Below are 127579 nucleotides of genomic sequence, written 5' to 3'. Positions count from 1 at the left end.
TAGCAGACTGCATCGCAGCGGCGCTCATAGCCTTGCACCAAGGTGGCCTCACACGGCCGCAGCTAGAACTAGAATGATATCACACGGGCTTTTCCTATGACAATCTCTATAATAATAATTTTTATTGTTCCTAGAGATCACATATGTTCCGCTGACATTAGAAGTCGTCAAAATAAAGTAATAGATACAAATAAATGAAGTGATATAATATTTACAATTTTTACAGTTTAAAGGAAAAGTTACAATTTTTGTGGCTGATGGGCAAAGATTACTCAAGAGCCCAACATAAAATCCTTCAGGCTATAGTAGTTGTTTTCCATTAAATATTTCTTCAAAGCATTCTTGAATGGTATAGGGGGAAGACATTTGATATCGTGCGGTAATTTGTTGTATATTTTTGATAGGGAGAATAAGGGTGCTTTTTGGCAGAAAGTGTTAGGATTCTGTTTCCTTTTAGTAATTTGAAAATGGGAAACATTTGTTACAACAGGAAACTTTTATGTTCCTATAGCAAAATTTCATTTCGTTACCAAAGGAACATATAATTTTCCAATAGGAACCAAATTTTCCCACAGGAAAGTAAAATAAAATTTTTCTATCCTCTATATTATTTCTACTGTATAGATACCTTTTTCTCTACTTATACACAACCAAACTCGACAAATGAGGTACCAAAATGCACAGAATTTATCAGAGAACATGCGACGGCATATCTTACTTCGTAAATAATGCTATTGTTTCCTTTAAAATTGGTTTAAAGAAAAAAAATCGATAAAAAAATAATAATCGATTCCGGCAAGATTTTCCTCATCCCAAGAATACAGTTAACGCCGTCGGATCCCACCATGCCTTTTAATTTGACTCGCAGACAATTTCCCATTAAGGTTTCCTGTGCGATGACTATTAACAAGGCTCAGGGTCAGAATTTGCAAAGAGCTGGCTTATTCCTGCCTGGCCCTGTATTCTCTCATGGCCAACTTTATGTAGCATTCTGTAGAGTAAGATCTTGTCAAAATATTTTTGTAAATATTAAGGAAAACGCTAAACAGGTATTAACAGAGGATAGTGTAATTACTTCCAATGTTGTGTTTAAAGAGGTCCTCTGACCTCAATTTGTACATGAACATCCCAATTAAATCTGTACATAAGAACCTGCCTTTTTTTCTACATTTAAAAAATTAGAAACGCGCCTATCCCTCTGTGGACCTGCATTGAAAAGAGCGGGGGAAGCACGCTCGTAGGAACATTAAAGTTTCCAGTATGAACATAAAATTTTCCTATAGCACAGGAACAAACGTTTCCCGTTGTCAAATTACTACAGGAAAACTAAATCCTGAAGAGATCTTCACTAGGGATGTACCATATAAATGGACTTGCATGGGATATTGGGGGCAATTGGGACTGTGGGGTAGCCAGGAATTTCATTAGGCGGCCATTTCATTTCGTTCCGTCTCATCTTAGTATTTTCAGGAGACTTACCCTTTCTGCTACTAAATTCCATTCCAGTCAATCCAGTGCATGTATATCTTTGTCATTCTTTGGCAACCCCTCCTTAAGGTCCTTAGCAAGGGCGTTTCCAGGATGAAAACTACTAGGGGGGAAGCCATGATAGTTCAAGTTTTTGGTTAACATTTAAGCATGCAAAAGGTGATTGAAATCAACATTTTATGGAAACTGTAATAGCTCTATATAAGTTTTAAAAATTATTTGCTGGAAAAAATATTATTTTCCTTTAATACATTTGCGATTTATGCTTCTAGGCGGGGGGGGGGGGGGGGGGGCAGCTGCCCCCTCCAGCCCCTCACTGGGTACCCCCATGGACCTTAGGGTATTCTATTATCGGGGTGGCGATAAGCATTCACCAAGAGTACATGACCTCCATTATAACCATATTGTAGATGTACCAAGGCCTAGAATAGAAATCTTCAAGCAACAAAAAAAGTGGAATTTTATAATAGCAAAGAAAAACTTTTTTTTTTCGAGAAATCTGAGCATTTTTTTTACACCTTTCATAAACACTTCACGACAGACACAGGCGTATCAAGGACCCTCAGCGATCGCCGACCTGGCTGAACTGCCCCTGGCTCATGGGCTTACCCAGCAAGGCCCCCCAGAAGCAAAATCGATACAAAATTGAAACTAAAGCATTCGACAAATTTTCTTTAAAACCCATGAAAAATGATAAGTATTAGTATAAAATATGTAACTAATAAAAAATTATTTTTTTCTAGGAAATGATCTCATGTTACAATTTGGTTTGCCCCCCCTAATAGTGTGGTTTCCTATTTTTTTATTGCCTAAATTGAAAGATTATTACTCCTGGAGTACGCATTTCACGCTTTTAGTTTTGTAAATGATAATATCTAATTTTCGCGATTGAATGAAAAGTGAAAATATTCAAGCGCACGAAAACGCGACGGCTAAGTATGAACGAAGGAAACTTTCCGACCTTAGCCACTTTTAATGTGTGATTATTATGAGATGCTTCCCTGAGCTCTGTGCCTCATGCATGCATTGTTAATCTCAGACGATGTTAAACTCCTATCTACTCGTATAGCATCTAGGTCCATGTGATGTCACGTGGAGTGGCATCGCATGGGCGCCAATCTGGCCTTCTTCAAATGAGGTTAAAATTAACCGTTAACATTAGTCTAAACAGGGATTTCCAAAACCAAATAATTTGTATATTATAATACACTAATTGTGGGTAATGAATCACAATCAATGCCTTTCGTTTTCTTTGATGAAGCTAACTACCCTATTATGATCCTAGATACGCCCTTGCTCACATCAGCAAGAATAGGCCTATTTCACTTGGATGTGGAGGGTCTGCGCCATGAATGTAGAAAATTAATAGTATCTGTAACATGAAATAATAATTCTTGTCAGTAAAGATTATATAAAACTAAAAGAAAAAAGCTATCAAGGAGGTAAAATACTTCAAACAAGCATGAATTTCACTGAAATACATCGAACTAACCCATGGATATTTGAACTAAAGTAAAAATGCTCTTAGACTTTTCATTGAACTAAGCCCTGTTGATGTATTTGCATATTGGAACAAATTAAACGCACGCTTGAATGGAATTAAAGAAATTTCTACATTCCCATTAATATCCAAAAATCATTAGTAAATTTAACATCATTACAATATCCACACAATATTACTTTTAGACATTATGCTTTTTCAAAAAGCCAGCACACATCAATATCCTTGCAATATTACTTTTAGATATAATACTTATTGGATATTGGTAACCATCTATGGATATCCATTGTTACTAGGGAAGGTTCCATTGACGTTAATGGGAGCTTACACACGATTGTGGCCCCTCCGCCACACACATCATCTGCGCGTGTACTGACCACAGAGAGAGGTTTGTGCATACACATGAACGCAGACATTGACGCCAACTAAATTGGGCCTGAGCCCCCTCAAAAATTTGTTATGGGTGTGAGGAAAAACTTTGTCAGGCTTGTCGATTTTCCCCAGTGTCTCCAAGTATGAGGGTTCTAACGTAGATTGTATGACTCCTCTAAAATGCTTAAAACTCGCTACTTATAAAATTTCCTGGGGCAAGATCCCTGGTTTGAGGCCCCAAAATAATTTTTAGTAAGTCTGCATCCCCGAACAGTGGCGCAGCGAGAGAGGAGTGTTGGGGATTAAAACCCCCCCCCCCCCAAGAGCTCAGAGAAATTTTTACGTTCAATCCATTTTACTTAATTGGATTGATATTACTTATAGAATAGCGTAAGGGTTAATAAAATATCTGTCAGAAAGTGGTAAAACTCACCATTTTGTACAATTTATCTTAAAATTCCACAAGTTATTAATCTCGCACCTACCACTTATCCTGGTGGGTATTCCATACCCGCCCACACACCCCGGTATTAGTTGCACCTAAACCCCCCTTAGCCTCAATTCCTAGCTGTGCCCCTGTCCCTGAATGCAGACGAAGCAATTTGTCATTGGTAATAGAACGAGCTCAGAGATACCAGTGTGAGTGCATCTTTTCATTATGTATAGTGAATTGGAGTGAACATGCAAAAATAATTGAAGAAATTATATTCATCGGCACAAACCTCAGTAGATGTGGTCTCGAAAGCAAGCTTTTAATTTTCACTGCACCAGAATATAGTGCACCCAAAACCTCCGTTAATATGAACACTTTTCTTCCATTTTTTCAAACCTGGTGCACAGCAATTGCTAGAATTGCACTTGGCATTATGACGATCTTCCACCTTGGCAAGCTGCACACAGCTGATATTGTGCAGATCGCAGACATATTTCATCCGCACCTATGTGAACAGCGGCAACGTTCTCCGCACTCATAGCGTGGATCATCCGCATCCACGTGAAATGGGCCTCAAGGTAACGCTAACAACCCAAGGAAGGAAGTGAATATCAGGCCATTACCCAAATCAACCCTTAACGCCTCCGAGCTCGCAAGAAGGAAACTAGAAATAAAACACTTGATTATTTGGTGATGGTTTTCCGGGTTTACACCACGTTGATACATGTTTTGCGGATGACAGTTTCGGGCGCGTTCCAGCTCCCGTCTTCGGGTCCAAATGATTTGCAGATCTGTGATCCTTATTTATTTACAGCTAGTCAGACGGATGTTGATTTTTAATTCCATTGTTGGAAAAGCCGTTTGAAAGATGAGGATAAAGGATAGCCGTCATCCCTATTGAAATTCTTTGGGTGACTCGCTATTTCAATCGCCTCCCTTATCAGCCTAGGGAAATATTTATTTTCCCTGGCGATGATTTTCGATTCCTTGAAAAGTATGACGTGCCCAGGTTCCGACCATGCATGCTCTGCAACCGCAGAAAGACGAAAATTTTTCTTTTCGGTTGCCTTAAGATGTTATCATTTGGACCTGAAGACGGGAGCTGGAACGCGCCCGAAACTGTCGTCCGCAAAACATGTATCAACGCGGTGTAAACCCGGAAAACCATCACCAATCAACTAACCGCGGAAGCCTCCGTAATAATCACTTGATTATTTGTTGACAGTTAACCTCCCATCTTTACGGGGTCAATTTTTTTTCCAGCTTCATTTTCAAATTTATCAACTCCCGCCTACAGAAGCAAGACGAGGAACTTACGTACACACACATCAAAACATTACAATTGCGGTCACAAACAGAAGAAAAAAAGAGGAAAAATGAAAGTGGAGAGAAATAGTTGATATGAGAAAATATTTCCTCACTCCACAGAATAAAAAAACAGCCATTGGCAATTGACTTGATTCACAAGGAGGGGGAAAACCTCGACATGGTTAACTTGGAGGGTTAACTACGGAATGCTGCTTAATTTCTTCTCACAGGTACAAACAACTCGAAACGCAGATTCCAAGCTTCCCTGGTGTTACGCATGGGTTAATCTCTCTTGGGTTTCTATCTGGGAGATATTCTCTCCATGGTGGTCAAAATTTCTTTGAAATACAGGTATCCATGGCTTAACACTTTCACATAACTTTTACTTTCTACATTGAATATAACACAACTGGGTCTTATAGATTACTCTCACTCATTTAAAGCTATCTCCCAGCTTTCCTTCAAACTACAGAACCAGTCGTCTCTCTCTTTCAAATGATCTTTAAAATAAACAAGGGAAAAGCAGAAAAGAAAGAGCATTATTCACCAGGGTGTCCAGCCAATCGGAGCAGAAAAATTTATGCATAATTCCCACTTTTCCATGGAAATTCTACAAAAATCCAGGTTAGTCTTACGTGTTTACTGCAAGGGATAAGAATTTTAAAACTCTCAAAATTACTTCAATACTTTTAAATAATATTATATTCATGTATTTAAAAGGACAATGAATAGGTTAATTAGCAAACGTTGAACATAAAATTTAAATTCTGTGCAAGCCAATATGCTGCGTCGATCACAGAAGTCGATGTTGAAGTCACCTGGCATTATATTCTTTGTGCTTTTATATCTTACTCTTAAGAATCAAGATTGCTAGACATATCGTTTCTGTTTTCTTGCCTTACACAGCAAGTTACAATGTGGCTGTAAAAATTTCTACTTAGCTACAGCACTTAAAATTACAGCAAACACATCGATGGCTAAGTTCTAACAATACAGGTCAAAATTTGGCCAGTCTGAAATAATACTGCTAACAGCGTTGGAGTGCGTTCGTTAATAAACAATAAATTTCAGGGAAAAACAACTACATATTTGTTTGCAAAAGTATACTGCTTTTTCAATTTTATGTATTTTTGGTTTTTAATTTCAATTAAAAGTACATATATTTACAATTAAAAAAATTAATCATTTTCCTTGCTATCCTGAAAAGTTACCTTTTTAGAGATACATGTTGTTAGAACTTAAGCCATCGAAATTTTAGCCCAGAAAATGTGAATTCACGTGGAAAAATTTATGCGTGAAATTCATTTAAAATGAGAGATTTTGAAATTCCTGAAAGGAGCAAAAATTCATGTATAATTTTAGGGACTAAAAATTAATGCGCAATTCCCCAATTTTCGTGGCTGCTGGACACCCTGTTTACCTCAATATATTTAACCCTAATGAGGGCAAAGTGGACCCTTGGACTCATCGCATCACATTTTTGATAATTTTATTATATCATTGAAATGTCAGCATGTTGTAATTTTTTTTACTTCTTCTAATGGTATATTTCCTATAAATTAGAGTAATTCAAACTTCTTTCGGAATCAAAGTAAACTTAGAAATAATTTTTTTCCCTTAATTCCCACAAATCCGGGCAAGGTGAGTCTGTTTGCACGAAATGTAAAAAGCAATGTGCATTTTACAAATATTTGGTTTGGATTGTCAAAATGACGTAAAATTATAACTATGTACATGTAACGATAAATATTTGTTTTATCCAGTGAAAACAGAAACAATTAGTCAAAAGAGTCTACTGTAGTTGCTGTTTGACTATGTATGAAACAATTAAGTAATGTAAAACATTTGTTAAACAAAAAATAATCAATTTTATCTTAAATGATTCTATGGTGCACAATATCTACAAATTGATGTGAAAAGTAATATTTTTCACTGTTTAATAGTTTAAATTAAAAGCAAAAGTTAAAAGAGTCCATTGGACTCACCTTGCCCGATTACGTCAGAAAAATGTTGCCCGTATTAGGGTTAAGATTGCATTGACTCTACAAAATATTATCTTTTGGATTGATTGATAATTAGGGATGGTCGGATATGATACCTTGCATCCAAATATCAGCAGATATTGCCCTTCATCGGATCCAAAGTCTCAGAAGACATCGGATCTGGATCCAAAATTTTAAATAATAGCTCCAGTGAATGTAATGCGACACCCCATTAAGGGTGGAAAGAGTTCCGATTCCCTCTTCAAATGCACCGTCGCATGCGATTCTCGTCCTACTCATGAACAGTTTTGTTTGAAAGCTCTCGCAAAGGTTACATACGAGAATTTCAGCCATGGAAAATAAATAAGGCAAAATACGACTGACACATAGTGTGACTCTTCCCAACAGGTTGAGCAATCATCGAGGGAATCTCAGCGTCAGGAATTTTAAAATTCATTTGGAACCCAAAATATCCGATCCGAAAGAACCGATCTGAATCTGAAAAAAATCCTGGATCCGTACATCCCAATTGATAGTAAAGCCGTATCATCAGTATTGAAACGCATGGTTGTAAAATTTACAAAATAAAAAAAGAATGTTGATACACATGAGTTCACTAATAGAAAAAGCACACGGCACTTTCCATGACTATAATAGCCCGGTCAAAATAGACATTGACCCTTGCATAAATTGCCAACAAGCTGATAATTTGCATGAACCTCAAGGATACCACTCTAATGAAATCCTGAAAAGTCCCCATCGATCCCGTGTGTGCAAAAAATTTTATTCAAGGTCAAAGGTCACAAAAATGAGTTTTTTCCACTTTTTGGCCAAACGGTTAGTTTTATGATAAAAATTTCTCGAATCAAAATTGTAGATCAGAAAATTATCTACAAAATTGTCATTTCTATTTTTTCTCTAAGATTTATCGTTTCTGAGAAAAAGCCTTTCAAATGTAGGCTGGAGCTGTACTCTCCGTAATATGGTTGACTATATTGTTGCGTTCTCCGAACATTATTCGTTATTATTTATAAGGTTTTTTCTTAGAAACGATAAATCTTAAGAGAAAAAATAGAAACGACAATTTTGTAGATAATTTTCTGATCTACAATTTTGATTTAAGCAATGTTTATCATAAAACTAACCGTTTGGCCAAAAAATGCAAAAAACTCATTTTTGTGACCTTTGACCTTGAATAAAATTTTTTGCACACACGGGATCAACGGGGATTTCTCAGGATTTCATTAGAGTGGTATTCTTGAGGTTGATGCAAATTTTCAGCTTGTTTGCAAATTATGCAAGGGTCAATGTCTATTTTTTGGGCTAATTTGGCCGGGCTATAAAAAAATCTTTGTTGAGTCCAACTGATTGTTAACAGATTTGCACAGGGGCAGGGGTGCTGACTTATAAAAATATTGAGGGGGCCCAATCCGGGGGCCTTTCCCGGGAAATTTTATAAAGAGTGAGTTTTAAAGTTTTTTAAAGCATTTTAGATGCCATCAGATCAACATTAGAAACCTGAAAACTCGATTCTCGATAACTGGACACTCAGGAGATAATCATAAAGCCTTACACATTTTTGCTTCACCCCCCATAACGAATTTTTGGGGGGGCTCGGGCCCCCTCAAGCCCCATGGAGTCGGCACCACTGCACAGGGGACATTAAGTGCGAAACAAGATACAAGCAACCAAAGTAATTTTCCATTCTTCTTCATTATCACAAGAGGACTCAAGTATTACCCAATTTTCAAGAGCCATCTCCGATTATAAAGTTATCATAATGATAGACAGCTCTTGAAAATGATATTTGATGACTCAGCCTAAGGATAAAAATGTGAACAGATTTTTGGCCACCACGGATGGAATAACCCAATGAAACACCCGAGAGAAATGAATATACCCATGACCGAGGTCTAACCTTCCTCCTCGAAGATTCGCAAAAGCCTTGTATACATCAATCAGGGTTCCCACTCAACCTAAGTTACGAAATTCACGGTTTTCCCGGTCTAAATTGCGTCAAATTCACGGTTTGTAGATAAACCATTATAGGTAGAAATATTGATTACGTAGCAATCATCGGCCGCACGTTACATACAAATTTCACAAACGCGACATATGCCGTAAACGCAGCAATTAAAATGTTATCTCTCCAGATGTCACACAACGTTTGCAAAATTCAGCTCTGGATAAAGGTTATGAGAGGGAAAATGGAGGGACCAGGGTGCCAGGGTGAAGTGGAGAAGTGTCTGAATTTTTGCAAGTGTTAATGACTACAATTACTACAGTGCAACCTCGATATAACGACACCCCACGGTGCACTAATAAACACTCGCTATGGCGAATTGTCGCTTTACCGGAGGTGGAGCAAATAATAGCCAATATACCTGTTGCGAACAGATGTACAGGAACAGGAGTGGTGCGGCGACAGATAAACATCTATCCGATAAACATAAGAAAATATCCAGACGAAAGGCGATGTTTTTTTGCATCACTAAATTTCCTTACTCAAACAACGACTAACTATGCAAACAATTTATAAGCGCCCCACTGAATAAAAATCATGCAAAGCATTGTTTCGTCAATCATTATATTTATCGAATGACAGTTTACCACATAAATTTGAGACTGAGCACTCCATTAACTTCATTTCTAACAGATCGCTAGCAATTACAGAGGTTAAGGAGTCTTGATGAAAGTCTTCCAGCGGTGAAACCCTCGCTATGGCGAGAGCCAACACCAAAAGGACCTCATAAAAACAAATTTTTTAACATGCTTATTATAGGGTCAATTGACGGTGCATCGGCTATCTCTCGTAATAGCGGGGGTGTCGCTATAGCCCGTACTCGCTTTAATGAGGTTCCACTGTAGTCTTCTGGCTTTGTTACTGGCTTGAGGTCAATGTGTCATCATGGCACACAAACCAATAATTGCGCTTCAAATATCCGTGTGCGGATGAATCCATGCCCATGTCTGCACGTGATTGACCTTGAAATATGATCAAAATATCCATTTTTCTTTCGATCCATCTATCGTTGTTCAATGATAGAAAAATCAAGATTGAGAGATTTTCAAAGTTTTAGGACGAAATTCACGACTTTTTCACAGTATATGAAATTCACAGCTTATTCACGGTTTTTAAGGTTGGATGGGAACCCTGTCAATCTCCTCCTAACCAAATTTTTTCCACATTCTGTGGGACATTAACCCTTTCGAGACGACGGAGTTTTCGTCTTAGCATGACTCCTGTACTGAGCCCCAAGAGACTCCTCTTTCTCGTGGTACGGAGCATTTTTGGAGGGAATTCGTTAATAAGGGTCTCGCAGAACCTTTTTCAACCCCACCACGCAGGGACTTTGCATTATCTCGGACTACAAGAGTAGTTGTTCTCCCTCCTTTCCGGGTTTACGACCATACCTGCCGCATTGGTTCACGGTCAACTTAAGTATTGCTTATATGTATTTAGCACATGGATAATTGTTGCTTGCATGTAAATTACAGACTTTGAATCGAATTCCTCATTTTTTTCTGAGCATTGTCAAATTTTAAGCGAAGTTCTAAGGTCAATGTTAACGCATTTAATGCAGCAACAATTTCCATGTTGATGTTTATTCATAACTTTAGATATAAGTTAATATTTATCGTAGAATCTTGTTGAAAAATTGTAAACGCTGCTCAAATGACAAATAATTCAATTCTTAGTTTATTTTTTATGAGAAATGAACAAATATTTATTTCGAAAACTGACTGGATAAACAATTGTACGACCGCTGTCCCTTACCGCTAAGAGGGGTTATACCTGCTCCCGGATTCCGAGGGTAAATCCTAAACCCCTCAGGGTTGGGTCCCGAGACAAAGACGACGTAACCCCGCGACCGTCCTAAAAGGGGGAGAGCTAGAAAACTTATATATACGGCTTTCGTTCTCCGGGCTAGGAAAATCTCACACGTAAATATACGCCCGTCGTCTCCCGGGTCAGGAAACGTCCACACGTATATATACGTGTACAGTAGGGAAAAGGTTAAGGTAGACACTACCCAACCACGTTATGTATCTACCCTGCCCTGTACTGTAGAACTGATCAAAACACACAAACCACCATCATCACAACCCTTCACAGATTCATATGCACATGCAAAATGAAGTCTGTTCACACGATTTCCTGGGCAGCACGTGGCAACACTGACCACTCCACCTGCATCCTCCAAAAATAAGCCCGAAAATCGTCAAAGACGTGTCACACACCACGGTACAACAGTCTCTTGATGCGTTGCGGACGAAGAGAGACCAGGTGAAACACCACCACTACGCAAACGGCGAAACATTGCGGAGCACCAAGTTCGTTCGTTGCACTCTTTGACACGTTCTCAAAAAGTGGCGTGCTCCGAAACGAAAGAGCTCACCGTAAAAAAAAGATGTGATTTTTTTGAAGACAAAAATATTATAAATGAAAAAAAAAAAAACTTAAATTTTACAAGAGGTACAATAAGGATTTTGCCATCAAACCTTCACTTTCCTATTGTATTGTTGCCTCCTGATTAACGTGGTGACATTCATTCCTGGCGCAAATTAATACTTTTCGAGATATTTTAACTTTTATGAATAGCGTTTTTAGGGTTCTGCGCATGCGCGGCCATATTGGAATGGCGGTAAATGAGTTTCACGGCACATGTTTGGAATTGTAAACAAGAAAAAATATCCCTCGAGCTGGTCCAATACATATAGTAGAAGTGGATAAATCACTTTCCGGGCACATTGTACTGGCTGGTCAACTAGAAAAAAATATCCCTCGAGCTGGTCCAGTTGGTAGGGTGGGAGGTGTTTGCGCATGCGCAGAAGGTGAAGTGCGTAAAGGAAGGAGGGAGTAAGTGAAGATCGTAAATGGCGGCGCATGCGCAGAAGCGTAAAATGGTATGCATAAAAGTGCCAATATCTCAAAAAGTATTAATTTGCTCCAGGAATGAATGTCACCACGTTAATCAGGAGGCAAAAATACTATAGGAAAGTGAAGGTTTGAAGGCGAAATCCGGATTGTACCTCTTGTAAAGTAATACCAAAAAAAAAACCTCCATGAGTTGACCATCACTAAGTTTTGAAGTAATATCCAGAGGCGTGCAAAATCTATTCGAAATCGTCGTGCACGCGTGTGGCTAACAAAAAGAAAAAAAAAAAAAATAACCATCCTGCAAACTAAAGGCTTGGAATTAAGAGATAGATAAGGAAGCAATATTTTTCTTTCTTTTTTTTATATACGAGGCACACGCCCGTTTTAAATTCATATGCGGATAATACATACACTCACATTCAATGTTCAATTTGTGTCCATTTCACAGTTCAGAAAGACACTAGACGCAAAAATAGGGAGAGACCATGATTGAGGAACTGATAAGGGAGAGAGGAGAGTGTTGGGAATAATTTAAACATATACATTAATCACAGGGATTTTTTTCCTGGAGGAACGAGGTACAGAACATTGTTGCAACACCATCCATTAACGGAGAAGGTTTTCTCAGCCACGGCGAGCTCACAGCATCAGGTTTTCACACTGACATGCATCTCGAAGGAGCGAAACAACGTTCAACCACCACTTTTTTCTAGAAAAAGTTCCCCGCTTTCAAATTATCATTTCATTCAGACGATCATGTATATGCGTAAAAAAAATCAAAGAGGAGGAAATGGGATGGCCTGGAAGGAGTTGGAACAAGAAACAACAGGGTTGCGGCCGCAACAAGACGGTTTTGAGGCCCTGCCACCCACGAAAATTACTTGCGTGCACCTTACGGCACGCAAAAATAATAATAAAAAAAAACACTTCATCCTCACACGCAAGACACACTCAGACGCACACGAAATAGTTGCAAACTACAAAAAAGTCTCGATATCAATATCATATAATATATATATTGATGGTGTTGGCCTATGAGCCCCCTTCCCAGTGCTGCGAAGACCGGCGGTTTTGCTCGCTGCTAATCTCAGAATCCAACTCCAATCGTCGGAGGGCAGTATATGCTTGGCGTGACGGAGAGACAAGTCGGGAGACGTGAACATATTGAAGAGAGGGTTTTACGAGAGGTGACGATTATCCTGCCTAAATAAAAAAAAATGACAAGCCCTAAGAACGAAACGCAATGTTCCAACGCAACCAAAACATTAACTTCTCGGCATGAACGGAGGACATACGGAGCTTCTCGGATGAAAAGTATTGCCCGAGGAAATTTTTCCCCAAAACAACATCTATTTGCCAAACGAGGAGCTGCGCCCAGTCGATAAAATACCTTCCATACCTATACACAACATTTCATAACTATTACGGAACCCATCTGAACAAAAGAAATCATCAGTGCCATTTTTAGTCCTTCAAAACGTTTATTTGTGCAACAAGGATCCGTCCAACCAAGCTTGTAGCATCTATTACAAATACGATGGCATTTAATACGATTGCAACGATTATGATTTCTTCCACACACCACTCACTGCATTCTTTCCTTTACATATAACTCCACCTTACCATAAAAATGATATTACCTACACTACGCCCACATACAATATCAAGACGACAGACACAAGGACTGAGTTAAGAGCAGATGCAATAAAAATAAAAACTTTCCCCTCACATCGAACGCTCATTCCAAATAACGAGCTTTAAGATTTCCATTCAGAGCTTGCCTCGATTCACAGCCATAAAAAATGCATTCTCGCTCCATCAAACTCCACATCAGGCTAAAACAGAATTTCTATAATTTCCTTGTTCATGTTTACGCGATGGGCATTCTATTATGGCCAAATTTTGATGATACACAAGGACTGGTCACTTAACTTTTGATAATAAAGAGACTTGACATTCTAAATGGATAGAATTATTTCAAAATTCTGCGACAATTATTGAATTCGAATGGTAACGTAACAAAAAGCACAGTATTTAATTGAACTGATATTGGTCTAATGAATAACATTGAGAGGTTTTAATAGCAGATAGACTCGTGACCACGAACATCACGGAAACGTAGACAAGACATGCGCCCACCCACGCGGAAACACACAAATCTATTACTTTTAACAGAGACACATACGAATATACATCGGAATAGAGCTGGTTCACGAGTAAAACTGAGAGAAATGGAAATCTTAGCGGATGAATCATTAAGTAAGTGACTGAAAATAGGTGTGACAAAAAGGAAGACCAATAGCTTTCTTTCTTCGAACGTTGGCAAGTGTGACCAGCCACTTAACAGTGGAAGAAATCATGTACCCAGGAATAGTAAATCATTGAAGAATCATGTGCCTCAAGTTGAATGATATGCTACATAAAACCATCTACCGTGATGAATAATATCACTTCAGTCCAACCTCGCATTAAGCCCTCTGGTACACCTAACTGATAAGTCTTCAATAAGCACCATAATAATTATCATGAAGGCCCTGGAACAGATGCAGAAAGGCTTGAGACAGGCCTAAGCACACCTAAGCACAACTATCAAGGAACCGAACACACCAAAGGACATTTGCAGCCCACATTAGCTGCTACAAGTACTAAACGGCTCCACCAACTTCGTCAACCCCAACCTTTCTTATTGCAAGATCAACAACGCTTCTAATACAACAGTTAAGATGAGGGTTACACTAGCAATGAAATTGCTCAAGTAATGCTGCTGGTGATCAAGAATAATACTCCAATACAAACAAATTTTCACTAGTTTTTTTTGCTCGAGAGTTTTTATATTCAATTCTGATATAATTAGACGGTGACACTCAATAATTAAAACCCCACAAAGTTCCGTGCCGGCTCCCACAATTGTTATCACCAGCAATCGAAACCACAATTCACGAGCTAAGTTTCATTGATAGTGTAACCTTAAACCTTGGACGTAACCAAGCCTCCCTATTATGAACATTCGGTACCATCAAACTTCAAGTGGATTGAAGGAACACTGTGACGAAAATTCTTCCACCTCAACTCAGCAGCCTTCGCAAGAGATGAAACTGACGCACGAATATCTCAAAGTAAGATATAGATGCGTGGCTGGCTAAAATGAAGAAGCCCAAGACAGCAAGTGCGGTCACATTAAGCAGCTACAGGAGACTCTCCGGACTTTAGCGCAGGGAAAGACCTCTTTGAAAGACAAAACCTTAGCTCACCCTGTCTAAATCCCTAAAGGGACATTATTTAACTGTCTCTTAAAATCCACACTCGGCTCTCCGTCCTCAAACTTAGGACCACTCAATGGTGAACGTAACTTTATTATATTGTCACCGAGCCCTCTTTAAAGTTCAAACGACGCCCTGGTCACCTCTCACTTTAAAAGCCCTCTCCTCATCAATGCCACCCTCCCGTCTCGATACAATCGTCGACAAACAAACGCCTCCCAAGCACTCTATCTCGAGGAACATATTAGGACGATACAGCCAACGTCAAGGACTATTCAATGCCTTTCACACTCCAGCCTGCAAAGAAAGAGGAGAAGAAGATTAAGATTCGGAACAGAAGTGCGCAAATACCTGCAAATACTAATACATATATAATAATAATAAATTTATTTTAAATTAAATGAATTTAATACCTAGATAGCCTTAAAAACTCAGTAAAATACACAAAATATTAAAAAATTTTGACCCCCCCCAGTGAAGTGAAGCATTTGACTTACGAGCCGCCACTGCCAATGTATTGTACTTTTTCTTTTGTACATTCCTGAGAATATTGTTTTTTTTTATCCGTTGTAATTAGGGATCCTTTGAGTAATCGCTGCGAGCTAGTAGCAGTATTTCAGGTATAATTTATTACTTCCTCGAACTTAGTTATTATTTTTCGTTGAGTAACAACCAAAATTCTGTAATAATATTAATTTTGCTATTATTTGGATTAGTCTTTGTAATAATGAGGATTTCGTAACAAGGTTTGAATTAACAATGTGTTCCACTGTAAGTTGACACAGATTATAATCTTGGCTTAACCTTTTCCCTACTGTACACATATATATACGTGTGGACGTTTCCTGACCCGGGAGATGACGGGCGTATATTTACGTGTGAGATTTACCTGGCCAGGAGTTCGAATGCCGTATATATAAGTTTTCTAGCTCCCCCCCTTTTAGGACGGTCGTGGGTTTACGAAGTCTTTGTCCCGGGACCCAACGCTTCGGGGTTCAGGATTAACCCTCAGAATCCGGGAGCAGGTACCCGGACCCTTAGTCTTTTAGGACCCCTCTCAGCGGTACGGGACAGCGGTCATTCAATTGTTTATACAGTCAATTTTCGAAATAAATATTTGTTCATTTCTCAAGAAATATACACTAAGAATTGAATTATTTGTCTCTTGAGCAGCATTTACAATTTTTAAATGAAATTCTACGACAAATATTAACTTATCTCGAGTTATGTATCAGGGTTCCCACTCTACCTGAACAATGAAATTCACGGCTTTTTCCAGGTTTTCACGGTTATTTTTCACGTTTTCACGGTTTTTTTTAAGGTTTTCACGGTCTCAATTTTGCTAAATTCACGGTCCGTTAATAAGCCAACAATAAGAAAATCACTGGCCGTATATCAACAGAAAATTAACGTACGCGAAAAACACCGTGAATGTTAACGCCGCAATGAAAAGTGATATCTGTTATGACGTGATCTATCGTTTGCAAAATTCAGGGCCGACTAAAGGACCAGCCCAACCGCGCTCTTGCCCGGACGCCGAATACCCTTCGGACCTTCTTCCGTCCGGACACTCGAGGTACTTTTTTAATTCCTCGCTGAGAGATTGTTTTTTGCGCACGTTGTTATTACTGCACAGTAACCGAATTTCCCCCACCCCAATATTTCTTATTTAACGGAAAATATTTTATTTAAATTGTTTACAGAATATAATAAATTGATTCTTTCTTATTCAGCGGAAAATATTTTATGAAAATTGTTAATAGAACATAATAAATCGAAAAACAATTTCATACACCGTACTAGCACGAATCTAAGACGAACACGATTCTAAGACTACCCTCCTTTTTTGGAACTCCACTAGGGGACAATTTTTCTTTATTAATAACGATACGATTATAAAATGAATGCGGAAAAACGATCAATGCTTAATTTTTTTTGCTAGATTGCCTATGTCCCAGGAAACGCAGGATTTTGGCGAGTAATTAAGAAATTCATTAAAGGTTTCAAAACAATATTTTAGATAATAACAGGAATAGTAGTACTTTATCAAGACACATACGTCATATTGTTGATTCGACCCATATCTCTTTCAAAATTCTGAATGTTTGCTCTCCACTCGGCATTTACACTGCTATTATGGATTTCAGTCAGATGTAAAAATTCTTATCCATCAAACACCATTTCCAGTACACGTATTCACGAAAGCAATGTGCATGTTGTGCCTAAAACAACCGCATTCGCCGGTGCAGTGACTGGTTGTGAGATGGATCACGAAGGCCAAAAATAGTCAATTACTTGAATTGTTCCTGTCTAATGAATATATTTTTAATACAATTGAGGTAGTGTGTAAAGCGTGAACAATGTTGCGTTAATCGTCAGCGGCACGCCCACCTGGATCTTCGCCTTCATATCTCTACTTGTTTTCTCCAGGTAGCTCACTCTACCCCCACCCCTACCGTCATGTGCTAGCGGACAACCCAAGGCGCTCTGCAATATTCACGCGCATCTAGCCCGGATTCTTTTCTTCATGTTCAATTATTTTCAGTCCATCTCTTAAAGTTCTCAATAGTTTCTTCGGAGGGGCCATGGTCGGAAGACGACTAAAATTAAACTAGTGAAAATGACTCTATTAAAGTCACATGGAAAACACTCGGTGGTTCGAAGTCCAGCCACCCCGGAAAGTAGGGAACCACTCGTACGAGGTGAAGTTCGGAACTGATGCTATCGCGTACGGGGGTACGCAGAGCACACTGCAGAGGGCGAAGCGTGACCATAGGACTGCGCCATGAAATTTTTTACCCTAAAGATGCCCATTCTTTTCTAATTAGCGTAGCGCCAGATGATCAGATGAATTCGGATTGTTAGTAGGGAGAAACAAAAATCCTGAGAAGATATCCCTTCGTCAGTAACTCTGACAAGTGAGACTACTAGTAGTAGTATAGCTCGTAAATTGATAACTGATAACAACCTGGTATCATGTTTTCGGAACAAAATGCCGAATTAACTGCCGTAAGCTCAGCTACGAGGATATCGCGTTTCGCCAAAAATCACCATCGTATTTTTCCATCTATTTCCTTGCTTAAAATACGTCATGTGTGGTCTCGTTTTTATTAACGTGCAAATTACTAACATTTCAATCTAATAAAAGCATAATAGCAATTACTGAATATCATTGTTAGATACCTTTTGGGCTAATAGGTGATTCATGCAGCAGTTGACCTCCATAAACTGGGAACTTCGAAGCAGTTAGGCTGAAAAAGGTCAGTTGGTGAGAAGAGGGGGGAGCGCGAAACACGTTTCTATTGTTCTCGTGTAACTCGATATTTTTTTCGAAGCTAAGGTCTTCGTAATAAGATCCCTGCGCGAGCTGGGACCTGTTTTTATTTTGAAGAAGAGGAAAGCGTCAGAAGGGGGGAGGCGAATGGTGAATGGAGGGGGATAAAGGTTCTTGGGAAATGCGCTAATGTTACTTTCCCACGGCACTGAGCTTCTCCCAATGGTAGTTCCATCTCTTGGAGAAGATTCCAACTACGTGCTTGTCGTTATTAGCCATAAATGACACATTGTATTTATTTCGTCTCATTTTCGTCAAACGATGGATGCGGGAAAATTCTGCGTCGGAACCGCGATCTTCAAACGATCAATGCGAGAAACGATACTTCGGGGAACGATAGATGCGGGAAAAAATTAAATTGTCTATAAGGAACTTTATTTGGGACCAGAAACGGCGAACGATCAATGCGGGAACGATAGATCGAGGTTCCACCGTATAACTTTCTTTTGAAAGCGGCAGTGTAATGACTTTTCTCTGCTATTGTAATACTCTGAAACCAAAACTGAATCGATCTCTCTAATCAGAGGCAAATCATGTTCCCTTCTTACCGTTGCTCTGGGAAAAATGGAACGACTATGTAGCATAATTAATCGTAGAGGGCGTAACTTGGTGGAAATCCATAATATCACGAATACAAGGATCAAGGAAATAGCAAAGTTCTTGATCCTTGTATTCGTGAGACTATGTAGCAGTTTATATCGCGACGGCATTGAGGCTTTAACGACACAAACAAACAGCATTACCTTAGATAGCACAAAGCGGAGGAACTGGATCACCACCGACAGTAAATAACTCCACACAAACTTTCCGGTTGCGACGTAAAACTGGCAAGTTCCAGGTCGACGCATGCGACAATCGTGTAATGCTGTGTTGCCATAAGCGGAAATCTTCTCTCGTTTTCAGGGCCGCAATGCGCGAGAATTAGTAACGTCACGCCGAAAGCTCGCTGTCACCCGGTTCAAACGCAGGGAGCGTAGTGTCCACAGCGCATGGCAGGTTGTCAAGGCTAGCGGTCTTCCAGTCATAGGATTGAGGGTGTTGAATAAACGTTCAAATTTTTCGACACAATGGCCATCTAGATTTAGTTTCGAAAGTGGTCGCTGCAGCCAGTGGGAAGGCTAATTGGGTTGAAGGGGGACTAAGCAGTGACCGAGGGAGGGGAAACCAAGCTATTTGAGGAAAGTAAACAAGCTGATGAGAAGTGGTGTCATATTTCAGGAGGGGGAGAGAAATGGCCTGCGCTGGGGAAAGATGTTTTTTTCTTCAGGCAACATTCGTTCCCACGCTTTTCTGACCCATGCGACCGCATTCGACGATGCTTGCCACAATGAATAGAAGTGCGCTAGCTACGAACGAAGATGAAAATTTCTGGGAAGGTATTATTATCAAGATTGAGAGATTTTTAAGGTTTTAAGACGAAATTCACGGCTATTTCCCGGTTTTTTTCACGGTAGAGGAAATTCACGGCTAATTCACGGTTTTAAGGTTTTCACGGTTGAGTGGGAACCCTGTGTATATACATCAACATGGAAATTGCTGCGTTAAATGCGTTAATAATGGCCTTAGAACTTGGTTTAAAATTTGACAATGCTCAGATAAAAATGAGGAATTCAATTCAAAGTCCGTAATTTACGTGCAAGCTACAATTATCCATATGCTAAATACATATAAGCAATACATAAGTTGACCGCGAACCAATGCCGCAGGTATGGTCGTAAACCCGGAAAGGAGGGAGTACAACTACTCTCGGAGTCCGAGATAATGCGAAGTCCCTGCGTGGAGGGGTCAAAAAAGGTTCAGCAAGACCCTTCTTAACGAATGCCCTCCAAAAATGCTCTGTACCACGAGAAAGAAGAGTCTCTTGGGGCTCAGTACAGCAGTCATGCTAAGACGAAAACTCCGCCGTCTCGAAAGGGTTAAAAGTCATGAAGACAAATAGGTACAGTAAAACCTCTTTACATCATAAATCTCCATACTTAATACCACCCCTACGGTCTCGTCTGATTTACATGTAAATTTATATCTGGATGAGCGGATTTAATTGTTGAGCGTTTATGCAGTGGAGGTATCGTTATACATAAACATGTCCGAATGATATGTATTATACTCTTTTTCCCGACTGATGGAGGGTGACCTTGAATGCGTTCGAGGCCCACCCACTCTTCTAGCCAATCGCAGAAGAGTGAGAGGCAGGTGAAAGTGTGTAGGAGACCACGGTCTCTCTCTCTCTGACTTTCGTGCAGTGAATATCGCTCTACTCCTCGCTGTATTGTTGAACTTAATCTGTGGTGATCGTACTATGTCTTTCCCCTCCTTGAATTCCAATGGCTAGCCTCGCCCAGCTGTCACGCCACTTGGCCATGTCTCCCACCCAGGAGATAGAGGAGAGGAAACCCGGCGGTAAGCTGTTCTCCCTCTACCCGCGCTTGGATGACGAGGCGTTTTCCAGAGGTCCCGGTCAACACGGACGCCTAGCGGGAGTTTTATACCGAAGCAACTACAGTCCGGCCACCGAGAGTTGTCCGTTGAGAGCTAGTAGGGGTAGGGGGCAAGGGTGCCAGGTAACAAAGGGAAACGCCCACATCACACGTAAACAAAAGGGTTCCGTGGAGAAAGGAACCAGGAGGGAAGACGAGCGTGAAGGATTCAATGAAAGAATACTTTGTATTGGTGATTCAAAGAAAGGGCTGGTTTTGGTTCTACAGATTGTTTTGGATCTTCATATGCATTTGACAACGTTGTATAACTAGGCGAGGGTGTGAGGTGCATTTGCGGGACAGCGATTGGTTGCAAACCATGTTGGCGCAGGGTCCTCCTTCTGAGAAGTCATCGGACAACTCTCGCCGGCTGGCCTGTAATCTGTGGTGATCGTACTATGTCTTTCTTGAATTCCAATGGCTTGCCTCTACCAGCTATCACACCACTCGGCTATGTCTCCAACCCAGGAGATAGAGGAGAGAAATGCCTGTCCCTTAACCTCCAGCTTATCAAGGTTCGACTGTACATGGACATAAATACTGAAACCACGCACTAACAAGGATACGTCGCCAAAGTGATGTTTGGGATCTTGATGCAGATGTTATTTTCTAAAACTATATAGGCGAAATAGAAAAAGTGTCACGGCTTTCTTCCACATAGGCCCAGGTTCAAGAGATATTCGCATGTAAAGATTTCGCACAGCATGAGATCCCTTCAGTAAGCACTACCTCTCAACTACGGCCGTGGCAGTGCGGTCTAGGGCGTAAGTCCCGTAACCTGTAGATGGTGTCCCGGGTTCGATTCCCAGTTGCAGCAATATTTTTTTCTTCTAATTTTTGAAATCACTGTTACATTTAACTCTGAATTGTGCCTTACCACGCGAATTAGAAGGAGTTTATAATGACTTACCCGCAAATTTCCGGGGAATTTGATCATCCTCGCCCTAGCCATTGCTCCCTTGTTTGACATTCACAAACATCCATGCCCTGGATGGTGGTCAAGCCACCCAGGCGGGATTCGAACCTGCGACCTCTAGGTTAGCAGTCGGAGACTTTACCCCGGCGCCATCGAGGCCGGCTCAGGGTTATTGCCATTTTCCACAAGAAATCTCCGAGAAAGAAGAAATGGCCCAGCTGAACTTGTCCTACTAAAACATATACGACAATTCACGGGAGAATAATGACGTTTTTATGTAGCTGTCTCTGGGAAATCTGTGAAAACATAGTGATTGTCCTTCAGATGGTTATTTTTTGCAGTTTAGCGCAAATTCCATTGATTTTAAATGTGATAGAGTTCACGAAGGCGATCCAACGAGAGCTTTGGACATTAATTGTAGTTTTGGTGACTTTTCCACGGATTGCAATAACCCCTATTTCTATTACCGTATATGTGTGAATGTAGTCCCCCCTTTTTCTCCAAAAATGCCTTTGGTAAAAGTAAAGGGGGTGACTACATTCAAATGTATTTATTTAACTTTTCCCGAAACTAAAGCCTCAAAGTTAGGGGGGGGGACTATATTCGGAGAAATACGGTATTTACTTCCCTGGTTAGTACGTTCATTTTTTGTGGTCCCTTCGAAAACGTACTAAAGAAGTTCTACTGTATTAACCTTCCGTTCTTCAGAAGAAGTATCCTTCAATAAACAAAGTAAACATGCTCGTAAAAAGTGTTTTGTAAAGAGAATCGAGCCAAGTGAGAAGTGAATACTAGGCAGTATAAGGCAAATTTTAGACACTTAACACACAGTTGTGGAAATTTTGATTTTTTTTGGTCAAACAACTTAAATAACCTAACTCTTCAAAAAAATTGGCACAAATGGTAAGAATGATACATTAATAATGTTCCTCATACCAAATTCATGACAGAGGCTTCCGTTTTTCACCAAAGATATGTTTTTTGGCAACCAAACAAGAAAATTATAGCAGATACAATTTTGGTGCACGTACCCAAGAAATAGTAAAACTTCCTCATTTTATGGTGTAACTGAACGCGTATATTACCAAACAATTAAATGGTTCATAAATCACTCGTCAAGAACCACCTTTCACCCACAAACTTGATCAAAATCCCTAACCAAAATTTGTGAGTGAACTGACATGGAATGATCCTAAGGATTTTAGCCCACAAAAGTCTAGCAGACTGATTAGCAGCCAGAAAATGAGTTTTGTTTGTAGTGAGACTTTAGTGCCGAAGATGTCATTAAAATAGACATTCCAGTGTGGAGTCTCTCCTTGATTTTATGTAACTCCCTTCGTTACAGGACTGGCTATGGAGAAAGCACAAGTCCTGCCTTTTCAGGGAGTAGAGTTCACTTACGCCAGCCAAGGGAACACAAATGACTTTTCACAACTAGTAAGATATTTATTAGAGGACATTACTGAGGACTAGCTAACACTTAGTAACAATTCTTAACCCTTTCGCTGGATGGTAGTGGTACACCCTCCGAAAGGTCTCAAATCTGGTACCTCTTCTTCAACGAGCTCACCCATGCAGGACCGTCTCTTCGACCCTCCGAGCGGGGGGGCCTCCCTCCCCAAAAGTGACCGCGCTCTGAATGCAATTTGAAAATCTATCAATCCCATCATCGAAAAATGATTGTTTGCATCGCACTCCTGCCAATCAAGCAACCAAGTACTTCTTTTAACCGTGCTTCTGCGATGAAAAATAACGATTTAGTTAACTTAGCTAAAGTGAACAATCTCGAACAGCGGCCGAGGAAAAGGATCGGTATTCTGCTGAGATGGGCCCCAACCTTAAGATTGGTGCGAACCTCTCCCTTCTGTTGATGAGAGAGGGCGTCATACAGAGTACAAAAATTTTTAAAGGGACTCATAACGTGAAAGAATTTCCCTCCACGAGGTATGAATGGGTTTACCTGCATTATCATATTTTATACTGTCAGTCAACGGTGACTGACGTGTGTCTACTGTTTTAAAATCTGACTTCTTCCTCGACAATCCTTCCTCCTCCCCTTCTCATTAACCTCGTTACCACCTGACTTTTATCTGCCTGCCCCCACCCCACCTCCCCAAACTTTTATACTTTTTGTTTTGAACCTCCTATCCAACCAACAATGCTCAATGCTCCTCCTCATTTAGTTCCCCCCCCCTCCTCCTTCCCTCACACTATTGTTGGATAAATAAGGCTGGATGTTGTATGCTTTTCTCAGTTAGTCTTGATAATGACGGTGTAAACGTTGAAACTAGTAGACTGCAAAAATATAAGGTTGTGGAATAGTACTGTGTTTTTATTTCATCATGAATATCTCATCGTTCCACCAAGTAACGCCTAAATCTGTTGATTTTATCCTTCGAAGGGTTCGCCCTGAACCCTCATACTCTCAGTCCTTGTCTCTTCTAATGATTTGATATTTGGAATTTTCTCTTTTAACTCTCTCTTTTTTTTCTCTTTTTGGACTTTTGTTATCAATGTGTTAAGTGCAAACTATACGTTTTTTACTATATTATCAATGGACCTTTCACAAAAATAAAAAAAAGCAATTGGCTCAGATTCGAATCCCCCCATAACTTCAGTGCATCAAATGCGTGTGAAGTAATCCTACTCAGCTACGGAGCCACATACACATTCTGTGTTTATGGTGAGTCCAAATATGAATCTGAAAAGAGGAAATCCTCGCCATGGAGCTCGCAAGAAAACACACCGAAGGCCCAACCTGTGCGTGGAGTTTCCTCAGTGCATTCTATCCGCTAGGGCATTTGAGCCTGTAGTTTGACTCCTGTCTCGCTAGCCCGGCCGCCCCCGCGTCTGTCCTCGTCGGCTATTGCTGGCGTACTGGTGAGAGATGCAGGCTACCTCATGTGCCAACCTTCCAAGTTTTTACCGACCCTACCACATCAGTTAAGTGGGGCTTGTGGGTGTCTACATATTTTTGAAAACGATAGTACATACATAGCAAAGAGTGTTTAGGGTATATGCATTTAACATGCTTAACTTATTCCTTTAGCATTTGCTTTGACCATTCCTTATCAAGGTTTTTACAATTAAAAATATATTTAATACGGTAATAAGCATTTTTATTGTTGAAATTATTGTTCTGGGGATAAAAAAAAAGAGGAATATACATGACCAGTGAATTTTTATGACGAAACTGTATTTTTTGAGACAAAATTGAAATTTTATGATGAAATTCAGTTTTTATCCACCAATAATTTTTGCCTCTAGTGATCACACAATGGGAGACGGTAGGCAAAATGAGTTGGCACACGGCTCCTTACCTTCTAAGAGGGGCATCGGCCCTGTGCCTTGGTAGGCCGACAGAAGTCCCCCTCTCCTCTCCCGTCCCACGCAAACCTCCTCCCTCCCCCGGCACCACCCTCTCCCAACAACCGCAACTCGGCATCATGTTGCGTACCGCTTCGTCCAGAGCCGAGCTATGCGGTCGTGTTCCTCCCGGTTCTGCAAATACTGCGTGGCTATACTCCCGACCAGAGGATCCGCTGAAATGAAAAGTTTTTTTCTTCTTTTAATAACTCATACATACAGTAAAACCTCTTTACATCGTAACGGAGGGGACCGAAATTTGGGAAATTTGATGAATGGAGGTTCACTATAGAGATGGTTAAGTGATGGGCACCATTATTTCATATCCTTTGGAAATGAAAGGCACTACTGTCTTTAAAACCGTTATATTTATGTTTTTAAACATAACATGCATGCATTAGTGAACATATATTTATTAATAACAGAAAGCGAGCGCTATCGCATGATTTTTGCCATGATTCGAGAGAAAACAATGTGATCTCTCTTAAATCAATAATCAATTAAAATTATTAGGATAGTTGGATATCTATTTTCTTATTTACTGTTAGGTATGCTCTCAAATGGAACAACATGGCGATAACTAATGGTTGACATAAAATTACAGCACATTAATGGTGTATAAGAAAACAAAATACAGTGGAACCTCGTTAAAGCGAGTACGGGCTATAGCGAGACCCCCGCTATTACGAGAGATAGCCGATGCACCGTCAATTGACCCTATAATAAGAGTGTTAAAAATTCGTTTTTACGAGACCCTTTCGGTGTTGGCTCTCGCCATAGCGAGGGTTTCACCGCCGGAAGACTATCATGAAGACTCCTTTACCTCTGTAATTGCTAGCGATCTGTTAGAAATGAAGTTAATGGAGTGCTCAGTCTCAAATTTATGTGGTAAACTGTCGTTCGATAAATATAATGATTGACGAAACAATGCTTTGCATGATTTTTATTCGGTGCGGCGCTTATAAATTGTTTGAATAGTTAGTCGTTATTTGAGTAAAGAAATTTAGTGATGCAAAAAAACATCGCCTTTCGTCTGGATTTATGCTTACGTTTATCGGATAGACGTTTATCTGTCGCCGCACCACTCCTGTTCCTGTATATCTGTTCGCAACAGGTATATTGGCTATTATTTGCTCCTCCTCCGGTAAAGCGACAATTCGCTATAGCGAGTGTTTATTAGTGCACCGTGGGGTGTCGTTATATCGAGGTTTCACTGTAAATATGAAATATTTATCGATGAAAATGTCATTCCATGTACGTAATTGCAGCTGCATTAATGGTCTCCAGTTGTCTCAGTACGATTTGTGGAGGTAGCTAGGCCGTCTCAGGGGTTTCTCCTTGGTATGATAAGTGGAGGTTTAACAAGATAAAAAAGGTTCACAACAAAGAGGTTTTATTGTATCGAGTGCTCAGGCTCCACACTTGCTCAGGCTGGTTAAACCACACGTTTATAGTGCGAAATAAATCACCCAGCAATGTTCCACAAAAACTTATGTTGTTCCGACCCTGGGTTTCGACTAATATATACTCATTGTCAAGGTGACCAAATGGTTCACCGAGAGCCCCTCATATGAACAGAGAGGCTGTAAGAAGGCCAGGGTTCCCACTCTAACTGATTAATGAAATTCACGGTTTTTTCCAGGTTTTCATCTTCTAAATGTCATTAAATTCACGGTTTGTAGATAAGGCATTTTAGGCAGAAATATTGATCACGTAACAATCATCGGCCGCACGTTAGCTAAAAATGTATCAAACGCAACAGGTGCCTTGAATGAAAACGCAGCAATGACAGTGCTATCTCTCATGACGTCACCTATCGTTAGGAAAATTCATGTCCGGCTAAAAGGGTGTGAGTGGGAAAATGGAGAGAGCAGGGTGGCAGGTAGAAGTGAAGAAGTGCCTGATTTTTTGGCCAGGGTTAATGTCTTCCAATCTCAGGTCAATGTGCTGTCGTGGCACACGGACAAAGTAGTAATTGCGCTTCAAACACACGTGTGCAGGTTAATGCGTGGGCAGTATCCGTACGTGACTCGGCCTTGAAACATGATCGAAATATCGATTTTTCTTTTAATCTGTCTATCGTATTTCTACAATTAAGTTTGAGAGATGTCCAAGGTTTAATGACGAAATTCACGACTATTTCCAGGTTTTTTCACGGCAGACAAAATTCACGGCTTATTCACCGTTTTAAGGTTTTCACGGTTGAGTGGGAACCCTGGAAGGCAGATGTATGGGAAGGCTTCAAGAGGTGAGGTGTGCATGACTGGTCCGAAATGAAAGGTGTGATGGGGGAGAGGGCATTTTTAACACTTCTTAAGGCCGTATCACACTAGCGACTGCGACCGCCGCTGCGACCGCGACTGCGGCTGCGACTGCACCCCATCACACATTGCGGCCGACGCCACGATCTCGCATGCGCACGTATGAACGTTTCTGCTTGTGGCTTGCTTGTTTACGAAAGCCCAAAGAATGGATAGAGAGCAGCAATTGCTGAAAATGTTCCTAAAATATGTTAAAACGTACTTCATTTTCATTCACCTGTGTACTCGGGTGCAATATCCAATATACTGGGCTTCCATCTTCACTTTAAAAATCTGAAATTATCTCAGCGTTACCTTACAACCTTCTTGAACTTCCCTCGCTACGGTAACCAAAACAAACAAACAAACACGTCTGCCGCAAGCGCGCGAGATTGAAATGGAGCTCTCTGATTGGCTGCGACTGCCTCGCTCTGATTGGTCGACGGGCCAGTCGCAGTTGCAGCCGCAGCGCCGGCCGCAGTCGCTAGTGTGATACGGCCTTTAAACTGGCGCCCTTTGCAGTTCACCAACCCTTAGACGCCGACCATTTTAAGCATTTTTCAGGGAAGGTACGTGTACGCAATTGAAGTCACAAAACTCGAGAACTAATGCATGTTTTTAAATACACATTTTTATTGGACATATAATTTTTTATGCATAGGTTTTATTTTTTAGCAAGAAGATACATTAGGTCAAAATAGTCTTAAGTATATCCGTAGGGTGGAGTCACTAATCACAATGCAAGAATGGGTCAAAATACATGACCGGACCACTACCGCTGGACGGACGTGTAATGCGGTAATGTGTTAAGGAAAAAGCACGACACCCAAGTAAGTGGACCTCTATCGTCCTCATCACAGTAAACAGTGGGATTCTTATGCAATCACATAAAGTCGTATCGCGACGAACTTACAGATGAGTGCAACGGTTTGAGAGAAATAGCCGAATACTTGAAGGAAAGTCAATTTTTCTGTCAATTTAAATTTTTTTTGGGGGGGTCAGAGAGGAAAAATTGGGTTTTTTATAATTTTTCCCCGGATCATTTTCCGTCCCCTGCCACCCTGAGAATATAGGGCCCTCCAGCCCTGCGGGAAGTGGTCAGGATTTTGTATACGTGAATAAGCGAGTCACACAAGGGGTTGTGTATAAATGGATGCAATCAATTTACACTCCCGCTCTCTCACCAATAACAAATAACACTAATTACAGTAATGCAGTAAATTTAGAACTTTGGCTGATACATGGTTCCCACTCAAACTAAAATATAAAATTCACGTTTTTTTTACAGGTTTTCACGGTTTAAGTGTTGTCAAATTCACGGTTTGTAGATAAGGCATTTTAGGCAGAAATATTGATTGCGTAACGATCATCGGCCGCACGTTAACTAAACATTCAACAAATGCGATAGATGCCGTGAATGGAAACGCAACAATGAAAGTGCGTTTATCTCTTATGACGTTACATATCATTTGCAAAATTCAGCTCCCACTAAAGGTTGTGAGTGGGAAAATGGAGGGACGAGGGGGCAGGGGGAAATTAAGAAGTGTCTGAATTTTCGCCAGGGTTAATGAACGCTTTGGTTACCAGACTTCTGGCTTTGGTGCAGGCTCAAGATCAATGTGTCGTCATGGCACACGGACCAATAATTGTGAGCAGATTATAAATTAATAATAAGCAGATGAGCTTTAGGTATATTTGTAGTGAGACTTTAGTGCCGAAGATGTCATTAAAATAGACATTCCAGTGTGGAGTCTCTCCTTGATTTTATGTAACTCCCTTCGTTACAGGACTGGCTATGGGGCAAGCACACATCCTGCCTTTTCAGGGAGTGGAATACAAGCTATATTCTACATGGCATTTACACTGGAGGCTCTGTTTAACAAGAGCTAATAATCCCTAGAATATCATTCGCTATACCCAGAGCTCGTTACAACACATTGTGAAAGATGAAGATATTATTTCCCATATTTATCTTGACTTGCTATTGATTCTATTCTATGCGTGATTGTGTTGCCTAAACGTAAACAGTGGGATTCTTATGCAATCACATAAAGTCGTATTGCGACGAACTTACAGATGAGTGCAACAGTTTGAGAGCAATGGCCGAATACTTGAAGGAAAGTCAATTTTTCTGTCAATTTAAATTATTTTGGGGGGGTCAGAGAGGAAAAACTTAATGTGAAGACTTTATGTGAATTGCTATTGAAATAGACCCAGTGCAAATTGCGACTCATTCACCGTTTCCAGTCAGTAGCAGTAGGTGTTTGCACACATTGGATGCCATGGAAGTAAACAAGATTGAACTTGCTTTCAGTCAATAGATGTAACCAATCATTCAGATATGAACTCTTCACTTTTATAAATGCTAAGTAGAATGAAACTTCATTTTTCCCCCCTTTAAGGTATGCAATCTTAGTGTAAAAGAGTCAAAAACATGCCTAACTTTGACGTGCCTTAAAACAAAAAGTATAAAAATACTACCTTTTTTATTTTTTTAATTGAAAGCAGAACATTTAAACTACCCCCTGAGAAATTTTAAAGAAAATAAAAGGTGGCCTTTTTTAGTAATAAATTGTTAAATAATGACTAATTTTTATTGTTTAAACAATTCTTATTTGTTTATTATTGCTTCAAATGACTTGCAAGTTATGCCATAATGTGCATAAATGAATTGTCTTCAAAATGAAACAATAACCACTGCATTACAGGCCATAATTCCTTAGTAATCAGCATTTATGTGATTTTTCATTTTTACTCCGAGGCCTGACACTGCAATGTTCAAAGGACGGTAACTTTATGATGGTTTGGTTCTGAGCTGTGATAAAGGCATCATTATTCATCATAAGGATACTGCTTTCACATATATAAATTTCAGAGAAATCGGTGATGGTCACCTGACATGATTTTGCACTATCTGCCTGATTTGAGATGAAATGGCCCAGTTACGATAACCTCGAACATCTCGTGGGGAAAACGTATGAGGAATATTTGCTGCATAGCCCTGAAGAAATTAGGATTCGTCAAGCGTATTGTGGGAAGATTTTCGGATGAGAAAGTGAAAGAAAGGTGCTATTTCGCTCTCGTCCGACCGCACCTTGAATATGCAGCGAGCGTATGGGATCCGGTGCAGAAAGACCTAATCCGCGAACTGAATAAAATACAAAGGAAGGCTGCGCGTTTCGTCAAAAACTGCTACGGGTGTACAGACAGCGTTACCCAGATGTTAAGCGAATTAGGCTGGGAGCCATTGGAGACTCGGAGGCTGCGCGCTAGGCTTAGATTGCTGGGACAATTGAGAATGGATATCTTTAAGAGCGACACAGAGAACATAATATTGGAGCCACACTATATTTCCACGTCCGATAGAAGCGATAAATTAAGAGAGATTTTTTGCCGAACGGATAGATACGGGAATTCGATTTTCCCCCGAACAATAAAGGACTTTAATAAACGCTAGTCCCAACCTCGTTGGAGTACTTAATTATTTTTAGCTGTAAACGGCTGGTATCCTAACACCCCCTGCCACACGCCTTTTAGGCAGCTTGCGGGGTATTATGTTGATGTACTTTGCTCACCACTACTGTTCAATTTGTGCTCTTAGGAGTATTGTACCCAAATCAAATAAATATTGTTATCATGACCATTCTCACCTGGGTTGCAGTCGGTGAGCAGGGAGCAGATAGAGAGAAGGACCTTGGAGATGGTGAGTGCGGGGGACCAGTTGTCCTTCAGGATGTCCAGGCAGATGACGCCCTGGCTGTTTATGTTGCAATGGTAGATGCGCGTGCGAAACGTCACCTGTGCAGAGAAACAGGAATAAAAGAGATAAACAACCGTTCCAATGAGTCGTGTTGCGGCACGGATATGACATATATCAAAGGAGGCTTCTGCGTGAAAAAAATGGAAAAACATCAGATGCCGCAAGTGTAAACCGAATTCCTCGTACAGATATAAAATTCTCCGCAAAATCATGAAAATAATTGTGAATAGGATGCTTCTGTAATAGAAAAAGTAATGATGAAAGAAACTGCCGCACACTGGAAGTGATCTCATGACTTTCGATATTGAACTTCATAACCGCTGAACCACGGTAACACATGACAGTCAGTACATTTCACCTGCTACTGGTTAACCCTTTCACTGCTGTGGACGTACTTTTTCTTCCTCCCTGCCATGCGGTCAGCACTTTTGCCGAAGCACTCCGAAAGGTTGCTAATCCAGGACCATATTCTCGACGAGCTCACCCCAGCAGGGCCTTGTCATCGACCCTACCAGCGGGGGGGGGGGCCTGCCTCCTGAAAAGTGACAGCTCTGACTGCAATTTGAAAATCAATCAATCTATGCAATCATCAAAAAATAATTGTTTGCATCACACTCCTGCCAATCAATCAATCAAGTACATATTTGAACGGTGTTTCTGTGATGAAAAATAAAGATTTTTTTAACTTTGATAAATTTTCCGGTTGTCCGCAGCCACGTTTTTAGCAAAGTTAACTAAATCGTTATTTTTCATTGCAGAAACATGGTTCAAAGACGTACTTGATTGGCAGGAGTGCGATGAAAACGATCATTTTTTGATGATTGGATTGATTTTCATATTGCAGTCAGAGCAGTCACTTTTCGGGAGGGAGGCCCCCCACTGGTAGGGTCAAGGAGACAGTCCTGCATGGATGAGCTCGTCGAGGATAGGGTCCCGGATTAGGGATCAACGCATTTTGACCTTTTCGCCGCATGTGAGGAGTAGGTTTTCGGAGATTGAACAGCAGCGTAAGGGTTAAAAATGTGTGTAATCTTGCAGCTGTCTTTCATTCTCATCCCATGGAGTTGAGGCATTCCCACTATGTTTCACCAGGTCTCACATACCACAGTGGTACATTTGTCGTGAGGCTGTGCCAAGGATACCATAGGAACGGTAGACCAGGGTGGAGCCTACCTTAGGATTTCTGTCACTCCCATTGTTACAGGACCGTGCACTGTTCAAAGTCACATCTCCTGCCTTCTTAGGGAGTAAATACCATCATATATTACAAAGAGGATATCTGCAGAACCTTGCCTGGATGTGGTGAAAACATAGATAACGTTGACTACGTGTTTACTTTTTCTATAAATCCCTCAAGATGCAAAGCTAATTTCTCTTACTTAGTGCTGAATTTAAGTTCACATATCTTTTTCTTAGTATAGTGGCCTAATCTCTTATGCATAGTGCACACTTGTTCACCTTAAATGTCAGAGTTAACTTTGAAAATCTTCCAAAATATTTGCGGCAGAGCCCTGAAGAAATTACGATTTGTCAAGCATTCTGTGGGAAGATTTTCAGATGAAGAAGTAAAAGGAAGGTGCTCCTTTACACCCATCTGGCCAAATCTTGAATATGCATTGAGCAAATAGGATCAGGCATATAAAGCCTTATAGTCCCCCCCCCCTTACTTTTCCGCGGCCATTTTTGGAAAAAAAGGGGGGACTATATTCGGAGATATACGGTAACTTATATCTCGAGTTATGTATAAAAATCAACATGGAAATTGTTACTGCACTAAATGCGTTAATATTGGCCTTAGAACTTCGTTTAAAATTTGACAATGCTCAGAACAAAATGAGGAATTGAATTCAAAGTCTGCAATTTACGTGCAAGCAACAATTATCTATATGCTAAATACATATAAGCAATGCATAAGTTGACCGCGAACCAATGCCGCAGGTATGGTCGTAAACCCGGAAAGGAGGGAGCGCGACTACTCTCGGAGTCCGAGATAATGTGAGGGTGGAGGGGTTGAAAAAGGTTCAGCGAGACCCTTCTAAACAAATGCCCTACAAAAATGCTCCGTACCATGAGAAAGAAGAGTCTCTTGGGGCTCAGTACAGCAGTTGTGCTAAGACAAAAACTCCACCGTCTCGAAAGGGTTAATCATAAGAATACTTTAACAATAATAAGTTATGAATTGAAGGATGAGGAAAAAATTTCCCATACCACATTTACACAATGTTAAATATCTTAATCTCTCGCATCTTATTTTCTATTCTCATTCTAAATGATGCTAACCTTCTATTATGCACTTTCTGCTCTGGAGTTGATGGCTTTTACGATACTTTTTAAATGGAATTACAGTGAGTCCTCGTTCTACGTCACCCCGTTTAACGTCATTTCGCGATAACGTCACGAAAATTTTGAGACCGTCATTCGTTTATCGCACCTTTGCTTCGCGATAACGTCAAGTCTTTTAAATTTCGCGCAAAAAAAAAGGCGAAGCGGCGGGCGTTGCAGGTTGTTCCTTTTGTGGGCGGTAATACAGTCAGTCTAAACGACGTGTAAAACGGTGTGTTTATTGTTAATTGCGATTACGGTTTTAGCAAATTTTCTTCAAAATGAATTCTTAAGTAGGTGCGAAAGGTTTTACTTGACATAATGGTTTTCAGGAACCTAAAAAGTGATTTCAAGGCATTTTTCCGTGTAGAACTCAAGAGTTTTTGCCGTCACTTTTTTCACCGTGTTCACAATAATTTTGGTTCCTGTAACTGCGACGATGTTTCAGCAATGATGATGCCCAGGCGACGCTCGCCTGGGCGACCACCATATCGAAGCCGAAATGCAAATGCTGGAAGATACAAAAATGGAGAAGGATTTACGTCACTGCTGCTATTGTCGTCGATGAAGACAGGAACTCGTATTTGAGAGATAGTTTGGCATTCCCACCATAAAAAATGCCCCAGATATGATACGCTTACATTTTTTTCACGTAGGAATTGTGAGGTCTAGGAGCCGATATTCACTTTTTACATTATTTCTTATGGGATATTATGCTTCGATTAACGTCATTTCGTTTATCGCCACATTTTTCAGGAACGGTAAGTGACGTTAAACGAGGACTCACTGTATAACATTGCTTTGCAATTTTTGCCAACCTCGATATCCAGAATCGGCATGTTTTACTCTAATATTTCCTCATTCTTGGGCAATTTTTCCATACAGTCGTCGACTTTCCAGCAGAGTGTCTTTGAATCACGACAGGAGGGACCGACTCACCTTGGGTGGCTTGAATGGGTATTCTGGGGAGAAGTGGATGTCCAGGAAGAAGACACCGCCCTCGTAGACTGAGCCTGGAGGACCGAGAATCGTTGAGACCCACTCATACAGGTTGTCTCCCTTGGGGCCAGCACTGAAAATAAATCAGGGAAAGATTTTTAAGGATGATTATTAAGACATGTTTCCCTGAGCTCTGTGCCTCATGCATGCATTGGTAATCTCAGACGATGTAAACAGACGATGTAAAACTCCTATCTACTCGTATAGAAACTAGGTCCCTGTGACGTCACATGGAGTGGCATCGCATGGGCGTCAATCTGGCCTTTTTCAAATGAGATTAAAGTTGACCATTGCCATTCGTCTAAACCGGTATTTATAAAACCAAATAATTTGTATTAGAGATGGGTCGAATAGCAGATTTCTCGAATTCGAATATCGAATTCGAATATTAAATCATTGCTCGAATATTCGAATACCTCGAATTTCGAATACCTCGAATACTAAATGATGAATGCTGGTATGTTTGACTCGGTTACCTATGCAGCAAGCAACAAAAGATTTTGGGGAGTAATTTTGATTTCCTTTAAATGATTCGAACAGGAATTTAGCTGATTAATGAATATTTTAATTTTATGGAAACAATTGGGCATATAATTAATTCAACTAACATCGTTTTCCCCTCACTCCTGCTGCCAAGTGCTAGCTGACAATCTGAGGCATTTTGCAAAATACAAGCTCTTTTCCACCGGATTTTCTTCAATTATTTTCAGTCCATCTTTGGGAGTTCTCAGGAGATAAGAAGATAAATTGGAATTGCTATCAGGAAGAAACAAAATATTCTGAGAAAATATCCCTTTGTCTGGGACTGTAACAATTAAGATTTATAGCACCACTCATAAATTGTAACTTGATATATGTTTTCGGAAAAAAATACCGCATCAACTTCGGAGAAGCTCTGCTGCTCATATCGAGTTTCGCCAGAATGCTAAGTCTCCGTCCAATTTTGACATTTATTTCCTCGCGTAAAATGCTTAAATAAACTCAGAAATACGTCGTGTTTGGTCTTATTCATTTTGAACTTACGCGCACATTACTAATATTTCAATTTAATAAAGGTGTAACATCAATTGACGAAAGTCATTCTTAGACACCTTTTGTGCTAATAGATGACTCATGCAGCGGTTGACCTTCACAGAAATGGGGAACTGCGAAGCTGGTAGGAAAAAAAAGTCAAGGGGGAGAAAAGGGAGGGCCCGAAACACGTTTCTATTGTTCTCGTGTAACTTGGTATTTTTTCGAAGCTAAGGTCTTTGTAATATGATCCCTGCGCGAGCTGTGACCTTTTTTTTATTTCGAAGAAGAGGAAAGCCTCAGAGGGGGGGCTAGTGCTGAATGGAGAGGGATACCGGATCTTGGGAAATGCGCTAATGTAAGTATCCCACGGAACTCACACAGCTGTTGACTTCCAGGAATGGGGAACTTCGAAGCAGGTAGCCAGAAAAAGGTCAGTGGGTGAGAAAAGGGGGGAGGGCGTGAAACACGTTTTTATTGTTCTCGTAACTCGATATTTTTTTCGAAGCAGGGGTCTTCGTAATGCGATCCATGCGCGATCTGGGACCTTCTGTTTGATTTCGGAGAAGAGGAAAGCGTCAGAGTGGGTGAGGCAAGTGCTGAATGGAGGGGGATAGCGGATCCTGGGAAATGCCCTAAGGTTGCTATCCCACGGCACTGAGGTTCTCCTGGTGGGGGGAATCGGGGATTTTCGGATTTTTTCACCCGACCATTTTCGGTTCCCCTCATCGAACTCTTTTCACCGCTAAAATCCACAAATTTGATGTAATTCGTCAACTTGCGTAAAACGGCGCTGCAAGCACTAAATGACTACAGTTCTCTACATTTTTCCGAGTCAACTACCAACGACATGCGTGCGACAGTGTATGACGCGAAATTCAAAGTATTCGAGGTATTCGAGGCAGTACTTTTCGCATAACTATTCGAAACCTCGAATATCGAATACTTTCTAATATTCGAGGTATTCGAGCATTCGCGGATACTATTCGCACATCTCTAATTTGTATATTATGAATACACTAATGGTGGGTAACGAATCGCAATAATGCCTTCCGTTTTCTTTGATGTAGGAAACTACCATATTGTTGGCAGCCTACCCTTGCAAAGTCACATCATCTCTAAAACTCCTATCTACTCGTATAGAAACTAGGTCCCTGTGACGTCACATGTGGCATCACATGGGCGTCAATCTGGCCTTTTTCAAATGAGATTAAAGTTGACCATTGCCATTCGTCTAAACCGGTATTTATAAAACCAAATAATTTGTATATTATGATACACTAATGGTGGGTAACGAATCGCAATCAATGCCTTTCGTTTTCTTTGATGAAGGAAACTACCCTGTTGTCTTCTTTGACATAAGAAGTGGTTTCCAGCACGAATTCACGCCTAGCGGGACCACAGTGAACTCAGCTTTCTACTTGGAAGATCTCAGAAGACTGAAGAGGATTGACATAATTTTTAATCATTCACTTCGTCTCCCGATCATCACCCGTAGGAGGTTGAAAAATAACGGCCCTCATTTATTACTTAACATTGGACTGAGCTCTCATGCACCCCAATTCACTGGGCACCCTGAATGGCTGCGTACTTGGCTTACCCCTTGGGCCACGCCTACTGTCCCAATCTGGCAGTTTTCAAATGACGTTAAAATTGACTATTAACATTCGCCTTAACTGGGATGTCTAAAGCCAAATAATTTGTAAATTATGAATACACTAATGGTGGGTAACGAATCACAATCAATGCCTTTTGTTTTCTTTGATGAAGGAAACTACCCTATTGTATTTTCAAGCACTATGCTTTATCAGCTGTAATGATGGCCATTGTGTAAAATAGCCCCCATTACGCAGTTAATGGCACATTAAGTGTAAATTATACTGCCTGAAATACTTGTCTCACTAAACGTGAAATTCCCTCAATGTGACGAGTATCAGGGGGGTGTTTCAGAGTCTCGTAGGATTGGCGGCGTCGGAAACGGATTCATTCCGAGTCGATCGGGAACCTATCCTACGCTCGTCTTCCGTGCGTTTCACACATACTATCGGAAAGCGTTCCGCTTTTGGTATGACGTCAACAGTCATCCTCCTCCGGGAAACGAGAAAACGTCATAATTTTCAAGAGACAAGTGAGCAGCGAAAATAACCTCCCGCAAGATTTGATACTTCACAAGGGAGGCGAAACGTATGTACGGGCATAAATAAGTGCTAATTGATACAGTGTCACATAATTGACGCTGTTGCCGGGTAAAATTATTTTAGAATTGTTCGTATGTACTTTTTTTTAACGTAATACCCTGTCGTTTTGAGCAAATTACGGGAATTAAGGAAAATTTTGAACGAGTTTGTTCTGTCATTCTCATGAGAGCATAGTTGATTGTTCTTAAGAATTAAACTACAGGCAGTCACGAAATCCATAATTTTTTCCAACAACATATGGTTTACTTACTCAATTGTTTAACCAAATTGTCATATTTTCATTCAGTATCTCAATTAAATATGAATATTGATCATCATAAATGATGTTATGGCCTTCATGATATGCTGTAAACGTCTTACAAATTTTCCGTGAAAGTGGAGGTACGCTGGAAGAAAATACAGCGATTACATTAGGTTGAATAGTGTCCATTAATAGTAATGGTTCGAGTTATGTACGATAAAATAACGCAAAATAATTTTGTTATCTGTTTTGCACGTTCTCGGTTATTTCTATAACACCATTTTATTTGGTACGAAAATGACAAATTGTTGCTATTGATGCACCTTGAAATACATATTCTAAATTATATTTCAGTGAGCGAAAATTCCACAAAGAAAAAAAATATTTGCTGCACAATGGAATCGAACCTATAACCTTAACCTCGCGGATTGCTGCCTTAACCCGCTGCGCCACCGTCAATTGTTGATTCGAGGTGGAAATTTGTAAGCTATAAACAGCTATAAATAAAAGGATGGTATGAGGGAGCTACGGTATAGTTGTTATCGTGGCTATTCCCGTTATGCTTGAACTAATATTTCATATTAAAATGAATATTTAGAATGTACATGGAATGTACTGAAACCATGTACCATGGAATCAACTGAATAAGGTGCATATCCACGTCTAAATTCGATGTGACTACGATGCCAAGTCGCACACAATCATTACAAACTACACCCATGTCTCGTATAGCGCAAGGGATGCGTTCCTTGGGGTCTTTGCGCTATACGAATTTGCGTTATACGAGAGCGTTTTAACATAGGGAAGATAGGGATGCGTTCCTGGTAGCATAGGTCTTGGGTATTGAATTTCCTCTAAAACATCTATATTCCCATAAAAAGCCTTAGAAAACATTATTTCTATAAATATTTATAGTTTAAAACATCTTTAAAGATAGTATTCACGCATTCAAATACTTTTATTCACGTTAAAAAAAATTCTTACGTGCTTTCGAAATTCCGTCCTGTCGTGCGGGTGGGCTAACATCTGCTATCTGAGGGGATCGTAATGCGTTGCCGGCAGTTGATGATTTTTCAAACTAGTCTAAAAACAACTATTGTGTCACCCAGGCCCTTTTGTCGCTCATCGAAATGATAGGAAAATGCTACTTTGAATGCCATTTCATAGCTAGCGGAGTTTATGAATGATAAATCATTTTAATTTGAAGTCCTCCGAGTCATTAGCAGCTACGTGAAACAGTCTTTAAATGCCTTGAAACCTGACCCAGGTTTTCCTTCCCTGAAAATGAATGAACGAGAATGCATTCTTTTCCAAAAGAATATCGTCTCATCTACACTAAAAACTAGTTGAGGGGGAAAGGAGCCACTTTCAATAACAGCTTGGAGTTCATCAGAAAATGTTGTGGTGGCTGCGCTATCAACACTTGCAGATTCACCAGCTGATATCGCCGCACTGAAAATACCTGCTTGCCGTTTAAATTCTGGAATCAACCGGAGCTTTCACTTAATGTCTTGGAGCGATTACCACTCTCGTCTTTTTGTACTGATTCACCATGAACTTTCCGTATGTGTAGACCGCTTGGTTGAAGTTGGTGCGGCTGAGGTCACTGATATTTTAGCTTCGTCTTTATTCAGAATAAGGTATCGTGAGTTTAAACTTCCGCGCAATATCGCTTTGACGCTCTCCATTTTCAAAGCAATTGACCTCTCTCAAGTCCTCTTCTAGGTTAATGGTTTTTCTTGATAAATTCTTGATTTTTCTACACGCATTCCTATTTTTTGCCATATTCTCTTGGTTTTTACCCTGTATGGCTCTATCTAAATCACCTTCTTCTGCTGAACTGTATTCCTGAGACGCAGAAGGGCTATGACTGCGGGGAGGGAACGAAGCCATTGTGTTTAAGACTCTATAGCGGACCCTTTTATGTGTTGATGCTATTCATGCGCAACTCGGTCACCGCTCCGTGAATACCGATGACCTTGAAGGCTTTAGCGTAGACTCTCTACCTGGAAGTCAATCCCCGGTAACCTACGACGGCAAAAATACGTCTCAAACCGTATTGCTGAAAAAAAAACTCATTTCCACTAGCCCCACGCTTAATTAACGATCTAAATTATTTATTATCATTCTGCTAAGGAGACGAGATAAATCTTCGGTAGGCCGGCTATCTAGACCCAATGACGAGTAATACTTTTGGCAATTGCGCAGCAATGAATTTCGATTAATATATAAACAAAAAAGAAGATTTGAGGCAAGAAATAATATTAATATGCGTAAATTGATAGAAATTTCGTGTGTACTTAGCGCAAGTTCACGTTTTATCACGAGAGCGTTTAAGATTTTTGATTAGGCTACACTGCGTTGCAATGTTTCCCCGAGGGACGAATTTGCGCTATATCGAAATTGCGCTAATCGAAATTGCGCTATACGAGACATGGGTGTATACAAATTGTTACACTTCCTAACCCACGGACACATATTCAATGCATTATGCTACCTGCATATTTGTAAGTCATTACGCCATGCATTCCAACTTGTTTCACGTTCTTTTTGCCAAATTACTCGTCCAAATAACAACGCAAACGAACTTGTACCGTCAGTGATACAGTCTGCCTATTTATCGCCTAATTTACACGAGAATTAAAGTCACTAGCACTTATATTACTCTATCAGAATATCCACATATATCAGCACTCATGAAATAAAGTGGTATGATTTTATTATAGCCAAATACTTAATAAAAAACAGCAATATAACATATCTCCACTCGCCACGGGAATGAGTTTCCGGCACCTCTAGCCCACTCGACTTCTATCCGATAGGAAAGCCGGCCTTGAGTCGATAGGAAGCCAGTCTGAAACGCACGGATTGCCTGGCCGATAGTAAGTGACGCAGAATCCGCGTCAAGTCTCCCGATCCGCTCGGAAAGGGAGACTCTGAAACACCCCCCAGGAACGTATCCGTATAGTTAAGTGAGTGTTAACTGTATCAGCTTTAGTCTCAATTCCGAAACTCATACATATATTGCCACAAGCAAATACATTCTCTTGACAGAAAATAAATGACAATAAGCAATTATGCAGCAAATTAACCTTTAAATGCTTTCTCTCTCCCATTGGCTACAGATTTCAGTCATTTTCAGTGAAAATAGAATTCTTTAAGATTTCTAGTTCCTACCAACTTTCTATGATCGTAAACACTGTCAGAGGTCATGTCCTTAATATTCAGGTTTGACAAGAATAACAGGTCAAGATACAAATGTTGCGAGGCTTTAGTGCCAAAGATGTCATTAGGATAGACATTTTAGTGTGGAGCCTCTCCGTTTGATGTCACTCTCTTTGTTACAGAAACAGCCATGATAAGAGCGTGAGTCTGCCTTTGAAGAGAGTCAGGACTATTCTGAATTCAACCCAAAAACAACTACGTGTTAGAGGAGACTCATTGATATAATAATAATGTTTATTGTTCCACACAAATACAGAAGACTCCCAACTATCCGGCTGTGGTTTATCTGGGTTGCAGATTATCCGTGCATGATTTTCACTCGAGCTCAATTTTTTCCGCAATCCTTATAAAACAAAATCGGACGCAAAATCATTATTATAACGGCATTAAAGATGGGATATTATTTCCGTTAGAATCCCCATCGTAAACAGAAGCAATCACGCTCTAGCTTCATTTACGGGAGCACCACGTATCCGTTTTCCAAGCTTCGCAGTGCGCAACCGTGCTCCTTGATCACGGATATACGTCGCGCAGCAGTTGCAACCCACGCAACTTGTGCGAGACGCAACTACATGGCGTGGTGCCTGACAGGGTAGTTTCCGACGTCGAGCAGTGGTTTTGAAGCATTCGCGCAAACAACTTTTCTGTATCCGTAATCACACAGCCACCGATGTGTGGTTTGCGAAACCAGGCCTCACATGAAGTATTAATAATACGAATGCAACTAAATATCGTCGCTAAAAAGATCATCATAAAAAAAAGAGCATCATTTCACATTTCTGAGCCATTTGGACTCTTTTCCCCTCAGCTGCCACAAGCCAAGTATTGTTCTTAAAAAAAATTGTATGAACAAGAGCCACATTCAATAGACTACATGTTTGGTCTTAGATTTACTGACCATTATTTCAAACATATCCTCATGAAAGAATGGATACACTTGTACATTTCATCTTACAGTACATGTCCAAAATCCCTCTCACAGAGGCAGAAAAAAAGTAAAACCTGAAATACTCATAGTGGCAGTCAAAACACCACCATTTTTATTTCACAGTATATTGGAGCACATATTAACCTTCAATTAAAAAAAAATTGGATGAGTTAACTACTCTGCCTTATGGTGATAATTCTGAAAATATGAAGTAATGTTTTTCACCTAAAAAAATCAGTAAATTAACAACAACAACAACTGTTGACATCATTTTGGCTAACATAACAATGCAAGGGGAATAAAGACCTTACTATGGAAGCTATATACTTGGATAGACAAGGGGTCAAAATTTCATTCAAATATATCATGTGGTTTCTGAGTTATGACTTTTTACCCTGTGCCCTGCACTCTGGAATTTGACTCCCACTAGTGCCAATTCTGAGCAAACATCTCAAACTTTGACTCCTCATATCTTGCAAACTATGAGAGTGAGAGAGGACATATTTAAATGGGTCATTAGATAGGTGATAGTAGCTAGTGACAAAAATTTCATCAAAATCTGAGTCGGTGGGTGCCATGCCTCGGTGAACTGACATGGAATGACCCTAAAGCACTCGGCAGGAAATCAAGGGATCTAAGATAGAATCCCAGTCAAGGCAAATGATCAAATCATGACGAGACTTCCCATCTCCCCATAACAGTTATGTTGACAAGCCACTGAATGAATTAGTACCAATGGTAACTGGGAGAAATTATTTCAGCATGGACCTTGACAGAAATGGTCACTATGAAAGAATTGGCTCAAATTAGAGAGAAATTCATTTTAGATCCATCATAATAACACAGTAAAACCTCTATGTAGTGAACCTCTTTACATCGTAAACCTCCATACTTCATACCACCTCTATGGTCCCGTCAGAATTACATGTAAATTTATTGGCAAACCTCTCTGTATTGAAACTCTTTACATCGTGAAACCTCCACTTTTCATACAAAGGAGACACCCCCGGGACTGCCTCTGCAAATTGAACTGAGACAACTAGAGACCATTAATCATCATCATCACTGGTCAACAATCCTAGGATTGGTTTGACGTAGCTCTCCACTCAGTTCTCCTATCAGCTAATCTTTTCACTCCAACGTATTTCTTCTCTTTCACATCTCTCTTTACTTGTTCCATATATATTGTTTGAGGTCTTCCTTTCCCATTCTTGCCTTCCACCTGTCCTTCGACGATTGTCTTCATCCATTCAGGACAGACCATTAATGCAGCAGCGATTACGTACATGGAATGACATTTTCAGCAATAAATGTTTCACAATTATTTTTTTCTTTTACACCTTTAATATACTGCAATTTTCACGTTAACCATTAGTTATGGCCATTTCGTTCCTTATGAGACAGTAAATAAGAAACAGGTATCCTACTATCCTAATCATTTTAAGTGACTATTGAATTAAGAGAGATCACATCGTTTCCTCTTGAATCCTGGTAAAAATCACATGATAGCGCTTGCTTTGTGTTATCATTAAATAATAAATATATGTTCACTAATGCATGCATGTTTATTTAAACGCATAAATATAATGTTTTATAAGACAGCAGTGCCTTTCATTTCCAAAGGATATGAAAAAATGGTGCCTATCACTAAAACCTCTCTATAGTGAACCCCCATGCATCAAATTTCCTAAATTTTGGTCCCCTCCATTACGATGTAAAGAGGTTTTACTGTACTTATACATGACAGGAATCAATAATACGTAACTGAACTAAAACATCATAGTGGTTGTGTTAATAAACTAGCTAAATTCATGAAAAGCTTTCCTCCAAACTGCCATCACCCATTTCACTCCCTTCAACATGATCATTTGAATGACATGTACTGCGTAACATCAATCATCAGCCAAGATGGGTATTATATTGCTTGCGACTTACCTGCAGTTAGGAGGGGGGTCTAAGGTGATTTCGGCCAGCTCCTTCTGGATCCTAGAACACAAAAATACTTCCATGAGTATAATACAGGAATCACAAGCACCTTGTAACAGGTTGTCCAGCCAATCAGAAAAATTCATGCATAACAATTCCAGGGTTTCCAGGGAAATTTTACAAAATTCCAGGTTAACCTTACACGATTACATAATACAGGCGGTCCTCGACCTTTGTAAAATACACACTTTCGTACGTTCCGAATTGGCACCTTTCACTTGACTTTTAAAAACTAAATTTGGACTTTAGAATGCGTCTGCAAGTAATTTTTTTGAAATTCCCACGATATTCACTGCGCACACCAACATTCAACAGTTTCCTAAGGTAGTATACGTGGACAATATGAACACTGCCTGCAATAAGCTCCTTTATCAAGAGAAGAAAAAAGCGGTAGTTCAGCCTTCTTCGGGGAGCGTTTTCAAAAAAGCTGATTAGACACCATCAAACAGCTTTCCATATATTATATATCTGTACTATTTTACGCTCTCAATACATGGACATTATTCATATTCATTCAATGCAAGCCAAGAAGCTGCTTACACCTCAGTAAGTAGATGTTGACGTTACCTGGCAAATGCGAAGAGGGGAATTGTTTCATCAAACAGCTTTCAATAAAATTAGTAAATAAAAGTGCTTCTTACTAATTGTGTTTTCTGTTTGAGTGCTGTTTAATTCATGTACGACGATATTTACACCTTCAGCAACGATATTACACGAAATATTATCTAATTCCGTACGTCTTTTGTGAGATACGTGACCACAAGACATGCTGTGACGAGATGTCACCCGACGAGGAATTTTGATCTAAAAATTCAAAGGTATCAAGAATGAGGGTTCAACATTCGCATTTTGTTATGCTTCTGGATATGTGTATTTATAATGGACTTTCTCAGTGGAATCTCAACTTAAACATTGAGAGGAAGTTTCTTTTGACACCCAACTAAATTCTTTTCTTTTATAAAAACTTTCACTTTCATTTTCTGCATATTTTTAAATGAAATTACATAATTTGAGGAATTCAACTATTAACCATTAGCTTATAAACATGAAATCTGTGGAAAAATAAGATTTCAGTAGGCATATTTAGCTCTCTTGGTACGCAACCCCTAAATTAGTATGGAACTCATTGGTTCGACTTTTGCGCACATTTTCAGGAACGCATTGTTCACGAAAGTCCGGGACTGCCTGTGTAAGAAGTAAGTTTGGAAAGTAAGTTCCATTTTGAAATAACAAAAACTACAGCAGACTCCTGATTATCTGGCTTCGGTTTATCCGTGTAGTAGATTATCCATGCATGATATTCACTCCCGCTCAATTTTTTCTGTGATCTTTAAAAGAAAATAAAGATGCAAAATCATCAGAATAGGGTAGTTTCCTTCATTAAAGAAAACGAAAGGCATTGATTGCGATTCGTTACCCACCATTAGTGTATTCATAATACACAAATTATTTGGTTTTTGAAATACCGGTTTTGACAAATGGCAAGGGTCAAATTTTATCCTCATTTGAAAAAGGCCAGATTGGCGCCCATGCGATTCCACTCCACGTGACGTCACAGGGACCTAGTCTCTATATGAGTAGAAAGGAGTTATACATCGTCTGAGGTTACCAATGCATGCATGAGGCACAGAGCTCAGAGATAAATCTCTTCATAATCATCTATTAAAACTGGCTTAGGTCGGAAAGTTTTCTTCGTTTGATAAGGTATTAATAAACCTTTTTTAAGCCTAGCGCTACCAGTCAGCAGGGTACTCAGCTACCCGCTAGCATCCTGCGTCCTATCAGCGCTCAGAGCCTCGATCAAGGTCACCTCACAAGGCGGGAGGGGGAACCAGAAATGCATCGCACGGACTTTTTCCCATCATTCCTACTTACGCGTCGCGTTTTCGCGCGCTTGAAAATTTTCACTTTTCATTTAATCGCGAAAAATAGATATAGTCATTTAAAAATCTAAAAGCGTGAAATACGTACTCCAGGAGTAATAATCTTTCGATTTAGGCAATAAAAAATAATAGGAAACCACCCTATTACTGCATTGATGCTAGGATACACCCAGCTAATTAATTCCATCATATTCCCTTTGTAAAACGGAATCGATCACGCGCTAGTTGCATTTGCGGGAGCACTTTGTTCCTGTTTTACAAGCCTCGCAGTGTGTGACCGCATTTGGTGATCATGGATACACGTCCCTCAGCAGTTGCAATCTGGGAAACTTGTGCGAGATGCGACTGCGTGGCGTGGTGCCTGTCAGTGTAGTTTCTGATGTTGAGAAGTGATTTTGAAGCATTCGTGCAAACCACTTTCCTGTATCCATGATCACACAGCCATGGATGTGAGGTTTTCGAAACCATGCCTTACATGGAGCATTAATAATATGAGTACAACCATGTTATCGCTGCTAAAAATACCACGCAACGGGGAAGAAAGCTCTCAATGAGTCCGGGAAGCACTCTAAAATAACTAGAATAGCAGCATAAATAATAATAATATATTGTTTGATTTACATATATTATGCTCATTACAAGACATTTAAGTAAAAGTTTGGATTATCCGTGTTTTCCGATTATTAGTGCCGTCTCTCCCCATCGTTAGCCCGGATAATCGGGAGTGTACTGTACTGATGAGGTAACATGTTCTTTCAGCTCTTCATTGCTTTTGTGATGATGACCACCAAGAAAAGACCACAGATGCAGAAACGAGAGACTTCCGTTAGGATCGAGATCGGGGCTGTATGGAGGATGGTCATAAACATTGACCAACACCGAAGAAGAGCTGAAAGAACGTATTACCTCATAGATGACTACACTGGCGGCAACAGACAGTGCAAGGGCGATAGAGATGCATGCTTTCAATTTCTCTGAAGTATCTGTACCTGCTCTCTTTCATGTCTAAACGGAACTAGATATCAGAACGTACCTCATACACGGAAATTTTAAAGAACCCAAAATTACTTCAATTCTTTTAAATAATTGTAAGAGTGTCCGCTTGCCCTTCTTGCATCAGCTTGGTTTCTTTTTCTGGGAATAAGTAGATTCGGAGACCGAGTCACGTTAAGACGAGGGTCTAATATATGACACAGGGTATACCCTGCAATCTCTTGGTGTGGGACTGGTCTCCGTGTACTGGCATGGCTCTTAATACCCTACGCCAGTGGTTCCCAACCCACCTTTATGTATAGCGACCCACCTTTTAATTTTTTCCATTTTCGCGACCCACCCCCAACCCACCCATGATTACACACACATACAAATACGTATGTATGCATATTGTACACTTAATTGGTATTTATATACATTTATATACGCTATTGTTTTCGTTTCAATGTAATAGGCAAGCATTGCACCAAGATTTTTTACGTTAAATAAGTAATAAAAATGACACATACATAAAATTAAAATTATCTGGTGAATCAGTAAAATTTGGTACATTTTCAAGAGCCACGCAGCGACCCACTTAAATTCCGCCCGCGACCCACTGGTTGGGAAAGGCTGCCCTTCGCCATTTAACACGTTGCAACATATTGGCGTGGGACGTGGTCATCATGGGAAGATGCATGTAAAGCAAGATCCCACAGTTCTTTCAGGCCAATAGGAAGATGTCGAGAGATTCACGAGATGATGTGGGCGCGGTATGCATCTGGAGAGCAAAGGCACCTGGGGTAATCTTGCACTGTGTTTCAGAGGGAACAATGTAGTTGTGCGATGTGCAAATTAAAAGATATTAACATTCAATGCGGGCCCGATTTTCATGAACGTCGACAGAAGCGGCCGATAAAATAAGAAAAATACAGAAAGGTTTTCGCACCATAATTACTGTTCAAATGCTGCTATTTACAAGTGGTGCAAACTGGTCGAAAGATAAAAGCTTAGATATCCTCAGGGAGGAATGATGTCTCAGTAGCTTAACACGTTCAATGTGTGCCTGATTTTCATTAAAGTCGTTAAAATCAGCTCTTAAAATAAGAAAGTAAAATAGACCGAGGTTTTCATGCCATAACTTCAGTTCAAATGCTGCTATTTAAAAGCGGCGTACATGGGTCGAAAGATAGAAGCTTACTGAACACCATACACATGATCGGAAGACATGGAAGTGGAAATTAGTCACGTACATAGGCTTCCGGCCCAACCAGCAAAGTCTGTCAATTGTCATGCTCCGTGCTGACTGCGTTAAACCAGAAGTCTACCTGTCATCTTACTGTGCATTCCCTGAACCCAGCCCTTACTATTAAGCTTGGTGCTTACATAATATTATATATCTGTACTATTTTATGCTCTCAATACATGGACATTATTCATATTCATTCAATGCAAGCCAAGAAGCTGATTCCACCTCATTAAGTAGATGTTGACGTCACCTGGCAAATGCAAAGAGGAGAATTGTTTCATTACGTATCCCTACCAATGTTAGTGCTACAGTAAACTCCAGACAAAACAAAGTCATTGGGGCAGAAAAATCAGCATATTATAATATGAAATTATTTTAATTCAAGAATGTTTCATTATAGAATTTGGTTTCATCATTTCATCATCATTTACAAATATTGGTTCAAAGTAGTCTTTGTTGAGCTCTTGGAAATATAATGCCTAAACTATCAGCGCAAAAAAGATAGAACGCTGAACTTAAACCCTTTTAGTGCGGAGGGCCGATATATTGGGTTTAGCCGCTCGGGTGAAAAGTGAGGTGGGCCGATAAATCCACTCTTACTTAGTACATTATTTAATTTGCTATAACTTATTACCAAATATTTTGTCAATATTCACCAGTTTAACCTCATTAATTTAAAAAAAAACTCAAATGGATATGCAATAAAATAGGTTCGAATTTTTTTTTTGCTAGTTGCTACATTTTATGAAAATACCCTCCTCATTTCTCCCAGTGCCCCAGGAAGAAGGATAGCACTAAGAAGGTTAAGCATTTGAATGAAATTCAGCTGAAGCTCCTTAGGTTCTCGTTATGAATCGATTCCCTCATTGTTAAGTAGACTACAATGAATCATTAAATTCTGTTTAAACGTAATCATTTAGCTTCTACGGTCGAAAAAGTGAAGAAGAGCACTTGAAAAACTTTGAGAACGGCAAAACGTCCGTCTTCTTAATCTCGTTACGTTTTGCCACACTTCTGGAACAAGCGGCAGAGACCCATAAGTGTCCATAAAACAGATAACCTTTAGGTATACTTGTAGTGAGACTTTAGTGCCGAAGATGTCATTAAAATAGACATTCCAGTGTGGAGTCTCTCCTTGATTTTATGTAACTCCCTTTGTTACAGGACTGGCTATGGGGAAAGCACACGTCCTGCCTTTTCAGGGAGTGGAATACAAGCTATATTCTACATGGCATTTACACAGGAAGTCCTGCCTTTTCAGGGAGTAGAGTTGTAAAGAATGAAACAATTTGCAATGGTGTGTTTTGGCATTTTTTGCAACTAACTTCAGAGTACAGTGGAACCTCGTTAAAGCGAGTACGGGCTATAGCGACACCCCCGCTATTACGAGAGATAGCCGATGCACCATCAATTGACCCTATAATAAGCGTGTTAGAAAATTCGTTTTTACGAGACCCTTTCGGTGTTGGCTCTCGCCATAGCGAGGGTTTCACCGCCGGAAGACTTTCATGAAGACTCCTTAACCTCTGCAATTGCTAGCGATCTGTTAGAAATGAAGTTAATGGAGTGCTCAGTCTCAAATTTATGTGGTAAACTGTCATTCGATAAATATAATGATTGACGAAACAATGCTTTGCATGATTTTTATTCAGTGCGGCGCTTATAAATTGTTTGAATAGTTAGTCGTTGTTTGAGTAAGGAAATTTAGTGATGCAAAAAAACATCGCCTTTCGTCTGGATTTATGCTTACATTTATCGGATAGATGTTTATCTGTCGCCGCACCACTCCTGTTCCTGTATATCTGTTCGCAACAGGTATATTGGCTATTATTTGCTCCACCTCCGGTAAAGCGACAATTCGCTATAGCGAGTGTTTATTAGTGCACCGTGGGGTGTCGTTATATCGAGGTTGCACTGTATTTAACCCTTTCGAAATGGTGGAGTTCTCTTTTCTTAGCATCACTGCTGGACGGAGCCCCAAGTGACTCTTCCGTCCCCTCCGTATGGAGCATTTTTGCAGGACATTCGTTTCGAAGGGTCTTGCGGATAATCACACACTCTTAGCACCAACCTTTTTCGACCTTTCCTAGCGGGGACTCCACATTATCTCGGACTCCGAGGGTAGTTGTGCTCCCTCCTTCAGGGGTTTATAACCCTACCAGCGGCATTGGTTCACCGTCAATCATGCTCTGTTCATATGAATTAGCTACGTGGATAATTGTTGCTTGAACGTAAAATACAGACTTTGAATTGAATTCCTCATTTTATTCCGAGAACTGTCAACTTTTGAACGAAGCGCTACCATCAATATTAAAGTATTTAATGCAGCAACAATTTCCATGTTGATGTTTATACTGAAATCGAGATATAAGTTAATTTTTATAATAGAGTTTTATTTAAAAATTGTAAATGTTGCTCAAAAGAAAAAGAATTCATTTATTAGTTTACATTTTTTGAGAAAAGAACAAAATATTATTTCGAAAACTGACGGGATGAACAATTGAATAACCCTTACCACGAAGGCGAGTAATATAAGAAAAGGGGTCCAGGTACTTGCTCCCAGATTTCAAGGGTACTACGGCCCGAGTCCCACTTTGTTGGGTCCCGATACTAAGACTTCACCAACGCACGTCTGTCATGCAAGGGGAAGGGAAAGGAAACAAATATTTTCAGCATTTGTTCACCTGCGTAGGAAACTGATCTCGGACGAAAATTTGTGGCTTTCGTTTCCGGGTCAAGAAACATCCGGATGCATATTTTCATCATCAAGAGAGTAAGGGTTTATGGAAATATCCTGAATGCCTGCAATATTACTTCTGAAATGATGTTTAGATAATATCTTCTACCAGATACTTAATTTTCCTTAAAATAATATAGGGGTCGTCCATAACTTGGCCGTATTACTTTAATGAACCATACAAAGTCTCCAAAAGAACAATTTGAAAAAAAACAGCTACTTAAAGTGGCGCTCTCTGCTCGCTCAGCAGATTATTTTTCAATGTGGATAATACAATAAGTCCCATTAAATGAAATCTTCGTACAATCACCCACCGAATCAAATCCGCTCACCTAGGAGTCCAACAATAAAAATGCGCTCAGCTGGCAGTAGCCGGAGCACAAATGCTCAACTCCGAAGCTTGGAGAATTGAAGCAAGTAGAGAATATGCAGCGTAGTGTAGTTTCCAACATCGGCCAGTGCTTTCGAAGCATTTGTGCAAACTACGTTTTTGAATCCGTGATCTCACAGCCACGGATGTCGGGTTTTCGGAAACTATACGAAGCAGTAAGAATATGAGTGCAATCACATCATCGCGGCAAAAAAGATTACTACCGGGAAAAGAAAGCTGTTTTCCAATTATTCGTGCTGCCTCTCCCCATCATTAGTCCATTTGGATAATCGGGGGTTTTGCTGTAACACCATTCAATGAGTGAAACACATGAGGTGCTGAGTCCAGCGCAGCTCACAGCCAAGTGGAGGGACAACAAGGGAATACATTACACCTCACCTCACCTCTTAGCTGAGGCGCTCAGTGTCTTGGGATTCGGTTTATTCACTGTTTTAAGGTTTTAACAGTTGATTTGGAGCCCTGTAAAAATGACCTCACCTCTTGGCTGAGGTGCTTACAGTCTAGCCGGCGAGAGTTGTCCGATGGCACTTTAAAAGGAGGGGCGGAGAACCTGGTGCCAACGTGGTTTGCAGCCAATCGCTGTCCCCCAAACGCACCTCACACCATTGCCCAGTCATACAACGTTGTCAAATGCATATGAAGCACTGAAACAAGCCTGATACACCAAAACAAGCCCTTTCTTAGAATAACCAAAACAAAGGATTCTTCCTTTGGATCCTTCACGCTCGTCGTCTCTTCTGGCTGCTTTCTTCACTGAACCCTTTTGTTTACGTGTGATTTCGGCATTTCCCTATCTTAACTGGCAACCTTGCCCCCTACCCCTTCTAGCTGTCAACGGACAACTCTTGACGGCCGGACTGTAGTGCCTTGGACATCTTGGGATTCAGTTTATTCACCATTTCAAGATTTTAAAGGTTGATTCGGAGCCCTGTCACAGTGACCTCACCTCTTAGCTGAGGTGCTCAGTGCCTTGGACATCTTGGGATTCGGCTTCCCTCCGTCTCTACCCTCACTCTTCGACTCCTGCGACCCAGACGCGCTCAGTCCCGGGGGCACCAACCCGACCGATCCACCCGCCTGAGAGCTGTTGGCACCGCTGCTGCCTGCGCCACTGCCTGAAGAGCGAGACGAAGAAGAGGGCGAAGACGAGGACGATGCCACTGGGCCTCGGGCACTTCCACCCGATGCCGACGCACTTGGAGCAACAGAGGACATGGGAGCCTGCAAACAAGAGACAAAGACAATCAATAAGCCAGCTTGATTGAATTCAACCGTCACATCGACATAACCACCCCAACATCCACCAGTGCATGCAACCTTCAGCAGATACTTCTGAGTCAGGGTTCCCACTAATTAAGTTATAAAATACACAGTTTTTCCATGTTTTCACGGTCTAAATGTCGTCAAATTCATGGTCTGTTGATGAGCAATTTTAGGCAGAAATTTTCATCACGTAACAATCACCGGCCGCACGCTAACTAATAACAGGTAAATGCAGCGATGAAAGCATTCTCTCTCATGAAGTCACCTATCATTAGCAGAATTCACGCCCGGCTAAAGGTTGTGAGTGGGAAATTGGAGAGAGCAGGGTGGTAGGGAAGCGAAGAAGTGTGATTTTTCACCAGAGTAAACGAACACTTTATTTACCGGTCTTCCAATCATAGGCTCAAGATCATTGTGTCGTATTGGCACATGGACCAATGATTGCACTTCGAATATACGTGTGGAGATAAATGTGTGGACAGTGTATGTACGTGGATCGGCCTTAAAACATGATTGAAATATCTTTTTTTTATATTTTGATCCGTCATTTGTGGTTCTTTTTCAATAAATTTTAGTGATTTTTAAGGTTTTATCATGAAGTTCACGGCTATTTCCAGGTTTTTTCATGGTAGACGAAATTCACGGCTTATTCACGGTTTTAAGGTTTTCACGGTTGAATGGGAACCCATGATCATGAAACATGATCGACATATCGATTTTTCTTTTGATCCGTCAATCGTAGTTCTACAATCAAATTTGAGATATTTTTTTAAGGTTTCTTGACGAAATTCACGGCTTATTCACGGTTTTAAGGTTTTCACGGTCGAGTATGAACCCTTTGAATCCAATATAAAGCAGACTCCCCATTATCCGGCAGCAGTTATCTGTGTGGAGGTGACACTCCCTCAATCTTTTCCACTACAGTGAGTCCTCGTTCTACGTCACCCCTTTTAACGTCATTTCATGATAACGTCACGAAAATTTTGAGACCGTCATTCGTTTATCGCACCTTCGCTTCGTGATAACGTCAAGGCTTTTAAATTTCGCGCGAGAAAAAAACGCGAAGCGGCGGGCGTTTCAGGTTGTCGTTTTGTGGGCGGTAATACAGTCAGTCTAAATGAAGTGTAAAACGGTGTGTTTATTGTTAATTGCGATTAAGGTTTTAGCAAATTTTCTGCAAAATGAATTATTAGGTAGGTGCGCAAGGTTTTACTTGACATAATGGTTTTCAGGAACCTAAAAAGTGATTTTAAGGATTTTTTCCGTGTAGAACTCGGAGTTTTTGTCGTCACTTTTTTCGCCATGTTCACAATAATTCTGGTTCCTGTAACTGCGACGATGTTTCAGCGATGATGATGCCCAGGCGACGCTCACCCGGGCGGGCGACCACCATAGCGAAGCCGAAAAGCAAATGCAGGAAGATACAATAATGGAGAAGGATTTACGTCACTGCTGCTATTGTCGTCGATGAAGACAGGAACTCGTATTTATGCCATAGCTTGGCATTACCATCGTAAAAAATGCCCCAAATATGATACGCTATATTCTTTTCGCATAGGAATTGTGAGGTCTAGGAGCCGATATTCACTTTTTACATTGTTTCTTAAGGGAAATTATGCTTCGATTAACGTCATTTCGTTTATCGTCACATTTTCCAGGAACGGTAAGTGACGTTAAACGAGGACTCACTGTATATTTATAAAAAATATAATCAGACGCAAAAGCAACAGGATCTTACCATTTAAATGCAAGGCTACACTGAGATTATTAATTCTATTCGATTCTACCTCCTAAAATGGATTTATTTTCTTCACTTGCTGACGAGGAATGCTTCAAGTTTACTTGGCATCTGATCTAGCATTGCTGACGACAATAAGCGGTGGCAAAAAAAACCTCCTTAGTAATTTTAGAATATTCTTCAATGACTAACCAAATTATAGGAATAGAAGTATCAACAACTTTGCTATTTCCACATCGTATTTCATTGACACCGACCACGGTTTCGTTACAGAGTGACATTATCAAGGTCCCTTGATACACCTTTATAGTGTTACTCTGTAACGAAACCATGGTCGGTGTCAATGAAATACGATGTGGAAATAGCAAAGTTGTTGATACTTCTATTCCTACGATTATGGATTTCCACCAAGTTACGCTCGCTACGATTAATTAACCAAATTAGATAATAAAGAAAAATGCTATCTACAATAATTAAATTTACTTTTCATTTCGAAAACACGCAATTATTGCCCTGAACTCTAGAGCGGTTGAATATGGGCAATGGGAACCGGAGATTTCGTTGCACTTCGGAAGTAAACGCCACGCCTAGTCAAGGTCAGGACAGGTAACAGGAGAGGATAGGAATAATAGAAGTGATGGCAGCATGGGAAGTGGAAGTAGAGATAGCATGAGTCATAGCCAGGCACTCGCCTTCGTAGACAAATTGCCGAAAGTCCTGGTTTCCTATAAGCACTGCTTTGCGAAATTCATAATAAATGGTAATTTATGAAAATTACAAGATATTAACCCTGGAACCGTACACCGGGGCACTAAGTGGCCCTGGGAATTTTAACTTTGCCGTAAATTTTATTTGGCAACACTGGCTGCAGCCGGCTCCCGTGACTTTTACATCTGCAGATGAGTTTGTTCTTGCTGAAAGTGATTTTGAAGGGGAAGAAGGACAAACAACACATGCAAGAAAACGACCTAGACGAAATGAAGACGCACAAGACTTGCAAGTTGAACCAGAACACCTGGAAGATGAATATGAAGAATCAGAAACAAAATGCAGTTGAAAAAACGGTCCCCGAAAATGTTATTCAGTTAAAAAAAGTGTCCTCAGGGGTAAAAGTAAGTACCGTTGGGCAACAAAGCCTGCTGAAAGACTTGAACGAACTAAAAAACTGCACCTTTAGAAGAGTTTGATAGAAATTGTAAGGTTTCTTAATTCTACAATTATATTTAATAAAATATTAAAACAAGTAATTAAATTTATGTTTTTGCAATGATTTAAGGCCCAAATAACGAGTTTTCAATGTTTTTTAGGATAAACATAAGTTTTTGCATTTTATATGTTTTTTAAATCTTAGGGGCACTCAGTACCCCAGTGTGCGGTTAGTGTAACAGAAATGGAGGTGTACGGTTGCAGGGTTGAAGTGGGTTTGGATTATTGGTGTTTTCCGATTATTCATGCCACCTCTCCCCATCATTAGCCCAGATAATCGAGAGTTTGCTGTAATTCTAACTAGAATAATAATAATACAGTAAAACCTCTATGTAGTGAACCTCTTTACATCATAAACCTATACTACTTCATACCACCCCATATGGTTCTGTCAGATTTACATGTAAATTTATAGGCAAACCTCTTTGTAGTGAACTTCTTTATCTCGTAAAACCTTCACTTATCATACCAAGGAGACACCCCTGAGACGGCCTCACTACCTCCGAATACACGTGTGCAGGTAAATGCATGGGCATTGCCTGCCCATGAATGGGCTTGAATCATGATTGAAATATCGATTTTTTTCTTTCAACCCGCCTATCGTTGTTCTACAATCTAGCTTGAGTGATTTTTAAGGCTTTATGGCTATTTCCAGGTTTTATCACGGCAGAAGAAATTCACTGCTTATTCACGGTTTTAAGGTTTTCACGGTTGAGTGGGAACCCTGTTTTAAGAGTTCTATCTGAGATGTTTCCCTGAGCCCTGTGCCTCATGCATGCATTGGTAATCTCAGACGATGTAAAACTCCTATCTACTTGTATAGTAACTAGATCCCTGTGACGTCACGTGGAATGGCATCGCATGGGTGCCAATTTGTACTTTTTCAAATGCGGTTAAGATTGACCATTGCCATTCGTCTAAACTGGTATTTCTAAAACCAAATAATTTGTATATTATGAATACACTAATGGTGGGTGACGAATCACAATCAATGCCTTTCGTTCTCTTATATGAAGGGAACTACCATATTCGTGCATTGCGGGTGACTCCGTAAAAATTATCACCGTGGCTAGTCCCGGTACAGTTAAATAAGGAAAGTCACATGTCTATAAACTCTACCTCCCCTCATCTCCACTTGCTTTGGCCACACCAGCCTACCCATAAATATAAAATGAATAGAGCATAGCTGTGCATAAAATGGAAGAGCTTTAGGCATGTCTGTAGTGAGACGTAGTAGTAGTGGTCTGTAGAGTAATGTAGTCACTGGCAGGTGGAGTGTGTTCTTGTCCTCAACAGGGCAAACATTTGTAACCTCTGGTTCGCAAACATGACGCCACACTTCAGGAGCAATTGGCACAGAAAGACCCATAGGGGTCCATTAACCTACCCCTTCCAATTCCATTTATTTTCCAAATATTGTGCTCCTATTCCCTATTTATTTTTGCCGTGGTTCACATTTAAATGGTAAGTAATGAACAGATATTTTGTAATTTGTAATCAACGTAGAACCGTGAAATAAAATGTGATACTTAAACGTGGAGAACACAGCTATCACTACTCAAAATCATTTTAATCCTTACACAGGGTTCCCACTCGAACTGATTAATGAAATTCACGGTTTTTTCCAGGTTTTCACGGTCTAAATGTCGTCAAATTCACGGTTTGCAGATAAGGTATTTTAGGCAGAAATATTGATCACGTAACAATCATCGGCCGCACGTTAACTAAAAATGTAACAAACGCGACAGATGCTTTGAATGCAAACGCAGCAATAACAGTGCTATCTCTTATGACTTCACCTATAGTTAGCAATATTCATGTCCGGCTAATAAAGGGTGTGAGTGGGAAAATGGAGAGAGCAGGGTGGCAGGGAAGTGAAGAAGAGCCTGATTTATTGCCAGGGTTAAGGTCTTCCAATTGCAGGCTAAGGTCTTGTGCTGTCATGGCACACACGGACCAATTAATAATTGCGCTTCGAATACACGTCTGCAGATAAATGCGTGGGCAGTATCTGTACGTGACTCGGCCTTGAAACATCATCGAAACATCGATTTTTCTTTTAATCTGTCTATCGTAGTTCTACAATCAAGTTTGAAGGGTTTCTAAGGTTTTATGACGAAATTCACGGCTATTTCCAGGTTTTTTCACGGTAGACAAAATTCACGGCTTATTCACGGTTTTCACGGTTGAGTGGGAACCCTGTTACAATGCATCATGTTTCATGAAATACGAATTATTTATGTATACTATGCATGTTTTAACATTTTCAAGCTTTCAAAATAATTATATTGTTCCTCAAAATAGTGCTAAAATTATGAAAATCCGATGACGAGATACACTCGTCATTGAGCGGTTTGGCATCGAAAGTTCATGATGAGTTATACAGGCGGTCCTCGACTTTCGTACATTCGACTTTCGTACAATTCGCACTTTCGTACGTTCAAAATTGACACCTTATACTTGACTTTCGTACGCTAAATTCGGACTTTTGGATGTTGGTCTGTTATTTTTTTTAAATTCCCGCGATGTTTATTGCGCATCCCAACATTCAATTGTTTCAAATGGCAGTATATGCGAACAATACGAACGTATATTATGAAGGGCGAATTCCGTTTGTCTTTTGTCTTTTTCGAATAACATGCGAAATATACGCGATCACGAATGTCACCTGCCAAATGTCGAATTTTGGTGTAAAAATTAAAAGGTATCCAGAGTGCGGGTTCAACAACTACATTTTGTTATGCTTCTTGATACGTCTTTTTATTTATAGTGGACGTAATAAGTGGAATGTCAACTTAAACGCCAAGAGAAAGTTTCACTCGATAGCCAACGAAGTTCTTGTTTTTTAAACTTTTATTTGCATTTTCTGCGTTAATTTTCAAAAGAAATTAGATGATTTGAGGAGTTTTATTAACTTATTTTTAAAATTAAGTCAATTGAAATAAAATCCGTGAAAAAAAGGTTTTAGCACGTATATTCCGCTCTTTTGGAACGTAACCCCTAATTAGTATGGAAGTCAATGGTTCGACTTTCGTACAAGTTTTCGGGAACGTATTGTGTACGAAAGTCGGGGACCGCCTGTACTCGTCATTAGAGTGCAAGGGGTTAAAATAAAAGAGCTATAGGCATCTTTGTAGTGAGACTTTAGTGCCGAAGATGTCCTTAAAATAGACATTCCAGTGTGGAGTCCCACTCAGATATACTGTAACTCCCTTTGTTACAGGACTGGCTATGGAGAAAGCACAAGTCCTGCCTTTTCAGGGAGTGGCGATCGGCCGATGGCATGCATGCCAACACGAAGGACTCTATTAACAACTTGCAAGATATTAGTTCAAGGAAATAATTGTGGACTACTGTCGGCATCAAAATGATGTGCCGCTGTACTTTGCAAATTCATATCTAGAGTTTAGTGCATGTCATGATAATAAAAAATGTCATTTTAAAGGAAATTTTATTCTTAATTCTGAATTATTTTGTTTTATGAAAATTTTGAAAATCAAGACACACCAATGAAATAAATGACTCTGCGCGCCATAAAATTAGCCGCTTTGTCAACTTCGTGAACTTAGTAACTAAACCTAGGGGAAACTACAACGTCTACAACATTCATCTTCCGCAATAAGTTGCAAACATCGATGTAGATTATTAAAATGGCTTTGGCGTATCATTAGAATGCATATTTTTTTGTCAATTAATGAAAGGTTTAAACACTATCTAGTCCAACAGTTCACCCCGAAAGTAAAAATAAAATTGATAAAAACACAAACGAAGGAAAATTTCCGACCTTGGGTAATTTTAATATGTGATTATTACGAGATGTTTCCCACAGCTCTGTGCCAGATGTGCCCACAGCTCATTGCCTTATGCATATTGCATTGGTAATCTCAGACGATGTAAAACTCCTATCTACTCGTACAAAACTTGTAATGGTGGGAACACACATTGCCGACGGAAAATGAATTCTACTATCTCAAAGATAAATATGATGATAATTTGAGAATAATAATTTGGTCTTGGATATGTTTAATTAACCTCGTACTTTGGGAAATATAGTACTTTATCCGTCAAACATAATGACTGATAAAACACACTAAGGATGATAGCAAGAGGAGGCTACTAGATTTTGGCGAGAAAGTGTCTTCATCAAAATAATTAGGAATGGAAAATGTAATCCAAACTAAAATGCTATATTGCTTACCTTCTAGGCAGATTTATTTCATAAGCTTACATGGATAGCTGGGCATATAATATACAAAATTTCCTTTAATATTCATGTGGCATTCCATTAATTGTAATTCAGTACTGCAAAATTACCATAGAAGCAGATTTATTATACAGTGTTAACAATTTTCATGCTTTACCTGCGTGATATGAATGTAATTTGTTTATGTCTCTCAATTCAGAAATGGGAAAGTATAATTGCCAGCACTGTAGTGGTATGGGAGAGGTAATTATTAAGTAGCGATAATTCCATTATTTTCTTTCAATTAATACTCACTAGTGCTTTTAATAAATACAAAATGACATAGACGAACAATTATAACCCTTCTTCATTAATCATGTGACGAAGGTCATTTGAGCATTCAATTTTTGCCGCTGATCGGTCCACCATTCGTAAACACACCAGTGCAGATCGTCTGTGTCAGTGTGCACTAGTGTGTTTCAATCTGTTGCGATTTGAGCTAATCTGCACAAGGTGATTGGAAAGCACGCACGTTAACTAAACAGGAGACAGGTGAGCACTTGGTCTGGGAGATTCTCGGAATAGGCAGTTGGAATAGGGAGAGGGAGCTGGTGGAACGAGCGGGTATTCTAAAATCCAACAGAGAGAGAAGTTCAGGGAAGTCATAAGTCGAGGTTAAGATATTGTGTGGAAATTTGACGTCCTTTTTAAGTCTGAGGTTCGGCAGATACAAGGAAAAAGAGGACATTACAGCATCTGAGGAAATGTTACGTAAATGCTGGACTATTTACCCATTGCAACTTTTACAGGCTTCACACAAACTTTTCAATTTCGATTCCTTTCATCGAAATTCAAATCCCAACAGTTTAAACTTCCCTGACTTTAAATTGATTGTATAGTACAGTAAAACTTCTACATAGTGAACCTCTTTACATCATAAACCTCCTTACTTCATGTAAATTTATAGGATCTCCTCTTTGTAGTGAAACTCTTTATCTCATAAAATCTCCACTTATCATGCCAAGGAGACACCCCCGAGACAGCCTAACTACCTCAGCAAATCGTACCTAGACAACTAGAGACCATTAATGCAGCCACAATTACGAACATGGAATGACATTTTCAGCGATAAATGTTTCACGCTTATATTTTTCTTTTACACCTTTATTATGTTGTAATTTTCACATTTACCATAAGTTATGGCCATTTTGTTCCATATGAGAGCATACCTAACAGTAAATAAGAAAAGAGATATCCAGCTATCCTAATCATTTTAAGTGACTATTGAATTAAGAGAGATCACATCGTTTTCTCTTGAATCATGGTAAAAATCACGTGAAAGCGCTTACTTTGTGTTACCATTAAATAATAAATACATGTTCACTAATGCATTCATGTTTGTTTAAACACATTAATACAATGGTTTATAAGACAGTAGTGCCTTTCATTTCCAAAGGATATGAAAAAATGGTGCCCATCACTGAAACCTCCCTATAGTGAACCTCCATACATCAAATTGCCCAAATTTTGGTCCCCTCCATTACGATGTAAAGAGGTTTTACTGTAGTAGCTAGATTGCAAAGAGATACCAAAGTAACGAACAAGGCATGTAGTTCAATGGACTACTCGCCTCACTGGTGAACTCGTGGGACAAAAGCAGATCAAGGACTTATTACGAAATATGAGCTGTGCAAACTAAGAAAACACACCATAAATAATCAAGGATTGTCTCGAATACCAAAGCGAGTAACTCCTCAAAAGGGGATAATGGTACTTTAATACGAAATCGGTTGAAGTATCGCACGGTAAAGCCAATATAACGGAAAACCGCTATCCCTAAGGGTTTTCCAGAAAATGGATTTCGTAAAAGATGGGAATACTAAGTTTCGCCACTTCGAATACTACGGGTCAAAATAGAATGCGATTTAAATCCATCAGAAGTTCGTAAGTTTCCACTTCAGTGCTCACGGACGAATACGATAAGGAAATCGACGACAACAATAAACTTAATGAAGGTTGAAAACTGACTTAGAAAGGGCTTAGTTAGTTCCCGCACATGACCACCAAACCTAAGTGTACCATTTCCAATGCATCATTTCCACGGCTTCCAATTAGCATCGAAATCCAACAGAGCATAATTGATTCGTGTATGTTTACTCAATACAGTTAATTCTGACACATCAACATACGATTAGGGTCGAAGCAGAAATGAGTTTCCGGGTTTACCTCATACATACGAGTATCTAACGACACCCACAGTCGGAAGAAAACGACCACCACAACAGCAAGGGCATTGATTGAACTACGTCGCCACTGATGCTGACTAATCTCCATATTCGGATTACTTCACATTGAGCAAGATCGACACAAAAATATTAAGTGATCAAACATGGGAATGGAATTTATTTCACCACTCGAAAAACGAAAAAAATTACCCTACATCACTGTTTACTGGCACCAATGTACCACGCCGAACTAAACGAGGTATTTCAGCCGATCTACCGGAAAAGCGACGATACGGAAGTTAGATAATCCTACAATAGAAAATCACACGAAAGCTATCATGAATTTCCATTTATACCAAATTAAACGTAGTTCCCCATCCAAAGCGTAGCAAAGATGGCCACAATGAAGAAGGAATGACAGGTAACTAACACAACAAAATCAACCAATGATAACTTTTCGCCCGATATTATGGTGGAAATGTAAGCAGAAATATTTCTTCAATCTTTCGAAACCAAATATCATCCATTGAACATGCATCAAAAATAAATCATGATTAAGAAATAATTCAACATCGAAGAACATCCGCCATTTTGAAGAAATGTTCGATTTATGCACAACTATTTGGGCCAGAAGACAAAACCCATGCTCAAAATTTCAAAATAACACAATACAATCCACGATGAAAAACTTCTCGCAACACAGCACACAAATAAAGGATCCCACAATCAGTAATCCAACACTCACTAACTACAACCTTCAACATCAAGGATCAAGAAGATCACAACCGTTTTCACATTGTATTCATTAATGTGCAAAGACGCCATACCTTATGTGACTTAAGAACAAAGGACTTCCTCCCAAGTTGCAAAATTCCCTTTAAAAATCGTAATAGCAACAAATTCCACAAGCCGGTTAACCACACCAAGCGGCTTCTACTATGAACTATGGCATCTCTGAAGCTACATGCGATACATAGCAATCGACTTGAGCAAAATCTAACAAAGATAAAGAAACTAAACCAAACACTATGTAAAATGAAAATTTTACTTACCCCCAACTCTAATAATTGATTTGACAGATACTTTCAGTATTTAAAATACAATTTCATATACAGACACACGTCCAGCCCCTGGAGTGTTGTGCGGGGCTGTTCCAATGTTCGTTCGTCATTTGGAGTGACCACGAGATTAGAATTATCAAGTAATTGGCAAATAATCGGTCGCCTAAGTAGTTATTTTGATGAAAAATTTAACGCAAACACTAAAATTCACATCAACCGTCCACCTTTTGATTTATTTATTGACTTCAGTTGAATTACTCGTGACAGTAAGGGGGTTGCACGGAATAACACGAACAGCCACCTTCGCCCGCTTGGTAACAAAAAACAGTCGTTCGTTTCGTCCAAATGGACAGCGGTTTCTTTAAAAAAGAGTATAGCTTGACATGGTATTCTTTGTAACACCCTCATGCTACCTTTTCAGTTTTCAACAAAATAATGATTCAAATGAATCTAATTATGTCAATTAAAAAAAATGAACTTAATTTTTAGGAATGAGCATCAACTTCGAAATATTTCATGGGTCACATTCTAATTTGTGTTGGCATATCTTCTACCCTCGAAACGAGAAATTCTTTGAAATGCCAATTTATTTCATTACGGTTTATTTCTTCCTATTTCACCATTTACAATGGCCTTTTCCCCTACCTGATCTCTACTATCATGAGAAAAAAAGCGTTCTCTTTCTGAGTGATGTCCATCAAAGTTACTTATGGTCAGGGACGCCGACTTACAAAAAATGTTGGGGGGGCCCAAACCGGGGATCTTGCCCCGGGAAATTTTCTAAGCAGTTAGTTTTAAGTATTTTAAGCATTTTAAAAGAGTTATATGATCAACATTAGAACCCTTATAACTCGAATCTCCATATCTGGACAATTCGTGGAAAATCGACAAGCCTGACACATTTTTTCCTCACACCCACAACGGATTTTTGAGGGGGCTCGGGCCCCCTCAAGCCCCATGATGTCGGCGCCTATGCTTATGGTGCCCGCATGAGAAAAAAATCCCGATAAAGTAATCCGTAGGTTTAAGTGCCCAGTAGTGTAGCCAGGGGAGAGTTCCAGAGGGTCCGTACCCCCCAAAAAATAAAAACACTAGGGAAATTACATACTTTTTATAAACAGTATTCTGATATACTACAGTAAACACTTAGTACCGCAATATACTTTTTTCCGCTTTAAATTCAGTTTATACACTAGAAAATGACTCCCAAAAGTCTCCCGAGTTTCGCGGGCTAAAAAATACCGCCCCCACTAATCTTAGGCCGTGACGTCATAGTTCAGTAGGAGTCCAAGATCCAAGCCCAGTCACTGCAGGTTTGGACGAGCCACGTTGCGTTTAAAGGAGAAAATGGCTGAAATAAGGAAAAATTACAAGTGGTGCATTGTTCCTCTGTGCAATAACACCCCAGAAAAAATTTTCGTCTGCATTCCCACGGAGGAAATTAAAAGAAAAGCCTCGATGCATGCCGTCTGTCGGGATGAGCGTTACGGAAAAATAAGAGTATAATAAACGGAATGATAAACCCGTGTGCTATGTGAGCGAAGATAACTTTAATATAAATAATATTTCCATATTTCATTGACAGAATAATTTGAAACTGAGATTTTTCGATAATTCGGCCGCCGTAGAATAAAAACTCAACTTCTCAACAAAAATCGAGATACTTGTTTCTCCAATGGGTATGATGGACTCAAATTATTTATGGCACTTGTTAAATTTCAGTTACGGAAGGACATAGAAAATTCCATGATGTTTAAAATCAAGGGAGGAAATATGAAAATATAGAGCAACGTTGATCCTCATGAATTCGAGTGCCAGCTATGAAGACAGCGTTTTCTTCTACTGTCGGCGTCAAAATGATGTGCCGCTGTACTTTGCAAATTTATATCCTGGCTTCACTGCATGCTATAATAATGAAATATACGTCATTTTAAAGGAAATTGTATCCTAAATTCTGATTTATTTTATTGCAAAAAAAATTCAAAAATGTAGACACGGTCAGTGCAATAAATGACTCCGCGCACCGAAAAATTAGCCGTTTAGTCAACTTCATGAACTTTGTAACTCAACCTAGGGAAAACTACTACGTCTACAGCATTCATATTCCACATTAATTTACACTCATCAGTGCGGATTAATAAAATGGCTTTTGGGTATTTTTATAACTTATATTTTGTTATAAATTAATGAAAATATTTAAACATTATCTTGTCCCATAGTTTACCCCGAAAGATAAAGGAAGCTGTAGATGGAAAAAGAATGGAATCCAGCGGTGGTCACAAAAAATGAATCGCAGCATTCTTTGATTTTATTCTACGCCGTTGCTTGCTTTTCAGAAAAAGTTGAGTCGCAAAGGAATTGTTCCGCGGCCCTTGATTTGGAAACTGTGGAGATAGAGGAAGACGTGTGGATCAGCAATTTCCATTTAGTTGGTTGTTAGGATAAACCAAGGATCCATTTAAAGGTTGTCAGGCCATCGTATAAAGATAACACTGATGTGCACCACAGGGGAAATGGGGTGTTTGAGGGAAAGTCAAGCCCAAAGTTGCCCAAAGAATGTGCAGTTCTATGTTGGTCTTTCCCCAGTTAAAACCAAATAGAAATTGGATTGGGATGATATTTTCACCACGGGTTCCAGTGATAGTGAGAGAGCAGGTGATCACGGTCATCGTCGAAGGTCATCCCTCTAGGATTTCCGATACGGAATTTTTAAGTGACAACCGATCGCAATGACGATGAGCTCGCCTTTAGAGTAGGTTTCAGATATATCGTGAGAAAAGCTCCCAAAATGTATTAAAGACTCTGTTTGGAAAATATTCACATTTCAATGCTACTTTAGAAAGGCTTTCATCACAAAAGTAACTTATTAACACCTGAAGACGTTGTGTTTGTTATATTGATCGAAGTGCGATTGACCGATTCTTTCTGCAGAATAGGAAGTGGCTTCGGGGTTTTCGAGTCACAAGATGGTAGATTGTGTTGGAAGTTCGTCTATATTATCGCTACTAAATTGAAAGATTAATAGTCTGGCTTCCTCAGAGCTTCCTGTCGCCCTCCAGGCAAGGTATTTTTAAGTTGAAAGTATCATCGACAGCTTCGAGGTGGAAATAAGTTCACCGTAAGACTCGAGATCTCGACCGGACTGCCAAAAGAATACACATTTCACATGAGTATACGCTTTCGCCAATTAAATTAAGAAAGAAGAACTTTGTACTTTCACATTAATATTTATTCACGACCATGGTTTCAACGTTAGACGTCATCATCAGGTGAACTCTACAGAGGTCCATCACATCCTTTTATACCAGGCTAGGAGGGGGAGGGAGGAAGGTAATTAGGTTGAAAGGATTGGTTAACAGAGAAGAGGGAGGGGGGGAAAAAAAAACCTTGGTCATGTGGTATGGAAGAAGTTAGGGGGAGGAGGCTCCCTTATGGGGGGCACGGCAAGTGGAGGGGGGGGGTTCAGGTGAGAGAGAGAGAGAGGCCGAAGAGTTCGTCATGTCATTAGCCCAGGGGCCTAAGTCTGTAACTTCGTTTTCTCCCGAGTTGGGAGAAAAGAGACTCGTGAAGCTCCAGTTTCATCCAACTGAAGTCTGTAACGGTAACGGAGAAAACTTTCTCCCAGTAACGGAGACTCTGACTCTCCTGGAGAGTATCTTTCTCCCGACTGAAGTCCGTAACGCGATTTGGAGACTCTGACGCGCCCTGGACGGGAGCTTGGGAGTCACCCGCCCGGGACCCGGCGATTCATTTTCTCCATAGGAGAAACGAGGAAAATACCAATGGCGGACCGTTGTGGGCGATCGTACTGCAGTTCTAATTGTATTCTAATATGGTTTTTTACGTATTTGTGACAAAATAGAACACGAAAATGCATTCTTCAAGTTAGGCAGGCAACTTATGTAGTGTAATTTGTGACAAGAATAGAAATTTTTGTATGGCTGCATTTGCAAGGAAACTACGTGCAGTGAACTTTCATTGTGCCTCTAGTATAAGTGAACAAAATTTGTGTCCTTAGTGTACCCCTTAGTGAATTGATTGCACATAGACGATGAAGTAAAGAGTGAAGTGTGTTGTGAATGTAACATCTTCGACGAAATTATTTCGCACGTATATAATTTAGGCTACGAATCAACTGTATACATTACGATGAAAGGTATCTAACTATGTATTGCGAAGGGGATATGTTTCATATTTGAACTAGTCTTACTTTAGGGATACATCGAACGCCTGTTAATTTTCATTCGTTTGTTCGCTTCTAAGTTCTGTTTGATTTTATTACGTATTGCATCTATTTCCAATTCCCGTTGTGAGATGTGAGGTTTTGGCAATGTTTACATTTCACGCATTTCGTTGTGTTGTTGTTTGTTTTTGTTTTGGTCATGTTACGGTGAGAGTGATAGTGAAATTCGAAGTTTGTTGGTGTCACAATAACTGGTTTAGCAATTTGTTTCAACCTATTCATTTAATTGTCTTCGCAATGTTAATGTGAAATAACGTAATCTGATTCTAAGTCGTTAGTGATGAGTAGGAAGTGAGGTGTAAAGAATCCTTTCGAACTTCAAGGAGTGCAAATTCTTTTAGTGTGTGCAAAGTGATTGGAAAACCGATTATCATGTTTTATTAGAGTTACATAATAGTGTTTTATATTTATTGTGAGCCAAGATATTTATTGAAACAGTCGATTCCGAATATAATGATTATAAGTATTAAAAAGATTGAAATGTGTGCGTTGTAGTGCTGTATGTGATATGATGAGCAATAAATATGTATAAGTAAGGGTAATTTTGCTTTGTTTTCTCTATATTTCTCCAGTAAACCATTTTCCCCATGTTTTCGCTATTCTACGCTGTCAGTATTTGAAATTTTTAAAAGTAGCGAGGCAGGTTGTTGTGTTTCCTAAACTATAACATTTTGGGAGATTGTAACATATGTTACTAATTGCTCGCACGTAGGTATTTGCAAGATTAAATATGTACCATTCACACATTTATCTTAACGTTATTTTCTTTACGATTCTTTTCTGCATAGTAAAGTTTTTCAATTTTCTTTTTCCACTCCCACATTGTGTATTTCAGCTTTTCGAGGATAAATGCATGTAATACTGACGTTGATAGTTATGTTTTTCCATACTCATCATGCATTCACCAATGAAAGTAAGCATCCGATGTGCAAAAAAAATGCCATATATATCATCAATGAATACAGCGGCCGTTTGTATACAAGATTACCTACATCTAAAACATAAAAATGCTTTGGTGTTACGCATTAGTCTCTCCTTTTTCAATGGTATAATATACTCTTTTGTGTGTACTAATGAACAAATATATCTGCGATGGATTTTAATCGATTTATCCACTATCAATTATAATTTCGATGCATCAATTTCTTTTATTTGAAAGTTTAACTTTAATGATGAACGAGTAGCCCTTATTACAGGTGAGAATCGTTTGATTTCCCTCTCGTTTTTTTATTTGAAACAAAGCTTTTCTATTGGTTCTTCACGGTATCGCCGGCTTCGGATTCAATATTTTTCATACCTACCTGCCGTTCCTGTCCGATACCGAGAATTAGAGTTTTCTCCGGTAGCGGCCAGGAACTGATGTTCTCTCCGCCAAGTTACGGACTACAGTCGGGAGAAAACTACGGGAGAGTACAGAGTCTCCGGAGAAAGGAGAATTCAAGTTACGGACTTAGGCCCCAGGAATTTAGGAGTGGGAGGCTTAAAAGAGGGGAATGGTAGTCATACAAAAATTCGTTTACAATGTTGTCATTGGAACGTACGTGCTGCAAAATTTCCATTTGTTCCAAAGCGTCTAATCTAGGTCCTTTAGGTTCATAATGATGCACTTCAAACACAAAATCACTTTGATGATTGTTATCTAACAAATGTATAGCAAATTGTGAAGTAGTCTTTTTATTTCTCTGGCAGGCTTGATGTTCTTTTACCCGCTCTTGAAATTGTCGCCCCGTTTGCCCAACATACACCGCGTTGCATTCACATTTTAGTCTATACACCCCACTCCTTTCTTCTCTTGGGATGGGATCTTTGGTGAGGGACAGCATGTTCCTGAGGTTGGATTTATTGTAAAACGCAACTTTAATTTTATCCTTAGGCACCTTTTTGTATATCTTCGGCCCAATGTCCTTTAAAAAAAGGATTCTACGCCACTTGGCCGTGGATTCTTGTCGCGTTCGGGATCCATAAATTTCTCCCACTGCTTGTTTTTTTAATTGTTTCCGATATAAGCTATCAATTAACTGTTCGTTGTATCCGTTATTTTTAGCAATTAGTTTAATTGTGTTTAATTCCTCATTGAACTTGGCAGGGGACATCGGAATATGCAGCAACCTATGTAACATGCTGTGAAAGGCTGATAACTTGTGGGAAAAACAATGTCTTGAACTGGAGTGGATCACTTGGTCCGTATAGGAGTTTTTCCGAAAGACTGAAAACTCGAGGTGATTGTTGACCTTAGTGACTTTAAGATCTAGGAAGTTGAGAGAGTTATTTTCTTCTATTTCGTAAGTGAAATTCAAATTGCGGTCCAAAGAATTCAAAAAAGATAGGAACATTTTTAGTTGTCTTATTGAGCCAGTCCAAATACAAAACACATCGTCCACATATCGATGCCAGGATAGCACATTTTTGGTCTGTGGATTATTGGGGGAAAACAGGTTCCTTTCGAAAAAGTCCATATATATGTCCGCCAGGAGAGGGGATAAAGGAGAGCCCATGGCCAATCCATTGGGCTGTTCATAAAATACACCGTTAAATTTGAAATCATTTTGAGACACACAAATCTTCAATAGATCACACAAGTCACTTATAATGGGAGCTGCCACACGTTTCTGGACAAGAAAAGATTCTGCTATGTCTACGGCTTCTTTGGGTGGGACGGGTGGGACACAGGTGAAGAGATTGCACACATCAAAAGACACTAACAAGCACTTATTGGGGATATCAATTTTAGAGACGTGTTGGATGAAGTCAATGGCGTTAGTAACTCCATACTTAGGGGTAAACTTTGAGTGGTGTCTTAGAGGCCTATTACGAACGGCTTACCGCATGCGGTGAGATACCGCCTGCGGTATCATACCGCCCCGAAGCGCGTTTACCGCCCCCGAGCGATTACGAGTGGCCACCGGTCGGTATCATACCACGGCTTAGGGGTCGGTATGATACCACGGCCAGCTACCCCGGTGGTGAGATACCGACCCCCTAATGGCGGACGTCTGTTTACATTTTTCGGGTCGAGTTGGCGTTTTTAAAACAAAATATCCGACGATAGAAACTCGGAAGCTATCACATTTTGTGTTATTTATAATATTAATGTCTGAGTAAGCGTATAAAATACAAAACTGGAGCCGACTGGAGCAGTTGAACAAAAAAAGTATAATACCCATATAACAACAACGTTGTAGCCGTCTGAGATGAGAGAGAGAGAGCCACGGCCGTAGGAGATGGATACGTTGATTGTAAGTTGACCCTCATTCATTTATTTAATTAGAACAATTTGGATGTTTTTTAATGTCCGCAATGTTTTTATATGCAATAAAATCTTCCATTTCTTCATAGGTGCCGGAAAATTCGTCGTTAAGGACTGCCTGTGCTTGTATTGTATGGTGAATACAGCTGTTGCTCGCCGCTTGGAGATTTCTACGAACATCTTTTGTGGCAAAATATTATTTTTTCAACGTGACAACTTCTTGTATTGCAAGGTGAATACTACTTTTGCTCGCTGCTTGGAGATTTCTACGAACATCTTCTGTGCCAAAGTAGTGTTATTTTCAACGTTATAACTGCTTGAATAGTGAGGTGAATGTAACTTTTGCTCACTGCTTGGAGATTTCTACGAACATGTTTTGTTTCAAAATAGTGTTATTTTCAATGTGACAACTACCGTTAATCACAGTACCAGTGGTTGTAATGCACAAAGTTTGACGAGGTTGACAAACATCTGCCAGGAGCTGTAGTTATCACTGTTCCATTGTGGTTGGTTTTTAAACAGTGGTTTACGCTATCGAGAAGTGTCTGATAGTAATGTAAAGATTGTCAGTGGCGTTTATACCTTCGTCATTCACCGCAGAGATAACATTTCACGATCAAGCTATCAAGTTCAAAGTCATGTGTGAAATTTGTTTATATACTAGTATATCAATTTCGTACCAAGGAATTGTAGTGAGAAAAGTCACCTGTGCCACTTGCGTGGGATAATGTGAGGCTTAAAATCAGTGATTATATAGTTGTTTTCATCATAGCGAGCTCTTGATTGTAATGTTTACGTGATGAATATAAGAATGGTAGTGACTTCCAGTTTTTTATGATCGTATTTGCCTGTTTACCATTATTTATAATGGTGTGAGCTTGTATCGATTGTGGATTTTACCTGAAATATTGAAATAAGTTGTAGCCTGTGTGTGTGATTGCCGAGGAACCGATTCGCGATCTCACATGTTTATTGTGGGCAGACTGTTTTGCTGTGGTTGTGTACCCGTGATTAAACCAAAGAAATGGTGAAACTCTGTCACATTATTTTGAAATAAAATTTTATTTTAACCAGAAGTGAATATCTTGTGTTTTTTAATTCTCCATTGCTTTTCATAGATAGCAGCCAAAAAGTTATTTTTCATTATTTTTAAAAGTGCCTTTCTTGTTCTCTGAATTTGCATTAGGTTTCCAAACCCCGTTACTAACACGAAAGGAATGCAGAAGGAATGCAATGACAAACAGATATTTTGTCATTTCACAGATGTTGAGTGTCATATTGTCTGTGATTAAGGCTCTCCAGCTAAGTATTCGTGGTGGATTTTCATATATTTTTTAAGAATGGACATTTCGGTCAAAGCTCTAATGGAATTGGTGGTTCACCTTGCCCGTTGGCCCTAAAAGTACTTCTATCGTAATTTTTCGATGGTCTACCACGCAATTTGTCACTACCTGCGTCTGCTCATACGTGATTTTTTGATGATATCTTCCGCAAGTCACTGCTAATTATTGTTTTATTCAACTTTTTATCCTATAAGTAAGAATTGAGGAGCAAAATTCGTTCATTTGTCAAACTTTTAAGGTGAATTAACGAAGAACACATCCTTATTAATCCATAAATGCCACTAATTGTCTTTATAGACTGCCAACAACTCTTGCCGAAATATTCGTCTGCTAGGAACAGTTGCCGCGGAATTGGAACACCGCACGCCCTTGCCATTGGCTACGGGTGCGGTCCAATGAATGCTACTTTCGCTACCAGACGCTACAGACGGAAGTGCTCCGGAGCACCGGTCCATAGGCGCTACGTTCGCTACGAGAATTTCTTTTCGGACCGGTCAGGAGCGAAGTCAAGATGGCGGAAATGAACGAGGGTGGGCAAACTGGGATTATGAAATCGAAGATGTGGTTTTAATTGCGAATTGAGGTGACTATGATCATTGAATGTAAATAAATATGTTTGAATATCATTAAAATGAATTTTATTTTTCAATATCGAGGCTCCACATAGTAAAGGAAGAAACTTTGGACTGTATTTCTCACACCAACCCTCGCCTACCCTTCTCAATGAAACCCATTACCCTAGTAAAGGAAAAAGTAGGTACTCTACCGTTTTCCCAGTTGAAAGATATTAACTTATAATGGTTAACGACTATTAAAAAACATTAATCTATTTCATGTATATCCTATTTTTCTTCAGATTTTAATTTATGGCATGAGTAAATTTGTCGATATATGTTCTTACAATCCTTTATTTATATTACATGCCCCTTTTAATAATTTTTGTTGCCTTTTGTATGTAAAGGCTGCTTCCAAAGACATTTGAGTTCATTTTGGGGGAGATACGAGAATGTTTGTCGATATTTAGTTCTTGCTATATATTTATTTAAATCACAATTAAATTTACATCTATTTACTAAGTGCGTCTACTCCGTTACTTCGTAGTCACTTATATAGGAGAAAGGCGTCCACATTCAGCGTCCATCATCTGCAACGTGAGTAAACTCTCCATTGCCTCAGTGCATTCCCTTCGAATTTCCGCCAAAAATTGACTCGCTCCTCCGCTGACCCAAGTTTTCAGGGGAGCGTCTGGAGCTGGTCCGGAGCGAGGCGGGAAACGGGTGTATGACGTTTGCCGTGACGTCACAGCCTAACCTGTAGCGCTCCGTAGCGAATAACGGACCGCTTGGTGGCGCTCCGAAGCATTGGTAGCGTTCAACGGACCGCACCCTACACCATTTTCGGGCTGAAGGAGCTCAGAATTTTTCATACAAACGTCACTTCCGCCGCATCGCTCCTTACCGACCCCCTGACACGTACTCTCCGCCCGGCGGTGACTTGCCGACCGTCCCATTCGTAATCGCAAGGGGCGGTATGATACCGTATACCGAACGAAAACTCCGCCCGGCGGTAGCGTACCGCCCGCTCGTTCGTAATAGGCCCCTTAGTACACAGTTGAGTTTTTTCGCCAAGAGGTAGCTTGGAGCCATGACGTTGGAAACAACGGGTCTAATTGGACAATCACTCTTGTGAATTTTAGGAAGCCCAAAAAAACGTGGAGCTGAGGGGTTCATTTGGTGTAACCTATTCACTTCATTCCACTTAAATAACACTGAAACTGATTTTAAGGCTCTTTTGCACTCTATTTGGAACTTGGCAGTCGGATCTGTCGGCAATTCTTTGATCCCATTGTCTCGTATGAACTGTTCACATTTCTCTAAGTAATCTTCTTTATCCATAATCACAACTGCGTTCCCCTTGTCAGCTTTCTGAATAACTAGCTGTTCTGACCTAAGAGTACACTTAATCGAGTTAAGAGTTTCAAATTCTGGGTATCGTCTCTTCACCTTTGATTCATGAACTATAAACCTATTTAACTCCTGGGCAATGAAATGCTTCACATGCATATTGTCTTTCTGGAGAGCTATGTCACAATCCACTGCTAAATTCTTAACGTCCTTCACGGAAATGGGGATATTTGGCACGTATTTCAAGCCCTTTTCTAATAAGGTCACTTCATTTGGCTTAAAGGAGTGTTTAGACAGATTTACGATTCGTGGTCCGAAAGAATGGGCGTCCACCACTGGTTGATCCGCGAAGGTTTGTTTGGTACTAGACGTCTGCTTCGTCTTAAGGGCCTCCAACTTGCGCAGAATGGTGGCTCTCTTTTCAAAGGCAATTTCACTACTTTTTTGGCGAACTAAGTCATCTAAAATCAACCACTCAATCCAGTGAAGATCGCGAGTGAGCTCCACGTATAGAAGAAACAGGTAATGGGAAATAGCGTCTCTTTTCACATACCACTCATGTAACTCCCTTTTGAGCCAAGTCCTCTTGGCTGCGTTGACTGCAAAGGAGCCCGCTGAAGACCGGGGTTCCTTCCACTGGCGGTTGATGTAATTAGGGATGATGTTGTGGTTGATGCACTGGCTGTTGAAAAAGATGTTTAGGGCTGCGATCCGGTACTTTATGGAAAGTCTCCTGTAGAGGCTGGCCTTAACTGCGTTACTAGCGCACTTGATAAAATTAATTGTTTGAGGCGTAACTTGGTGAAAGCGATTCATAATTAAATTAAGAAAGAAGAACTTTGTGTTAAGATTTCCATGAAATGTATATTTCGTATATTCGCGGACAATGCCATTTTTTTTATCAACAGAAAAAAGTATCTATGTACTTTTTTGTAGTCAAGGGTTGGTTGTTTTACTTTGTGGTGACTCTTGAAAAAAGGTTGAAGAATAAAACTTGAAGTAGATAGTTGATCCTGTTTTTTCTCCGGACTTACTGTCGAAGCTTTCATAGTGGCACGAAGATTTCGTCCACTGGTTACCGAAACAAATATTTTTTTGTCAGGTTATGGACCCAGCAGGCATAAGTGCGGAGAATTAAACGTGTTGGTGAAGAAGACTATCGTTTGAGCAAACGGTGATAAACTTCGAGTACAAATCAACCAGAGTCTGCAGACTGAAAGAAAAGAAAAGAAAAACTGATTTCCAACCGTTTTGAACCTCATTTGAATCTGATCTGAATCGTTAAAATCTGATTTGACTCTGTCTTGACACTGATTTCCACTGGTTTCCAGCGGACAGGAAATGGAAGGAAGTGATTTGAATCTCATTTCCATTGTAACTGGTTTCCAGCTGTCTTCCACATGGACTGTATTGACACTGAATTGAATGTCATTTGAAACTCTATTCCTTATTTATTGGCTTGAAAGTGTTTTCCACAAGTACTTTCCAACAGAGTTGAATTGTAGAATGAATTTGAAATTCTCCTGATATGAGTGTCTTGTAGAAACCCATCTCACACAGGCTTTACTACTGCGTTGATTGGAAAATTACTTTTTCTGTGGTGTCAATGAGTATATTTAATTCAAAATCATGGTCAGAAATAAAATAATGACGTAAAGGAGGAAACATGTACTTTGCCGTCTTGCAAAAATGCACGGGTGATGAAAAATATTTAATGTACATCATCCGCACTTTGTATAGCACATCATTTCTCCTGTTGGAACTCACTACCATATATATACCAAACGGTACATAACTTGGGGACTTGGGATTGAAAGCACGTAAAAACCTCACTTCGCATTTAAAAAAATATAGCCGGTATAGTGCTGCCACCTAACTACGAAAGATAGCAAACCAAAGTAGCAACGCCGATACCCGATTTCGTTTTGAATGTTTACGTGCTTGTGGTTGTCTGTTTTGTGCTGAAGTTATAGGGTGTGGAGAAAAAAAAATAATCATATCAGTATTATTTAACCAGTGCTAAATTCCCGCAGCGTTGAATTAAGCCATTCGTGCATCTCTTCAGGTTTTAAGCGACAGTAAAATTCTTGTTGTGATTTGGATCTTTTGTGTTTTCTTTGAATAATTTATCTTGTGTCTACAGTTTTTGAGCGATTGCTAATATTATTGTATGCAATATGTATAATATGTACGTTCGTTAAGTCGCCGACGAGAACCTACCAGGATTTTCAGAGTATTGTGTATCTTGCAGGTTTGTTTGTGCTAAGTGAAACGACCGTGTTTATGTATAAACATTGTGGTAGGTTTCTGTAGTGAAACATACAGATATGGTTGGCTTAATACTGAATCAGAATTATTTTCATAAGGCATGTAAAGAAGTCTTTCTTTCGTAGAGGCATCTGAAATATTTTCTAGTGTTGTGGTTTTTCTGTTAATCACGGAAAAATTTGTGTTCTTCGATAATTCAAGATTGTGAAATCTGATGTAAGTTGTTGTTCTGGTGCAATGATTGTTCTTTTACTCTTGGCGAACCTTGTGCCTTTCGATGAGTGTTCAAGATTGTTAGAACTGATAAACAGTGTGGAAAAGCACTACTAGTTTGTCAAACTCTCCTTCCAATGAGATTTCATCTGTAAATTCTGTGTTTCCCTAAAATATTTCTAATGCATGACATTGAGATTTTAAGTGTATTCAGCCTCAGAAATTTAACAAATTAGATGACAATGTATTTTCAATTGAATATGTACTTCCAATATGGTTTGTGCATACCTAATAAATACGTTAATAGAGCCTGTGTTATTTCATTGTGGTGGGAGACTTACATGACGTTCATTTTGTTAGGCTGTATTTTGTAAACTTTTTTTCTGCCGAGTCTACATCCAGATTGATGATAGAGATGTAATATGTGAAGTTAGAAACGTTGGTTGAGTGCAGCTCTGCGAAACTTGGAATTGGCGGAAATAACTCATGCATCAGCAGGTCATAGGAGGTGAGAATCGAGTTGCAAACAAGATTCAGATCGGTATGACGGTGGAAAACAAATTCGAAATAGCTAAAACGGGGAAACCGGATTCAAATCTGTTGAACGGTGGAAAACAGAGTCAAACCACATTCATGGGGTGCGGTCCGTTGAACGCTACCAATGCTTCGGAGCGCCACCAAGCGGTCCGTTATTCGCTACGTAGCGCTACAGGTTAGGCTGTGACGTCACGGAAAACGTCATACACCCGTTTCCCGCCTCGCTCCAGACCAGCTCCAGACGCTCCCCTGAAAACTTGGGTCAGCGGAGGAGCGAGTCAATTTTTGGCGGAAATTCGAAGGGAATGCACTGAGGCAATGGAGAGTTTACTCACGTTGCAGATGATGGACGCTTAATGTGGGCGCCTTTCTCCTATATAAGTGACTACGAAGTAACGGAGTAGACGCACTTAGTAAATAGATGTAAATTTAATTGTGATTTAAATAAATATATAGCAAGAACTAAATATCGACAAACATTCTCGTATCTCCCACAAAATGAACTCAAATGTCTTTGGAAGCAGCCTTTACATACAAAAGGCAACAATAATTATTAAAAGGGGCATGTAATATAAAGAAAGGATTGTAAGAACATATATCGACAAATTTACTCATGCCATAAATTAAAATCTGAAGAAAAATAGGATATACATGAAATAGATTAATGTTTTTTAACAGTCGTTAGCCATTATAAGTTAATATGTTTCAACTGGGAAAACGGTAGAGTACCTACTTTTTCCTTTACTAGGGTAATGAGTTTCATTGAGAAGGGTAGGCGAGGGTTGGTGTGAGAAATACAGTCCAAAGTTTCTTCCTTTACTATGTGGAGCCTCGGTATTGAAAAATAAAATTCATTTTAATGATATTCAAACATATTTATTAATATTCAATGATCATAGTCACCTCAATTCGCAATTAAAACCACATCTTCGATTTCATAATCCCAGTTTGCCCACCCTCGTTCATTTCCGCCATCTTGACTTCGCTCCTGACCGGTCCGAAAAGAAATTCTCGTAGCGAACGTAGCGCCCATGGACCGGTGCTCCGGAGCACTTCCGTCTGTAGCGTCTGGTAGCGAAAGTAGCATTCATTGGACCGCACCCATGGAAATGAGTAGGAAAACAGCCGCCATGTTGGACCTTCACAACTGATTTCCCACTGTCCTCCAACTGATTTCCAGCTGTTTCAATTTTCAAAACAGATTCAAAGGAGAAGGAAATCAGTGCGTCAAACCTGTTGGAAGTCAGTGTCAAATCTGATGGAAATCAGTTTTTCTTTGCTGGGTGGCTTGGAATAACTCGTCGAACTCGTAAAAAGAAAAAGAGAGGAACGATGTCCGGACGGCGGCAAAATCAAATGATGGATAGCGAGTCAGCCCAGGGGCAGTTACCTGGAAGCTCCTTGCCTGTGGCTGATAAACTTGAAGGGCCGAACTATTACGAGTGGACACTAGGAATGAAGGGGTTATTCTTAAAAGCTCAATGCATTGAAGCTATCAAAGGTTTTGAAGAGTGGACGATAGAAGAGAACGGTGTGTTAGTCGCGGGAGATCCGCCGGATTATGAGGTGAAACGGAGGAAAAGGCTGGACAACACATGTCTGGGACTCATCTATTGTAACGTTCAGAAGACTTTTCTGGAGCATGTGGACGCCTGCGATAATGCTAAGGCAGCGTGGGAAGCGTTGGAGACCATGTGCACGAGTTACGGCCGCTCTGAGCTATGCAGCTTCAATCGAGCTATGTGGAACACACAAAAGACTAAGGAGATGAGTATTCATCAATATGTTGCCATAATAAACGATTATCGCAGGAAAATCAAGAAATGTGGTATGGAAATTGATGATGATATGCTAGCTAATGTATATCTAAACGGCCTTCCATCTGATTGGAAGTTTTTTGTCCAGAGTTATCGGAAAGGGAAATTAGTCTCAAGAGAAGTATTGGGTGACATGCTTGTGGAAGAGCAGAAGATGCTATGCATGTCAAGAGAAAAGAAAGAGCTCAAATCTGAAGATAATAGCGATGCACATCAAGTTTACAAGGTCACAAAGGAATCAGAGTTTTCTGAGCATGGAGTGAATAGATTTAAAGGGAAAGGAAAGAACAAAGGTAAAGGTGGAAGAAAAAGCCATCCTCCCATCTGTTATGTATGTGGAACAGAGGGACATCTATCTTTCCAGTGCCCCGATAAGAAACAAAATGCTATAGAGAAGAATCAGAATTTTGAATCTGTGAAGAAGGGGCGAGCTTCTGTCATCACAAGAGGATATAAAGCATTGTGTACTCACCAAGAGAAAAGTATAGGAGGTGGGGGATTATGGATACTGGACGGTGGAGCATCAGACCACATGACCAATAGAAAAGATTTATTCATAAATCTTTGTCCCATAACTGGTCAAGTTGTTGTGGGTGATGGATATGCTTTGGAAGTCAAAGGAATTGGCACCATAAAATTGGAGATCTCCACTGAATGTGGTGGCTTTACTATAGACTTCTCAGATGTACTGTACATCCCTGATTTGAAAGATAATTTGCTTTCACAAGGAGTATTGGACAAGAAGGGAATGAAGTTCTCATGTTATCAAGGGGTGAACGAGATATCAGATGAAGGAGAAGTTTTCTTAAAGGCATTTCTCGTAAATAATTTATATTACATCACTACAGTAGGAGGAGTCAGCATTGAAGATGTCAAGATTATTTCTGAGACAAAGAAAGCATCCATAGTATCTACCATAATATGGCATGATAGACTGGGGCATCTAAATGAAGATGATATGAAGAGAATTCCTTTGGATAAAAAATGTGGAATTAACCATTTTGATTGTGATACTTGTAATGCTGGGAAAATGAAAAGGTTAAAATTTCCTAACATAGGTGGAGAAGATACATGCAAGGTCTTGGATAGAATCCATTCTGATGTGGCAGGTCCATTTACACCCAAGACTTTCAATGGAGCTAAGTACTTTGTCACATTTATTGATGATTTTACAAGGTATTCTATGGTCTACTTATTGAAAAAGAAGTCAGAAGTATTTGAAAATTTCAAGAAATTTCAACGTAGAGTGGAATGCCTGCACGATAGGAAAATTAAGGAATTCCAGAGTGACAATGGTGGAGAATACACAGATAAAAAATTCTCAGTACACCTGGAAGAATGTGGAATCTTACATCGTTTCTCAGTGGCATATACTCCACAGCAAAATGGGCTATCTGAGAGGTACAACGAAACTATTCTGAATACAACGAGATGTTTACTGATAAAATCTGGTCTTCATAAAAGATTTTGGGGAGAAGCTCTCATGACTGCTGTACATCTCAGAAATTTGTCTCCTACTTCTGCACGAAATAGCAATATTCCAATGAGTTTGTGGAAAGGACGGGAACTAAAAGACATAGATTATAACTATCTAAGAGTTTTTGGATGCCAGGCATGGGCATGGCAGCCAAGAGAGACAAGAGATGGAAAATTGAGTCCCAGAGGAGAAGAAAGCATCATGTTAGGATATGAAGAGGGCATCAAAGGATATCGACTTTGGAGTCTGAAAAAGAAGAAAGTAATAATCAGCAGAGATGTCAGGTTCAACGAATCAAAATTTCCTTTTAAGATGAGCCGAGATGATATCAAGATTCCCGATCTAGACAGCGATGGCAAACCTGATCCAGGAGAAGACATTGTGGAACAAGGCTATGTTTTCACAGGCGATGGAAAAGCTGAGGAGACTAAATCAAACCAAATTTCATCACACCCGGTGGTGATCCCAGGTCTGACTCCAGTGGTCCCAGATTCAGTTTCAGGGGGAGCAGTGCCTGAGATACCAGAGGAGGCAGTGCCTCGTGTTGCAGTTTTGGAGGATGACGTTGAACAGCCTGTCTTGGTGGTCTACCCCACAGTTACTAATTTAGAGGTACCAGTGACAAACCTTGTCCCTGGTGAGGTTGCAGGTGAGGTACCAAGCCAGTCCATTCCAAGGAGGTCAAAGCGTGTTAGGAAGCCAACATCATGTCAAAGCTGCAACTATGCTCATGCAAGTATTGAGTGTACTTCCATTCCAGGGACAGTAACAGAGGCTTTTAATAGTAAAGATTCTGAGTTTTGGAAACAGGCAATGCAAGAAGAAGTAAAAGTTTTGTCAGACCAAGGGACATGGGAAATAGTGCCAAGACCAGAGGGACTAAATATTGTAGGTTCAAAATGGGTGTTTGCTTTGAAACGTAATGATAAAGGGGAAATTATAAAGTTCAAGGCAAGGTTAGTTGCTCAGGGATATGGTCAAATTCATGGAGTTGATTACCATGACACATTTAGTCCTGTTATTCAAAAGAAAAGTCTGAGGCTTCTTATAGCTATTGCTGTTGAGACAGATTTAGAAATGGATCAGTTGGATATTGTAGGGGCATATTTAAACAGTAAATTAGAAGAGGATGTGTACATGGAGATACCAAAATATCTCGGAGAGAATATAACGGTTGATAGAAAGTTTTATGTATGTAAGTTAAATAAGAGTATATACGGTTTAAAGCAATCAGGTAGAAATTGGTATTTGCATCTTAGCTCAATTTTGTCTGTGTATGGATTAAAACAGTGTTTAAGTGATCCATGTATTTTTAGCATGTCTGACCTTAAAGTAGGGGTTTATGTTGATGATATATGTTGCTTGTCGGAACGAAGGACAAGATATCACAGTTTAGCAGGGCTATTCTGTAACAGATAGCGGCTCCGCTATCAGGACGAAGATGCTATTTCTGGCGCAATATTACGCCCCCCCGATTCACTATCTCAAAATAGCGGCCCCTACGCGGAATTTGGGGTCGCTTTATAGCATCGACAATAACGCCAGCATTTGGCTCGCGTTATTCCGATAGCGGCCCCTACCAGGGGCGGAGTTTTGTACACGTCCAATCATATTTCTCGATTCTTTGCAATAAACAAATGAGACACTCCGAAAACGCAGCAGGATACTCGGCAGCCCGGGAAGAAGTTAAAAATACGATGTGGCTTGTGTTTGGAGATTTTACTCTTTTCCTATCGGATATTTTCTAGCCTAAGTAAATAAGCGTCTATATTAGAGGGTTAAACAGTCGTCGACGGAAGAATACCGCCAATTTTTGAGCTTAATATATGGGAATTTACAAGTATAATTGTCTTGAAGAGGACTTCGTCCGCTACGCACTATTCGTTCACCTACGCCTATAATGATTATACTCTTATGACTCGCTGCGCTCCGCGCGCTCGTTAAGGGGCTCCGCCCCTTAAAAACCCCGGTTCCGGCTTCGCCGTCTACATTTGTGGTCGTTCGAAGAATTTTAATTCGAATAATCTCACCTCGGCTAGGGGCCGGCTTCGCCGGCCAGGGGGTAGGGAAGCGCCCTACTCAGGGGCGGATCCAGGATTTTTTTCTGGGAGGGGCACAAGCAAGGCCGTATCCAGGATTTTGTTCTGGGTGGGGCACAAGGATACCTCGTAATACAAAACGAATGCAATGATAATGGGACCGTACTAAAAATCATGCATATTTTTGAGGGTCTGGGGGGGGCACGTGCCCCCGTGCCCCCCCCCTGGATCCGCCTATGGCCCTACTCATTCCTCGGAACGGCTTCGCCGTTCGTCGTTGATGGGCGGCTTCGCCGCCCAGGGGTTGAGTATGCCCCCCGGGGCTGCCCCACTTAATACTCGGAACGGCCTCGCCGTTCCTCGTCTGGGGTCGGCATAGCCGCCCAGAGGGCGAGGGCATTTCGGAACCTTTTCACCGTTATTCGTTTAAGGGGCGGTTTAGCCGCCCAGGGGTGGATGGAGCCCACAGCGGCTGCGCCGCTTGAACATCGGGGCAGCTTCGCCCCCCGGGGGTTACTGAAGCTCCCGCTCGCCTACGCCAGTTACTCCTCGGAACATCTTCGCCGCCTTGGGGATGAAGAGCCTCCCGCGGCTACTCCGCTAAGTCCTCATAAATGGTCTCCTCCACCGAGAGGGGTGCTCAGGGGGATTCGGGGTTTCAATGTGTTATACATGCGGTCACCAATCTTCCACAGTGATTATGCAGCGATGATTGTAAAGTGTAGTGCAATGCGACGTAATAAGTTCGACAAGTACGCATAAAAGAAGACTTAATGGGAAATATTTCATTTTTTGCGGGGGATTCCAACGGAATACCGGGGGTTTTATACTTGTGTTAAACCAGTGGTCACAAATCGTTCTCATAAATTGCGTGCTGATAAGTCCTAGGGGTCCGAAATAGAGGCGGAATTCTGACGATTCTTTTACCCGGAGAGGCAATTTATTAGAAATGTTTTGGGAGGTTTCACGGGGTTATCGGGGGTTTTAATAAGTAGTAGTGGCACCGGCTAAATTGTGACGAAAACTACTCGGAAAGGCAAATTAAAATTTTTTTTTTGGCGAAGTTCCAGGAGGTGATCGGGGGTTTTCTGGTATTTTTTCCCGTATGGTTTCCGGTGGCCCGCCTTCACGAAAAATTCTGGATCTAGAGCTCAGAGGGGACTGGTAGTTCGGCGTAATGTTTGCGAGAAGTTCCCAAATAGGAGACTTAATGGCACATTTTACATTTGGGGGGATTTCAGGGGGATACCGGGGGTTTATATGTGTGTACTCCTGGCGGTCACCATCCGTTCACTTGAATTCCGTAGGGATGAGTCGCTGGGGTAAGAACCAGCGGTGGAAAGTCACGAAAAATACCGAAAAAGTAGACTTATATACAAAATTTTATTTTTTGGGGGTTGTAGGTGGGTTTACCGGGGGTTTATAGGTTTTTACTACCAGGGGTCATCAATTGTCCACATCAATTCCGTAGCGATGAGTGGTAAGGCTAGAAAAGCGGTGGAATTGTGATGAAAAGTACCCAAAAAGGCTACTTACATTCAAATTTTAATTTTTTAGGGTTTTCAGTGGGCTTAAATATGGCCTTATCATATGGTCACATGCATTTACTATCATGTATAAGAGAAGTTGCCCGTATGACATCCATATTTCGATAGTAGTACAATAAAAAGTAAACCTCTTCCCGGAAAAAATTAGTATTGTCCGCCATTTTTATTTTTCCGCAGTTATATCGACTGCAACATTTATTAAGTTCTTATATTTTCTGAAACCACATGCATAGATGTATGTAATTGTGGAGTTTAAAAGACATCGGTCGGGAAAACATTGAAGAAATCTTGTGTCAACCTTTTGAAAATCGTAATTTTCGGTGATTTTGGGAACGTTTATATTTTTTCTGGAAAACCATGGACGACGAAAGAAAATTCTTACCTATATATCGTAGACGATTTTATGAGCATATATAATAATCATTTTCAGTATCCTACACCTGCAATTACGACGATGGGAGAGGGAGTTATGACATTTGTTTCGAAAAAGCATTTTCGGACGCCATTTGTGCAGCGATTTACTTTAAAATTATCTAAATCCATTGCATAATTACGTGACTACATTCATCAGATTTCAAAACGTACATAAACTATCCGCGTGGCACACACCGTTCACGCGCAGTAAAATAAAAACGGAAATACCGTCCCCGGAAAAGGCGCGATTTTTAAGGGGCTCCGCCCCTTAAAATCCCCTGTTCCGGCTTCGCCGTCTACATTTGTGGTTCTTCGAAAAATTTTAGTTCGAATAATCTCACCTCAGCTAGTGGCCGGCTTCGCCGGCCAGGGGGTAGGGAAGCACCCCACTCATTCCTCGGAACGGCTACGCCGTTCCTCGTTGAGAGGCGGCTTCGCCGCCCGGGGGTTGGGTGTGCCCCCCCGGGGCTACCCCGCTTAATACTCGGAATGGCCTCGCCGTTCCTCGTCAGGGGTCGGCATAGCCGCCCAGTAGGGGCTTTCTCTAACTCGTTAACGTTTTGTTGTTAACGGGTTGTTAACGAAAGTCCTCTCTTGCAACGACACCCTCTTATCGAAAGTGTGTTTCTGTATCTCACCTTAACGACAGCTCGTCGTTGCAAAACAAGACCACGGCTCGTCGATAGCAAACAATACACCGTCGGCGCCTGCGAGTGAGGCTAGAATTTTCAACCAATCACATGCCTAGATTTATTCGTTCGGTAGCATTAAGAAGCAGTGCCTAACTACGGTAACTAATAAACGATAAATAGTCACCATAAATAAACAAGAATCTGCTAAAGAACGCACCGGTCGATTTGGAAAAGAATAATAAATGATGGAGAAAACTGATGAGTATCATTTTAGTAGTGGATTCATTTACTGTTTTTATAATGTGTCGTAATATATTTCCATGAAGAAAAAAATAAAATAAGGGGGAAACTAGTGTAAATAAGCGTGTATATTCAAGGATTCAACAGTCGTCGATAGAAGAATATCGGCTACTTTTGGTGCACTATGTATCGTAATTTTCAAGTATAATTATCTTGAAGAGGACTTTCTCTGCTACTTACTCGTTCACCTACGCCTATAATAATTTCACTCTCGTGATTTTAGTAGTAACAAAATTATTTTTATTAGTATTGTAACAATGTAAATTTCGGAGTGCATCTTCAGCCACGGCTTGTTTACATCGTTTGCCTTATTTCCGCTTTAAGTCCACAACTTCCACAGCGGTAGTTATTCAATTAGAAAAACTTATTGACGCTTTCATCATATTTTGAGATGCTTTAAATCAATTCGTTTATAACAAATACCGAGATTACGCGGATGTCATGGAAGGAATCATCGTGAGTGTTGTGATTGTAAGCTCGTGTCACATACTTAACGCTTTTTAGGGTCAATTTCTTGAGTAAAGATTACGGAAGTGTTAATGTTGTTGGTGTTGTTATTACTTATAATTATATTCTACGCAAAGCAAAGATAAGCACAATAAAGTAAACATAGAAAAAAATGTGCATTTAAGGAAGTAATATGAATATTTTCATAGTCGCCCACCATGTTGAGGCATCGAATCACTGATTAAATTCACACAAAAGCAAAGCGTATCAAATGTTTATCGTTGGTAGCCACAATAAGGCATAGGAAATCACTGCAATCAGCAGCTGAAAATGATACTAAAATAAGTGTATGCATGTACCCATCAAAACACAGGTATATTTTTCGTTGGGACTTAGTTTAACAGCATTGCAAAAGTTAAAAGTGACGACTAATGAGTTCTGAGTAAATGAGGGAAACCGTAATTATTTTCGTGAACGGTGGCGTTAGCCAGCCAAAAAAAGGCGTCAAAAAACCCGTCAGTGTTACGGCCACATCGGGGGTTATTCAAAAGGTTGTTTTGAATTAAAAATTCGGCGAAAATTAGGATTCTGAACATTCCTAAGTCGTCTTCTCTGCACTAGATGCTTAATTACATTTGCTCTCTCCTCAAGATGTGATTAGATCCCTACCTAAAAAGTTAAGACCGATCAATCGAGCCTAAATAAACTATCGGCTGAAAATAATCGGAGCACTATAATTGGAATGTGTAAATGTTATTTTCACAAGGTAAATAACTTTCTTAAATCTACTTCAAACAACATGTTTACTCCCCAGCAAAAACTAATGTCTCTGTTGCCACTTTTTATAATCATTGATTGCTGCAAAACGTTTTAATGCTTTCCATCTCCTTTGCAAAAGTGTATCTATAATTTTTCAAGTAAAAATACCTTTATCCCTTTGTGGTAGCAGAATCATAACTTTACCACGCACTGAGCAACCGATACCTAAAAACATTATAGCGGGCGTCGATAAGCTTAAGACGGGCTCCCAAGTCCCCCGATAAGCTATCGGCATTTTTCGTTAGTGCTATCGAGAAAATATCGTTAAGCGAGCGTAGAGAAAACCAATTGTCGTTAGTGAAGATTTTCGATAAGCTAACGACGCAGCAACGTCGATAAGACTTGCTATCGAGTTAGAGAAAGCCCCTACAGAGGGCAAGGGCATTTTGGAACTGTTTCACCGTTATTCGTTTACTACGCCGTTTCAAATATCGGGGCGGCTTCGCCGCCCGGGGGTTACTGTAGCTCCCCCTCGCCTACGCCAGTTACTCCTCGGAACGGTTTCGCCGCCTTGGGGATGATGAGCCCCCCGCGGCTGCTCCGCTTAGTCCTCATAAATTTTCCTCTCCACCGAGAGGGGTGCCCAGGGGGATTAAGGGGTTTTCATGTGTTATTCATGCGGTCATCAATCGTCCACAGTTATCATGTGGCGATGATTTTAAAGGATAGTGCAATGCGGCGTAATAGTGGCGACAAGTACCCATAAAAAAGACTTAATGGCAAGTATTCATTTTTTTCGGGGGGTTCCAACGGAATACCGGGGGTCTTATACGTGTGAAAACGAGTGGTCACAAATCGTTCTCATAAATTCCGTGCCGATAAGTCCTAGGGGTCCGGAACAGTGGCGGAAGTCTGACGATTCTCTTACCCGGAGAGGCGATTTATTAGAAAAATTTTCTTGGAGGTTTCACGGGGATATCGGGGGTTTTAATAAGTAGTAGAGGCACCGGCTAAATTGTGACGAAAACTACTCGGAAAAGCGACTTTAATTTTTTTAAATTTTTTTTCGGCGAGGTTCCACGAGTTGATCGGGGGTTTTCTGGTATATTTTCCCGTATGGTTTACGGTGGCCCGCCCTCATCAAATATTCCGGATCTAGAGCTCAGAGGGGACGGGTAGTGCGGCGTAATGTTTGCGAGAAGTTCCCAAACAGGAGACTTAATGGCCCATTTTACATTTGGGGGGATTTCAGGGGGATACCGGGGGTTTATATGTGTGTACTGTTGGCGGTCACCATCCGTTCACTTAAATTCCGTAGGGATGAGTCGTTGGGGTAAGAACCAGCGGTGGAATAGTCACGAAAAGTACCGAAAAAGTAGACTTATTGGCTAAACCTTATTTTTTGGGGGGTGTATGTGGGTTTACCGGGGGTTGATAGGTTTTATGACTACCAGGGGTCATCAATTGTCCACACAAATTCCGTAGCGATGAGTGGTAAGGCTTGGAAAAGCGGCGGAATTGTGATGAAAAGTACCCGAAAAGGCTACTTATATGCAAATTTTAATTTTTTAGGGGGTTTCAGGGGGTTTAAAGATGACCTTATCATATGGTCACATGCATTTACTATCATATCTAAGAGAATTTGCCCCTATGACATCCATATTTCGATAGTAGTACAATAAAAAGTAAACTTCTCCCCGGAAAAATTAGTAGTGTCCGCCATTTTTATTTTGTCGCAGTTATATCGACTGCAACATTTATTAAATTCTTACATTTTCGGAAACCATACGCATAAATGTATGTAATTGTGGAGTTTAGAAGACATCGGTCGGGAAAACATTGAAGAAAGCTTGTGTCAATCTTTTGAAAATCGTAATTTTCGGTGATTTTGGGAACGTTTTTATTTTTTTCTGGAAAACCATGGACGACGAAAGAAAATTGTTACCTACATAAAGTAGACGATGTTATGAGCATATATAATAATCATTTTCAGTATCCTACACCTGCCATTACGACGAGGGGAGAGGGAGTTATGAAATTTGTTTCGAAAAAAACATTTTCGGACGCCATTTGTGCAGCAATTTATTTTAAAATTATCTAAGACCATTACATATTTACGTGAGTACATTCATCAGCTTTTAAAACGTGCATAAACTATCCGCGTGGCACACACCGTTCACGCGCAGTAAAATAAAAACCGAAATACCGTCCCCGGAAAAGGCGCGATTTCGGCCATTTTGTCGTCCTAGCCACGACACGTGGCGGAAACTTCCGGTTTTTGGATTTTTCCTTCGGAGGTTTTGTATATTTTGCCGTATATATTATCCTTGTATATTTTCCCGTATGGTTTACGGTGGCCCGCCCTCATGAAATATTCCGGATCTAAATCTCAGAGGGTACGGGTAGTGCGGCGTATTGTTTGCGAGAAGTTACCAAATAGGAGACATAATGGCACATTTTACACTTAGTGGGGATTTCAGGGGGATACCGGGGGTTTATATGCGTGTACTTCTGGCGGTTACCAACCGTTCACATAAATTCCGTGGGGATGAGTCGTTGGGGGCGGTTGTTTAGTCACGAAAAGTACCAAAAAAGTAGACTTTTATGAATTTTTTTATTTTTTTGGGGGGTGTATGTGGGTTTACCGGGGGTTTATAGGTTTGTACTACCAGGGGTCATCAATTGTCCACATCAATTCCGTAGCGATGAGTGGTAAGGCTTGGAAAAGCGGCGGAATTGTGACGTAAAGTACCCGAAAAGACTATTTATGTGCAAATTTTAATTTTTTAGGGGGTTTCGGGGGGTTAAAAGATGACGAAATTATATGGTCACATTCATTTACTGTCATATCTAACAGAAGTGTGCCCTATGACATCCATATTTCAAGACTAATACAATAAAAAGCAAACCAGTCCCCGAAAAAAGTGAGTAGTGCCCGCCATTTTTATTTTTTCGCGGTTAAATGCATTGAATCATTTATTAAACGTTCATGTTTTCTGAAAGACAATACATAAGTGTATGTAACTACAAAGTTTGAAAAAAATCGGTCAGGTTAAAATTGACATAATCTTATGTTAATCTTTTGGAAATCGTAATTTTCGGTGATTTTCGGAATGTTTTAATTTTTTTCTGAGTAACCAAGGACGAGGAAAGAAAATTGTTACCTACATTTCGTAGACGATGTCATAAGCATATATAATAATCGTTTTCGTTATCCTATACCTTAAATTAAGTCGAAGGGAGCGGAAGTTATGAAATTTTAATAGAAAAACGAATATTTGGACGCCATTTTGGCTGCAATTTTTCTTAAAAAAAATTAAGATCATTACGTTATTACGTGCCCACGTTTATCAGCTTTCCATAAACGCATTAGCGATCCGTGTGGCACACACCATTCGCGCGCAGTAAAATAAAAACCGAAAGACGGTATCCGGAAAAAGCCCGATTTCGGCCATTTTGTCGTCCTAGCGGCGACACGTGGCGTAAACTTCCGGTTTTCGGATTTTTCCTCCGAATCATTTCGGGTTCCCCGGACGCGTGCCAAATTTCAGCTCTCCAGCACTTCTGGAAGTGGTCGGGAATTTGTATCCATCAGTCAGTCAGTTACCCCAAGCGCTGTATATAATAGAGACTCGCTGCGCTGCGCGCGCTCGTTAAGGGGCTCCGCCCCTTAAAAACCCCGGTTCCGGCTTCGCCGTCTACATTGGTGGTCGTTCGAAGGCTTTTGAAGTCGAATAATCTCACCTCAGCTATTGGCCGGCTTCGCCGGCCAGGGATGAGGGAGGCGCCCCACTCATTCTTCGGAACGGCTTCGCCGTTCCTCGCTCAAGGGCGGCTTCGCCGCCCAGGGGTTGTTTGTGCCCCCCCGGGAATACCCCGCTAAATACTTGGAACGGCTTCGCCGTTCCCTGTCTATGGTCGCCATAGCCGCCCAGAGGGCGAGGGCATTTCGGAACTTTTTCACCGTTATTCGTTTTCAGGGCGGCTTCGCCGCCCAGAGATGGGGGGAGCCCACAGCTTGAATATCGGGGCGGCTTCGCCGCCCGGGGGTTACTGAAGCTCCCCCTCGCCTACCCCAGTTACTCCTCGGAACGGCTTCGCCGTTCCTCGTTGTGGGGCGGCTTCGCCGCCTGGGGGTTGAGGAGCCCCCCCGCGGCTGCTCCGCTTAGTCCTCATTAATGCTCTTCTCCACCGAGAAGAGTGCCCAGGGTCGTTCGGGGGTTTTAATATATTATGCATGCGGTCACCAATCATCCACGGTGATCACGTAGCGATGATTGTAAAGGGTAGTGCAATGCGGAGTGAAAGTGGCGACAAGTACCCATAAAAGAAGTCTTAATGGCAAGTTTTTCATTTTTTTGCGTGGGTTTCCATCGGAATACCAGGGGTTTTATACTTATGTTAAACCAGTGGTCACAAATCGTTCTCATGAATTCCGTGCCGATAAGTCGTAGGGGTCCGGAACAGTGGTCTCACGATTCTTTTACCTGGAGAGGCGATTTATTAGAAATGTTTTTGGGAGGTTTCACGGGGTTATCGGGGGTTTTAATAAGTGGTAAGGGCACCGGTTAAATTGTGACGAAAACTATTCGAAAAGGCGACTTTAAAATATTTTATCTTATTTTCGGCGATGTTCCAGGAGGTGATCGGCGGTTTTCTGGTATTTTTTCCCGTATGGTTTACGGTGGCTCGCCCTCATCAAATATTTCGGGACGGGTAGTGCGGCGTAATGTTTGCGAAAAGTTCCCAAATAGGAGACTAAATTACACATTTTACATTTGGGGGGATTTCAGGGGGATACCGGGGGTTTAAATGTGTGTACTCCTGGCGGTCACCATCCGTTGAAATAAATTCCGCGGGGATAGTCGTTGGGGGCGGTGGAATAGTCACGAAAAGTACCCAAAAAGTAGACCTATATGCAAAACTTTATTTTTTTGGGGGGGGGGGGTTTGAGGGTTTACCGGGGGTTTATGGGTTAGTACTGCCAGGAGTCATCAATCGTCTACTTCAATTCCGTAGCGATGAGGTTTCACGGGGCTATCAGGGGTTTTAATAAGTGGTAGGGGCACCGGTTAAATTGTGACGAAAACTATTCGAAAAAGCGACTTTAAAGTATTTTATCTTAATTTCGGCGATGTTCCAGGAGGCGATCGGGGGTTTTTCTGGTATTTTTTCCCGTATGGTTTACGGTGGCTCGCCCTCATCAAATATTTCGGGACGGGTAGTGCGGCGTAATGTTTGCGAAAAGTTCCCAAATTGGAGACTTAATGACACATTTTACATTTGGGGGGATTTTAGGGGGATACCGGGGGTTTATATGAGTGTACTCCTGGCGGTCACCATCCGTTCACATAAATTCCGTAGGTATTAGTCGTTGGGGTAAGAACCAGCGGTGGAATAGTCACGGAAAGTACACAAAAAGTAGACTTATATGAAAAATGTTATTTTTTGGGGGTGTATGTGGGTTTACCGGGGGTTTATAGGTTTGTACAGCCAGGGGTCATCAATCGTCTACATCAATTCCGTAGCGATGAGTGGTAAGGCTTGGAAATGCGGCGGAATACTGACGAAAAGTACCCGAAAAGGCTACATACATGCAAATTTTAATTTTTTAGGGGTTTTCAGGGGGTTTAAAAATGACAACATTATATGGTCACATTCATTTACTATCATATCTAAGAGAAGTTGCCCCTATGACATCCATATTTCGAGAGTAATACAATAAAAAGTAAATCTCTCCCCGGAAAAAATTAGTAGTGCCCGCCATTTCTATCTTTTCGCGGTTATATTAATTAAATCATTTATTAAATATTAATGCTTTCTAAAAGATAATGCATAGGTGTATCTAACTATTAAATTTCAAAGAAATCGGAGAGGTAAAAGTTGACAAATCCTGTGTTCATCTTTTGGAAATCGTAATTTTTGGTGATTTTCGGAATATTTTAATTTTTTTCCGAGTAACCAAGAACGACGAAAGAAAATTGTTACCTATATTTCGTAGAGGATGTAATGAACATATATAATAATCATTTTCGTTGCCCAAATCACAAAATAAGGCCGACGGCAGTGGAAAGTATGAAATATTTTCCGAGAAATCAATTTTTTGACGCCATTTTGAAAACGTTTAACTTGTAAATTAACTTAAAAAATTACATAAGTAGGAGGCAACATTTATTGGCTTTCATAATGTGCATCAAGGGTTCGTGTGACAGAAATGTATCGCCTGTATAACTATAAATAGTTAACGGACTCCCGGGAAAAAATGGGAAGTGTCCGCCATTTTTAATTTTTTGCTGGTTTATCGATGGCAATATTGTAAAAATGTTTAAATTTTCTAATACAAAATGAATATGTTTATGCATATACTAAGTCTAAACGATATCGGTCGTGTAAAACTGGACGAAATGTCGTGTTAATCTTTTGGAAATTGTACTTTTTGGCGATTTTCGGCATATTTTAATTTTTTCCTCGGCAGCCAATGGTGACAAAAAAAAATGCTGCCTAAGTTAAATGGAGAATCAAGTGAGCATATATAATAATCATTTTTGTTATCATACACTTGAAATTAAGTCGAGGGGAGCAGAAGGGATGAAATTATTTTCGAAAAACCAATTTTTGGGCGCCATTTTGGCTGCAATTTTCTTGAATTGAAACTAACATAATTACATATTTACGTGCCCACGTTTATCAGCTTTCAAAAAATGCATTAAACATCCATGTGGCACGAAATGTTCGCGCGCAGTAAAATAAAAACCGAAAAACGGTCCCCGGAAAAAGCCCGATTTCGGCCATTTTGTCGTCCTGGCGACGACACGTGGCGGAAACTTCCGGTTTTCGGATTTTTCCTCCGCATCATTTCGGATTCCCCGCACGCGTGCCAAATTTCAGCTCTCCAGCACTTCTGGAAGTGGTCGGGAATTTGTATCCATGAGTGAGTCAGTTACCTCAAGGGCTGTATATAGATAGGACTCGCCGCGCTGCGCGCGCTCGCTAGGGGGCTACGCCCCCTAGAACCCCCCCCGCGGCCGGCTGCGCCGGCCGCTCCCCCTAACGGCTTCGCCGTTCCCCGACTTCGTCGGGTGTCGCCATGTCCCCCGGTGTGAACAATATCGCGTCGTGCATAAATGGGTAAGTATTCTGAGGGAAAAGGTATCGACCACGTGAGTTTGAAGCCCGTACCTCGTTCCGCAGTGATCTAAAATTTCTTTTCGAAATTTTCTATCTGCGCGGGTTGCGTTCCCCTTGTCGATCGTTGAAATCGCCCGTGCGGCGAAGAAGCACCCTTTTCCTCCCCCGCCGATATACCACTGTGATAATAATATCCGGAAAGATTTCGGAGATGGAATTTGGTGCATTATACACGTACGTTGACAATAAGGACAATGGTTGGGATGCACGTGATATATCCCGTTGTCCGGTTTGCATCGTATGTTTTACCACTGCAAATAAGTACGTAGAAGAAATGTTCGCTCAAAGTTATCAGTCTTTCTCTCTTTCTATCGAGCGTACAGATGTTATCACCCACTGCATTTGCCAATCGAAAGCCAAATACGGTGAAGGAAGACATTGTTATCCACGAGCAATCGTTCATGGAGAGAACGCAAAGTCTGCCTTAAGTAATTTTATGCAGTGCTCACCTGCGAAATGAATACTGAATCGGAATTGGTTAGGCTTGCGTCGTAAAGACGTAGCACTAATAGTAAAGTCCGTTAAATGGCTTTCGATTGTTGCCACCCCCTCGCCACGTTGAGGCTGCAGTTAGGATTTGAGAGGGGCATGCACTACAACTACTACTAAGTATTAGCTAAATGTACACAGACTCTGAAATTTAAAGACGCGTACATCTTACTCGTAATGGAGAACGTAGAAATAAATACAAGGCGTCAGTGATCATGCAAATGAAGTGTAGGTAAATATACATTCACGTATGTGTGGCAGGAATAGCTGTGATCCTGTGATATGAATTCCAAGCATGCAGGGTTTATTGAAAAAATGCAGAAATAGAGGCAACATTATTCGTATTTCTTAACTTAATTTCAATAATGTATGTACGGTAGTAAGACGGCTCCAAGTTGATAAATTGATACGCGTGCAGATTGTGATTTACAAGGTTGTAAATGGTTAGAAGGCGGTGATATGGTGTGGGAAAGTTGAGTAGCATAACACTAAGAAATATGTAAATATAGGAATAACAAGGAGAACAAACATCACAAAACATATCATAGCAGTTCTTTTAAAATTAAATTAATATGTAATGCATAAATTATGGTACAAGAGGGGGAAAGAAACAACTGTATTACAGTGCAATGTTAATGGAACTGATATTGGTTAATTTTGTATATTTTCTCTTGTTCATGCGTACTACTTAATGCTATATTTTCCAAACTAAAAAGGTAACATGCATAGGTTAGATGATCATAGTTTTTATGAATTCTTATTTTATTTTATAATTTTTAGGAAAGTATTATAAGTGTGCACCTGTGACAATGACATTGTAACGCAGCGTGTATGTGAAGGTCCATAAAAAGTTAATTTTTTGGCCCATCTTCAATGAATTATTTCCGCGCAAACGTCCCTGGTGACCTTGTCCCTACTCGAATAATACGGAAACCCGCCTGTGGTAACGGCGCTTGGTCTCCGTGATGGTATATGCCGATGACGATGGAAGGCAGGCCAGGTTCGTTTGCCACCCTACTCCCCTGAAATCACAGAAATGACGGAGTATGAAGATAATTGTTTGCATCCTCGTAAATTAAATGTAATCCAGCGACGATCTTGGAATCGGTGACATCACTTCAATAGGTAGAGAGATTTTCTTCGTAGAAATGGACTGTGCGTGTGGTGGGAAAACCCTGGGTGGCCTTCTCCCTACTCCTCGATCCCGGAGACCGGCCTGTAGAAACGGCACTGGTCTCCCTACGATATATACCGATGGCGATGGAAGGCAGGCGAGGGTCGTCACACTCACACCACTCCACTTAAGTCTTAGGAGATAGTAGGCCCTCGTTTGCGTAATCGTTAGTGATATTTAATCCAGCGACGATATCGGATACGGTGACTTCCCATTAAGCAGGAGATTGTTTTTCTTCGCGGAAATGTACTCTCAATGCGGTGGAAACACCCAAGGTAGCCTTCTCCCTACTCTACAAATCCGGAGACCGGCCTGTAGACACGGCACCTAGTCTCCCTAATGATATATACCGCTGACGATGGAAGGCACGCTTGGGGTCATCGCAAAGAGATGTGTGAAAACAATGAACAATTCGTCATAGTAAAAGCTCTGTGAAAACGACGTTTTTGGCGTAAGGTATCCCATCGATGAGTTTCTTCGGCGGAACGAGTACGATTATGTCTTCCGGCCTTCTCACGCGGCTCAATAACACGTACAGTAGACCGTGAGTGAAACAGTCGGTTCTGAGGTCCACTCCGACGTACTCTATCGTCTGGCCCTGGCTCTTGTGTCCTGTCATGGAGTATGCTAACGCCAAGGGAAACTGTCGGCGGAGTACTTTAAGCGGAGAACCTTCTGTGAATGGGAATATGAAACTGATACGGGGTATGCCGATGAGGTGTGTCTTCCCGGGAATTCTGACCGTGACGAGTCGGCGTGTAATAGCGGTCACGATGACTTTGGTCCCATTCACCAGTCCGTCTGCAATATTCAAATTCCTGATTATTAGGCATACCGATCCGACCTTGAGGCGCAGAACGTGGTCCGGAATGCCTTTTCCGGATGCCTTGTTCAACAGTTGGATGTCCACGTCGAGTCCCTCGTCGTCTTCTTTGTAGACGCTGTCGGCGCTCCTCAGCTCATGCAGGCATCCTTCGTAAGATTCGAGAACCAACTCGTTTATTTCCTTGACGTTTACATTCAACGTGGAGAGAATCGCTCTCTTTGCGCAGAGCTCGGGTTGGCTCAGAACGCAGGGTGGAAAGACCTCGTCGATAAGTTGCCGCAGAGATGTCACAGCCCTTAGTCCTCGAAGGGGTATCAGCGTCTCTTGTAGCCGTCCCTCGCCGAAGGGGATGGAGTCGATGGTGCCGTTGCCAACCTGGAGGAGGAAGTCCGAGTAATCCTTGCAGTTACTCGTTCGTTGTGGCGTTGTCAAGGAAAATATCTTGAAGGTCCTCCACATCGGTGACGACCGCAGGGAAACACGCGCTACATCTGCGGGGGTGCGCGCTTTTTCCACGACGGGTGGGATTTGCCTAAAGTCTCCGGAACAGACGAATATCTTTCCTCCGAACGGCAAATCTTTACCCATAAGATCCCTAAGTGACCTATCTATAATTTGAAACAAAAAGTGATGAGCCATCGGTGCCTCGTCGAAGATAATGATTTTTGCTTCTCTCACGAGTTCAGCCCGCTGCGAACTGTTGCTCACGTTCCAATATCCGGTTCCGTCCCCTAAATCGAGGGGGAGGCGGAACATGCTGTGGGCCGTAGTCCCTCCTTCCATGTTGGACGCCGCGATCCCCGAGCTGGCAACTGCCAAAGCAACAAATCCTTGTCCGCGCGCGTACGCTAGAATGACGCTGATGAGTGCGGTTTTTCCATAGCCGCCCGGCCCGTCGAGGAACAATATTCTATCCCCTCTTTTTTCATCCTGGATGAGGGTTTTGACGTGGGAGAAAACACGTTTCTGGTCCTCGGAAAGCCTTGGCTCCCACTCCTCCACGAAAGACCTCAACTGTTCCCTGCCGTAACGAACCTGCTCTCTACTCAATTCGGTAGTTTCGTCGTCGACGTGCGGAAGCCCGTGATCGGTGAGACAAGAACCCTGACGCCTGAGGCTCCTATCGATAGCTAAAAGAGTTAATCGGTACGCTACCTCGGGGTTCTCGGGATGCCGGTCTAAATGATCCTCACTCAGGGCATCCTTAAATTTATCCCAAAGGATGGCCGCTGGTGCGCCTACATTGCAGAGAAGAACGAAGAATGACCGCAATGCATTTGCAAGCATGAACGCCGAGGCCTCTTTCATGGCATCGCTGAATTCCTCCTCGTCCTCGATCAAGCCTAAAGTACGCGCGACTTCCTGAAACGTGCGGCAATGACCTACCCCGCGGGACAAAAGGTCGGCGTAACCACGGCAAGGAGTGGTCATGAGAAGGATCCTTAAGTAATACTGTTCGCCTCGGTTAGGTGAAATCCAAAGCAACCTACAGACTTTTTCCCCGCGCTTGCGAGCGGTAACGTAATGCACGCCGTCGGGGTGCTCGAAATAGACCTCAGTACGCGGAGGACGGGAGTGGACTATGCACTTCTCGTAGAAACTCTGGTACGTCAAGTCGTCGAAAATGGGGTCTCGCGGACGGTCGAAGTAAATCATTAATTTGGAAGAGGCGGAAGACGCGATGTCTGTCAAATTACTCTCGCGAGGCCTGTATATGACTTGTTGTTTCCCTTCCAAGTGGACGGGAAGGCATTCCACGGTGGGCTCCAATTTAGAAATGGGGAACTCAAGCAGACGCCAGCAGGCGTCGCTGGCGCCGATCATGCGCTTTGTGGCATACTGCTCGACCTCGTTCTCTTGCAATCCTATCGGGGTCACGGTGACGTTTTGCAGTGAGCCACCCTTCATTAGGTATTTAAACAAATATTTAACTACGCGGCGAGTGGATGCAAGTTCTAAGTTTATGTGTGCCTCGTACTTCAACATCAGCGCGGCGTTGTACGGGACCACCCATCCGTCGTGCACTGTAATTTCCCTGCGTCGCGTGGTGATAATCCCCTGATTAGAATAACTGCGCCTATACTGAACGAAACCTCTTTCGTCCACGTGGGTTGTTTCGCAAGACGGTTTGGGATAAAATTTACCGCAACAACCTTTCGCGTCATCCCAACATGGGAAGTCGGTGCGGTAGTCGGTACCGCACGGGCCGTGGATCATGTGTTGCAAAACTAACTTTCTAAGTCGTCCACCGGCCTCGTCTTCGGATGGAATGTCTGCGCGAATTACCTCGTCAATTTCTGCCGCTTGTACTGGTTCCCCTCCGTGTACCTTGAAAACTATGTGCGCGTGAGGCAAACCCCGCATTTGCATTTCGATGACGTAGACGAAGTAGGCGGGGCGCCCAAGAAATGCTCCGCTACGCAAGTCTCTTATCAATTCCCCGAGCTTTATGCTAAATATCCTGCAGGCTGTGGAAGGATCACTACGCTTGCTTCCGTGGGGGCACGCCTTTCTATTTTCCTCCCAGTGAGCGCTATAGGTAAACGTGAGGAAGTAAGTCGGCGCTCCCAACCGCGATACTAGAGCCATGGCGTTCTCGTAGTGGACCTTCATGTACCGGGGTCCTCCGGTGAACGTGCTCGGAAGGTATACTTTCCCCGGACGCACGCCACCTTCTCCTTGAACCGTTTCGTCACCCTCGATATCTCGTCGAACCTGTCCTTGTTCCTGTCTTCCTACGTCTATGAGTTCGTCGAGAGGTGCGATCCGCGTGGCGGTTGCGGAGGAGGATCGAATCTGGGAATAGCGGATGAAACGTAGCCGCTCTTCTTCGTACCGGGCGAACATTTCCACTTGCCACGCCTGCGACAAACGCCCCAAGTGGGAAAATCGGCATTCTGACAGCAGTAGGCATCTTGCGTAGTTGAACTGCGTGAGTTTTCTTCCTTGGTTATCCTTCATTCCCACGTGCCAACCCAAATTACCGTGGGGGTAGAGCAACGGATATTGGAACGGCTCCATGAGAGGACTCAAGAGGTCTATTGAGGACGGTCTTCGGTCACTCCTCTTCCATATTGTCAATTTCCTAGGATCGTATGCTGCGTCCTCCGTGCTCATGGCGGCGTGCACCTCTATACCACTTTCTCTATCTCCAAGTCTCGGACCGTGAGTGGATCTGCTCGTCACTTCGAAAGTGAGATGCGCGTCGATTGATGGCTCCGCACTCAGGCGACGGAATTCCTCGATGAACGGATTCACACCTGTGATGTAACAGTCAATTTCTTCAATGACGCCCGTGCTTAGCGTTCTTCCTAGCGCTATGTTTCTTCGTTCTTCGCCGTCGTCTATGTAAAGGCGGCAGCGGTTCACGAACTGAGTGTTACCTCCTCTCGTGGTGAACCTTTGTCCTCGAGCTTCCAGAGCGTGCACATGGTGGTACATCCTACCTTCTATCTTAAAGAATGACAGCCCACTTGGGTGCCTGTACCCCCCACTGACCTCTAGCGCGCAGAAGGCGAAAAGGTCGTTGTACGCTCGCGATCTACCCAAGAATGCTCTATTGGAATAAAACGGTGCGTCTAGGGAAGGCAGCCGCTGCACATTAAACGATCCCTCCCCGCAGCACCACTTTCTACGTTCCTTCTCCTCGTCGAAAAGCCTAGCGCCACAGTGACAGCATCGATGCACGCCTTCTTCCCAAAGGGATACCCTCTTCAACTTGAAAGGCGCGACATCGTCCAGTGCCGCTCTATTCCAATAGGCCATGGGGCCATTGCTAACTATCTTTTTTCCGAGAGCAGCGGGAATGTGCCTCATGGTCTGTAAATCCGGATTACGCAACCTATACCTCACCGACGTCTGCCGCGATGCCTCCGGATCGATCTCCTGCAATCGACTGATAGCACTCGTTTTAACCCTCGGATGCGTAGTAGCGTACTTCCTTACGGCTTCCCTGTTAACCTCAGGGTGATCGGCGGCGTACCTTCTCACGGCTTCCCTATGCTCCTCCGGGTGCTCGGCGATGTACCTTCTCACGGCTTCCCTGTTAACCTCCGGGTGATCGGCGGCGTACCTCCTCACGGCTTCCCTATTCACTTCTGGATTGTCTTGGCTGTAGCGACGAACTGAGCCCAGGTTAACATCTGGTCTCTTTGTTGCATATTTTTTTTTGCGGCCGCTAACTGCTCGTCTCTCGTGGTATCCAGTACCTTCGGTCTTCCGCGTTTCACGTTCTTAGGACGACCCATACTTTTTCCGGTCATGGGAGGAGCAGTGAGTGGATTATCTAACCTAAATAATACGACAACAGGTTTCATGTGAAGCAGTTTGGGATCCTGAGTGATGCTGCTCCGTGAATGAATACCTGAAATTTCCGTAGTGCCGATCATCCTTTGGCTACATGCTGCAGAAGAAGAAACGTCCGCTGGGCGTGTGAAAATGAGCCGTGTAATGGTGTATTGGTTTTGATCAGGGCTGTAATTGTTAGATGAAAGAAGCATAGAGGCCAGAGATGCGTACGTGTGGCATTTAAACAAGCTGGCCTTACCGTCGCCACAGGTTCGGTAGTCGTAGTCCACAGCATGAGAGTCGAATAAGTAAATGTTGCCACTTCGGCGCCAAAAGCTAACTGAACGGAGACGACCGGTGAAAATGAAAGCAATGTCATTTTGGGTTTGCGATAGGAGGTTCTCAAGGACATGTGATAGTGACCTGACGTATTCCTCGACATCTGAGATAGTGAGCGGATATATGCCGTAGTGCACGTCTGAAACGGCGATGTGGACTACGTTTCCCATTACCTCTAACACATCAGGTAATTCCTCCGGGAAAAGGTAACGTTCTACGCCCCCCATTGAAAAATCTCGCAAAGTTCTATATATCCGGTTTCCGCAGAAAAGGAGTGAATTTATTACGTCCGTATTGAATTTTCCGTCGATGAAGCCCCAAACTGCCGCGCAGGAGGAGTTCACTACACATTGTGAACCTGCACTCCAACCGAAAAGGTCGTAGTTGCCCTGATGGAAAGACCCCGCAGCAACGCATGAGAACCCCCTAGAGCGCGTATGCATCGCGGAAGGAGAAAAAAGTATCAGAGGCAGATTGTGTTTATACTTACTTATTGGAAGAGACAGTGAGATGTAAGGAAATTCGAACACCTGGATAGGGAGTCCTCGGTATAGCCTGTAAATGATTATTGCAATATCACAGTGAAACAAATATTGAAGGACTGGATAGGAACTGAGTTCGTTAAAAGTATTACAAAAACCCGATCGGCGTTAGCTATTCACGTCAATAATTGAATTAGTACGAATAATGCAATGTATTCTAGTGGCCATAGCTGAAGTGGAAATAATAGCTGGAATAAACTTTAATACAAGAACTCAGAAAAGAAAGGGAAACGTTATGAAGTGCATGCATGAACTTCGTTTAAAATTTGAGATTTCTCATGATGAATGGAGGAATTCAATTCCAAGATTGAATATGTAGGTTCAATGAACAATTATCCACATAGCTGATTCACGTAAACAGATGAGGCACGGAGGGAAGGAGATTATTCCCTCTTCGGGTGGTTACGCCCCGGGCGCTCTGCAGTTACCGCGGTCGGTGAAGATGGACGGGGGAAGCGAGGGTCGTCGGTCACTCATTGTTTATCCATGCGTTTATGAAATTAATTTTTTTGTTAGTTTCTCGAAAAATGTAAATCGAAAATGGCATTGTTCGTCTTCAGATCAGCGATAACAATTTTTGAACGAAGTCCTGCGATCAATAATAACGTTTTTAGAAATTTCCACCCTTATGTCAACGTGAGTAACTTTGAGGCTTACTTGGGCTAATGTTGACGTTTTAACTTCGTTTAAAACTTAAAATTTCTCATGATGAATGGGGGAACGCAAATCCAAGATTGAAATTTAGGTTCAATGAACAATGACACACGTAGCTGTTCCACGTATGCAGAGAAGGTCCGGAGGGAAATATAGAGGATAAGAAGAAATACATGGAATTGGAAAAGCATGCACAAAGATATTTTTTTATAGGACATCCGTTACGAAATAATTATATTGATTAGATAAACATGGAAAAGGTTTGAATCCATGCGTTTATCAAATTAATTTTTTGTTAATTTCTCGAAAAATGTAAATCGAAAATGGCATTGTTCGTCTTCAGAGCAGCGATAACAATTTTTGAACGAAGTTCTGCAATCAATTATAACGTTTTTAGAAATTTCCGCCCTTATGTCAACGTGAATAATGTTGATGCTAACTTCTGCTAATATTGACGGTAGAACTTCGTTTAAAATTTGAGATTTCTCATGATGAATGGAGGAATTCAATTCCAAGATTAAAATTTAGGTTCAATGAACAATTATCCACATAGCTGTTTCACGTAAACAGTGGAGGCCCGGAGGGAAGGAAGTAATTCCCTCTTGTGGGGGTTACGCCCCGGGGGCTCTGCAGTTACCGCGGAAAAACTGGATGAAATAAGAATGAAGAAATGGTACGGGGGAAAACATTTCCACGAAGATGCAATTAAATGAAAGAAATTGGAAAATGAAAATGCAGAAATAGCGAAGTCATTTTAATGCTGAAATGAGGAACGAAAAGGTTATATATTAATTCGGAAACCCCGTCTCCCAACGAATCTGAAAGCAGTAAGCGTCCGCGGTCATTAATTATTTATGCATGCGTTTGCAAAAAATGTTCTTTCTCCTTTATCGAAAAAACTGTAAATCAGGAATGGTTTTGTTTGTCTTAGGAAGAGCGATTACAATTTTAAAACGAAGATCTGGGATCAATTATAATGTTTTGATCCATTTTCGCCCTGACGTAAACACGACATCGTAAGCTGTCTATGCATGTAACATGATGGTAAAGTAATTGTCTACGATTGATATAGAACGAGGACTGGATACAAAATGATGTTATTCTTTTGAGAGAATTATCGTAATTATGAATTGATTGTTTAAAAGCTCTGCAATGCTTTTCAGGAAATAGCAATATGGAAACAGAGATCCATACACGTTAAATAACATCGCTTAAAATATTCGGCCCCCTTCACTGCAATTAGTAAGCAGTCACTGCCATTTTTAGTAAAACTGACATTTATTGGCCTGATATGAGTTTTTAAAAATTTTGTAGTCGTCTATACGCAATTAGCAACCTATGAAAGTGTTAACATACAGCTTAGTTGATATTTAATAATTGTTACCACCTTTTCTTCATTTGGCGTAGCTGTGCTTTATTGTCTTAAAACTCTTCGTGCAAGTCTTCTTATCTTCCATTACATGTTATTTAGGCACGAGTTTGAGTATGCGTATTATATGCGTTGATAAGCATGTAACAATTTCGTAAAGTAATTGTAATTGAATAAGTAATATTATGTGTACATGTCGAATAATAAAAAACAATAAGTTGTCACGTTTTCCGTATGTACTATTATTTGGCAAAGTCTTGCAACAGATGGAGGGTGACACTTCGGCTCCACAAATATTGTCTCGGACATTTTATGGTATTCGGGTGTATTTAGCTATCCAATACTAGTCTTCATGGTCCAAAGTAAGGAGAACGGGAGAAAAGGTGGGTGAGTGTATTGTCAACCTTTTCAGTGTGAGGATTCCACCTCTACCGTGACGCACCTTTGAAAAACCCTATGTGTCGTCATATACATATCTGAGGAAACACGTAAATATGAATTAAATAATCTGATCAGCATAAATCCTTGCGTAAATAACAACAGCCCTAGGGTTCTCGGACGTCCGTCAATGGGTGAAGATGTATTCCTTTCCACGCATTCCAATTATGACGAAGAAAAATTAATTCCAGGTGCAAGTCCCATTTCTAATTATCGGCGGATTTCAACAGTTACTGTTCGATAATATGTTCTACTGCTGAGTTACTGTGAATGAGATTAATAACTCTACGCCGCTATGTCGTTGGTGATTAAACATTGTAATTGCATTAAGTAGGTTACATTGTATTGGGGAATGTGTTTGTCGGCAATGTGTTTCATGTTCAGGGCATATGTCGATGTGCAGGTGTACCCGCCTCAGAGAAAGCATCTCCCACCACCCCTCCTCTCCATTCAAAAACTTGGAAAACCCCAGTCCATGCCGGGTTAGGGATTTTGCAATGGCGGGCGGCCGCCTCGGCCCAACGGACACCCCTGCGCCGCGCCGCGCCGGCAAGGTCATTGAACACTCCATCGGCTCTTTGTTGACTGTGAGCCCTCGGAAAGGAAAACCCCTCGCTTGCGACGAAAAGTGGGTTACCGCCACGTGGAATTTTAAATGTGTATGTGTAAACTGAAAAAAGGGGAATTTCACCCTTGGAATTCTTGTCAGGGTTTTTTTTAAAATTGGCATGAAGTGTCCCCAAGTAATTCGAAGATGAAATACAGAGGATAAGAAGAAATACATGACATAGGAAGAGCATGCACAAAGATATGTATTTATAGGAAATCCGTAGCGAAATAATTATATAGATGAAATAAACATCGAAAAGGTTAGAAAGTAATTCGTAACCCCTGTCTCCCAACGACTCTGAAAGCTGTAGGCGTCCGCGCTCATAAATTGTCAATCCAGGAGTTTTGCGAAATATTTTCATGTTCCCTTCTAGAAAAAGATAACTCAAGGATGGAATTGTTCGTGTTAAGAGTAGCGCTTACACTAAAAAAATTCTAATGTAACTATCAACCTTTGTGTGGAGTTCCGCCGTAGCGTCAATATGGAAAATGTTCTTGCTTTTAAACGTTAAAATTGACGTTAGAACGTCGTTCAAAGTTTCGAAATTCTCATAATTAAACGAGGAATTCGATTGCAAGTCTGCAATTTACGTTTACTGGACAACTATCCACATAGATATTTGACATAAGGTAAGCAGGCTTTAATGTGTCAAAATAAACAAACATTTCCTCACAGCTTTAATATCCAAGAGAATACGCTATTCAATCATTGTCTTTGATGCACCAGCTTTCGGAAACCATTGTAATATAAAGCAGGAGCCAACAGAAAAATGAACGTAATTAAAATGGAAACGTTATCGCCATCACAAATAATGGAAATAATATCATTTCTACCAACCTATGTTTTATGTAAGGCCTGTTTTAGACTCTTTCAACTGAAAATGTGCATTCGCATAAACAAAAGAGGTACAACAGACCGTTCGATAGATTACGGGACGCTTATTAAATTCTATTAAACCAAATTTGCATGTTTGATAATTTTTACCAAACAAGCAATCACCTTCGTAGAGTTAAGCATAACTTCGAAGAAAGTTACAAAACTCAGAATCGTATTAAATTAATTCAGTTATTTTTACCAAACTCTTTCGTGCAATTGACCAAATTACGCTATACCAAAATGTTTGATGGAATATATGAAAGGCTCACGATAGCGTTTGGTAAAATGAATCAAGTGCTAAGTAATTTGCATCAAAATTGAAGTATATTTAACAGAAATACTCCCTATCACACCAGTTCGATAGTTTTAAACAAATTTTTTTTCCGTGCATGCGTTTACCAAATTAAATTTTTGTTAGTTTATCGGAAAATGTAACTCAAAAATGGCATTGTTCGTCGTCATAGAAGCAGCGATTACAAGGATTTTAAAGACGAAATAAATGGAAACATGAACATAAAGCCAATGAAGACGTTGTCGCCATCCCAAATAATGAAAACAAATTCATTTATAGCAATCTATCTTTTATGTAAGACCTGTTCAAGAATCTTTCCACTGTAATTCTGTGTTGTTGCACAGGAGATGGGAACGACTGACCGTTCGCAAAGTTACGAAGCTGTAAATGCCACCAAACCATATTAAACCATAACAATATGGAGTTTTATAATAAAAACCAAACAACGAATCACCTACGTTAAAGGAATGGTAACTTCGATTAAAGTTACCGAACTCACAATCATATGGAATGGATTAATTTTTTTACCAAACTCTTTCGTACAAATGACCATGTCATGAAATATGAAAATATTTGAAGAAATATATGTATCAAGTAGGTTGGCAAAGGAAATGAAGTGCTTAATAATAAACATCAAAGTGTAGGATATTTAAGATAAATACTCCCACCACACTAGTTTCATAGTTTCAATCAAATTTTTTACCGTACCTAATAGTATCTTTCCCTATTGCCTCGACTCTGCAGTGCCTCATACCAGATAACGGGTCAGTGAGCGGAAACACTTAGTACGCAGTTGAAAATGTGGAAAACTGGTACGATCTTTTATTTATTTAAAACCAGATGACCTGGTGAATTTCGCTTCACCATCGTATTTGCATGCATAGATGAAGGAGATAAGCAAGCGCGTTACAATATTGACTTTTTTTTATTTTCCGCAAGTGGTAATGATTTATTGTCTCAACGATCTACAACCGGTACGCAGTGGAATGCTATTTGTTCCAGGATTACAGGAGTACTGCCTTTGAATCGATTCATTTCATTGCGACGAGCTCACAGCTGTAGTATTTGTTTTTTATGTACTCATTGCATTGTAAGGCAATCTGCTTCGTTACCAATGACTGCAAAACGCAATTTAGCCATGAAAAATCTGCTATTATCATCATCTATTTATCGGTAGTGGTAAGTATGGTTATCACATGAAGTAGTTCGTCGTACATTTGATTGAATAGAACAACCTAAGTTCGGTCGTCAACTCATTGAAATGGAAAATTATGAAAGCGAAGAAATTTCTCGCGCAAGTAGCAGAAAGTAACATCGCAACGTCGAACTACATGAAGTGGAAAAGAATTTCCACAGTGAAGTACATATCTCGGAATCGCGGGCGACAAAATCGGAGGAGGTATAATTTCTTCGCCAAACGGAACGTGGCAACCACAGCAATAATAAAAAAGAGAGAAATCGTTGTACTTACCAGGAATCAGTGCGGTGATTTGCAGCCCCAAGACACGTCCCTTCTCACACGGAAGAATCTGATGGATGTTCCTGGAAAAGGCAACTGCAGGTATTTACCCCACAGAGAAGTTCACTTCACTCAATGGAAATGAGAGGACACAGGCACAAAGGATGCGTTTCTCTCGAGTACTGATTTGGAAGTGACGCACTGCCCTCACGTGCCACGCTCAACACATCCCCCACCCCCTGCGAGTTGAAAAGCACCCATTCCACGCCCTATCCCCACTACAGCCAACCAATCTCGGCCTCCCCTGCCATCCGCCAGAAGAGTCCATGCTACCTAACCCGAATAATTCAGGCAGCCCGGTGAGATGGATGGAATTATGAAAGTAAGTTCCAACGTAGAAAGTAATGGATGAAATAAAAATCAAGAAATGGTACGGGGGAAAACATTTCCACGAAGATGCAATTCAATAAAAGTAATTGCAATTACAAAACACAGAAATAGCAAAATCATTTTAATAATAAAATGAGGAACGAAAAGATTATAAATTAATTCGAAAACCCTGTCTCCCAACGAATCTGAAAGCAGTAAGCGTCCGCGGTCATTAATTATTTATGCATGCGTATTTTCGAAAAATGTTCTTGTTCCTTTCTCGAAAAAAATATAAATCAAGAATGGTATTGTTTGTCTTACGAAGAGCGATTACAATTTTTAAACGAAGATCTGGGATCAATTTTAACGTTTTGATCCATTTTCGTCCTGACTTCAACACGACATCGTTAGCTGTCTATGCATGCAACATTATGGTAAAGTAATTGTCTACGAATGTTATAGAACAAGGAATGGACACAAAATGATTTTATTCATTTGAAAGAATTATCGCAATTATGAATTGAATGTTTAAAAGCTCTGCAATGCTTTTCAGGAAATCGCAATATGGAAACAAAGATCCATACACGTAATGTAATATCGCTTAAAATATTCCGTCCCCTTAGCTGCAATTAGTAAGCAGCCACAGCCTTTTTTTAGTGCAACTGCAATTTATTGGCATGATATGATTTTATCAAACATTTTTGTAGTCATATATACGCAATTATCAACCTATGAAAGTGTAAACATGCAGCTTAGTTGATATTTAATAATTGTTACCACCTTTCCTTCATTTGGCGTAGCTGTGCTATATTGTCTTAAAACTCTTCGTGCAAGTCTTCTTATCTTCCATTACATGTTATTTAGGCACGAGTTTGAGTATGCGTATTATATGCGTTGATAAGCATGTAACAATTTCGTAAAGTAATTGTAATTAAATAAGTAATATTATGTGTACATGTCGAATAATAAAAAACAATAAGTTGTCACGTTTTCCGTATGTACTATTATTTGGCAAAGTCTTGCAACAGATGGAGGGTGACACTTCGGCTCCACAAATATTGTCTCGGACATTTTATGGTATTCGGGTGTATTGAGCTATCCATGGTCCAAAGTATGGAGAACGGGACATAGGGTGGGTGAGGTTTTGTCAACCTTTTCAGTCTGGGGATTCGACCTCTACCGTGACGCACCTTTGATACTCCCATTGTGTCTTCAAATACATATCTGAGGAAACACGTAAATATGAATTAAATAATCTGATCAGCATAAATCCTTGCGTAACTAACAACAGCCCTAGGGTTCTCGGACGTCCGTCAATGGGTGAAGATGTATTCCTTTCCACGCATTCCAATTATGACGAAGAAAAATTAATTACAGCTAAAAGTCCCATTTTTAATTATAGGCGGATTTCAACAGTTACTGTTTGATAATATGTTCTACTGCTGAGTTACTGTGAATGTGATTAATAACTCTACGCTGCTATGTCGTTGGTGATTAAATATTGTAATTGCATTAAGTAGGTTGCATTGTATTGGGGAATGTGTTTGTCGGCAATGTGTTTCATGTTCAGGGCATATCTCCTTATGCAGGTGTACCCGCCTCAGAGAAAGCATCTCCCACCACCCCTCCTCCCCATTCAAAAACTTGGAAAACTCCAGTCCATGCCGGGTTAGGGATTTCGCAATGGCGGGCGGCCGCCCCGGCCCAACGGACACCCCTAATCCGCGCCGCGCCGGCAAGGTCATTGAACACTCCATCGGCTCTTTGTTGAGTTTGAGCCCTCGGAAAGGAAAAACCCCTTTCGCTTCCGACGAAAAATGGGTTACCGCCACGTGGAGTTTTAAATGTGTATGTGAAAAATGAAAATATGCGGAATTTCACCCTTGGAATTCTTGTCAGGGTGTTTTTTAAAATTGGCATGAAGTGTCCCCAAGTAATTCGAAGATGAAATGCAGACGATAAGAAGCAATACATGACATTGGAAGAGCATGCACAAAGATATGTATTTATAGGAAATCCGTAGCGAAATAATTATATAGATAAAAATAAACATCGAAAAGGTTAGAAAGTAATTCGTAACCCCTGTCTCCCAACGACTCTGAAAGCGGAAAGCCTCCGCGCTCATAAACTGTCCATCCAGGAGTTTTGCGAAATATTTACATGTTCCCTTCTAGAAAAAGATAACTCAAGGATGGAATTGTTCGTGTTAAGAGTAGCGCTTACACTAAAAGAATTATAATGTAACTATCAACCTTTATGTGGTGTACCGCCGTAGCGTCAATATGGAAAATGTTCTTGCTTTTAAACGTTAAAATTGACGTTAGAACGTCGTTCAAAGTTTCTAAATTCTCATAATTAAACGAGGAATTCGATTGCAAGTCTGCAATTTACGTTTACTGGACAACTATCCACATATATATTTGATATAAGATAAGCAGGCCATAACGCAAGAGCGTAACGGGGGTATTATGGTGAAATCGCCCGAGGGCTGAGCAGGTACCTGTATCGCAGGTCCGTGAACGAACCCCAAGGGCTCGTGGGCCGGCCGTGACGAATTGTTTATCCAGTAGTTTTGCGAGATAAATTATTGTTCGTTTCTCTAAAACTGTAAATCATGAATGCCATTGTTCATCTTCAAAGCAGCCATAACAATTTTTAAACGAAGTTCTGCGATCAATTTTAACGATTTTACCCATTTCCGCCCTGAAGTCAACATGAATAAATTTACTGCTTACTGTCGCTAATATTGTCGGTAGAACTTCGTTCAAAATTTGAGATTTCTCATAATGAATCGAGGAATACAATTCCAAGAATGAAATTATAGTTCAATCAACAATTAGCCACATAGCCATTTCACATAAAGAAAGAAGGCCCTTAAGGGCGGGGATTACTCCCTCTTGGGAGGTAATCGCCCCGGGGCATTCCAGTCATCGGGGTTTGTGAACGACCACACGGGAAGTGTGGGTTGGGTCGGCGGTCAGTTATTGTTTAGTCATCCCTTCAGCGAAGTACAGTTGTGTTCGTTTCTCGAGAAATGTGAAACAAGAATGGTATCGTTCGTCTTCAGAGTAGCGATAACAAATATTTAACGAAGTTTTGCGATCAATTAAACGTTTTTATAAATTTCCGCCCTTAATTCAACGTGAGTAATTTTGACGCTTACTTGGGCTGATATTAACGTTATAACTTCGTTTAAAATTTAAGATATCTCATGATGAATGGAGGAACGCAGGGTTTTTTTAAAAATTGGCATGAAGTGTCCCCAAGTAATTCGAAGATGAAATACAGAGGATAAGAAGAAATACATGACATAGGAAGAGCATGCACAAAGATATGTATTTATAGGAAATCCGTAGCGAAATAATTATATAGATAAAATAAACATCGAAAAGGTTAGAAAGTAATTCGTAACCCCTGTCTCCCAACGACTCTGAAAGCGGAAAGCCTCCGCGCTCATAAACTGTCCATCCAGGAGTTTTGAGAAATATTTACATGTTCCCTTCTAGAAAAAGATAACTCAAGGATGGAATTGTTGGTGTTAAGAGTAGCGCTTACACTAAAAAAATTATAATGTAACTGTCAATCTTTGTATGGTGTTCCGCCGGAGCGTCAATAAGGAAAATGTTCTTGCTTATATAGGTTGAAATTGACGTTAGAACGTCGTTCAAAGTTTCAAAATTCTCATAATTAAACGAGGACTTCGATTGCAAGTCTGCAATTTACGTTTACTGGACAATTATCCACATAGATATTTGATATAAGGTAAGCAGGCCATAACGCAGGAGCGTAACAGGGGTATTACGGTGGAATCGCCAAGGGCTGAGCAGGTACCTGTATCGCAGGTCTGTGAACGAAGCCCAGAGGGTCGTGGGCCGGCCGTGACGAATTGTTTATCCAGTGGTTTTGCGAGATAAATTATAGTTCGTTTATCGAAAAATGTAAATCATGAATGCCATTGTTCATCTTCAAAGCAGCCATAACAATTTTTAAACGAAGTTCTGCGATCAATTTTAACGATTTTACCCATTTCCGCCCTGAAGTCAACATGAATAAATTTACTGCTTACTGTCGCTAATATTGTCGGTAGAACTTCGTTCAAAATTTGAGATTTCTCATAATGAATCGAGGAATACAATTCAAAGAATGAAATTAAAGTTCAATCAACAATTAGCCACATATCTATTTCACATAATGAAAGAAGGCCGTTAAGGGCGGGGATTACTCCCTCTTGGGAAGTAATCGCCCCGGGCCCTTCCAGTCAACGGGGTCTGTGAACGACCACACGAGCAGTGTGGGTTGGGTCGGCGGTCAGTTATTGTTTATTCATCCCTTTAGCGAAATAAAGTTGTGTTCGTTTCTCGAGAAATGTGAAACAAGAATGGTATTGTTCGTCTTCAGAGCAGCGATAACAATTTTTGAACGAAGTTCTGCGATCAATTATAACGTTTTTATAAATTTCCGCCCTTATGTCAACGTGAGTAATTTTGACGCTTACTTGGGCTGATATTGACGTTATAACTTCGTTTAAATTTTAAGATTTCTCATGATGAATGGAGGAACGTAATTTCAAGATGAAAGTTTAGGTTCAATGAACAATTATCCACTTAGTTCTTTCACGTAAACAGAGGAGGCCCGTAGGGAAGGAGACATTTCCACGAAGATGCAATTCAATAAAAGTAATTGCAAAGACAAAATACAGAGTTAGCAAATTCATTGTGTCATCATATACATATCTGAGGAAACACGTAAATATTTATTAGATAATCTGATCAGCATAAATCAGGGGCGCCGACTTATAAAAATATTGGGGGGCCCATATCGTATTGGGGAATGTGTTTGTCGGCAATGTGTTTCATGTTTAGGGCATATCCTTTATGCAGGTGTACCCGCCTCAGAGAAAGCATCTCCCACCACCCCTCCTCCACATTCAAAAACGTGGAAAACCCCAGTCTACGCCGGGTTAGGGAATTCGCAATGGTGGGCGGCCGCCCCGGCCCAACGGACACCCCTAATCCGCGCCGCGCCGGCAAGGTCATTGAACACTCCATCTGCTCTTTGTTGAGTTTGAGCCCTCGGAAAGGAAAAACCCCTTTCGCTTGCGACGAAAAATGGGTTACCGCCACGTGGAGTTTTAAATGTGTATGTGAAAAATGAAAATATGCGGAATTTCACCTTTGGAATTCTTGTCAGGGTTTTTTTTGAAATTGGCATGAAGTGTCCCCAAGTAATTCGAAGATGAAATACAGAGGATAAGAAGAAATACATGACATAGGAAGAGCATGCACAAAGATATGTATTTATAGGAAATCCGTAGCGAAATAATTATATAGATGAAATAAACATCGAAAAGGTTAGAAAGTAATTCGTAACCCCTGTCTCCCAACGACTCTGAAAGCTGAAAGCCTCCGCGCTCATAAATTGTCAATCCAGGAGTTTTGCGAAATATTTACATGTTCCCTTCTAGAAAAAGATAACTCAAGGATGGAATTGTTCGTGTTAAGAGTAGCGCTTACACTAAAAAAAATTATAATGTAACTATCAACCTTTATGTGGTGTACCGCCGTAGCGTCAATATGGAAAATGTTCTTGCTTTTAAACGTTAAAATTGACGTTAGAACGTCGTTCAAAGTTTCGAAATTCTCATAATTAAACGAGGAATTCGATTGCAAGTCTGCAATTTACGTTTACTGGACAACTATCCACATATTTATTTGATATAAGATAAGCAGGCCATAACGCAAGAGCGTAACGGGGGTATTATGGTGAAATCGCCCGAGGGCTGAGCAGGTACCTGTATCGCAGGTCCGTGAACGAACCCCAAGGGCTCGTGGGCCGGCCGTGACGAATTGTTTATCCAGTAGTTTTGCGAGATAAATTATAGTTCGTTCATCGAAAAATGTAAATCATGAATGCCATTGTTCATCTTCAAAGCAGCCATAACAATTTTTAAACGAAGTTCTGCGATCAATTTTAACGATTTTACCCATTTCCGCCCTGAAGTCAACATGAATAAATTTACTGCTTACTGTCGCTAATATTGTCGGTAGAACTTCGTTCAAAATTTGAGATTTCTCATAATGAATCGAGGAATACAATTCAAAGAATGAAATTAAAGTTCAATCAACAATTAGCCACATAGCTATTTCACATAAAGATGAAGGCCGTTAAGGGGGGGGATTACTCCCTCTTGGGAGGTAATCGCCCCGGGGCATTGCAGTCAACGGGGTCTGTGAACGACCACACGGGCAGTTTGGGTTGGGTCGGCGGTCAGTTATTGTTTAGTCATCCCTTCAGCGAAGTACAGTTGTGTTCGTTTCTCGAGAAATGTGAAACAAGAATGGTATCGTTCGTCTTCAGAGCAGCGATAACAATTATTTAACGAAGTTTTGCGATCGATTATTACGTTTTTATAAATTTCCGCCCTTATGTCAACGTGAGTAATTTTGACGCTTACTTGGGCTGATATTGATGTTATAACTTCGTTTAAAATTTAAGATTTCTCATGATGAATGGAGGAACGCAATTCCAAGATTAAAATTTAGGTTCAATGAACAATTATACACATATCTGTTTCACGTAAACAGAGGAGGCCCGGAGGGAAATACAGACGATAAGAAGAAATACATGTCATTTTTCAAATAATAAAGTATCTAAAAATCACGTTACCATCCCGTCAGATTATATACCTTCTCCCAAAGGAAATAAAAATTTTAACTGTGAAAAATCGACGACGTTCCTTTCCAGATAATTCTTTATCCATGACTATTTTCTCCGAAATACGAATGGTAAAAGTAAATTTATATTTCCGATAATTATTCCAATTTATCGTAATTCAAGTAAAATGACATCAATATCACCGGTGTACTTTAACCATAATTCAATATCGATCGTCCATTTAGGCGTCTGCGACTCCGACATGAAGGCAAAAAAAGAACCATTGCGTAATTAGCATAGTTTATCTCGAAATATAGGATACAACATTGATAGTACATGACGTTGTCGGAAAAATTACTCTTATTGGTATAGCTGCAGGGCATGGCAGATTTTATGAAGTAAACTGCAGCGCAAGGAATTGACATCAGGGTCCTAAGTATTAACGCCATAGGTTTCATTTCAGCAATACGCAGGTACATGCACGTGTCCGGTACATGCAGGAGGAATTTTTGCAAACTGAACGAAATCGGTATTTCTCATCACAGAGACACGGTTCGAGTTACTACTTGATGGCATGATTACGATGAAAGCAGTAAGCGTCGTGTGACAATATTGGATATTTACTGTTTAATAATTGAATGCGTAGTTACTTTTCTTTCATTTAGTTTTACTTATAAACACATAAGTAGGGAATAGATTGTGGTTGCGGCCACGTGATCACCTTTGCTAATCTCAAGAAACTATTTTTGCAACACGATGGCAGTTGATTTCTTTTATATAATTTAGCTCATTTTTCAATCGACAATGTATCTAAAAGTCACGTTACCATCCCGTCCGAGTATATAGCTGTTCTCTAGATAAATTAAATTTTTAACAGTGAAAATTCAACGACGTTCCATTCAAGATAATTCATTTCTCCATGGATATTTTATCCGAAATACGTATACTGAAACCATACTTATATTTTCAAAACTTATTCCAATTTATACAAATTCAAATAAAATAAAATCAAAGTGACCGGTATGCTGTAATCATAACTGAAAATCGATCGTCACTGGTTAAAAAGAGATTGAAAAATGAATATCATCAAAGGAGAGGGAGAAGAAACAGGCTGCTAAGAAGAAAATGTTGAAAAATGAGCGGTAAAATGTCATGAAAATTAAAGATTTTTATATGAAAGGCCTACGGAAGGGGATTGGAAATGGAAGGAAAAGCATTAATTTTAGAATAAAGTCACTAAATTCAAAGGACTTAAGCCATTAAAATAATGAAATTTTGATGAAAATAATTGCAAGCAGTGATTTAAAATTGATAATAACATGACTTAATATTTTTCATCCGCGCATGTATCTTGAATAATAATTTCATTGATAAATATGCTCGCTTGCATATATATTTAACCTATTAATGTATATAAATTCATTTTTTGCCCTCAATTAATTTAAAATTTGTATTTTGTTGACCAACGCAAGCCTGTCCCTGCCTGGGGCAGAGTGGGGCATTTTTCATCGAAGAAAAAACTTAAGTATTTCAACTATTTTGAGTGAAATGTATTACTTGCGGTTTTTCCTAAACCTTAAAACCTTCCCACTATACGCCGGACGGACGTGTGACGTAGCTCCCACCACCTAAACCCCGCCTTCCGTGGGAGGAGTCATGGCGGCTGACAACCACGGAACAGCTGCAGTATAAGACACCTCTGGTATGCTTGGTAGGGGTTTATAAATCACGAATATACAGCATGCAATTGGATTCCTACATGCTCATCACACGGTGGAAAGGAAGTGTATCGAATAATTTTCAACTGTTTATGGGAATGGAAGTAAGCATGCATATTTTTTGCCGAACCTTTCCATTTCCGTTACGTAAATGATAAATTAACAGTTGATGGATACTTTAAGAATTTCCGAAACTTCCAATCAATGAAAGTAGATTCAAAATATTAACTTCCGTTTTAAACAAAAATAAAAGCGCAATAATTTAAAAATTTGCTTGAAGTGTCCCCTAAAACTTCCGAAACGAAATACAGTGGATGAGGAGAAATGCACGAAGTAGAAAAAGGATGCACAAAGATATGTATTTACTGGAAATCCGTAGCGAAATCATTTCAATGATAAAATAAACAACGAAAAGGTTAGAAATTAATGCGGAACCCCATTCTCCCAACGACTTTGAAAGCAGTAAACGTCCGCGGTCATAAATTGTTTATACAGGCGTTTTGCGAAAAATGTTCTTGTTCCTTTCTCGAAAAATATAAATCAAGAATGAATCATGATGAAAGTGCTTCCACTATCGTTCAAATCCAAGGGAAAGTGATAGCTCGAAAAGATGAAACGCAAGTGGGTGAAGTCACCTCCGCTGTAAAAGAGGATCCTCGATGACATTATGCAACATTATAAATGCTCAGGTTAATATAATTCCTTCATTTTTTGTGTTATCTAGAGTGAAATTCCTCCCAAAAATACTGCTTGACTTATGAGATGAGCAGGTGACGCAAACCCATCTGGATAACGACTATCCATTAATATTTACTGATTATAAAGCATTTCATCGATCATGCAAAGTGTTCTAAAAATGATACTGCATAGCTAATTGCACACAACCATGAATCACATATTTCTGTTGATGCTATCGAGTTAGTAAAAATGATTGGGGTGGTAATGTTTACTTTGCCACCTCACTGGAGTGACAAACCGCAGCCATTAGCTTGTGTGTTTGGCCCTTTGAACTAGTAATATTGTAACTGGGAATGGCCAAGTAACCACTCAGCAGAGAGAACAACAAGAGGCAGAGTTGGTGGGTACAATGTAGGAAAAATAATTGTATTTAATGTCATTTCTAATGACAAACACCTTGCACAAGCCAATGTCGAAGATCAGTTTGTTGCACTTTTAGAATTTCATTTAGAACCCGAGAAGAATCTCGAAAGCCCAGGACATCCCGGGGTGAAAACTTCGTTTTAGAGGGCAATGTTGTCACCCCCAGAGAAGGTACGTCCAAAGTCTATCAGGCTAATATCTAAAAATACTAGAAAGAAGGAAAGACAGGAGATCTCTACGGATACACTGGTTAAAATGAGACTGGAAAATGAATATCATCGAAGGAAAGGGAGAAGGAAACAGCCTGCTTAGAAGAAAATGATTGAAAATGAGGAATGGATACAAAATGATGTTATTTAATGGAAAGAGTTAATGCAATTATAAATTGATTGACGTAAAGCTGTGCAATGTTTTTCAGGAAATAAGAATATAAAAATAGAGGTCCACACAAGTACTATAATATCGTTTAAATATTCCGCCCTCTTCACTGCTAATATTAAGCAATCACGGCATTTTTCCAGTGAAGCTGCAATTCCTGTAAATATGCGGATTTTCCCCTTTCGCTGTCTTGTCACGGTTTTTGCAAGTGCCCCCCCGTCCCCGCCCCCCCTAGGCCCCCCCCGAAACTTTCCCCCCACCCCGCCCCGTCTCGTACATCCTGTGTGCCGCAGGCCTCTTCACTGCTATATAATATGAAGCAATCACTGCCTTTCTCCAGTGAAGCTGAAATTCATAGTTTGAATGAGTGTACACCAGTTTCTCCACGCCACCCAAAGAGGTAACTGGCAAGGCGCGTTTCCCTTTTTTATTCGTACACGTAGCGGAAAAGGGATCCCCACGCCCCAATTGAAAATATCCCCAAGTTTACCGGCCGAGAGGGCACAGCGAAGGTAAAGACAATATTTTTCAACTGGCACATAGGCCTACTTGTCGTCGAAATGAATTCCTTAGCGATGATGCACAGGAGAACGGAATTACTGCTCAATTATGGGAAAACGACGGAAAAGCATGCTATTTACAGAAAAAAAGAATTTTTTCCCTGGTGTTACAGGAAGCTGCGTGAAATTTGTAGGGAGTTTTCTGCAAACATTTTGTTTGCCTACCCACAATAAAAATTCCAGCGCTCTAGCTTAAGAGGAGCAATGAATTTTCCCCTATTATTAACGTATAGATTACCAATTCTGAATTCTTCACATAGCGGTGCATAGGCGCTTTCATAAGGCGTAACTCCTGTGAATTTCGTAGCCGTACCTTATGGGGAAGTGGTTTTAAAAAAATCGCCTTTAGGTGTCCATGTCCTGGAACCCCTTTTATTACTCTACTATTTTGTTAAGAAATGTACATTTAAAAATTTGAAATTTTATTGCGGGTGTGTAATTGGGGCAGGATAATTGAACATGACGGGTAAATATAGCCGCCACAATTCCCATTCGGAATCAATAAAAACGATACAACTGGGATGGATGGTACACGAAATATACCACTTATTAAGTAATTTTTATTTTTTTGGGGGGATCAGAGGGGGTTTTCGGGGGACCTTAAGTGCTTGTTCTGTATAACGCGGCATCGTTTACCTTGGATAAAAATTTCGGCTCTGTAACTGTAGTGTAAGCATATTTCTTCGACGGTGTCACCCGTTAAAATTAAATATTCTGCGTTCTCCTGGTTGCGGCACGTAGAGGCACGAGAAAGACGTCAATCACCTGAATTTGGTGGCCGTACGTCGTCGGAAAGTGGCAGAAAAAAATTCCGAAAAATTTAAAATCGTGTGTTGAGGGAATGCAAACTTCACGGCGGATGTGTTGTAAGTTACCAAACGTTGTAGGAGTCGCCAATTCAATGGAAATACATAATCGTTAATTACTCGAAATTCGTTCGTCTTATGGATATATGAAGATAGGCAAAAGATTGAGAAAAAAATCTAGTATCTTGCATTAAATTGAATTGGTCCTACGATTATTGCAAATTGGTCAAAAAAATTCCCAAAGTGAGCCCATAAGAAAAGCATTGGAAATTTTAAATTGTTAAAAAAAATACTTTTAAACAAAAAATTGCAAAGGCGACCACACCAAAAAATCAACCAAAACATCTAGTGTCTCATACGTTAGGGACTTATTCCTACAACGATTATAAGTTGGTTTTAAAAAAATCCAAAGATAGGCCCATAAGAAAAGCATTGGAAATTTAAAAAAATTATAAAAAATACTTTCAATCAAAATATGGCAAAATGTTTCGCATCAAAAAATCGGCCAAAAAACCTAGTTTCCGTCAGTGAAATTTCATGTTCCCGTGACATTTTTAAGTAGGCAAATAATGGAATATGTTTTAGTCCCATAAGGCTCCAATGTTAATTCGGATCGATATATCTCGAAAACCGATCGACTTTTTCGAGTTTTCGGACTTTTCCCCCCGATGAATATTTTTTCTCCACGACCCGTAAAAATTTCGTCTTCCCAGCACGTCCGGAAGTGGTCGGGAATTTGTATACGTGAATGAGTGATAAGTGAGCTATCTGTCACACATCGGGTTGTATATAATATAGACTTGTACATACGAAAGACAATCTCCAGTCATTTACAATAAGATCCGACATACACGATCATGACACTAGAAGAAATAATCACCTATTTGAAGGTCAAATGAGACTAAATATAACACAAAATTCCTTTTCAAACATGGGCATCAAGCTATTCAATCATTTACCTGAGTCTGCAAGAGGAAGCAGCAGTACAAAATTCAAATCTGTTGTACACTCCTGGCTAGCATCTAAATGGCTGTATGAGTTTTTCACTCATGCAGCAGATATGGTTTTCTGAATAATCCTGTTCTTTATTTAAGTTGCAAATTGTAATTATATGTATATAGATAGGACTTGTACATACGAAAGACAATCTCCAGTCATTTACAATAAGATCCGACATACACGATCATGACACTAGAAGAAATAATCACCTATTTGGAGGTCAAATGAGACTAAATATAACACAAAATTCCTTTTCAAACATGGGCATCAAGCTATTCAATCATTTACCTGAGTCTGCAAGAGGAAGCAGCAGTACAAAATTCAAATCTGTTGTACACTCCTGGCTAGCATCTAAATGGCTGTATGAGTTTTTCACTCATGCAGCAGATATGGTTTTCTGAATAATCCTGTTCTTTATTTAAGTTGCAAATTGTAATTATATGTATATAGATAGGACTTGTACATACGAAAGACAATCTCCAGTCATTTACAATAAGATCCGACATACACGATCATGACACTAGAAGAAATAATCACCTATTTGCAGGTCAAATGAGACTAAATATAACACAAAATTCCTTTTCAAACATGGGCATCAAGCTATTCAATCATTTACCTGAGTCTGCAAGAGGAAGCAGCAGTACAAAATTCAAATCTGTTGTACACTCCTGGCTAGCATCTAAATGGCTGTATGAGTTTTTCACTCATGCAGCAGATATGGTTTTCTGAATAATCCTGTTCTTTATTTAAGTTGCAAATTGTAATTATATGTATGCACAGTGAACTGACGAGGTCAATTGTAAACCATTTACTTAACGACCAATAAATCTATTATTATTATCATACTACTGTACAAGAATGAAAATTTTATAGCTTGTAAAATTATTCTCACATTTTTACTTCCACGAAATTTCAAACGAACATTCAAATTTTAATCGCTGTGTTTTTCTTGAAGAAAATGTTGCAATTAAGTACAATATTAGTGACCTAATGCAGTAAAATGATCATAATCTAAGTCAACCTGTTTATAGATTTCCCTACTTGAATTCTCCTTTCAATTTTTTACAGGTTCATGGTGATTGAAAACCTGTTGTGGCTACCATTATTGAAATTATTCAATAATGTCCTCTCGTTTGTAACATTTGATTTCCTTTTAATCAGTCTTGCGTAATTGGATGTTATTTACTTGGGCATTTAACCAATTTGGAAATTATTTTAATTTCATAATACTGATTTTGACATTAAAAATATTAGACTGATAATATTTTATTTCATCTTCCTTATGGGTTTGTTTTTTAAAATGTCGTTATATCTCATTAAGTTTGCTTGTTAGCCCTTACAATTGTACTATTAATGTTTTTTATCAGATAATATGGTGTCTGTGAAACTGAAAGCTATTACCGGCGACAGTTCATCAGTGAACTTCAAATTGCACGATTTATGGAGGTTGTTAGCGGCTGACATTGACATGAAGTACCTGTGGCAGCTTTTATTTATTCCACTTTCTGGAGCAATATTTACGCTTCGACGCCCATGTCTTGTGACATTGTGAAGTTGCTTGATAAATGTTGTGCAATTTGACTTATTAAAGACTGAATGTTTACCTGGAAATGTTTGTATGATTTTTATTTTAAACAAATGTTGTTGAAATTCGAAAAAATTATTTTCTCTCCTGAAATAATTAGGCAAAATTTGGTAGAAGATAGCACGAGACTTATTAAGTTACTTTTTTTAGGTTTCTACCTGAAGTGCATTCAGGAAGGTGAAATTTGGTAGTTAATTTTAAAGCCACTCTATATGTCTAAGTCATTGAATATTTTAGGGCGCTCTTCTACAGAGGCATCCAAAGTCAGTGGCGTAGCCAAGCTTTCATAAAAGAAAGGAAAATATTGAAAATTCATGAATTTGCAAAATATTTCTTTCATAAATGAAGTTTTTTCGATTATCAACGGTGTTTAAATAAATTAAAAACCCAATACATTAGTACCCCAATGTTTTTTTAATTTTTCCCCTGATTTTGTACCCCCCCCCCCCCCCGAACGAAACTCCTGGCCCCTGTCCAAAGGAATTAATTACGTTAACTACATATTTCCTTCTGGGTCGTCGATCACTTAGAAATATTTCCGTGCATAATCTTTCGTATCCCCTGCCTTTTTCTCACGATTACCTTCAATAAATAGCTATTATAATAAGAAATCTGTAGTGTAACCAACGGAATAACTCAACCCTAAGGAAGTTAAGCTCATAGTTTTACTTTACGGAGGGTAAACAGAGGTGCATCCGTCTCAATATCACGCAACGTCAACAGCTGAGAGGCAGGTCCACCGGACCCCAAGCCTTAGTCTTAACTTGTAAGGGTCAGCTGGTATTGGAGGTACGGGTGTTGGTATCACCTGGAGGATCCCAACCCAACTTGTTATGGAACGCAAGTTACACATTAACTATAGATTCTGTCTTCGCAAAGCGCGAAACACAAAAAGTTTTCTGTTAACTAACCTTTTCCCTACTATACACGTATATATACGTGTGTACGTTTCCTGACCCGGGAGACGACGGCCGTATATTTACGTGTGAGATTTTCCTGGACAGGAGAACAAAAGCCGTATACATACGTTTTCTAGCTCTCCCCCTTTTAGGATGGTCACAGGTTTACGTCGTCTTTGTCTCGGGACCCAACCCTGCGGGATTTAGGAGTTACCCTTGGAATCCGGGAGCAGGTACCCGGACCCCTCGTCTTTTATAATCCCTCTCAGCGGTAAGAGACAGCGGTCATACAATTGTTTATCCAGTCAGGTTTCGAAATAAATATTTGTTCAGTTCTCAAGAAAAGTAAACTAAGAATTGAATTAATTGTCTTTTGAGCAGCGTTTACAATTTTTAAACGAAATTCTACCATAAATATTAACTTATATCTCGAGTTATGTATAAAAATCAACATGGAAATTGTTGCTGCATTAAATGCGTTAATATTGGCCTTATAACTTCGATTAAAATTTGACAATGCTCAGGAAGAAATGAGAAAGTCAATTCAAAGCCTGTTTTTTACGTGCAAGCAACAATTATCCATATGCTAAATACATGTAAGCAACACATAAGTTGACCGCGAACCAATGCCGCAGGTATGGTCGTAAAGCCGGAAAGGAGTGACCACAACTACTCTTGGAGTCCGAGATAATGTGGAGTTCCAGCGGGGAGGGGTCAAAAAAGGTTCGGCGAGACCCTTCTTAACAAATGCCCTCCAAATATGCTCGGTACCACGAGAAAGAAGTCTCTAGAGGCTCAGTACAGCAGTCATGCTAAGACGAATACTCCGCCGTCTCGAAAGGGCTAAATGCCATCTTTGCTACCAGCATTTTGTAGTGGATGGCAGCAGAAACATTGTATGCATATGTACATTGTTCCAGCAAACAAAACTTTTTGATCGAGTTTTAACCAGGGTTGGCATGTGAAACGAAACGATAATGTTTCGTTTCGACCTTGGAGAGAAATGAAAATACGAGGCTTAGGTTTACTGTCGTCTCTGCACGAAATTAAAATCACCAAGGAGTTTGGTTTCGACCCGAGACGAAACTCTCCTACGAATCAATACTAAATTAATTGAAACTCCGCTGCTCAAAGTTAAGTTTCGATTTTAAGTACACCGGGACTAGCCACGGTGATAACTTTACGGGAGTCACCCGCAATGCACAAATTGTGCGAAAAATCCACAGAGAAAATATCATTCGCATTGACCAGGATTCGAACCCAGATCCCTCGATTTCCAGCCGAGTGCTTTAGCCAGTTAAGCTACCGAGGCGTCATTCTTCCCTGTGGAAATTTGCGGACTATACCGGACAAGGTGGTATGGACTGCTGAGCATATGATGCGACGAGCAGTCCAAATCTGTATATATCTCTATCTGTATAATCTCTATACCTGTAGTAGCGTTTAAGGCTGCCCACCCAGGGGACCAGGGTTTGAGGCTTCATGATGGCTGTATATCTTGTTGTCTTCATTATGATCATACAGCGTCAACTTTTTCATTAATTTTAATTGTGACAAGCATAGACATGAGACTATTTTTTAATCATCACAATGGCGTTTAGGTATTTATGCAGTGTCATTTCAAAGACGGAGATACGACGACTGCACTAGCAAGGGTTGGTGTGTGCCAAAATGTTAATTTTTTCATTGCATATAATGATCAACATCCACATTAAAAATGAAAACCACTCTTGCGCGAGCACATGCCATAAAAGGCTCGAGGCAATCAACAACATGTGTACAAACATCTCTGTATCTCCGCGTTGGAAATGACACTGCTTAAATACCTAAACGCCATTATGATGAGAAAAAAATAGTCTCATGTAAATGCTTGTGGCAATTAAAATTAATGAAAAAGTTGACGCCGTATGATCACAATGAAGACAACAAAATAAATTACCATGACGCAGCCCCGAACCCTGGTCCCCTGGGTGGTAGCCTTAAACGCTAAAGCATGGTATACCACTACCCCACCTGACCTGTCTGCTTAGTGGGGCGATTTTATGGAGCTATACGTGGCTTGTGAAAAGTACCGTATGAAAATTACAAAAACAAATACAAAGTTGCTTTCTATAATAATAACACCTTGGGTAGATTGTTAAATAATGCTAAAGATGTTATTGAACCAACATTAAAATCTGGCATTTTTAAATTAAAATGTAATGATTGTGATTCATGCTACATCGGCCAAACGGGACAAGACTTCAACACCAGGGCAAAGGAACACAGGGCATGTTGGAAAAACAAGGACGACACGTCACCTTTCCCCGGCATCTCCTGGAAATGGGGCACGGAAGTAGTTTTGACCCTGAAATACTCCATTTTACTTGTAAAGGAAGGAGGATGGATGCCTTGGAAATACGAGAAATAGTTATAAATGAAAACCTTGTCGACGACACAACCTTTCCCAACCCATCCCCCTTATTACTCATCACCCTCCCAAATCCCCCACCCCAACAACCCACCTGACAAACTGTGTCCCCCCCCCCCTATGCTTTTCCACGAATTACCAATCCCAGCTTGATTCCAAAACTTTTTCCCCCCACCCCCAAATCAACAACCACTATATATATACCTGCCCCTACCATATATTGTTTGTATTTGAAAATGGTGTAATAGCCGAAACTGGTAATAAATAGAAACTGTGTATTTTGTGGAAGTAACAAAGTGTTTTCATTGTTAATATGAAAATTAATTAATTACAGCCAAACTAAGGCCCATTCAACGGAACCACTACTAGTTCAGGGATGTCTTCACCATTCCGAAGGCTATAAAAAATACGGCATTGAAAAAGGCGGAGCAAGGTACGTGGTCTCCCCTTGTGAGAAATGCACGTAGGAGCCTCTGGCTGTAAGTGATAATCCTTAAATGATAAGGGTTTACAGGAACCTCAATACTCAAATTCAACTCACCTTTTGGGGAAAGCCCTGAAACGTAAGTGCTGCAGCCCGCCATTTTACAACCATCACTATAATAAATCATAGAAGCACTATCAATCATGGGAGCAACTTAAGGTTTAATTTTCCTGAAAGAGGGAGAATAGTGCAAGTTATATTAAAAAACTCAGTCACCTAATTGGTGCCCCTTTTTTGTTATTAGAAGTTGAAAAAGTGGCATTTTTCAACAAAAAACATAAGCGGAATGATCATTTTCATAAGATTTATCAACAAATAAATTCAAATTTGCTCAAAACCTCACTCTATTTTAAAGTTGTTGGTCTCTACCATATTTACAGAGATTTTTATGGCTTTCATGTGATACATGTGATTTTTACATATGTTTGAAAATGTCACTTTTTTGTCGAAATTTGCCAAAAGTGCAATTTTTGAACATTTATAGAAAAAACTTTTGCAAGTGAAACTCGTTTTGATAACAATTTTGAAAACTATAGCAGCATGTTTGTAGCCTCTAAAATTTTTAATAGCTTCGCTCATTTGATTTAGGTTTCACAGGGGCACAAATATGGTAGTTTTGAATAATTTGACTGGTGCGCAGAATTTGTGTGCCTCATTGACTTCAAACACTCATATCTTGGAAAATACGAGCAAGGGGTCTTTAATATTTTGGATTTTTCTTAACTAAGGTTGAAATTAACAACAGGGAAATAATTATCAAAATCTGAGATGGTGAGCGTGGGACCCTGGTTGAGTTGACATGGAATGACCCAATACACACGTAATTTAACACATCACTCTTTCAAATACAGTACATTCCGGTTAATTGGGACATATCAGGACTTGTACATTTTGCCCCAATTAAACAGCTGCCCCAATTAGGCGAACTATCCTGTATATAGGCATAAACAAACGTTGAAATGATGGAAAGAAGACGAAAGAATGTTTATAATGAAAAATAAGTTTATTAAACTATTAATTTGATTAATAAATCAGTGAGTTTAGTTAACTCTTCGTCATTTTTAAGAATTATAACACTTTAGTTAAAAATATTTTTCACAGCCTCAGGCGATGCTGAATGAATGTCTTCTACTAATACCTATTAAAGAAAAGTCCTATCCTCTTACGAATAGTATAACTACAGCAACTATCAAAATATTGCAAGAATAGGAACATTTGTGAAAAATAAGAGTAAATCAAAGGAGGAAAATATTTAAAAAATAGTATTCTGAAAACAAAAAAAATAATTTTGTCGCTAGTATAGTCTATGTCACCGACTCATGGCCCAATAAAGCGGCATGCTGTCTCAATTAAGCGGAGAATACTCTGGGATATTCCTCTATTGGATTCTGTTCTTCAAGATCTGCCCCAATTAAGCGGCTGCTCCAACTAACCGGTGGACCCATTAAACGGAATCTACTGTATATACCTATATACACGCTGCATTATACAAAATAGCACAGAGTACAAGAATATATGATTTTAGTGATGTACGAAGACTAAAATATAGTTTCAAATTCAGGCACACACAATATTTTTTCACGTCAGCATAAGATACTGATCAGTACAAACATGTTACAGTAACATTCAAGCTGTTATATACAATAAGTCCCAAAATTACAGACAAGATAAGTCTCCTGAGAATGTCATTAAGTCAGATGAAAACAAAATTCAGATTCTAATGAACAGGGCCCAATAATTCGTAATCGTAATACTGATAGGAACGTGCGAGCAGTACTTTTTGATCTCGAGTCGAGTTGAAAACTCACGCTTCCCACTCTAACTAAATTATAAAATTTGCTGTTTTTTCCAGGTTTTCACGGTCTAAATGTTGTCAAATTTACAGACTGTTGATAAGCCATTTTAGGCAGAATTATTGATGACGAAACAAACAACGGCCGCATGTTAGCTAAAAATTTAACAAATGCGACAGAAGCCATGAGTGCCAACGCAACAATGAAAGTGGTGTCTCTTATGAAGTCACCCATCGATAGCAAAATTCAGGTCCAGCTAAAGGTTTTCAGAGGGAAAATGGATGGAGTACGGAGGCAGGGAAGTGAAGGAGTGTCTGACTTTTTCACTAAGGTTAATGAAAACTCCACCTGTTACCCGCCTTCCAATCACAGGCTCAAGATCAACGTGTCGTCATGGCACACGGACCAATATTTGCGCTTCCAATATACATGGGCAGATAAATGTGTGGAGTGTGTCTGCTATTGACTGACCTTGATATATGACCGACAAATCGATTTTTCTTTTTATCATAGATCTACAATCGAGTTTGAGAGGTTAAAAGGTTTTACGACGAATTTCACGGCTATCAGTTAGTTAGTGGGAAAATGGAGAGAACAGGGCGACAGGGAAGTGAAGAGGCGTCTGATTTCTCACCAGGGGTCACTGATGATCACTTTGGTTAACAATCTTCCAATCACAGCCTTAAAGTCTTTGTGTCGTCATGGCACACGGACTAATGATTTCGCTAAGAATATACATGTGCAGATAAATACGAGGACAATGTCTGCACGTGACTGACCTTGAAGTACATATTATCCACACATCGATTTTTCTTTTGATCAGTCAATCGTAGACCTACAATCAAGTTTGAGAGGTTTTTAAGGTTTCACGACGAATTTCACGGCTATTTCCAGCT

General features: G+C 40.3%; 2 protein-coding genes across 2 annotated transcripts; both read right to left on the bottom strand.

Moving 5' to 3' along the window:
* Positions 1-12308: 12308 nt before the first annotated feature.
* Positions 12309-74758, bottom strand: LOC124172757. The gene is made up of 9 exons (XM_046552244.1): positions 73630-74758; positions 70018-70236; positions 62964-63096; positions 52468-52742; positions 44239-44289; positions 34641-34773; positions 31270-31417; positions 25274-25495; positions 12309-15523 (listed from the first exon to the last, which is right to left on the bottom strand). The coding sequence occupies exons 1-8, from the start codon at positions 74748-74750 to the stop codon at positions 25398-25400; spliced, it is 2178 nt and encodes a 725-aa protein (XP_046408200.1). The 5' UTR covers positions 74751-74758; the 3' UTR covers positions 12309-15523; positions 25274-25397.
* A 20181-nt stretch (positions 74759-94939) lies between these two features.
* Positions 94940-124990, bottom strand: LOC124172756. The gene is made up of 3 exons (XM_046552243.1): positions 124948-124990; positions 96071-100293; positions 94940-95083 (listed from the first exon to the last, which is right to left on the bottom strand). The coding sequence occupies exons 1-3, from the start codon at positions 124988-124990 to the stop codon at positions 94940-94942; spliced, it is 4410 nt and encodes a 1469-aa protein (XP_046408199.1).
* Between the last annotated feature and the right edge of the window lie 2589 nt (positions 124991-127579).

The sequence above is a fragment of the Ischnura elegans genome, assembly GCF_921293095.1.
Source record: "Ischnura elegans chromosome 13 unlocalized genomic scaffold, ioIscEleg1.1 SUPER_13_unloc_2, whole genome shotgun sequence".
Taxonomy (NCBI): domain Eukaryota; kingdom Metazoa; phylum Arthropoda; class Insecta; order Odonata; family Coenagrionidae; genus Ischnura; species Ischnura elegans.
The sequence above is the reverse complement of the archived record's forward strand: the minus strand, read 5'-3'. Positions and strand labels throughout refer to the sequence as shown.

Excerpts from the sequence above, each read along its gene's own strand:
- LOC124172756 (XM_046552243.1), bottom strand. The coding sequence starts at position 124,990 with ATGGCGGGCTGCAGCACTTACGTTTCAGGGCTTTCCCCAAAAG. Across the intron at positions 100,294-124,947 it reads TTCAGGGCTTTCCCCAAAAG|AACGTGAAACGCGGAAGACC; the intron begins GTGAGTTGAATT and ends GGTCGTCCTAAG. Across the intron at positions 95,084-96,070 it reads TGCGCCTCAAGGTCGGATCG|GGGAGTAGGGTGGCAAACGA; the intron begins GTATGCCTAATA and ends CTGTGATTTCAG.
- LOC124172757 (XM_046552244.1), bottom strand. The coding sequence starts at position 74,750 with ATGAATCGCTTTCACCAAGTTACGCCTCAAACAATTAATTTTATCAAG. Across the intron at positions 63,097-70,017 it reads GCTCCCATTATAAGTGACTT|CTTCAGAGATGCCATAGTTC; the intron begins GTGTGATCTATT and ends TATCGCATGTAG. Across the intron at positions 34,774-44,238 it reads GACCCCCCTCCTAACTGCAG|TGCTGGCCCCAAGGGAGACA; the intron begins GTAAGTCGCAAG and ends ATTTATTTTCAG.